Here is a 144,179-nt window from a genome sequence, read left to right on the forward strand (position 1 = left end):
TCAAAAAATACTCCCCCCGCTTTCCAAAGGAAGCTACTAGAAGATATATTCCCCTAAAACAGGACATAAACTAAGGGGGACAAAAAAGAGAAGATATGAGATTTAGGAACCAGGGTATCCAACATGGAGGAAGATGCAGGGAACACCCAGGATGATAATTAAGGGAGATTCCATGATGACAGTTATCCTCACCAAACTGAGGGCAACTAGTCCTAAATGGAACAGGTCAGAGAGATCTAGAAGATGATTCTTTAAGAAGATGAAACTGATAGAACATTCAATACATGGAATGTTCTATCTAAATGCATGGAGAGATGCTATTATTAACAGATGGGCTGTGGTTAAACCATTGACCAGTATTTAAAAAACTAAGTAAACAAACAATCAAAAAGATAATGATCAATTCCAGCCAAAAGAAAATTGTGTAAAAAGGGTAAAATAATAACAACATTCTAAATACCTCATTGTGAATGTTTACATAGTTATAATAATGTAACCACCAAATATTTATCCAAACTTTGGTATAACTCTATGGAGAAGAGGGAGGATTAGGAAGAGTGTGTGAGTGTGTATATGTTGGGAGTCAGGGGTGGGTGGTGAAAGGAAGCTAAATTTTCATCTTCTGCAGGGAGAAGTCAGTAGACAGTGCCTAAAACTGAAAAACCAAGAAGCACCATTATGAGTTGGTATTTAGACATCTGGAGTTGAATCCTAAATGATAAGACAAGAGAGTTAAAAGCACTTGGCTTTGGGGAGAAGAAAAAGTGATAGGGAAAAGGGAGGTGGGTACTTAGAGCTTTGGGAATAAACCCTGTGAAATAGTCAACTTTCAGCCACGTGTGTGTATCATTTGGATAATAACAAAGAAGAAAAAGGAGGAAAGGAAGGAGGAAAGAAAAGAGAGAGGGAAGGACAGAGAGAGGAGCGGGAAAAGGGAGGAAAGAAAAAATTTAAAGACACAATACAGATAAAAATGAACGAGAGCCTAACAAATCAAATGTGGTTTTCATTGAAAATGAAAACCAAAGTCCAGACATTTCTGGAAAAGTATAAGCTTTCAATAAGTACAGACTAGATCTTTGTGTCTCCTAGCTCTCAGTTTTATATCTCATTGCCAAATGGCAGCATATAAAAAAGTATTCATTCTCCTTCCCCCCAAATCCCTTTCTTCCATCATTTGTAAGTGATGACACTTCCATACCACTACTTTGTTTGAACCCCCCCCCCAACCTCCTATTCTCTCCACTTTATTATCTACAGCACCATCACCTTTCCAAACTGGTCTGTCTGCTTCCTAACCATCCTCTAACATGCAGGCAGAGAAGGCTTTCTAAAACTCAAAGCCAATCACACCGCTCTCTTGCTTAAAACACTTCTGTGGTTCCCACTGCCTTGAGGATATGGTTTAAACTCCTTAACCTGGCCTATGGGATTTCATGCTCTGACCTCTAAGTACACCGAAGCTTCATTTTTTAACATGCCCAGGAATGCCTCTCCCCTCCCACCCCATCTCTAAGTTCCAGCCTGCCACACTGAAGTCGTTTGCAGGTCCTCAAACCCAGGATGCTCTCACATCTGAGCCTCTGCATCACTGCGCCCTTTATCCTAAAGGTTCTTCTATGAAAATTATATGCAGAAGTATGTGTAAGTGTCTGTGCCTATGTATGCATACACAAATGAACACACACAAAACCTGCAGATGATTTTGACATTATTTATAAGGCCCCCCCGAGCACTAATTTTGGACCCCACTTTAAGAACCCATTCCTTAAGCTATAAGCAAGCCTACAGCCACTATAAAAAAGTTCTGAAGTACGTTATTCAGAATATTTTCATATAAAGCAGACATGAATTACACATATCGATATTAGCTATTTTTCATGTCACTGGAATGTTCTCCATCGCCCTTCCTCCCAGAGAAAGTGGGTTAAATGATTATCCTAAAGTTGGTTTCCATGAGAAGGTGTCACCCTAAGTGAAAAACATCCCTTTGCTGTTCTGAGAACAGCAAGTTCCTAGAATGTGAATACTTGTATCTCATAAGAATGCCTGGGCATGCTGTTACAAAAACAACAACAACAACAACAAAAACTTTATAAAAAAGTCGATATTAGATGAACAGCTGTGTAGAAAGGGGAATGTAAAAATAAAAAGCGCATGTTGCAGCATCAAAATAGTAACCATATACAGTATATGACTGTTTTTAATCAGATGAAGATTGAAGCTATTACATTTCAAATCAAATGTTATAAATTAGTTCAAGAATGCAGCTGAGCTCTCATTTAATTAGAAATGTCCATGTTTAAATCATGAGGTACAGTAGCTGCCAATGAAGCAAAAGGGCAAGGGAAGGGAGAAATACTGTGTCCAGACCCTCCCGTTATCAACTGTCTCCGACGCACGACGAACATCTGGGGGGGGGCTGGTCCTGATGTAATGAAGAACTTCGTATACTAGCTAATTTGAGATTTAATGTAATTGAACATAATTGTTTTGAAGACAATTAAAATCATTATTCTGGTGTGGACAATTCTGAACTCTTCATTTTTGTGTGCAACATATTTTCCCCCATGCTGAATTTTAACCCTTTCCTGGATAAAAAGTACAGCAAATTTCGGGCCAGGGTTTCCGGAAATAATCTTTAGATTGTCTGGTCGCATTAAAATGCAGCACAAGCAGGGAGGTGCTCCTCTGGAAACAAGTCTCTTTTCCTATCGCTAGTACTTACTGTAGCCCAGCTCAACCAGAGTCCCAGATCTACAGCCCAAATGTCAGACAATTCAGCATTAAATAAAAATGAGGCAACATCATACAGGGATTTCTGGGGTCATACAGAGAAGAATGCAATTATCCTAAGGCGGACTTTCCCCCAAAGGTTATGAGCCTCTGCATCTCATAATTAACCACGGTGCAGCTAGACAGTCCAGGCAAAAGGTCTTTCTTTTCTCCCAATTTGCCTAATTCAAAAACACCTCAAGTGACATAGCTCAAATTTTCCAAATTAAACTCACCCCTGGGGCTGAAATCAAGCATGTGACAGTTCAGTTCCAAAGCAAATCTTAAAGAGAGTTGTGCATAAGGAAAGAAAGAAAAAATCAGAGGAAAAAGGGGTAGGAGTTAACATTTAAGTGGTTTTTCAACCTCATCATTACCCCTGCTCAAGAAAATAGGACACAGATGGGCAAAACACACCATTGTTCTGCCCTGAAGAGTCTACAGAACTCATTAGAAACTACTGTTGCTTCTCGTGATCTATGGTGAATCTGTAAGGGACGAAATGGTTGATGTGCCCCATCCCAGTTGGGTGGAGAGTGGAAAGAGAAGTCACAGAGACACGGTGCGCATCGTAGCCCATGAGAGCCTGTTGTTGCTGAAATTCTCCAAGATCGACTCTTCTCAGGGAGTTGAGGAATGCTTATCACAAACTGTTCTGATTTGTGAAAAATGGTTTCCAATCAAGAGTGACACACTGCCCTAAACTTTCTCTTACTTCTGGCCACAGCTCCACACTTGTCCCCTGGGACACCAGAGACAGGGTCAATGGGAGAGAGGTTCACTGCTCCCAGGCAAGAGTGGCTCCCCTCTCAAATCTCCACAGTGATAGAATTAAAGGCCTCCAAGCTGGCAGCCAGAAGAGAATTGCCTTAAAATGTGAAACTGCAAATAGCAATCACTGAAATTTCACTTGCAGCTATAATTTTACTGTCCCACTAGCTGTTTTCTTTTGCAATCTGCATGGGAGATTATTTTTATCCAAATAAAGAAAAATAAAAGATCCAACCATTTCCCTTCACCTCACCTCCCTACTGTCATAAAGTTTCACATTTCTGCCAGCTCTTTATTCCCGAAAGTGGAGAATTACACAATGCTCATCAGTCTTAAACAACTTTGTTATTTTATTTTTCAGTTGGTTACTTTAAATTTTTTCAATTCTACCACATTAATCTGATAAAATTCTGTTATTTTCAGAATGCTTTATAAATAATTACATTAAAAAATACATATACATTTTTCTGAAGCATAATTATTTGATTTTGCTCTTATTCAGTAAGTAGCTTTTTACACTGAATCATTTTGTCTAGGTACATGTTATAGACACCTATGCTACTACTACTCTGAGTTTTCAGTAATGCAACATGACCATTTTAGCAACAGAGATAAAAAACAAAGAAGCAAATTTTACATCCTATGATTCACAGTCAAGATAATCTGTCCTTTGTTTGCTGGAAGTTATCAGTCAGCTCTTTGCTCTCTAAATAAATGGGCCTTTTGAAAGAAGACACTCTGCTAAGTTGAAATCAGGTTTATCTGAAAATATTTTGAACCCTTCACTAAACAAGATTAAGACATTACAGGCTTTTCTTTAAACAATTATGATCTTTCCAATCCAAGTTGTTCTGTTAAACCTGACAACATCCCTGTGAACCATGGAGTTCATTTCATTTTAACCCATGAACTAACTTGAGATTTCAGGGTCCCAACCCAAAACACAACTGCTTATAGTGTATTTCATTCCATGCCAAGTTATCAGTAAAATCAAGGTTGATTTCAACACTATTACTTCACATATTAAAACTAGAAAAGGTTTCCTTAACCACATAAGATACGGGATCATCATCTTCAGTAAGAGTCTTATTAAATCTTGGACCCCAGCGTTCATTTTAATAAAGAGGAAATGGGAAATGTTTGGGATATACATGTTCAGAAGACTAATGAAACGAAGTTTTGGGGTACACTGTCTTGAGTATTCACATTTATACAGGAAATCAATGATTAAAGAGCATTCAGGTCTACCTGAAGCTTATCCTTCATCAAAAGACATATACATAAAGAAACTGAAATCTTACCTAACTCATTAATAGACGCTGTTACTGTAATGACTGATCCGATGTAGTCTTGATCAGAAAATGAAATATACTGAACATTGATACTTCAGGATATTTCTGCCCTGCAAAGAAAACAACACATACATACAAGAATTTTTTTCTGTGAAATCTTAATTTATTTCTTCTGATAGAATTAAATTGAGCTTGATAGAAAAATCCTGGGATTTGACCTCTAAAGTGACACTGACTAATCATGAAATTCACAGGTAGTAATGTCTACTTCTTACAGGATTACCATATAACCAGATTACAGTTATAATGAGATCTGATATCTAGTTATAACAATTCAGAGGCTCAGTTCAGAGGCTAGTCTTTGGTGTCTATGACAGATCATCTCTTGGACTTGCCACTGGGCTTACCAAAATTATCTTAACTTAGTCCAAGATGGTAGCCTCCTGTTTCAATCGCCAAATCACACCACTCTAAATTCTGCTCCTTCTCAATCTCATCCTCTAGGCTTTGTCAATTTTTCCTTCCAAAGGAAAGGAAATTTCCAAATCAAAACTTCACAAATCAAACTGCCTGGATCAAAATCTGACATCTGGAAAAGCTAAGACAGGCCAATTAGTGCCTAAAGCACAGGTTCCTGGGATGCATGCACCTGTCCATTAGAAACCATTCTGTCCCCACCATCTCCTTGTCAGAGGCCACCAACGTCCTTCAGATTGTTAACGACTTCCAGCTTTTGGTGGCTTGTGACTCACTTGAGTGTCTAACCTGGAGGAGAAAGCTGCCATACACTTGTATGGCAGCCGCATTTTACCCCAACGTTATTTTTAAAGTTTACAAGCCTGGTTCAGCCTCCTTAAAAGTCCCCCTTAAGCCTACAAAAGCAAATTCAAAGTGAAGGACAAAAGTTTTCAGGCAGTAATTAAACCGTTAGCTATGCTATTATACCTTTGTTGCCCTGTCCCCTGGCAGCCTAACAATTAATCTTTTCAGAAGAGAGGAAAAATAAGTTACACACAGGAACTACAGAGCTTACAGCAGCCCTACGCTATTAATTTTAATAACATGAAAAGATAAACATATGTCACTCACTCATAGCCAAATGAGCATCTACAGAGCCCTGCCCTGGTGTACATCTAAAATTTATAACTCAGGTTCCTTTGCCCAAGACATTTTAGGCTGTTTAAATATTTTCACATTGCTTAATCAGAAAAAAATATGGATGATATAATTTTATTCCACTCATTTAAAAATAAAGGCATTTAAAATATTTGTAAAGTGACAGGTCATTTTCTTAGCTAGTACCACCTTCCCTCATTTTTTAAAACCATAAAAGATGAAGCAAGAACAAGATTATACAACCTCTTATTTTAAGTATTTTTTCAACATACTCTAGCTCCCGGAAGAAAAGAGATGATTTTATTTTTTCATCCCAAATCATCTTCTGAAAAGCTATTATTCTCAGTTTCATATGATACAATTGAATCAAATGCTAAAAGAATGAAACACTCTCTCCTGCAATTTCTTAAGCATGCATATAGGAAAAAAAATTACTGCTGGCAGGAGGAACTGTCAGTATGAATCTCGGCAGAAGTAAATTGTTTGGTATTTGTAATGGAGTATAATAGCTATAATTCCACTTGAGCTGCTGCCACTAATAAGCTGATAAAAACTCTGAGTTGAGACCCAGGTGTCCATCAGTATATGGCTTCCACAAATGTCCCTGCACATTCACTTAATCACAGAGACAGGTAACCCAGTCCCATTAGAAGTACTGTGTCTCACAATGAGGGCCCCAAGCTGGCTCTTCCCACAAAGAGAATGCAAAAGCACAGATGTATCCTGCCTCTAGAGGAGTTTTCTTATCAGCAATTATAAGGAATTTTCTTAGACGCTTCCAGCTCCTGCAAAGTTGTAAGACAGTAACTTAAATGTGCTCACCATTAGAAACGGGCCAGGGGGGGCGCCTGGGTGGCTCAGTGGATTAAAGCCTCTGCCTTCGGCTCAGGTCATGATCTCAGGGTCCTGGGATCGAGCCCCACACCGGGCTCTCTGCTCAGCGGGGAGCCTGCTTCCCCCCACTCCCACTTCTCTCTGCCTGCCTCTCTTGTCTACTTGTGATCTTTGTCAAATAAATAAATAAAATCTTTAAAAAAAAAAAAAAAAAAAGAAACGGGCCAGGGGAAAACACTTCTTTCTCATGAAAAGTAGTCCCCAAATCAAAAATGACTCAGAAATTAACACAGACTGTCTTGAATGCTTCTGGATTGTGACCCGAATGTTCACCTGTTGCCAAAAAGTTGATTTTAATTAACAAAGCATTCTATTCAAATGATTAGAAGTCTGAATACACTCTGTTTTGCACGTGTGTGAAAGCAAAAACAACTAGAACCCAGAACCGTGTGTCATCACATGAACATTTTAACAAGAGTAAAACAAAGAATAATATCTCTCATTGGAAATACTGGCCCAGGGAGTAAAGAGGCTTGAGGTCCAGTCTTCGGAACTGCTAAGAGATCTTACACCCATCATTTAAATGCAATTGCCTACTGGTTTTTATATGGAGAAAATGGAGGAGAAATAATAATGTTGTAATGAAAGCATGGGTTTTGCTGGCAAGAGAGCTTTGAAAAGTAGCTGGTATTTGGCCAGTTTATTTTTTTTTTATTTTTTATTTTTTTTATTTATTTGACAGACAGAGACCACATGTAGGCAGAGAGGCAGGCAGAGAGAGAGAGAGAGAGGAGGAAGCAGGCTCTCCACCGAGCAGAGAGCCCGACGCGGGGCTCGATCCCAGGACCCCGAGATCGTGACCCGAGCCGAAGGCAGAGGCTTTAACCCACTGAGCCACCCAGGTGCCCCGGCCAGTTTATTTTTTATACAACCTGTTGAATAAAAAGCATAATGTACAATTATGCTCATTCTATTAGTGATCAAATAAGTGGCCCATGAGGGAAACATTAAACCTTTATGTAAATATATCCTCCTCAGGAGCCTGAACTCCTGAACAATGCTCATCTCAGACACTCACTCTCCAGTGTGAATAAGTGCACTGCTGAGCTTACGTGGGCTTTTGGGAAGAGCACATGTGCCCGTGAGTAACTGATCTATCTCAGTATCCCGGAGTCCTGCGGAAGCTCTAACAGCCCCAGAACAAGGAGAAAAGTCTAAGAAGAAAGAATGTTCTATAGCACTGTCTGCAGAATACAAAAACTACTGTACTTATACATATTCACATCAATTGTCTGTTTTCCTACCATTTCTTTCAAGAAGAGCTGCTTTTGCTATGTTCTCAACAATGTATTTTCTTCTGGCTTCTGAAATACTTAGTAAACAAGCAGCCAAATGGAACCCGAGTCTGGAAGAAGCCATGGTGATTTTTCTAGAATAGGAGAAAAACTATTGTTCATTTATGGTCTCTATGGCTCATTCGCATTTTCATATTCATTAACCATAAAAAAAATTATACTTTTTTGGAAACCAGGCAGTCATAATATGAACACTTCACTATTTTATTCCTGGAGAACACCTGAAGGGAGAAACCTTCAGAGTGAGTCAACCAGAAAACCATACGTGGTCATGCACAGATAAGCCTACGTAGTACTGACACTAGGAAATATAGGGCAAGTCACTCAGCCTGAATTGGCATGTAAATGAAAATATTTGTTAAAGTATTCTATTCTCTCTTAAACACCATCTTCCTTAGATTATCCCCGTTTTCAAGGTCTATGATACTTAACAAATAAGCTTGATCCTCTTGTTAAATGAGACTTACTAGGGAAATGTAGAAAACAGAAGTGAAGAAGATTCTTGGAAAAACTACCTTTCTGGCAAAAAGAAAAGTTATCTCTATGGTCCATGCTACAGCCAATATATGAACAATAAAAGGGACTCATTTGGGTGCTGTATGTGACAACTATTTGACTATATTCCTCTCATACTTTAATCCCCAAAGTTCCTTTATCAGTTTAAAATCTTTTCAAAGGACTCTGTTCCTGGAACTGAAATCTGACAATAATGCCCAAAATGTGACTGATGCCCTTTTGTTGAAAGTGGATTAATTACAAAACAATTCCCCTTTTCAAGATCGGGCCATATTTTGGTCTCTTTTAAATATTAAAAAACTAATTATGGCCCTCATGAATTCATTCAACAAGTTATTCCATAAGAGTTACTTTGTTTTAGGCAATGAGGGGAATGCCGCAGTGAATGGTGTCCAAGCCCGAGACAGACGTTAAGTTTCTGAGTTTAAGCTGAACTGTGCTCTCATGCGAGCAACAGTACTGTCGATGCATAAACCCTCTGGCTTCTGCTCACCAAGATTGTCCATTGGCCCGATCGTCCTAACCTAGAGGGAATCCAGGGCTACATGACTAGTCTAGGTTTGCAAGCAACTTTTCATACTGTGGCTATCATCTCCTGCCTGAAAAGTCATAAAAATATGGCCATTGGGTTTTTGTAGGCATTAATAATATCGTTGTAATAAGGCAACTCAGACCTCTCTCATTTCTGTGTAAACAAAAAATTGCTTTACACAAGGGGTGTGGGCGTCTTCTGGCTTTCATTTGTTTTCAGTGTGTTTATGTAGCTTAATTGTCTCATCAGGCACTTTCCCAACATAATTATGCTTTTTAACAAATGGTGTTTATGGCAACCCCTAACAGTGCAAAAGAAAGGATTAGTTTCATCCTCTCATTCCACATTTTGATTCCCTGTGGACAGTTAAATCACACAAAGATGGTGTTAGAAAAATCTACCTTCACAGCAAAAACTGGAATTAGCGGCCACCAGGCTTTTGGAGAGCAGTCAGGCCCGTGAGCAAAAGGGGTAAGTGTCTCCCTGCCTCTAGCACTCACAAAGTAACCCAGAGCAACCCCGCCAGCGTTCAGTGGTTCGGAAGAACGCGGCTCCGTCCGCCCGTCCCTCCAATCACAGTTCGATGACTTCCGGCCACGAACCAAAAAGCTGCCGCCCCTGGGGAGGAACGCCCGGGGCCGGCGCGGAGGGGAGCCGCCCGCGCCAGTTCCGCCAGATCACCTGCCGCCCGCGCACGCACCACCTTTCGCGCTTTCGGGGCGGCAGAAAGGCTCGCCGAGGGGGCGGGGGGCGCGTGCTGCGGTTGCACCCGCCGCTGGGACTCCCTGCACGGTCCCGCAGCGGGGCAGGTGCGCAGTGACCACGTGGGCCGAAGGCTAACCCGGGGGGTGGGGGGCCGGCGCGGGCCTCGGGGCAGTCCCCCGCCGCCCCGCGACGCTCGCCGGGAGCAGCGTCTCCGGGGCCCGGGAGCGAGGCACGGCCGGCGGCGGGGCTGCCCGGGACCGGCTCTACCGCCAGCGCCGGCGCTCGCGCCCGCAGCTCCGCACGGGGGAGAGAACCGACCTGCGCGCGCGGAGGGGCGGCGGGGTGGGACGGCGCGAAGCAGGGGTCGCCGCGCGAGCGGCGCGCAGCTTCCGCCTCCGGCCCCGCCCCCCGGACGCCCCGCTTCGCGCGCCAGCCCGCCGCCGCGTAGCGCGGAGCACGCTCCCCGGGTCGCCGCCTGACCTCCGGCCCGCGCCTCCTGCGCCTGCCCCCGCCCCCGCCGGCTTCCCGCCGCGCCCCCGCGCCCGGGTGCAGCCCTCGGCAGGCCTGCGGCCGGGAGCTTAACGTTCCGTCGCCCCTCTCCTTTAGCTGGGGATTCTCCACCCTCGTCTCTTGTTAATGAATGACTTTGTAAAAGGGCATTAGACTCTAATGATGAGGTCATTATCCGTTAGTCACACACCCAGCAGGGGGCTCTTCGGCGCGCGCGCGGAGGGCACCGTTCCGGTGCAGTCTCCCCTGAGACACCGCCAGCGCTTGTGAGCAGGGGCGGGACCCGTCCCCGGACAACAGCAGTCGTGGCACCTGCCCGTTGACTCAAAGTTACAAGCAATTTGAACCAGGCATTAAGCATTTCCCTTTTTTTCTAGGCCAGTGAACCTTGAGAACACATTTCTCCTGCAAAAACCTGGTTTGTTTTTTTTTTAAATATATATAGCAAGGATTAAATGTCACCGTTTTGATCCAATTTCGTTCCTGAAGTGAAATAATCACTAAATAACTACTTTGACAGAATAAATTAATTTTTAAATCTATTTTTTATTTTCTAATTATACTTTTTAAACACAGATTTGAGGAAATTAACATTTATGTGGACATTTGGTTTCTAGCCTAATGTGGCATAAAAATAAGTAACATAATGAGTGTTAAAAAAAATCAGGTTCATGATGCTTCTCACATCATCATCATTGTACTGAGATGTCACAACAGTATTATGTGCGATTGTGTCAGATCCTGCCTTCTCCAGCTCGGAGTGTTGGCAGGTAGGAGGGTTGTTGGCAAGAGGAGGGGTGTTAACCTCAGGATCCTGGATTCGTTCCAAGGCTGGTAATTACATTCTGCCAGCCAAAATTCATCCCATAATTTTAATTGGATAAATCCTTTCTGGCCTAAGCTACTGCTATGCCTGTCAAACTGTTGCCACATTTCACCCCAGAGGTGTCTGTGTTTTAGTTGCAAGAATCAGTCCCTTTGAGGTTGGCTTATCAATTTAAATCCCCAAAGTGCTTTGGGATCCTGTGGAATTAAATATATATTTAGGTATTTTTTTTTCTCTACTGAATCTGTAATAGAAATGCGTAAAATAGACGTATACCCATGTTAATGCCTAAAAACCAATATCCAGCAGATCTATTTAATGTCAGCAATAATTTCAAAATAATTTTTTTTAATATTTTATTTATTTGACAGATAGAGATCACAGGTAGGCAGAGAGGCAGGCAGAGAGAGAGAGAGGGAGAGGAGGAAGCAGGCTCCCTGCTGCGGGGCTCAATCCCAGGACCCTGGGATCATGACCTGAGCCGAAGGCAGAGGCTTTAACCCACTGAGCCACCCAGGCGCCCCAATAATTTCAAAATAATTTAACTAGACTGCTGCCCCTAACTTTCTCTTCTTTTCTTTTGAGAGCTTTTACTGACTTTTTGAGAGAACTTTTAGTTTCCAGTTTACAAAAAGTACTGCAGTGTCCAACATTTCCTTCCAAGGAGGACAATGGAACTGAATGAAGGCCCCGTATCTCCCCTTTCCAAACAATCCTATGATGGGACAGACTACTGGCTACAAATGGAAGACACAGTAACATTACATCTAGTCTTATCTGTCCCTCCAGAGAAAACAGTGTGACACCTAGGGGCCCATGGTTCTAGCTGTAAAAACTGCTAGAACTAAAACTTCTTTCCCACATCTCCTAATCCTCTCTGTGAGAATTTCCTTCCCTTTACAGTGATGCTGGGGTGTTAAGTAAGATAACACTTCGGAAAGCAACAACTCCCAGCAGTTACTCAGGAAACCTTAATCCCTTTCTCCACTCTCCTGAGGTCAGACAGAAATGGAGAGACGGCAGGGTCCCAGTGTTCTTTGTGGAGAAGGGCAGCATCTGCCCCTGCCTCAGGACTGTACGCACGTCTTTTTGGAAAAGACAAGGAGACAGATACCAGCAAGTCTGATGAAAGTTCAGCAGTAAGACCGAAAGTCTTATTTTGCTCTTTTCAGGAATCAAAACATGGGATGCCTGGATGGCTGCATTGGTTAAGCCTCTACCTTCAGCCTAGGGCATGATCCCAGGGTCCTGGAATCGAGTTCCACATCGGGGTCCCCTTGCTTGTCCTCTGTATCTCTCTTTTTCTGACAAATAAATAAAATCTTAAAAAAATAAAATGAAAATTACCTTTAGCTTTTAGCTTTACTTTAGCTCAGCCACATAAAATCCTGCCTTTTTTGTTATTTAAAAGAGCTCTACATCACTTTTACAATGTATGAGCATTAGCCTCTCATTATTTAACTTAGCGTGCTTTGGAGGAGTTTTTCATACATTGTGGGTGAATGAGTTATCCCGACTACTCCTTTCTCCTGCTAAGTCCATGTTTGGGGCATCACTTCCTTCGATCATTACGGTTCCTGTCCAAACACAAATAAGCACCAGAAGAAAGCGTAGCTACTAGTCCTAGTGTCAGTTCTATCTGTGATACCTGTTTCCTAACACTCCCATTAGTCCCTTGTGAGACAAAGATAGTTTTCTCTATCCTTCATTTTCATTTTTTCCAGCAAGGAGAGCAGAGGTCTTATAGGAGCTTCCCCTGGCCCATCAGAGCTGAGGTGGGTCAAAGGGAGAGGCTGTGCTCTAGTCTGGCTCCACAGAGCTTCTGGAACATAGCACTCAGGCACTGCCCAAGCAGGGCTGGGATCAGGGTGAGGGAGTGAGGCTTTCACGTCACATGCAAAATTTAAGCGGGTGCCAAAAAACTTGGTAATGCAGTGTCCTAAGAAGTTAAAATTAATGCAAAATAAGAAATCCGTGGTAAGCAAAATAACAACATTTTAAGTAAATACAGAACCCTACCCTGTACTTGTCCACCTCGGTCACCCCCAGCTCACCCTGATCCCTGCCCTGTGGTTGCGTTCCCCTTTGTACCAGTCTGTTCCTGATTGAAGGGTTAAGAGGAAACTGTACCACTCTGCCCTGCCTGCATCCTCTCCTGGACTCCCCAAATGGGCAGCAAAACCAGAAATGTCAAGGGTAGAAATTTCCAAGCTAGTGGTTACATATAATTTATAGTCTGTTGAAGAGTTTTCTAGACCTCCATATATAGGAGACTTGGCCGAGTTACCTCAAGAGAAGGCAAATCCTTATTAGAACAAGCAAAAGAATCAACTCTATTAACTAATATGTTTCTTTACCTATTTATCTGACACCTTTCAAAATATGGTAATTAGAAAGTTTCCTTTTGCACTTGGGAATTTTGAAATAATGTTTTAAAGACCATTTTAAATTAATGCTATGAGACTGTTTTCTAACTTCATATCCCAGCACTTATCTCTGTTCAGGGAAATGTGAGAATTTCTCTTAGAAAGACAGAAATCTAATTCCCTTTTTAAAAAAAAATTTATTTGGGGCACGTGGGTGGCTCAGTGGGTAAAGCTTCTGCCTTCAGCTCGGGTGATCCCGGGGTCCTGGGATCGAGCCCCACATTGGGCTCTCTGTGAGCAGAGAGCCTGTTTCCCTTCCTCTCTCTCTGCCTGCCTCTCTGCTTAATTGTGATCTTTGTCTGTCAAATAAATAAATAAAATCTAAAAAAAAAAAAAAGATTTATTTATTTATTTGAGAGCGAGAAAGAGCACGAGCAGGGGAAGGGGTGAGAGAGAGGGAGAGAATCCTCAAGCAGATTCCCTGCAGAGCATAGAGCCTGACTCACGGCTCAATCCCAGGACCCTGAGATCACGACCTGGGCCGAAATCAAGAGTTGGATGCTGAACCAACTGAGCCACTCAGTGGTCCCCGAAATCTCATTCCTAATGCAAATTTTTTTCTTTGAAGATTTTACTTTCACCCTCTTTTGCCCTAAATCAGATTTCATTCTGCCTTCTTTCTTCATAAAACATGGAAAGATTTTACTTCTTCTTCCATGTAAATGTGGTCTGATAAATGAATAATTTTTAAAAAGTGACTTTAGTTATCTTTCCAGGACAAGTTAAATACAGAAGTGGTTTTAATTACTTGTTTTAAACTGAATCATGGGATATTATGAAATATCTGTTCTATTAGTCATTTTCTAAAACAGCAAATGGGTTTCACTGCTGCCATTTTTAGTTTGTAGTGGGGGAAGTTATGCTAGTAATTTATTTTAAATGACTAAAGGAGCCTCATGTCCAGAAAGAAGTTATAACAACTAACAGAAATACTTCCACTGCCCATACACCGCTGCCTTAATCATGGGAAATGATCTCCAGCCATTTTTGTCTTAATGAAGGAAGAAAAAAACGCACAAGATATCCTTCTTCACCTACATTTTTGGGAAATGCCTTTCCCCCTTACACAATATGGATTCACTTGACTGAATTTATCATTAAAGAGTAGTAGGCTAGGGGGCGCCTGGGTGGCGAAGTGGGTTAAGCCTCTGCCTTCAGCTCAGGTCATGATCTCAGGGTCCTGGGATCCAGTCCCACATCAGGATCTCTGCTCAGCAGGGAGCCTGCTTCCCTCTCTCTCTCTGCCTGCCTCTCTGCCTACCTGTGATCTCTGTTAAATAAATAAATAAAATCTAAAAAAAAAAAAAAATAGTAGGCTAGAATGTAAGCATAGTTACTAGCTTAAACTTGAATCACTTGTTATGCATTCTTTTCATTCATACTAGGCATATCTAATGTAACTAGCCAAAAACTAAAAGTCTATGACCTATCCACCCCTTAATTCATTCTTTGTCTTTTTATACCACGTACACCATGTTTTATATAACATATACCTTTTTATTCTGCATGGTCACTCAGTTGTGTGTTCCTTTATTATACAACCTAGGCATTGAATGGAATGAAATTTCTCCTAGATCCTCTCCCTGTTTTCTTATAGCTATTAATTATGTTGCAGATGAAAAACAATTCCTAAAATAGACTTTTCATTTTTGCTAAAATTTGTTTTTAACTTATGGGACTACATTGGAATTATTCCTAAAACAATAATTCACAAAATGTATCTTTTTATACCCAGAAAATTTCTGGGAATGTTTAGAAACATTTCCCCCTAAGTAAAATGAATTTTGGTTGTATCGTGAGGTTTTACTTTAAAATGCCCACCACGGGGTGATGATTACCAGTTTTCATTAGGAAGGATAATATATCTTGTGACAGTCCCAATAGTGACCATCAGGCTCTGCACAATTGTAGGCACTTCTGTATTGTTGTCTTTAATGTCTCATGTATGTGCAAGAGAATGTCAACTCTTATGGATACCAGGAGAGTAACCTTGTATATGCACAGGAATCCGAGACCTTGGACAGAAGCATTCCCATGACGTGTGCCTGTCCTAATTCACATGTGTGTTCAGAGCCATTCCTTGTTTTGAAAATGAGCCCCTCGGGAGAGAACCAGTTCTGCTGTTGGTCAGATCTCTAAGCTCTATCTCTGCAGGACATTCAAACTGAAGGTTCCAATGAAGTTTTTCTTGCTCATTTGTTTCTCTTGTATTGTACCTCTTTGTGTTTGAAGCGATTCACTTTTTTTTTTTAAGATTTTATTTATTTGACACAGAGAGAGAGATCCCAAGTAGGCAGAGAGGCAGGCAGAGAGAGAGAGGCAGAAGCAGGCTCCCTGCTGAGCAGAGAGCCCGATGCGGGGCTCGATCCCAGGACCCTGAGATCATGACCTGGGCTGAAGGCAGAGGCCTAACCCACTGAGCCACCCAGGTGCCCTGAAGCGATTCACTTTTTAAACGTATTTTTCATTACTTTTAAATAGAAAGTGTCTAATTTCTTAAGAACAGGTGAGCAAGATTGATTTGTTGGTGCTGTTGTTCTTAATGTTTTCTTTATCCTACCTTGTGCCTCACAGTTATTACACAACTCCTTAAACTTGAAGTTTTCTGTTTTTTTGGAGAGGATTTGAAAATATAAATTTACAGAAGTTCAGATCAGAAAAGACCTTAGAGGGCGCCTGGGTGGCTCAGTGGGTTAGGCCTCTGCCTTCAGCCCAGGTCATGATCTCAGGGTCCTGGGATCGAGTCCCGCATCGGGCTCTCTGCTCAGCAGAGAGCCTGCTTCCCTCTCTCTCTCTCTGCCTGCTTCTCTGTCTACTTGTGATCTCTCTCTGTCAAATAAATAAATAAAAATCTTTAAAAAAAAAAAAAAAAGAAAGAAAGAAAAGACCTTAGAGTTCATCTGGGACGTCATCATAACCTTTGTTCCAGCGATGTCTGATCTGGAACAAAAAGACAATAGGGGTGGAAACTGAGTTTGTGATGAAGCAGGGGGAGGGGTGGGCACTGCAGGTCACCCCCATTCTTTGCTCCTGCCACTGCTTCTTCCATGGGCCCTCCCTGAACCCTAAAGTGCCTGTGAAAATCACCAACTTGTTCAACCTAGGGCTTGAAAGCCTTTTTTCTGGGGCTTGAAAGCCTTTTTTACCATCGCATATAAAGTTCTCTTCTTTTGAAGATTAACTATCGTGAAACAAGTCTGTGACGCCGTCTCAAAACACAAGCACTGTGAACAATCCACACTAGTTTAAATTATTGGATTTTATAGATAATTTCTGTGGAGGAAAATAAATATGAACAGATATTCAAATCTGAAATGATTCATCAAATGTTTTCATTAATACTCAAGGAAGTATGATACAGAAACCTGGAAGGATCATGATTGGGGTGGGGCCGGGGGGCGGGGAGGGAGGGAGGAGAAAAAAGGACTCAAAAAGATGCAATCAGACCGTTATAGTGCAACTAGAAGCAAGGAGGAGAGGGGCTTAGGTCCTGCGTCCCTAACTGATTCAGACCTGATGGCTGTAACACAGCCCTGCCTTTCCCCAGGCCTCTGTCACCTTTACCATCAGTATTTTCACATCTCTATTTGGGGTACGATGATGGCAGTGTTTCCCACAGGAGATTGCTGTATTTTATTTAGATATGGGCCCATTTTTCTTTTCTCCCTTCCCTATCCAGTTTTTTTTTTTCCTTTATCTCAAAGTATATCATTTGATCTGTGGGCTAAATTCAGAATGACCACAGAACTGGACTAGAGCAGGGGTTTCAGCTACCTATGTTTTAAAGCTGAAAACCTATGTTTTAAATTAAAATATGAAAATATTAAATTGAAATATAGCATGAAAATACATTTTATAAATCATAATCAAACTGTATCAAACATTTGGTTGACAACTACTAATTTTACTCAAGTAAAATTCAAACAGTTGTTATCTCTGGGTTTTCGTCATTAATTAATATACAACATAAAAGACCCCAGTGTTTGATTTCCCTAAAACACTCTCGTATTTTTTTATTTTATTTTATTTTTTTAAGATTTTATTTATTTGACAGAGAAAGAGAGAGAGAGCACAAGCAGAGGGAGGGGCAGACAGAGGGAGAGGGAGACAGAAGGAGAGGTAGAAGCAGGTTCCCTGCTGAGCAAGGATCCTAATGCTGGGCTCCATCCCAGGACCCTGGGATCACAACCTGAGCTGAAAGCAGACACTTAACAGACTGAACCACCCAGGTGCCCCAAAACACTCGAATTTTTTAAGTAATTACTCAAATAATAAAACATATGTTAAATTACTAATATATAATTTGACTGTCTAAAACTTATTGATAAAAGCAGAGAAGGTTAAGGAAAAAATATTTTAATAATCTATCCCAGGTGCAACCAAAAGTGGCAATTGACATAGGAATTAACCAATTAGAAGACTATATTCTGCAGAATAATTTGATCTTCCTAAGTATGTCCACCCTTAAACACCAAATAATATATTAATAGGAATATATCATACTTTGTTCATTATAGTGAAAGCACATATCTGCAACAATACAACTCTTGTGTATAAAGATATTTTTTACAGATATTGTGATTTTCATAAATAGTCCTATCAATCTAAAAATATACAGCATTTAGTATATCTAATGGATTGATTTTATAATTAACAAAAGGTAATTTTATAACTGAGGACACCCTGAAACATTTTCCAGCAAATGCTTTAAAGGTGGGAGACCCAGACCCAAAGAGGTGAAGTGATTACCACACGTTTCATATTACTCTTTTATTTTAAGTTTTGATGTCTGGAGGGTGAAGTCCAAGGCCCTCTTGGACCCCATTCTACTGTTTTAAGAGTTTCGGCTTTCCTTTTCCAACCCCTAATCGCACTCACAGAGTCATACCACTCACCAAGCACACTCTGGGCTACTGTATATCTCTGGCTTAGCCTGTGTTTTACTCAGAATTTCATTTTAACCACCGTGCATCCACGCAGTGAACAACCCCCATCCCCGGGGAAGGCTTCCTGAGCTCCGCCCTCGTCGCCAGCATTTATCCTTCTCTTCTGTGTTCTCAGAACATTCTACATTTAATGCTGAAACACTGATCACGTATTGTGAGAGTATTTCATAAGTGTCTCTCTCCCCTGTAAGACTGAACAGGTATAGGATAACTTTTGTCTTTTTAATCCCTACATCTTAGTCTGGTCTTGAATCGTAGTACACGTAGTAGATATTTTGTAAAAATTTGTTGAAGGGATGGATATGTACATGCGGAAGTCAATGAGCGTGTGAATGATTTAATTAATGAACAGACAAACCAACGAAGGAGTGAACGAATAGGTCAAGTTCCTCAACCCGGGCACTATTAATCTTGGGCAGGATAATTCTTTGTTGTAGATAAGTCTTTCCTGCGTATTGTAGGATACTCGGTGGTATCGCTGACCTCTACCCGCAGGTGCCAGTGGCAGCCCCCTCACCCAAGTTGTTATGAATAAAAGATTAATGTCTCCAAGGCATCATTAAATATTCCCCAGGGTAAGATCGCCCCTAGTGGAGAACCGCTGAAATACATGCAAGGCTGGCCACATGCAAGGACTCCTGTGGAGGGTGGAGATTAGAACTCTGGTCTCCACTTCAGTCCAGAACTTTTTCCATTACGACTTAGCCCTGCTAAGACCCAAGTTCAGTTCTTAGACTTCTCATAAGACATTTTTATTCTTTTATTTTTTAAAAAAGATTGTATCTATTTATTCAACAGAGAGACAAAGCAAGAGAAGGAACACAAGCAGGGGGTGTGGGAGAGAGAGAAGCAGACTTCCCGCTGAGCAGGGAGCCCTATGTGGGGCTCGATCCCAGGACCCTGGGATCATGACCTGAGCCGAAGGCAGCTGCTTAATGACTGAGCCACCCAGGTGCCCCTCATAAGACATTTTTTTTTAAAGATTTTATTTATTTATTTATTTGACAGACAGAGATCCCAAGTAGGCAGAGAGGCAGAAAGAGAGCGAGAGGAGGAAGCAGGCTTCCTGCCGAGGAGAGAACCCAGTGCGGGACTCGATCCCAGGACCCTGAGATCATGACCTGAGCCGAAGGCAGAGGTTTAACCACTGAGCCACCCAGGTACCCCTCATAAGACATTTTTAAAACCTGACACCAGTAATAGAATTTCAGAAGTATAATTTTTGGGACAAAGTATTAAAAAAGCAACATTAGGAATAAAGATATGGCTTCCTTATATCAACTAATCTGGTTGATGTTACTTTTTTTTTAAACAGCATTTACCTGTAGTCGATATTAGTAAATGGTACTTACTTGGTTCTGCCTAAAAGTTGCCCCTACAAGGCATAAGGTTTTCAAAAGTTTTCTAAATGCCACGTCATAGCACCATCTTGTGGATTTTAGAGGAATTCACGGATTTCAATTTAAAATGTCTAGTTACTTCTCCAGAAAAGGAGAGAAAAAGAATAGAAAAACTAAAAACAATTAGGACATTCTTCTTTGCTTATTGAAATGTTCTACCAAACTCTGAGTTAGAGACTTCCAAAAGTTTGGTTTTGACTTTGGTATTCGGCCAAGATTTCTATTTGGCTTCAGCTACAGCCTCCCTTTAGCCTTTGGAAAATCAAATAGCCACATACCTATGTCATCATCACGTCTCCATCATGTACAGTCAGTAAAGCAAGGGAATAATGACAACAAGGAAGGCCATTCTAATGTATTGGTTAACATCTGAATATTCACTTTGAATGTACAGATATAACTTGGAATTAAAATTTCCTTATATGTCAGAAGTACTGGAAGAGAAAAGTGATGTAGAATTAGGAAGACTATGAAAGTTAATAATGTTATGTAGAAAACAAAAGAGGGGTGCCTGAGTGGCTCAGTGGGTTAAGCCTCTGCCTTCAGCTCAGGTCATGATCTCAGGGTCGTGGGATGGAGCCCCACATCCGGCTCCCTGCTTAACGGGGGAGTCTGCTTCCCCCTCTCTTCCTGCCTGCTTCTCTGCCTACTTGTGATCTCTCGCTCTCTCTCTCAAATAAGTAAGTAAGTAAATAAATAAATAAATACATCTTTTTTATTTTATTTTATTTATTTATTTGACAGAGATCACAAGTAGGCAGAGAGGCAGGCAGAGAGAGAGGGGGAAGCAGGCTCCCCACGGAGCAGAGAGCCCGATGTGGGGCTCGATCCCAGGACCCTGGGATCATGACCTGAGCTGAAGGCAGAGGCTTTAACCCACTGAGCCACCCAGGCGCCCCTAAATACATCTTTTTTAAAAAAGAAAACAAATAAGAATTTTTAAGTCATTAAATTGAGAAATAAGGAAATAGATTGACAGAAATATGAAATTTGTGCCTGTACCATATCAAATTTCAAAATTCCATTACTGGCACTTGTTTTAAATTGTAAAAGTGTAATTGTGATTACATTTCACATTTCTTCTTGTATCCAAGTTCATTCTATGATGATATCTATCTAGCTTCAGCCTCTGACAAGTGTTAATACTAAGCTGTTTGGTATTCAGCCTAAATATGTATTTATATAAATCTATTCTAAATCTAAAAGGAGAGTAGAATGAAAAGAAGGTCATGTAAAACATAATAGTTTTGAAGATTTTTCTCTTTTTCAAATATGTAAGTTCTCCTTTCTGACTTGAAAGAAAATATTTAGCAAAAACTACCAGGAGCACCCAATGCAAAGAACAGTGTGGGAAAGCCTACGTGGGATTACTGAGATGGAAAAAGAATTTCCACTAATTACATCTGCAATTATATTCTAATGTTATGGACAAAATGTTCAATTGATTATAATTGTTTTTTCCATCCCAATACACAATTGCCTTCTCTCTTCTCCCTGAGGAAAAAGTGAGCATAGCTATATACTCTGAAAGGTTTTGTTACCTGATCTTCTGCTTTGCTCCTCTCTTCAAACAGAAACACCAAGAATTGCTAGCCAGGTTCAGCTGGGGGCAATTCCATATCCAAAGTCCATTCTTCTCTAAGTTACCTTTATCTTAAAAAATGGGAGAAGGCAAGAGTATTAAAAAGAGAACTTTCCCTGCAGAACTTTCATGTTAATTGTTTTGAACCCAAAGTAACTATTTTATGTTACAGGAGACTACTTTGCTTGCTTGTGTGCCTTAAAATGGAGCCCCAGCAGATGGATAATGGCCACAAAATCTAACCACCACGATGACAATAATTGTTATGGCATTTAGGTCTTTAGGTCCCACATTACCTCCGTAAGAAGATAATCAATGTTATGAATAACACATTTTGGCTTTGAACTGATATAGAGATGTCCCTGATTAGTAACACTTCATAATGGAAAGAACTCTGGACAGGAGATCAAGAAGCTGGTCATCGAGTGTGTAACATCGGACAAATGACTCAGGCTCTCTGCTCCTCAGTTTCTCTATCTGTACAATGAGGGAGTTGGACGAGGGATTCTATCCTGTCCTTTCAAGCCTAATACGTTAAGTTTCTATGATGTGCCCTACTGGGTAGAAAGATAGCCCCATCCGCCTGTTCCTTCTGAGCCTGGGTAACAAGGGATGAGTTGAATAGTATTGTCCTGCACAGTTTAGGAATCTAACAAGACTATCTCTAACTTCTCCTTCTCGTGATGAGAAGTAACTTTTTTTAACTTTTCCCCATACCATTTATTTTCCATATATACATCTCTGCAGACAAATTTCATTTTACTTATAAATATTTCCTTCACATTTCAGAGGTGAACTCCTGATTCTACCGCTCAAAAAAATCTAGTTGCCAGTTCTGTGAACTTTCTGTATTTTACAGAGCGCGATCACATAATGTGTAGATAGTCTATTCCGGAAGAGGGACTACAGAGCCCTTACTCCCTGAGGTGTCAGTTTGCCACAATAAAAACAAGATTGGGTCTCACCACAGGGATACTGTTGTCTTGGATATGTACAATAGCCATTATAATTTTAATGATTAGGAAATCCATTTTTTTCTTTATTTTCTTATTCTTGTCTTGGTGTAGTTTACTCTGGTTTTGTTAATCTGGTAGGATTTGGGGGGGGCGGTGAGGGGGTGAGGGTGGAGGACAGCTATCACTTTAGGAAATGGCTTGACCTTTCTAACCCTATCATCTTATCCTGACCTGACACAAAAACCATTCCTGTGAAGATGCGATGCTTCTCTGGAAGTTTCCCAGCTCTTTTGCTGTTATTGTATTTAATGATGTCGTCCTAGAAACAAGAAAGAACCTCTGAACTTTCTCTTTAAAATGGTAACTTCACAGTAAATTTCAATATAACAGATGAATGAACCACCTTAATCCAACATTTATGTATTCCCAGTGATTCAGGGAACTCCTGTTTTCATTGCTGCAATTATCATTTCAGTATTTTATACATTTAATTCAAAGGTAAAATAAACACATTCAAGAGGAATTCGGTGGGTTCCTCTGTGCTACCTTGGTCAAACATGGTTTTGGTAGTGAAAATCCGTGAGCAGTATTCACTGGAATCAAAAGTACTTGAGTCTGAGAATTAAATACACACACACACACACACACACACACACACACACACAAAAGTTACCCATTTGAGACCTGAGATTAGTCTAATAACCTGGAATCTGCTGCAATAGGAAATAAGAAGGGATAACATTTTTTTAATTAAAAAATTATTTTAAGATTTATTCATTTATTTGAGAGAGAGAGAGAGAACATGAGCAGGAGGAGCAGAGGGAGAGAGAATGTCAAGCAGGTTCTGTGCTGAGCGCAGAGCCCAGTGTGGGGCTCGATCTCATGACTGTAAGATCACGACCTGAGATCACAACCTGAGCTGAAACCAACAGTCAGATGCTTAACTGATTGCACCACCCAGGGGCCCCAAAAGGATAACATTTTTTCCTAATGCTGACTTCTTACCCTGCACTAATCTCTCTCCTACTGAAATAATACACTAACTTCGTAGAACCAGTATCCTGAGGTGTCTGATCTTGAACATTAGGCAATGGTTGCGGCAAAGGTAATGACCCAGTTAATCTCAAAGTTAGGCATGGTTTTAAATTTGAGCTATAGACACACCATACTGAACAGTGTTGCGGCAACCAACATAACTCTTATTATTATCTTTTTTTTATGTTGAACATGGAATTATATTCTCAAGTATTCTGGCAAAAATAATCAGTCAAAATATTTTTGGTAAATGAACTTCTGACCATTTCTATCTCTTTATTAATACCATAACATGGACCCAGCTATTTTAGTATTTTATAGCATTTACTAATGACAAATTTATTTCTATTTAATATTTAAAGAGAAGATTTTCACAACTTTTTTCTCTTCAAGTTATCTTATACACATGTTATTTTTATCTTATTTACAAATTAAGCACATTTAAATTACTAATCTACTTTTAAATTTTAAATGAGAAATGCTTTTTAAAAAAGCAACAGGAATTAGACATGAATGCCCAAAATATTGAAAACATAATCCCTTTAAAAATATCCACCATCTCTCTCCTCCCTCTCCTTCTAATTCAAACTAGTTAGTTTCCTTTGAAGATGTCTTTTGCCAATGTTTCTGCAAACTATTTTTGTTTGAAAATTTCAGGGTGGAATAGTTTTTTAGATGAAGGAAACTGTATTTGCAATTACAGCTTATAAAGTAAAGAAAACCATAAAGTTCCTTTGGCATCAGGTTGACTCAAGGTCAAAATTAGATTTCCTCTTCCTATAATATTTGAATTATAAACCTCTCTTCTTGTAAGTAGATTTGAGCGGTCAGCTGGAAACTGCACTATGCTGTGTGAATACTAGAGTTACGGTACAATTTGAAGTGAACAACTCACTTAACTTTGACCTTCCTCTGTTACAGGGGTGATTTTTCAGTCTTAGTACCAAACATATAGTGGGTGGACTTCTATTGTACAATGATGCCATTGTATATTTTCTTAATTCAGTAACAAGATAGGGTTAAAATTTTCAGATTAACACTATTAAAGATTGGAATCATATATTTTCCCATCAGGCTATGTGGTGATAATGACGGTTAATAGTGCCAAGGAAGGTACTGGGGTCTACTCTGCAACAGAATTATTTATTAAGTGTTATGAGAAAATAAAAAAGTTACTGTGGAGAGAGAATTCTTGCCCTCAAGGACAGTGTGATACAGAGCGGGTTTTTTTAAAGCTTTCAAGCCAAACATTTGCAAATCAATCTCAGTGAAAAAGCTCTTTGCCTAGGAAAGCATGGGGATTGGGCTAGAAAAACTACCTCATTTCTTCTCATCAACTCCTATCTGAGTACGTCACATTACTTATGATGGTGCCTAAAGATACACTGAGAATTCAAACTCATTTTACCTTAATTACTTAATATACATTAGACTATTTATGAAGTCACAAATCACGGGAGCGGAAAAAGACCTGAAAAAATCCTCTGAAGAGGCAGGGGAAAAAAAAACAAAAAGTGTGTCCCTTTTTAAAGAATTAGACTTTAAGAGAAACATAAAATCATTAAAAGGTTTGCTGTCGTCTGACTATTTGTATCCCCCCAAAACTCACGTGTTGAAAACCTAATGCCCGGGCGCCTGGGTGGCTCAGTGGGTTAAGCCTCTGCCTTCGGCTCAGGTCATGATCTCAGGGTCCTGGGATCGAGCCCCGAATTGGGCTCTCTGCTCAGCGGGGGGCCTGCTTCCCCCTCTCTTTCTGCCTGCTTCTCTGACCACTTGTAATCTCTCTCTCTCTCTCTGTCAAATAAGTAAATAAATAAAAATCTTTAAAAAAAAAAAAAGAAGAAGAAGAAGAAGAAGAAGAAAGAAGAAAGAAAGAAAATCTAATGCCCAAGGTGATGGTATTAGGAAGTGGAGCCTTTAGGGTGATTAGGTCAAGAGGGTGGAACCCTCCTGAAAGGGATTAGTGCCCTACTAAAAAGGGACAGAGAAGTCTGCAGTCCATCACCTGGAAGGGAGCTTCCCAGAACCCAACCATGCTGCACTCTTGATTTCAGACTTCCAGCCTCCAAAACTGTGAAACAAATTTCTGTTGTTTATAAGCTCCCAGTCAATGGTATTTTTTTAAGATATATTTATTTATTTATTTATTTTAGAAGGTGGGAGCAGAGGGAGGGAGACTTTCTTTAAGCAGGCTGTGCCGAGCACAGAGCTGGATCCAGGGCTTGATCTCATGACCCCAGAGACCACAAACTGAGCTGAGACCAAGAGTTGGCCACTTAACGGACAGCGCCACCCAGGAGCGCCTGACATTCTTTCACGGCAGTCTGAGTGGACTAAGAGGAACTTATAAGGCCAGAATCTAAGATTAAGTTTATTTGATAAATAAATCTGGCTCACGCTCAAGCAATGAGAATAACATACAAGCACTATAAAGTAATGAGTTCCAGCACCTGAAGAGAGGGCCACACTTAGGTCTTCTGCAAATGGGCAGCAACAGGTGGGTTTGCAAGGCTATCTTGGTACTTGGTTACCTTCCCACTAATCTCCTTGACTTCCTCAGCCCTCATCCAACTGAGTGTGAAGATGTCCTGAGGACAACGTAGGCTTTGGGTAAACATAAGTCTATGCTCCCTCGCTTCCCCCTCAAGATAATTAAAAACCTGGTATCAGAGATATGGTAATGATTTCAATCATAATTTATGGCATCTAGAACTAAAAGTAATTTTTTTGTCCTGAAGACAAATCTTTTTAAAAATTTTCTTAATCTGGGGCACCTGGGTGGCTCAGTGGGTTAAGCCTCTGCCTTCGGCTCAGATCATGATCTCAGGGTCCTGGGATGGAGCCCCACATCAGGCTCTGTGCTCAGCGGGGAGCCTGCTTCCCCCTCTCTCTTTGCCTGCCTCTCTGCCTACTTGTGATCTCTCGGTCAAACAAATAAATAAAATCTTTAAAAAAAATTTTTTTTCTTAATCTACATAGTATAAGCAGGCCTTTCTATGATTAGACTACATATTGGGCAATATAAATGTTTATTATATCATGTTTAAGTGGAGGGTTGTGTGTTTGTTGACTTTTAACATTTCCAGCACAAAAGCAGAAAAGAGTTATTATAAGGGAGCCCATATACCTAGTTTCAACCACTATCATCAATGTAGTAAATTTGATTTTATCTATACCTCATCTGTTTTTCTTTCCCATCCCCGCCTTAGCCCTAAAAGTGTGATTTTATTTGATTTTAATTCTTTAAAGTGATTTCATGTATTTGAGAGAGAGAGAGAGAGCACCAAGCAGGGGGAGGGGCAGAGGGATAAGCAGCCTCCCTACTGAGTGTGGAGTCTGATGCGGGGCTCAATCCCAGGACCCTGAAACCATGACCTGATCCAAAGTCAGACTTTTAACGGACTGAGCCAACCAGATGCCTCATCAAAGTATGATTTTAAAGGAAAGCCCAGCTATCATATTTCATCCATAAAGTTAAGAAGGGATTTTGATGTCAATAGGTCTCTCCATGACTTACAACTGCTTTGGAAAAGTACAGTTTGCCCAAGTGACCATTTGCTCTCAAGGATCCTTGATCCTAGCCACAGTTCTGTTTTCTCAAACATCTTCAGTGTACTTCCTATACCACGCACCGTCAGTGGTATTACCTTCTGTTTACCCATGATTCTTAATGTTAATATGGCAACTTGACTTCAGAGGTATCTAAACAGATCCCTACTCATCCATTTAACTAGTCACTCGTCTATTCATTATTTGTTGTTCTAGACACCAGAGGCACAGTGTTGAGCAAATTAGACAAAGAACTTGTTCTCCAAACTTATTTTCTAGAGTTTTGATAAAAAGGCAACCATTACGTGGAAGGGTACCTCTTTACATGAGCATTGATGTTCCTGATTCCACTTTCTTTTCCCTCTGGGATGCTCTTTACAGTCTTGCAACAAGCCCACACTTTTTATATAAGGGTTCACGAATTTTACATATGTCTATTGCCACTACCTGCCCTACAGATTGCTCCAGGAAGGTCTGCAAAAAATGTGAATGACCACATCTTCATCTCAAAATAAAGTATTAATAGGGAAAAAAAGTAACCTGTGTCTAAAATGCATGGCTTTGAGAATGAAATTTCTAAATAATTACATGACAGCATTCAGAAAACATGTATGTCCCTAGATAAAACTGTATAATTTAGGAACTATGATGTGTTATTTTAAAATGAATGACTATGCAAAGTCCGTTCCCTTATATATCAATCTCTAATTTAAAAAACTGATGTTTAAAGTTACGAAAGTTATCACTGTTTTTTGCAACATTGAATACTATCTCATTCAAATTCCTTGAGAAAACCATCTGGAGTACTTTGAGTTTTTGTTGTTCCAAAATTGAATTTCTCTCTGGACAGGTACTTGATAGAGAAAAACTCAATTGTTTAAACACACAATATATACCTGTCATTTTAAAAAAAAAAAAAAGAAAAAGAAGCAAAATAATAAGGAATCATAAAGGTTTTCTCCCTTTTTAAATTTAAATTAATCTGATTTTAGGTGTTTCTTTTATTGCCTCAGTCAACAAAAATTAAATTGTAATATGCTATAGGGCATATTCTCCCATTGCTTCCTTGCAGATTGAGAATAGAAATGGTTTCTAATTTTAAGGATCGAAAAGATTTAATAACTGGATGAATTATGTTTTTAAATTCCCATTAACTTATTTTCAAATGAGGAAAACCCACAACTCTGAGAACTGATTATTATGAGGGAAGAAAAAGGCCTTAATTTGTAATTGTACCCAAATATGAAAGCCTACATTTTGTAAGCATAAAGATTACATTCTCTTCAAAAGATTTGCAAATTCTCATAGGCACATAACTTAGAGAATGAAAAGATTGTAATTTGAAAAATTACAGATTTCATTGTTTTTTTGATGTGTGAAACCTATAAAGGAATATCAAGAGATTGTATTGCAAGACTGAAAATCCCTTGTTTAGTTTTGTTGGGGACATTGCCCTCTGTGGGTTATAACCCTGACTTAAAAGAAAAATGCAGAGTAATGCAAAAGACACTCTAATCACTGCATCTAATTACAAAGAAGAATAACACAGTAAAAAAATGTAAGTATCCTTGGGCAGGCGTGTGGTCTAGTGGTCAGAGCATGAGATTTCAAGTCGGTAGTCAAAATTTCTATTTTAAACACCACTTCTAAATTTCTCCATGACTTTGGGCATGACATGAACTTTATTTTTAAATACGAATTTGAGATTCATGCTTGATAATTATAGAGTAGTCTTTTAATCCTCTATTAGAGGTATAAATCTAACATTATAAAAAATTAATAGAGGGACAGGTGCTTTCTTGACTTCTTGGTGACAAAAAAAACTTTCTTGAGAGAAAGTTCAGATAAGTATTAATGAATTCAGAAATGCTTTCTTTGCCATTTGCCAGTAGCGTGGCTATATCCATGTGTTATTTCAAAGTTGGTTCAGGGCATTATTTAACAATGAACTCACTGATATGGTGACTAATTCTGATAGCTTTCCTCTAAATTGTTCCTTTGCTTTTGAGGAAAGAGTAGTCCTCAACAGAGCCAAGGAGCCAACGCTGCTCTTTTTATACTAATTGTTATTGTCACTCTAAGGAACTTGTACTCCACCGCGATGTGCCTGCTTTGTATTTTGTTTATGTGTAGTGTTTTTTAAGTGTTCCTCCAAGTGTAATAAGTATAAACAAATTACCATGTAAGTTTTCTTTAAACTACTGCTAGATTTCTAGGGATGAATGTAGGTAAGTGATTCGAATTCTAACATACCTCTATAAATCAATTAGCACAGTAACTTTCATGGGGAATAATTAACATTTGAATTCAAGGAATGTGACCTGACTTATAACACTGTTCCCTCCTTCCCTTCCTCCCTTCCTCTCTTTCTTTTTTCTTTCCTTTTTTCTTTCTTTCTTGCACTGAGTTTCAGTACTCTATGAATTTTTCTGAGTACGATAATATTCTTGTCTGCTTTTTAGTCCTTGGTTTAGCTAAAAAGTATGCTTTATCATCAGGAGAATCTACCCAGTGTAATTTGCCAAAATAGCCAGTGTACAAATTGGAAACAATGAGCAAAATCAGGAATATCACAGGGTATTAGTACAGCATGCAGTAAGGTTATACAACATGTGGCCAAAATCTCAACCCCAACAAGAGCCTTCAGTGTCTGATCTATTGCACATTTTCCAGGCAAAAAGTGGTTTTTAAAAGACAGCAATTTATCAAGATAATGCCTTGTGAAAGGAAATGGAGACCATTATAAGGCAAAGTAAAACAGCTTAAGGACAAATCTTGTTTTATGTTTCCCTGATTAGAAATGCAGTGTCAGAATGCCTTGCTCGTACTTAAAGCACGATTATGTGGTCCAAACCTCAGGTGAGAAATCACTGGGTTAAAGGATCAAATCCTGACAGGGTCAGTTTGGTCTTCTGGCACTATATAGGAGGAAAATTGGAACTGAGCTTTCATTAAATGTTTTCCTGGGTGGGGGGTCTTCAAATGGAATCCTTGTGTGAGGACTTGTGGTAGCTCTAATAGCTTCAGAGAATGTCTCTGGATTTTAACATTTATTTATGGTACGTAAAAAAAGGAAGAAATCCAACTTATAAAGATCATGAAATTAAAGTTATCTATTTTTAAAAACCTGAACATTTAGTAAAATGTTAGTAATTTCTATTTTAAATGCGGAAATTTAGTCCTGCTTTAAGTCTGCGAAAGTCCCAATTTCCTGCTTGGGCCTGTTCAATGCATCTTGCAATCAAAAACAATAACAGGAAAGAGAGTAATTTCTTAAAAGTGGCTGCTTTAGTTATAAAACACTACATTTCCCCTTTTTAAATCAAACTATTTGATTCTTCACCTTCCCTGTGGGTTTCCAAATCCAACCCTACTTGATTTACCCACCCCCTACATATACAATGGATATAGATTAAAAACAACAACACTTCCTACATGTGTAATGCTGTCCTCCTGAGAAGGGCAAGGTGGGAAAAAAAATCTGTAAACCGCAGGAATAAATTCTGCTATAACAGAATTAGGGACAACAGGTCAACTTCTAGAATAGGGAATGCAGGGTTTTCACTTCATTCTCCAGAAGATGTTGTTCTAAGTATCAATTATAATGATAAACTGTAATGCTTTGACTAGCTTAGCTGATACTTGAACTTTCTCCAAGAGTTCCTATTTCCTCTCATTAGTCCCAGTTTTATCCAGCATTACAACATAATTCTTGCATTCCAATCCTAAGTCTGGTAGAGTACTTTATAGGGATACAGGACATTTGGCTTGGTGCAATAGAGCCAGAAACCTGGTTGGAAACTTCGGGAAAACAGAGAGTTCCTCTGTTGTCTCAATGTATGACTCATCCTATAAAATTCAAAGTTTGTTTTTGACATAGCAACGTTATCTCTAAGAGGTTACCATGGAATCAGAAATAATTATTTTAATGGTGGATTTATGTCATTTTCAGTGTGAGTTTATTTTAAACTTCAAGTGTGTTACAAACAATTCCTGTTTGATTGCTAACCACAAAAAGAATTTTAATAGTTGTAACTGAGAACCTATAAAAATGGCAACATATGCATTATTAAAATATTACATCTCAGTGTTGATTTATGCTTTTGAAATAATACCAAGTATAGTTTTGTTAATCTTTCCAATCATTAATATTTTCATGATAGAATTTTATAAAATCTAGAAAGCAGCTCAGGGGGTTATGGATAGACATCCAGAGTCAGGCTTTTCCAACCATCCTCAATATTCACTTTCCAGTTGGTGATTTAAGGTGGTGGCCCTGGCTCTGGCTGTTGCATTCATAGTTCAGATAGCAGGAAGAAAAAAGGGGTTATTTCCCCCCAGAACAACTCATTGCAACTTGTATGACTAACATGTGACCATGATTCTTTGACATAGTATATTTGAAATGTTTGACTCTTTCATCATCGCAGTTGATTATACATTTTCTACGTTAAAAGATAATTTTCAGGAAAATGTAAAATCATGACTCTCACACCAAAGCAATCTTGAGAAAGAACAAAGCTGAAGGCCTCACACTTCCTGATTTCAAACTAAATTATAAAGCTGTGGCAATCAAAATAATATGGCATTTGCATAAAAATAGACACATAGATGAATGGAACATAATAGAGGGCCCAAAACTAAACCCATGCATACACAGTCAACTAATTTATGACAAAAGAATCAAGAATATATAAAGGAGAAATAAATGATCTCTTCAATAAATATTATGAGGAAAAGTGGACAGCCACGTGCAGAAGAATGAAGCTGAACCACTCTCTTACACCATGTGCAAAAAACAACTCAAAATGGATTAAAGACTTGAACGTAAGACCTAAACCGCAAAACTCCTAGAAGACAACACAGGCAGTAAGCTCCTTGACAATCAATCTTAATGATGATTTTTTTTGTATTTGACACCAAAAGCAAAGGCAACATAAGCAAAAATAAACATGTTGGACTACATCAAACTGAAAATCTTCTGCACAGAAAAGGAACCCACCAACAAAATAAAGACAGGGGTACATGGATGAGTGCAGTTGTTAAGTCTCTGCCTTTGGCTCAGGTCATGATCCGAGGGTCCTGGGATCAAGCCTGAAACAGGGAGCCTTTTTCTCCTTCGCCTTCTCATTTGTGTTCTTTCTTGCTATCTCTGTCACTATCTTTCTCTCTCTCTCTCAAATAAATAAAAATAATTAATAATTTATTAATTTTAAAAATGAAAAGATAACCTATCAAATGGGAGAAAATATTTGCAAATTATGTATCTGATAAGGGTTCAAATTAAAAATATATAAAGAACTCCTACAATTCAATAGAAAAAAACCCTGAACAATCTAATTAAAAACATGGGCAGAGGATCTGAATAGACATTTCCCAAAGATAGACACAGAGATGGCCAACTGATACACAAAAAGATACAACATCACAATGAGGTGTCACCTCCTGCCTGTTAGAATGGCTATTATCAAAAAGATAGGACAGGGTGCCTGGCTGGCTCAGTGCTACTCTTCATTCTGAGGTTGTGAGTTCAAGCCCTACACTGGGTGCAGAGATTACTTAAAAATAAATTCTATATATAAAAGAAGAAAGTAAATAACAAGTTTGGGAAAGGATGTGGAGGTAAGAAAACCTTTTTGCACTGTTGGTAGGAATATAAATTAATGGAGCCACCATGGTTCTTCAGAAAACTAAAATTAGAACTACCACATAATCCAGCAATTCCACTTCTGGGTAATTACCTAAAGGAAACAAAAACACTAACTTGACAAGATATCTGTACCCTTATGGTCACTGCAACATGTTTTCAGTAGTTGAGATATGGAAGCAACCTAAGTGTCCATTGATTGGATGAATAGATAAAGAAAATGTGATACATTTATACAATGGAATATTATTCGGCCATAAAAAAGAAAGAAATCCCCAGGACGCCTGGGTGGCTCAGTGGGTTAAGCATCTACCTTTGGCTCAGGTCATGATCTCAGGGTTCTGGGATCAAGTCTTGCATCAGGCTCCTTGCTCAGCGGGGAACCTGCTTCTCCCTCTGCCTGAGTTCCCCCTGCTTGTGCTCTTTCTTTCTCTCTCTAAAAACAATCTTTAAAAAAAAAAAAAAGAAGGAAATCTTTCCATTTGCAACAACATGGATGGACCTTGAAAGCATTATGCTAAGTGAAACAAATCAGACAGAAAACAACAACTATCTCAGTTATATGCAGACTCTAAAAAAGAGAAGAAAATTGAAGTCATAGATGCAGATTGGTGGTTGCCAAAGATGGGGGCATAGGAGTAGGGTGAAATGAAGAAAGGTGGTTAAAAGGTACTTCCAGTTATAAGATAAATAAGTCCTGGGATATAATGTCCAGCATTGTGACTATAGTTAATAATAGTGCCCTGTATATTCGAAAGTTGCTAAGAGTATAGATTTCTCATTATAAGAAAAAATTTGTAACTATGAGTGGTGATGGATGTTAAATAAATTTATTGTGGTGATCATTTCATAATTTATACAAATATCTCATCATTATGTTGTATACCGGAAACTAATATAATGTTCATGTCAACCACATCAATAAAAAAGTAGACACATTTGAGTGAGTTTAATCAATTTATCTGTTTTATAGTTTGCAGTATACTATGAGATTAATATAATCCCATCTATATGGTAACACTATTATACCTGATAGCTATGCTACATTTTTTAAAAGATTTTATTTATTCATTTGAGAGAAAGTGAGCATGAACTGGGGGAGAGGGGCAAAGGGGAGGTATAAGCCGACTCCCTGATGAACAGGGAGCCTGTGGGGCTGATCCCAGGACCCTGGGATCATGAGTGCTGGGATCATGACCTGAGCCAAAAGTTGACACTTAATGGACTGAATCAGCCAGGCACCCTGATTTATGCTACAGTGAAAACATGTACTATGCCATGGTTCTTAAAATCCAGGGTGATGGAGCCAGACATGGACTCTAAGTTACCAGCTGAATGACCTTGGCGTGAATCTCAGTTTCTCTACTATAAAATAGATATAAGAAACCTATCTCAATGGACTTTTATGGAATAATCAACTAATAACATGTCCACATAAAAATGGACAATAATACTGGATGTACAGTACATGCACAAAAAGGATTAGTTCCTTCACTACCTTAGGAAGCCAAGCTAGAGAAGATCAGTGGCATTTTCCCCTCTCTCAATTTTTCCTTCTTTCCTGCTGTCATTCCTTCCTTCCTTCTTTTCTTTCTTTCTTTCTTTCTCCCTTCCTTTCTTCCTTCCTCCTTCCCTCCCCCTTCCTTTCTTTCTTCCTTTTCCTTCCTCCCTCCTTCTTTCTTCCCTCTTTCCTTCCTTCCTTCCTTTGTCCTTAAGAATGACTTTGGGGTTATTAAAAATGGAGATTTCTGGACCTTATCCCTTGAAGCTGAATCCTTGGGTTTAGAGCAGAAAAGGAAGGCGGAGACTTTTTTGATGTAGGCTGTCCCTAGGTCCATCTTGAGGGAAGAAGTGGTTGAGGTGATAGTGCATCGGGTGGTGGCAGGTGTGAGTGCAGGTGCTCTCTGATCGAGTTTGCCTTTCTTACAGACTTAACATATGGCTTAAGGCAAGATATTTCCCTTTCTACCCCTCCTTTGGCCATCTATAAATTAGAATAGAATTTAGAGATCAAGTCTATCATTTTGGTCCCAGGAGAACCTTCTGTAAGTTTCAAATAATAGAATAACTTCTAAGTTAATAACCTGTAAAGTTTATATTTGTGAAGTAGTAACTTTTGTTAGGTTTTCAAATACCTAACCTGGCCAAAGAAATGGCCAGGAGTTAAATTTTAAAAAGAGAGGGGCGCCTGGGTGGCTCAGTGGGTTAAAGCCTTTGCCTTTGGCTCAGGTCATGATCTCAGAGTCCGGGGATGGAGCCCCACATCGGGCTCTCTGCTCAGCAGGGAGCCTGCTTCCTCCTCTCTCTCTGCCTGCCTCTCTGCTTACTTGTAATCTCTGTCTGTCGAGCAAATAAATAAAATCTTAAAAAAAAATTAAAAAAAATTTTTAAAAAGAGAAAATATATAAATAAACCAAGAGAAAATATGTTTGACAAAAGGCATAAAATTATGTTTGGAACAAGGCAAAACAAAAATTGAAAAGGAACTGGAGACAGGCAAAATAAAGATGCAGCAAAAATAGGGGGCAGGGGGTGCCTGGGTGTCTCAGTGGGTTAAGCCTCTGCCTTCAGCCCAGGTCATGATCCCAGGGTCCTGGGATCAAGCCCTGCATCCAGCTCTCTGCTCAGTGGGGAGGCTGCTTTCCCGACCTCTCTGCCTGCTGCTCTGCCTACTTGTGATTTCTCTCTCTGTCAAATAAATAAATAAAATATTTAACAAAAATATAGGGGGCAGATTAGCAACCAAATACTAAGTCTCATGGGGAGTTGGGGAATTAATAGCTACACACTCAGAAAAGGAAGGAGTTCAGAGGAAAAGCAGCAAAAGGTACAGGCAGAAAAAGAATGAATACACAAGAGAGGAAAACTGAAGATCAAATCCAAGAAAAGGAAGGCAAGGGGGTTCCGAAATTTGTCTCTTGCCTAATGATTACCTTAAAATCCACAAAAGAAAAGGCTGCTGAGGGAAAAGAACTAAGCAGAATTTCTGAGGGGAAATGAAGGGAAAAGCACAGAACTTAGAAGAACCTAAAGGGCAATGTGTAGTTGGGAGATTTTTTAAGTCAGCAAATACCCACACAAGGATTTCTTTTTTTTTTTTTAAAGATTTTATTTATTTATTTGACAGAGAGAGATCACAAGTAGGCAGAGAGGCAGGCAGAGAGAGAGGAAGGGAAGCAGGCTCCCTGCTGAGCAGAGAGCCCGATGCGGGACTCGATCCCAGGACCCTGAGATCATGACCAAAGCCAAAGCGGCTTAACCCACTGAGCCACCCAGGCGCCCCACACAAGGATTTCATTGAGGGAATTTGATTATAAAGTCCCAAGAGATGATTTAAGGCCCTTTCATGGACTCAGATGCCAAGATGAAAGACTGACTTTCAGAAATAGACCAATTTTTTAAAAAATTTAAAAAAAGATTTGTGAAGGAAGAGAAGCTTCTGGTTGTTAATACTATTAAAATTGCATGTGGTGTTTCTAAATGAACATAATACCTATATAACAAACTGGTAGGAAGGGATCACATAAATGGTAAAAATCCTGAAAACATTGAATGTGGAAAAAGAAATTCTCAAAGTGTAATAAAACATTTACAACCAGGTAACTTAATGTATTAGTCTGCGCTTGTCTTTTCTTCATTTCCTTATATTTTTCTCTCTTTCCATTTCAAGCAGACAGCCGTGTTTTGGATTCCCTTTGTCAGGGAAGCTTTGAAGCTATAGTTCCCTTTGTCAAGTGTAATTTCAAAGCAAAAGTTGCATATATTCACACTCCTTCCATCTTTTGTAAAAGCTAAAATTCATCAAAAATATTATGGGTAAGGACCCCACTGGGGAGGGGAGAAAGGGCAACCAGGAAGAAAGGTATGAACTGTGCTAGCTGAGTTTTGAAATGTTCTACAGGGTTTCTATGGGTGAAAAGAACAGTAGTACTTAATGACTGTTGTCTGTAATTTGCTTTTTTGCTAATATAACATTTCTTTTTTTTTTTAAAGATTTTATTTATTTATTTGACAGACAGAAATCACAAGTAGGCAGAGAGGCAGATAGAGAAAGAGGCTACCTACTGAGCAGAGAGCATGATGCGGGCCTCAATCCCAGGACCCTGAGATCATGACATGAGCCGAAGGCAGAGGCTTTAACCCACTGAGCCACCCAGGCGCCCGCTAATATAACATTTCTGATAATCACCTAAGTTACTGCAACACGTTATAGTTCACTCATTTTTCACTGTCATATACTATTCCATAATTTGAATGAACAATAATTTATATGCCCATCCTTCTGTCAATGGACACTTTGGTTGTTTTCAGTTTTTGTTTTATATTATTATTACTATTATTAAGAGAGAGTACATATGCAAGCAGGGGGAGAGGCAAAGGGAGAAGGAGAGAGAGAATCTCAAGCAGGCTCCACAGCAAGCCAGGAGCCAACCGGGGGGGTGGGGTGCTCGATCCCACGATCCTGAAATCATGACCTGAGCTGAAATCAAGAGTGCGACACTTAACTGACTGGGCCATCCAGGCACCCTGCAATGAACATTGTTAAATACATCTCTTAGTGTATGTATATAAGAATCTTTCTTGGATAAATAACTAGGAGTAGAATCACTAGATTGTAAGGTACACCAAATTGTGTTCCAAAGGATTGCATCACATTACAATCCGTTAAACAAAGTGGTTTTCGTCCTCCCCAGACTTTTGGTAGAGTCAGACTTTTTAATCATTACCAGTGTACTGGGAAGTAAAAATCCTTTATAAATCACTTTCATTTATTCTTTGATGATTGTTCAATTAATTCATAAATTCAACAGATTAAAATTCCTTAAAAAATTAGCCCCCATTTACACATACAAAAATAAACCTTTTGAAACTATATTGACAAATTTAAGATATCTGATTATCTGAGCCACTCTACATGACTGAAAAGGCAAACTAACAGTTCAACAAGTGAGCTCTAAGACTCGTATCTATTGTAAGTCTAGTGAATCAAACTCATGCATGTGTCAAACCAGGGCTCTCTTAAAACATTTAAGCACTATTTATAAATTCACCAGTTCTTTTACACATTTCAAATTAAAACCTTAAGTCTAACATCAAATTATCTTAACTTTTCTAATGGAATTTCAAGGTAATATATCAAATTCTCTTTATCTTTTCAAATACAATAACAAATACAACAGCAATAACTACAAAGTTCATTCCTTATTCGTTATTACTAAGAGTTTGAATTATTTCATTATTACAGTGGACTTACCTAACTGTGGGGCATAATTTACAATCATAGGCAGGCGAGATCAGAGATTCCAAACTGCTGTATGAATCACTGGTTAGAGATTTGTGACCACGATCAAGATCAGATGTGACTTCAGGATCATTCTACCAAAGTTACGTTAATTCATGAAGTCCTCATTGGAACTTCTGTTTGCTCTGTTGATGTTCAAGTTATCTACTGCTGCTTAAAAATTCCCCCAAAACTGAGCGGCTTAAAACCACAATAATTCTATTGTATTGGATGATTTTCATAATCATAAGTTCAAGCAGGGACTGGCCAGGAGACTTGTCTGCTCCATATTGCTTTGACTAGACAGCCATTTGGGTATAGTCAGCTGATTGTTGAGTGGAGTTGGAGTGTCAAAGGGTAACTCACTTGTTTTGTCTTAATGTGGACATCTAGAAGGCTGGGCTTAGGTGAACCCATTCCCAGGGAGTTTCTCCTGCAGAGTAACCAAACTTCTCACATGGCTGCTCAGGAGGCCCAGACAGAAAGAAGTCTGTGAGCTTTTAACGACTTAGCCTCAGAAGTTCCAGAATGTCACTTCCACCATTTCCCATTGATTAGGGAAGTCACTAAGTGCACTGATTCCAGAAGTGAGCAATTCAACTCTACCTCTCAATGAGAGGAATGTCAAAGAATTTACAGCCAGCTTCAACCCACCATGGGTGTGTTCTGCTTCCTATGTGAACCGATGACCTTGTCTAATTCACACTATCCTCTAGAATTTAGATTCCCCGAAAATCATATGTGGCTAGGTATCTTTTTGAATTTTCAAACTTTTGCTGTAAACATTTTTAAAACTTCATCATCAGATCTGGGAAAATAGGAATCTGAACTTTTACCCAGGTTGCAGTTAATCTCTTAGTCAATGATGACTTAATTTAATTTCATACTCCATCCCTACCCCCAGTCTGGCTTGTACTGATTTATTTAAACTTTGATTTTTGTTTGCCTCTCTAGTCAAAATTTAAAAATCATTGTATTACATCCTTTATTGGGAAAGGTCAGAGTTGACAGATCCCAGAGTGTCAGTGTCAAGTATATGCTAAGACATCAGCAGACATACAGGGAGATGGGACTGGAAACACAGGAGCTACATTCCAGCAAAAGAGCCCTATTCCCCACACAGGCCGTAGAGTTGCTGGATCTCAAGCATGGGTCATGGGCTGGGTAATGATTATTTCAGTAGTAAACATAATGAGCCCATAACTTAAATTGAGTTTTCTGGAGGAATCTCTGTGGTAGTGGCTTCTGTACAATTCTGGGGAGAGAAGGTTTGGGAGCCCAATAATGACTGGGAATGAATTACTCTCCAACTTTATTGATTTGAGGCTCAGGGTTAAATTGAAATTGGCTTAAAACAACAGTGTGGTATTTTCTGCAGACCTGAGATAGTGTATAAAGATTCGCGCTGGGTTCAGCTGGAGCGCTAATACTAATTCCCAATCCTTTTACTATTCCTTGGTGAAAATTCCCTTCTCATTCCACCTACCATCTCAAGTAGCTATCACAAACTTCCGCCATTCTCCTCGGGGTCCCAACTCTGACATTCTCAACCGATGGCCTTGTTTCCTTCTTCACAGATTTCCTGTTCATCTGTCTCTCAAACTGACCTATGCCATATGCATTCTTCCCTCCAGCGTCAGAGAAAGAAGTGTTCCTGTGTTAGCAGGAGTAAGCTACTCTTCTTTAAGGATGATTACCCTCCTGCCTTCTTTATCACCTACACTATCTGTGCTGTCAATTTCTCTGATATTTTAGCTTCACCTATAAACTGGTGAAACATTTTCCAGTCTTAACAAAATTGTTCAGTTCTAAGTTCCCCTCTAGCTAGTCTACTTCACCTCTCTCATTTTCATTGTCAAGTCTCCAAAAATACTTATTCTAAACTATTCCACATCTTTAATGTATTCTCCAACCTAGTGTAACCTGGCTTTTGGCTCCCCTACTTATGCTAAAATATCTCTCACAAACGTATCAAATCCCAACTTTGGATTCCTTTCAATAGTTTCCAGCACTGCTTTCTATGTTGTAAATTAAACCTTCCTTAAAGATCTCCCCTTCCTCACCTGTCTTAAGGAATTCCAATCACTCTGATTATTCATTGTCAGGTTCCATCTTTGAATGCTCTCCCTAGAAATAATTCTTATATGTCCTTCAAGGATCTGATCTTAGCCAACGCTGTTTCCACTTATCCAACACTGACTATTTCCTTGAGCCACCTTATATGTCTGATATGTTTAAATCCTAATTAGCATATGCCTTCTCCTTTTAGGCCCAGATCAATATATTCAAGTTAAACTCTGCAAGAGGCAGAGATAAGCATGATGGGAGGAGCACAACCTACCTCAAATCGTCAAGTCAGGGAACACTTTTTTAGTGAAGTGTAAGTTGAAACCTGAAAAAATTAAGAGCTAGTCAAAGCAAGAGTGGGGGTGGGGGAAAGGGGTGGAATGAATTAGGCAGAGAAAGGCCAAAAGCAGGAAGGTACAAAGAGTTGGATTGTTCTAGGAAGTATGGCTGAAACACCAAGGGCGAAAGAGAAAACAGAAATGGGTTCCCTAATACTGAACCCACTTACCCAAACAGTGCAGAGTTAGCCCGCTCACCCAGCACAGTGCAGCAGTGGGCCAGACCAGGACTCTTCCCATCTTTGCACAGGGCAGAGCCTGCCTGTAGGGTGCCCAAGGGGACATGGGCTCTTTGTAGGTAGGTTTATCACACAGGAGGCGAGGGAAGAGTTGAGCTGAGCACACCAGTATGTTCTTCACAAATTTTCCAATCAGACAAGTTTTTCTACCTCTCCAGGCAAAATGAATAAAGAAGCAAAGATAGGTATTATCAAAGGAGGCCTCCTAATAACCATCCATAGAATTTAAGCCAGACAAAAAAGTAGAGGGGAAAAGGGGATTGAGTGATAATGAAAATGGGTGGGGTCAAGGTACTGGAGTCTCCACTAAATTGACAAATTGTGACTGTGGGAGTTCTACAGAAAAAGGGCTGAAAAGGATAAAAGGATAATGGCCCAAAGCCAGATATCTGCAGCCCAGATTTCAGTAGTACCAAACTTTGGTTCTGGTAGATTCGAGAAAAGGTGGGGGTGGTGCCCCTGTTATGGAATGGAGGAAGAGGTTTTGGAGGTGAGAAGACCCAGGAATGGGAAAAGCAGGTGGAGAATGAATTAGCCACATAAATGACACAGTTCTAAGGATGACATAGAAAAAGGTGAAGAGAAAGACTGAACCAAAAGCTAAAGTCTTCAGTGGTTGAGATGGAAGGAGCGCATTAAATATTGGTGATGCGGGGAACAAGTGCAGATGAGTTCTGAAGAAATTCTGAGAAGAAGGGCATGAAGTGTTTTGAAAGAAGGTAGGGAGGCAAAGCCATCGACTCCACCTCTTAACCCCAAGGTGCTTTGGGTACGAGAGAAAAAAACAAAACCAAAAAAACCAGCTTCCACATGGGCAGGCTGCAAAAACTGCGAGGACCTCAGAGCGGAAGCAGCTTTGGGTTAAAGGAAGGAACCATTCGAACCCGGAAGCTGAGGCTGCAGGGCAGTTTGCTGATCGCCCAGTAAGATACGCTGGAGGGCGTTTGGAAGACCACAGGGCAATTTGGGAGTTAAGGAAGGGGTGAGCTTGGTGTCATTCATCTTGCTCCCTATGTTCTATTCGCACAAAATACAACGTAAACAGTAGACCCAGAGTATGGCATCTTGAGGGCCCTGGGGACAGTAACTGGAGCAATATGAGGGGGGAGGGGCATTTGGGGGAAGCTTGGCCCAAACAGAGATAAACAGAGGTGAACAGAGATGGGAAACGTAATAGAACTATTTTTTTAGTCTATTTTTTTTTTTTTTCGAGGATTCTAGTTATTTGGGAGAGAAAGAGCATGAGCTGGAGGCAGGGGGAAGCAGAGGAAGAGGGAAAAACAGACTTCTCTCTGAGCCGGGAGCCTGACTCAGACTCGATCCCAAGACCCTGAGATCATGACCTGAACTGAAGGCAGACCCTTAACCAACTGAGCCACCTAGGCACTCCTCTTTCTTGTGGTCTCTTAAAGTGGGGGTGGGATTTTGATTCTAACTTGAAGTTATCCATATCTTTCTGGTAATGCAGCTTTGGCAAGGGTTCATAATGGCTTTCCCAAGAGGAACTAAATCCTAATACTCTCACCTTCCATTTTTCAAGTTAATCCCCTTGTCACTGCATTAGCTGAGGAACCTTTCCTTTTCCCCGGGCTTCTGCAGAAACCAACATCATTGCTGACCCTGGGCCAGCTTTTGAGTTCTTTGTTTTGCCAGCATGTCAAGGTACATGGCATCTTCTACCCAGGCCGTGCTTCCTCACCTGTGCATGCCTTTGTGTTTGCTCTCTTCCCTGGCATTGTCCTTACTCTTCTCCTTTGCCAGATAACAACAAATCATATTCCTGTTTCGAGACTGAATTTGAGCACCAGTCTTTGATGTCTTTCCTGACCACCCCCACTATGATCTCACAAACACTACTGTTCCTCACTTGTGACTCTGATACCTTGAAGAACTAATTTATATTTGTCTCCCCAGTTATGCTGTAAATTCCTTGGGCCAAGAGTTATTTCCTACACATATTTTTATCCATAGTGCTTCATACACAGTAAGTTCTCACAAAGATTGTTGAATGGACAGTGTAATTCATTAAATAACCCATCTGTCTAGTGTGCTTTATACTACAGAGTATCTCTCAGTATTTTTCCTTTTCCTTTTCCTTTTTCATTAACATCAAAGGAAGTTGGTCCCCTGATTTCCTGTCCTGTTCAGTCACAAATCTCTTACCCCCAGCTCCTCTGAAAGACACCATTAACTCTTCCATTTCCTCCTTTACGTCCTCATGCTCTTTTCAACTGGCTTTTTCCCCTCTGTCCTCAAGTATATTCAGGTTTTAATTTTTCACCCATGATATCAACACCTCAACTCTGCTGCTCCTTGTAGATACTTCCTTGTTGCTGTCAGATTTTCCCACTAATGTGAGTGGCAAAAGCATCTCTTTATTTTTCTGCTTGTGCAGAAGCCGCTTTCAAGACTGCACATACAAAGTCAAGCACAAAAACAAACAAAAATTACAAATCTTAAGGAAGAAAGGAAGTAATTTCCTAATATCCCATAATTTGGCAAAGCTAATGTGTGAAAGAAAAGCCAAATTTTAGAAAGAAGTGCTTGATTTGGCCCATTTAACATTTTATTTTATTTTTTTAAGATTTTTATTTATTTATTTGACAGAGAGGGATCGCAACTAGGCAGAGAGGCAGGCAGAGGGAGAGAGAGAGAGGAGAGCAGGCTCCCTGCTGCACAGAAAGCCTGATGCGGGACTCGATCCTAGGACCCTGAGATCATGACCTGAGCCGAAGGCAGAGGCTTAACCCACTGAGCCACCCAGGCACCCCTGGAGTAATTAATATTAATCAGTCATTATGTTGCACAGATTAATACTTGCAAAATCCTAATAATTGTGATTTTTCTAAGCTCCCTTTGGATCATCTGTTATTTAGGTTGTACTTTTCTTCTCTAGATGAAAGCAGATACAATGCTACAGCTGCTTCTTCAGCTATTCTGTTTTTTGTTGTTTTTTTTTGTTTTGTTTTGTTTTGTTTTTGTGAAGGAACACCTGCTTAGAATGTACCTAAGGAGTTATTTCTTTGTTTTTTTTTTGATAATTAAAACACTGCTATGGAGATAGCTGACATCTGGGTTCACTTTTAAAGACTTTGCTGTGTTTTCCTGGCTCCTGGGAGATTCATGAACTATAATGCATTCAATGGAAATGTGGTGATGTGCTTCAGTTTGCAACAGCAATTTTGCTCTTGCTTTGTTATTTCCCCACTGGAATGAGTGAGAGCTGCCACTCTGTTACTGCTGCTAAGAGATTAAGGGAACTGAGCTGAGCTCCAGAAATTTACTACGCCATATAATGCCTGATTTACTTTGATTCTGGCTTTGACTTGAATTGATAAACTCACTTGGGACTGCTCTACAGAATCAACACCTAGGGATTACATTTTTTAAAAATAAACTCGTTCTGAAATAGTTTCTTCTGGGGGGAGCATGAAAATCTAGCTCTCTTACCTATTTCCAACAGTTACAGGGGAACAAAAACTTGGCAGAAGTATTCTAATATTACGATTTCCCCCAAAGTTATATTCCTCAACCTCCACTCAATTATAGCTCATTAATTTTTTCTAAGATTTCCTTCCCAGAACTATGTTCTTTTGTTTAAGGTGGTTATAAATTACACCATTACTTTTTCTACCTTGACGTTCTTCTTGGCCTGTCACTCACAGGTAGTCACACCCACGGAGACACGTGGATCAGTCAGGGCTCCCAGCTGCAAAGGACATAAACCAATTCTGTCTGAGTAAGCAGAAAAGTTTAAAAGGAGATGGAAAAACTCAAGAGAATCGCTGGGAGGTTGGAGGGACAGGTATGGAACTCAGTTTCCGGGAGCGATGCTCACAAGCAACCCGTGGGAGGGGCCCCGTGAGGAGGTCACGCCCACTACTAACTATTGCTCCCACAAACACTAAAAGCAATTCCACTGCCCACCAAGGCCGCTTCCACGCCACGAATTTAACCTTGCAGGCACGTCCACCAGAAAATGTCAGATGCCCTTGCCAGCAAATTGGTTTCCAAGCAGAATTTTTCCTTCCTCAAGCTACTCACGTCCACTCAAAGTCTTATGCAGGTATGCTGAATGTTGAAGGCTGGGTCCTGTGTCGGCAACATAGCTGTTAAGAGCCTCTTTTTCAGAGCTTACCTTGGGGAAGCAGCACTTATATTAAGATTGGGGAATCCCTAAATGTAGCAAGTATTTTCAAAACAACCTGGACAGCCAGAAATTATGAAAATGTTTTCTACAAGAGAGAATTAATATTTTGAGAATATATGCTAGGAGCCAGGTGCTTTAAATAGATTACTTAATCTTCAACAAAACAGATATTTTAACCCTATTTTATTTTTTAATTTTTTAGAAAGATCTTTTTTATTTATTATTGCAGAGAGAGAGAGAAAGACAGAGAGAGCACAAGTGGGGGAACAGCAGGCAGAGGGAGAAGCAGGCTCCCTGCTGACCAAGCTGCCTGATGCAGGACTCAATCCCAGGACTCTGGATCATGACCTGAGCCAAAGACAGACACTTAACTGACTGAGTCACCCAGGTCCCTATTTTATTATCATCATGTGACAGCAAGTCCAAAAAACATCAGCAATAAAATATTCCTTCTTGCTGAAGTGAACTGTTTCCTACTCCTTGGTACACCAGTATACATAAGAAACCCCCAACTTCATTTCCAAGGTTTAAAAAAAAGAAGTTTGTTTAGAAATTCTCATTGAAGAGCCTTAAACAGTTTCATTTCCCTAGAATAGACCATAAAGAAAAAAAATAGGCAATTTAACACATGATGTACATGAGTACCTATCTTTCAGTATTATTTCTAAGGAAACAGTGAGTTCTACTTTTCATTTTAGAAGTACATCTCTCCTTTCTTACTGCCCCTCCCCCCAAAAGAAGTAATCTCTCTTGAGCTTCGCAGTGTGAGCAGAGGCTCTTTTACCCTCTAGTAGCACCAGAAGCTCTAATAATAAGGCAGAGCCTCCTTGGAGAGTCCCTTTCGTAGCTGTCTTGGCAAAGTGGTTCTTGGTGATAAGAAATGAAGGAGATGCATCCTAGTAATTTATATAGTAGTGTGGGAGGAAGTACCTCTTTACATTGGCATGAGGAAGACACTGTTTAAATGAATCCCCGGCTACAGAGAATTTGAGATCTTAAAGAATTGCTTTACCCCATCATCAAGTCTTACAAATTCTGTCTCCTAAATATCGCTCCCATAAGTTCTCTCTCCATCTTGGCCTGTTCAGACGCTAATGCTATTTGATGGAGACTACTGCAGCATTCTGCTAGATGCTCTCCCTTCCCGTCCTCCGTCTCAGCAAATTCCAATCTATTATTCACATGACTGTCAGAGTGACCCATCTAAGCATGAGTGATAGCACAAGATTTCCTTGCTTAAAACCTTTCCATGACTTTCATGTCCTTCAGGAGATGCCATGCAAACTCCTTTGCAAGACTCAGAAATGTCTTTAAGATACAGCCCTTCCTGGCAATGTTTGGCTTCATCCTTTGTCGTTCTTTAACTCAAACACTGCCTGCACTCTAAATGTGAGGCTGTCTTAGGCCTCCTGCTCTGCCATATGTTGCTCATTCAGCAGCCTACGTCCTCCTACACACTGACCTCCAGTAAGTCTTCTCTTTTACAGATTCAAACTACATTAAGTTCTCCATACTCTGTGCTCCATCCCGCAGTGCTAGAGGCTTGCTTTCATATTAGAATGTAAATTACAGAAAAATAATTGCATTCTTCTCTGGCTTCTCTTACTAGACTCTACTTTTTTTTTTTTTTTTTTTTTAAAGCAGTGGCTATGTCTTTTATCTTTGCCACCCCTGCGTTTAGTGAAGTTTTTGGTATAGATATCATATACTCAATAAAATTTAAAAAAAAAATGCATGCCAGACTCGACACAGTATGCAAGCCGTCAAGGTGGTAGCAGTCTACTAGTTAGGACAGGTCAGATTCATGTAACTAAAACACAAGGCGGGAGATGTGCCACAACCAGAGTTCAAAGGAAATGCTTCGGTGACGTTAAGGAGAGAGCTCCCAGTTCTGGTTTTGGGGTGTGTGTGTGTACAAAACTAAGGAGAACCAGGGGAGAAGATGACATTTGAAATGGACTCTGATAGGGGGAATTTTAATACTTGGAGCTGCATCAAGTATAAGGACTATGTTAGGTCACATACTGATACAGTAAAGCAGGGGGTGTAACACCAGATCACAGAGTACTCCCACCAAGCATGTAAGAGAATACAGGAAAAAAGCTGGAGAGGTAGTTTAGACTTTACATGCTTGCTAAGGAGTCAGTAATTTAGAAGGCAACCGTAGTGTAATTAAAGGCAGTAATTAGCAGAAGAAAACTATTACAGCAACTGTAATATTCTGAGTGAGGAGTTACAAGGTCATCTTTGGCAGGTAGTATAGTATAGACAAGCAGACAGATCTGGGACACTTATTGGTCACATGATCTTGAATATGTTATTTAAATTAACAAACCCCAAATTTCCTAATTTATTTTAAAAAGAATGCTGTAATTAAATTTATGTAAAGAGATTAGCACAGAGCTTGGCATGTACCAAGTGCTTGAATTAATCAGTGATAGTTCAGCTGCCACTGATAAAAATTCCAGTCAAATCAGCATAAGCAAGTAAGGGAAATTATTAAGAGGCTAGTGACAAAATCAGTGGAACAGAATAGAGAGCTCGGAAATAGAACCACATGTAGATAATCAAATGATCTTTGACAAAGCAGCAAAGGCAATACAATGGAGCTAAAAGACAGTCTTTTCAACAAATGGTGTTAGAAGAAGTGTACATCCATATGTGAAAGAAAGAGAAAGTGAAAGAGAGAGGGAGAGAAAGAGAGAGAGAGAGAAAAGAAAGAAAGAAATCTAGACATAAATTTTACACCCTACACAAAAATTAACTCAAAATGTAGCATAGACCTAAATGTAAAATGCAAAACTAAAAAAGGCCTAGAAGATAACATATGAGAAAATCTAGGTGGCCTTGGGCTTGGTGATGACTTTGTAGATACCATACCCAAAGCTCAGTCCATGAAAGAAAAAATTGATAAGTGGGATGTCATAAATATTAAAAATTCCTATGAATTTTTGTGAAAAACACAAAAAATTTCTGTGAATTTTTGTGAAAAACACTGTTAAGAGAATGAAAAGACAATCCACAGGCTGGGAGAAAATCTTTGCAAAACACTTATCTGGTAAAGGACTGGTGTCTGAAATCTATATAGAACTCCTGAAACTCAGCAATATGAAAGCAAATAGTCTAATTGAAAAAGGGCAAAATATTTGAGCAGACACCTCACCAGAAAAGACATAGAGATGGCAAATAAACGTATGAAAAGATACTCAACATCACATGTCATCAGAAAATTACAGAATAAAACAATGAGATACCATTGCACATCTCCTAGAATGGCTGAAAGCCAAAATGCTGACAACACCAAGTGCTGGCAAGGATGTGAGGCAGCAGGAACTCTCATTCGTTGCACGTGGGAACGCAAAATGGAGGAGCCACTTTGGAAGACAGTTTGGCAGTTTCTTATCAAACTGAATATTCTCTTACCATATGATCTGTCAATTACACATCTTGCTACTTACCTAAATGACCTGAAAACTTGTGTTCACACACAAAAACCAGAGCACGAGTGTTTATGGTAGCTTTATTTATGATCGCCAAAACTTGGAAGCAACCAAGATGCCCTTCAAATAGGTGAATGGATAAGCAAACTGTGGTACATGGGTACAATGGAACATGATCAAACCATGAAGAGAAAAGAGCTATTATACCATGAAAAGACATGAAGGAAACTCAAGGGCATACTGCTAAGAGAAAGAGGTGAATCTGAAAAGCCAATATACTACATGATTTCAAATATATGATGTTCTGAAAAGGGCACAACTAGAGACAGTAAAAAGATCAGAGATTGCTAGGGGTTGGGGGGGTTCGGGGGAAGGATAAATAAACGGAGCACAGGAGATATTTAGGGCAGGGCAACCATTCAGCATGACACTGTAATGGTTAGTATATGGCATTATACTGCTGACAAAGTCCATAAAATAAAACATAAAAATTGAGTCCCAATGTAAATAAGCTATAAACTTTAGTTAAAAATAATGTAAGAATATTGGCTCATCAATGGCAACAAAAGTACCACACTAATGGAAGATGTTAATAGCAAGGAAACTACAATGGGGAGATAGAGGGAATATGGGAATTCTTTGTACTTTCCATTCAATTATTTCTGTAAACCTGAAACTGCTCTAAAAATAAAGTTATAAATTTAAAAATTCACTAAGCAGTATATATAAAATTCATGCAGTTTAACAAAAAATGGAAAAGTTGAGGCACCTGGGTGGCTCAGTGGGTTGAAGCCTCTGTCTTCGGCTTGGGTCGTGATCCCAGGGTCCTGGGATAGAGCCCCACATCGGGCTCTCTGCTCAGCAGGGAGCCTGCTTCCTCCTCTCTCTCTGCCTGCCTCTCTGCCTACTTGTGATCTCTGTCTGTCAAATGAATAAGTAAAATCTTTAAAAAAAAAAAAAAAGGAAAAGTTGTGTTTAAAAAAAAAAAAAAAAAAAGCTACTCAGGTAATTCCCAGAAACAAAGACAACCCAAAGCTTTAGGGACTAAACCTGGGAATTTGATTTCTCTTTTCTTCTGTTTTCACTCTCTGATAAGTAAACAGGTTTTCTTTACATGTCAGGAATAACGACGTTCCCCACTCCCTCCACCCAAAAAGACCTAGACTGGTATCTGAGGCTGGTGACAGTGTGGGGAATCTGGGATACTTAGTCAACAGAGAAATTTTACTGAACCCCTGAACAATAGTGACCCGTGTTACATGATAGCAAACAATGGGCATTACAGTTGCCTACAGTAAGGAGATAAAAAGGAAGCCTAATGAAATGTTAAAAAACTGAACTTAGAGAAGTCTGGGTGGCTCAGTCAGTTAAGTGTCTGCCTTCCATTCAGGTCATGATCACAGGGTCCTGGGGTTGAGTCCCATATTGGGCTCCCTCCTCAGCAGGGAGCCTGCTTCTCCCTTTCCCACTCCCTTTGCTTGTGCTCTCTCTCTCTGTCTGTCAAATAAATAAATAAATCTTTTTCAAAAACCCCTGAACTTATTTTCAAATTGTAGATTCATGTGCCATTATTCCTGAGATATTTTCACTGGGTATAGGATTCTGGGTTGACAGTTCTTTTCTTTCAGCACTTGAAAAACATTGTTATTTCTTTCTGCCCTCCATGTTTCTGATGAGAAATTTGCTATCATTTCCATTGTTTTTCTCCCATGGGTGAGGTATACTGATGTAAAATTAACAGACCTTTTAGAATCTCTAGCAGTAAGAAAGTTTTATTCCAGCCCAAGTTAGGACGGCTGTGAGGGATACACAAACTTCACAAAGACGACAGTGCTCCTGCAAAGGGACATTTGGTGGAAAGTTATATACATCTTTTCACATTAAAATGTTACAAATTATCAGACAAAGGACACTTCAGAAAGTTGCAGACCTTATCTTAAGTTTCTAGTATATGCAGGGCTGTATGACTTTATGGGAATAAGGGAAGTTTCTTTCTTTTCCTTATCGTTTGTGTTCAGAATGTTCTTTTTTGGTTATTTTAACAGAGCAGATGTACAACGTGTGCTTGGGGCAGAAACAGACCCAGGATTTGAAGTTTTGTCAAGTCACTTTCACCTTGGTTAATGTTAAAGAATAGCTTCCCTGGGAGCCCAGGAGCAGAACCCACAAACATTGAAAGTTGAAAATTTCCTTTATCAGGTGTCAGTTCTTTCTAGATGGTGTCAAGATTTTTCCTTCGTCTTCAGTTTCTACAAGTTTAACTATGATGTATATTGGCATAGATTCCTTTTGTTATATCCTGTTTGGGGTTCATTCAGATTCTTGAGTCTATAGGTTATGTTGTTAAATTTGGGAATTTTTAAGCCATTATTTCTTAAGTACTTTTTCCACGCTACTCTCTTTCTCCTCTCCTCCCAAACTCTAATAACATGAATGTTAGATATTTTGTGAAAGTCTACAATCCCCTATGACTCTGTTTATTTTTAATTTTTTCTTCAGTCTATTTTCTTTTTGTTGTTCAGATTGGGTAATTTCTATTACTCTATCTTCAGGTTCACTGACTCTTTCCTCTATTTCCTACACTGATTTTGAGCCCATCCAGTATGGTTTTTATGTAGGTCCTCCTTTTCCTCCTCCTTCTCCCCCCGCCCCCACCGCCTTCTTCTTTTTTTAATCTTCGATTGCATTGTTGAGACTTCATTTTTCTTGAGGCACTCTAATTTTAAATATTTTTTCAAGTGTGTAATTGCTTGGTGCAGCATTTTTATTAGTGCTGCTTTAAAATCTTCAGAAAATTCTAACAACTCTGACATTTCACTGCTGGCATCTATTATTTGTCTTTTTTCATTCAGTTTGAGATCTACCTCATTCTTGGTATGACAAGTGGTTTTCAAACAAAACCTGGAATTTTTCATATTATATGATTCTGTATCTTATTTAAACCTTTGGTTTTAAACGTTGTCTGATACCACTCCAGCAGGGGAGAAGGGTTGTTACCCTGTTACTGCCACGTAGTGGTAGAAATCCAGATTCCCTGCTTGGCCTGATCTGACAGTGGATGGGAAGGAAGAGCTCCTCATTACTACTGGGTATAGACAGATGTTCCAGCTCTCCACATGGTCTATAAATGACACTGTGGTAGGTTTGGCCTCATTATTCCTGGGTAGTGGTGAAGGTCCTGACTCCCTGTATGGTAACCACTGACAATATGAGGGAAGGAGAGGCCTTGTTACTGGTGATAAAGATAATAGTCCAGGCTCTTTACATGGGCTTCTCTGATACCACCCAAGCAGGGGTATCAAGGCATCTCATTTAACTTGAGGGTAGAAGTCTAGGTCCCTGCTCAGCCTTCGCTTCTTGGGTAGCCCACAGTTTTTTTTGAGATATTTTGCTGGAGTAGAGCAGTCATTTTCTCAAAGTTTTCAATCTTCCCAGGCTTTCCCTTCCTTCCTGTTTTGCCTGGTGACAGCAGCCTTTTCTTGAAACTTTTGTTGTTTGTGCCTATCAAGAGTTTCTGAGTTGTTGGATTCTTTAACTTTAATTCTGTAATATATGAGGCAAAAGAAAAATCCAGTGTATCTACCATCTTGTTATTTCTCGAGTCCCAAGGTCCCAGGTCTGTCTGTCTTTTTTTCTTTTTTTAACCTCTTAGAGTCATCTTGTGTTTTATAGATAATGACTTAGCCAAGTCTACTTCATCTTTTATTTTATTTCCTTTATGCTTAAGTTCAAAGATCTCTGAATCCTAATACACTTAGAGTAGAATCTGGGTATGGTTGTTTTAAAATATGTACACAAGACTTCATGATGTATTACAAAACTCTCATCATCAACACAGTATGGTACTGGCACAAAAACAGACATGCAGATCAGTGGAACAGAATAGAGGACCCCAAAATGGACACTCAACTCTGGTTAACTATTCTTCGACAGAGCAGGAAAGACTATCCAATGGAAAAAAGATAGTGTCTTTGACAAATGGTGCTGGGAAACTTGGGACAGCCACATGCAGAAAAATGAAACTGGATCACTTTCTTACACCATACACAAAAATAAACTCAAAATGGATGACAGACCTCAATGTGAGATAGGGATCCATCAGAATCCTAGAGGAGAACACAGGCAGCAAACTCTATGACCTTGGCTTCAGGTCTCTCTTGTGTTCCCTCTCTTACTGTCTCTCTGTCAAATAAATAAATAAAATCTTTAAAAACAAAACAAAACTACTCACTAAATCTAGCCCACAAAAAAGAGAAAAAGAATTAGTTTCTACTTCTTGAAGGGAGGAGTGTCAGAATTCTTGTGGACATATTTGTTTATTTATTTATTTTAATTCAATTTAGTTAATTTATACAATAGTATTAGTTTCAGGGATACAATCCAGTGATTCATATAACACCCACTGCTCATTACATCACATGCCCTTCTTAATGCCCATCACCAAGTTACCCTGTCTCCCTGCCAACCTCCCCTTTCTTCTTGTTAGACATGTCTTCAAAGGCAAGGGAATCAGAACAAAAGTGAACTATTGGGACTTGATCAAGTTAAAAAGCTTTTGCAGAGCAAAGGAAATAGTCAACAAAACTAAAAGGCAACCTAGAGAATGGGAGAAGCTAGTTGCAAATGTCTTATCAAATAAAGGGCTAATATCCAAAATTCATAAAGAACTTATCAAACTCAATACCTGATGTGCCTGGGTGGCTCAGTTGGTTAGGTGTCTGCCTTCAGCTCGGTCATGATCCCAGGGTCCTGGGATTGAGCCCCAGGGCTGGCTCCCTGCTCAGCAGGGAGTCTGCTTCTCCCTCTCCCCCTCCCTGCTGCTCATGCTTTCTCAAATAGAAAATTATAAATAAATAAATAAATAAATAAATAAATAAATAAACCTCCAAGACCAAAAACAAAAAACAACAACAAAAACAAACAAAAAAACGCTCAACATCTGTAACTGTCCCTCAGAACAATGTACTGACCAAACATGCTTGAACATGTACCAGCAACAGGCCTCTGGGGGAGAGGATGATATACATCCTTGAAGCCAAGCAGCAGGGAACACCCTGCCCACTCAGCTCAGGGTGGAAAATGGCCTGCTTCTTTTTTCTTTTATCTCCCCTTCTCCAAGAGATCACACGTAGTTAATTAGATGATTCCTTTAAATGTGTTTCCTCAACCACAAATCCTATACTGCTTGATCAGACACATCTTGTTTATCTATAATCTCCTTCGACTTCTTTGTTGATTGTTGTCTTGTATCTAATAAATAAGGGACTGAGGAGTTGTTTGAGGTGGCAGGCAGTCTTCTCAATGGCCAACCCCTGCTCCCATTCTCTTGAAGCTGACTTGTTTGTGCCTCATTCTTCTCCTGTGCCCTGTTGGAAATCAGCAAGTGGCCATTGGAAAGAGGCAAACACCCAAAAAGCAAAAAATCCAGTCAAGAAATTGGCAGAAGTCATGAACGGACATTTCTCCAAAGAACACAAATGGCCAACACTTGAAGAAATGCTCAACATCACTCAGCATCAGGGAAATACAAGTCAAAACCACAATAGGATACAATCTCACACCAGTCAGAATGGCTAATATTAATAAGTCAAGAAACAACAGATGTTGGCAAGGATGTGGAGAAAGGGGAACCCTCCTGCACTGTTGGTGGGAATGCAAGCTGGTGCAGCCACTCTGGAAAACAGTATGGAGGTTCCTCAAAAAGGTAAAAATAGAGCTACCCTATGACCCATCAGTTGCGCTACTAAGTATTTATCCAAAGGACACAAACAGTGATTTGAAGGGGCACCTGCACTCCAATGTTTATAGCAGCAATGTCCCCACTAGTCAAACTATGGAAAGAGCAGAGACATCTATGGACAGATGAATGGGTAAAGATGTGGTGTATGTACAATGGAAACTACACGGCCACCATAAAGAATGAAATCTTTCTGTTTGCAATGACATGGATGGGACTAGAGGGTATTATGCTAAGTGAAATAAGTCAGAGAAAGACAAATACCATATGCTTTCACTCAGATATGGGATTGAAGAAACAAAATAGAAGAATGTAGGGGAAGGGAAGGGAAAATAAAATGAAAACAGAAAGGGAGGCAAACCATAAGAGACCCTTAAATTCAAGAAACAAGCTGAGGGTTGCTGTGGCGGGGAGGTTTGTGAGGGGATGGGGTAACTTGTTGATGGGCATTAAGAAGGGCATGTTATGTAATGAGCAGTGGGTGTTACATGCAACTGATGAATCACTGGATTGTACCCCTGAAACTAATAACACTGTATAAATTAACTAAATTGAATTTAAATAATAAATAAATAAATCCACAGGAATTTTGATGCTCCTCCTTTTAAGAAGTAGAGACATGGGGCGCCTGGGTGGCTCAATGGGTTAAGCATCTGCCTTTGGCTCAGGTCATGATCTCAGGGTTCTGGGATTGAGCCCGACATCGACATCGGGCTCTCTGCTCAGCAGGGAGCCTGCTTCCCCCTCTCTTTCTCTGCCTGCCTCTTGGCCTACTTGTGCTCTCTCTCTGTCAAATAAATAAATAAAATCTTAAAAAAAAAAAAAAAGAAGTAGAGACTAATGCTCTTTCCCCTAATTGTGGGCTAGATTTAGTGAATAGTTGTTTTTTTTTTAAGATTTTATTTATTTTTTATTTATTTAAGATTTTATTTATTTGTTTGACAGAGACAGAAACAGCGAGAGAGGGAACACAAGCAGGGGGAGTGGGAGAGAGAGTAGCAGGCTTCCTGCAGAGCAGGGACCTGAGCTGTAAGGCAGACAAGGCCTGAGTCACCCAGATGCCCCTGGTGAATAGGTTTTAACTAGTCTCCCTCCTCCCCAACTCTATACAACCACTAATCTACTTCTTTTTTTTTTTAATCATTTTTTAAAAATTTATTTACAGCATAACAGTATTCATTGTTTTTGTACCACACCCAGTGCTCCATGTAATCCGTGCCCTCTCTAATACCCACCACCTGGTTCCCCCAACCTCCCACCCCCACACCTCTTCAAACCCTTCAGATTGTTTTTCAGAGTCCATAGTCTCTCATTGTTCACCTCCCCTTCCAATTTCCCCCAACTCCCTTCTCCTAACTCCCCATGTCCTCCATGCTATTTGTTATGCTCCACAAATAAGTGAAACCATATGATAATTGACTCTCTCTGCTTGACTTATTTCACTCAGCATAATCTCTTCCAGTCCTGTCCATGTTGCTACAAAAGTTGGGTATTCATCCTTTCTGATGGAGGCATAATACTCCATAGTGTATAAGGACCACATCTTCCTTATCCATTCGTCCGTTGAAGGGCATCTTGGTTCTTTCCACAGTTTGGCGACTGTGGCCATTGCTGTTATAAACATTGGGGTACAGATGGCCCTTCTTTTCACTACATCTGTATCTTTGGGGTAAATACCCAGTAGTGCGATGGCAGGGTCATAGGGAAGTTCTATTTTTAATTTCTTGAGGAATCTCCACACTGTTCTCCAAAGAGGCTGCACCAACTTGCATTCCCACCAACAGTGTAAGAGGGTTCCCCTTTCTCCACATCCCCTCCAACACATGTTGTTTCCTGTCTTGCTAATTTTGGCCATTCTAACTGGTGTAAGGTGATATCTCAATGTGGTTTTAATTTGAATCTCCCTGATGGCTAGTGATGATGAACATTTTTTCATGTGTCTGATAGCCATTTGTATGTCTTCATTGGAGAAGTGTCTGTTCATATCTTCTGCCCATTTTTTGATATGATTGTCTGTTTTGTGTGTGTTGAGTTTGAGGAGTTCTTTATAGATCCTGGATATCAATCTTTTGTCTGTACTGTCATTTGCAAATATCTTCTCCCATTCCGTGGGTTGCCTCTTTGTTTTCTTGACTGTTTCCTTTGCTGTGCAGAAGCTTTTGATTTTGATGAAGTCCCAAAAGTTTATTTTGGCTTTTGTTTCCTTTGTCTTTGGAGACATATCTTGAAAGAAGTTGCTGTGGCTGATATCAAAGAGATTACTGCCTATGTTCTCCTCTAGGATTCTGATGGATTCTTGTCTCACGTTGAGGTCTTTTATCCATTTTGAGTTTATCTTTGTGTGCGGTGTAAGAGAATGGTTGAGTTTCATTCTTCTACATATAGCTGCCCAGTTTTCCCAGCACCATTTATTGAAGAGACTATCTTTTTTCCACTGTATAATTTTTCCTGTTTTGCCGAAGATTAACTGACCATAGAGTTGAGGGTCCATATCTGGGCTCTTTACTCTGTTCCACTGGTCTATGTGTCTGTTTTTATGCCAGTACCATGCTGTCTTGGTGATCACAGCTTTGTAGTAAAGCTTGAAATCAGGTAACGTGATGCCCCTAGTTTTATTTTTGTTTTTCAACATTTCCTTAGCGATTCGGAGTCTCTTCTGGTTCCATACAAATTTTTAGATTATTTGCTCCAGCTCTTTGAAGAATACCGGTGGAATTTTGATTGGAATGGCATTCACTAATCTACTTGTGTGCTATAGATGTGCTATTTCCAGACACCTCATATAAATGGACTTATATAGTATTTGGTCTTTTGTAACTAGTATTTGCCACTGAGCATAATGTTTTGAAGGTTCATTGATGTTGTAGCATGTATCAGCACTTCATTCCTTTTTATTACTGAATAATATTTCATTGTATGGCTATACCACATTGTATGGATATACGGATATAAAACGTTAATGGACATTTTGGTGTTTCCACTTTTTGGCTGTTTTGCTGCTACATAGTTCCGTTATGTAGTTATGCTACTACAAACATGTGTAAACAAGTTGCTATGTGGATATATTTTCATTTCTCTTGAGTATGTACATAGGAGTGAAATTTCTGGGCCACACGGCAAATCTATGATTAAGATTTTGAAAACCTGTCAAACTTGACAATATTCCTTGATCCACAAACATGAGATGTCTTTCCATTTATTTAGGTCTTCTTTAATTTCTTTCAACAACGTTTTGTAGCTCTCAGTATATAAGTTCTTCATCTTTTTCATTAAATTGATTCCTAAGTATTTATTCTTTTTGATATTATTATAAATGGAATTTTCTTACTGTCACTTTTAGATCGGTCATTGCTAGTGTAGAAGTACAACTGATTGTTGTATATTGAGTAGGATACAAGTATCCTACAACCTTGTTGAACTTGTTTATAATTTCTAATAGTTTTTAGTGGATTCCTTAGGATTTTCTATATACAAGATCATGTCATCTGCATGGTTTTACTCCTTCCTTCCCAATCTGGAATTTTTTTTTCTTGTCTAACTGCCCTGGCTAGAACCACTACTGCAGTGTTGATTAGAAGTGGTAAGAACAGATATCTTTATCTTGTTCCTGTTCTTAGGGAGCAAACATTCGTCTTTTACCACTACTAATGTTAGCTGTGGGCTCTTCATAGATGTCCTTTATTAGGTTGATTTGGATTATGGATTTTGCTGAAACATGTATTTAAATCATATGCTACCAGAGCAGTGTAGAGTGTCACTTGGCTAATGAGACTAGCCAAAAAATAAGCTTTCAAATCCACATGATTTTATCTTCTAATCTTGTTTTATTAGGCATTTTGGGGGCAAAATTATATGATAATTGCATACCTCATCTGAATGAAGCCTGGTCCTTTCAGTTTCCGATTTTGGTACAGAGGTTTATGAAAGCATACAAAATACCTGTCCAAAGCCAAGAAAAATTGAAAAGAATTCCAACATTATTGGAATCTCTCAAAGAATATCAAATGGGATCCAATTCAAATTCCAAGAAAAAAGAGTTTAAAAATCTTTCTTTCTTCATTCCTATCCCATTCAGTGTCCCACAGGAACCCACAATTAAGGTCTTCTTTTCCCCCCATTCTCTGCCTTTCTGTTTCCATTCATTATATCACAAATTGCCCATTTGTAAAACATAGGCCAGTCTATGCCTGCATTTAATTTGATAAAACATCTTAAACACAAATTTAATTAGTTGTTAAGATTTATAAATTAGGAAATGACACATAAAAATCTACATATCTGGGGCGCCTGGGTGGCTCAGAGGGTTAAGCCTCTGCCTTTGGCTTGGGTCATGATCCCAGGGTCCTGGGATCAAGCCCCACATCGGGGGTCTCTGTTCAGCAGAGAGCCTGCTTCCTCCTCTCTCTCTGTCTGCCTGCCTCTCTGCCTACTTGTGATCTCTGTCAAATAAATAAATAAAATCTTTTAAAAAAAATTGGAAAATTTACGTATCTGATTTCCCTTTAAAATTTTGAGTTTGGGGAAAAAAATTGAGTTTGGCAAAATGTGGCCTGCACTTTACCACTAAATGGCAGTGAATAGTGGGTACCTCCTTCAAATATGACAAGTCCTAGAATTTGCTGCAGTCTTTACCACTCCCTACTATATTACACACGGCCAATTTTACTTATGATACAGGCTTAGCTTCTGTAGATACTGGGATTCATGACCTTTTAATGCCATCCTTTCCAATGTATATTAATCACACTCTCTCAGATTCCTTCCAGTTTTGCAACTTTTTCTACTTACTATACTGAGCAGTAAAACAAAATTTCTGAAAGGATCCTTTGACAATTGTCTAGAGTCCAGAGATAAGCTGTGGCCTTTTGGGCCCTATAAGCATATTAAAATTCCTGTGGAGATCTCTATCTGATGAAAAGGAGGGGGAAACTCAAACCAGGGGTTACACTAACTTTGTATATGGAAGACCTCTTTCAGGGAAGAAAAGTCCATCTCAGAGAGAATAAAAGGGAAAAGCCCTGGGCAGTCTGTGCCTATTGTTGTTATAAAAGTAGTGATTTACAATATTGGTCTTTCTGGAAAAAGGAAGAGGGAATGGAGAAAGGAAACAGGTGTTACAGTAACATCAATGGGACCTATGAAAAGCAATTACAATGTCAATGACTTAACATAAATGATATACATACCTCAACTGATGAATTAAGAGCTGTTATTTTCTCTGGAAGTGGCTACTTGACTATAGGGAAAAAAAACAAAAACTTGCACTTACTTCAGTCTGTTTCTTTACTCTGACCTTTAAATCTTTATTTGTATTTCTTAAAGACCTCAATTATCTTAGAATGACTGGGACAACTTTGCAGTCTTTAACATTTACTACAATTAATCTTCTTTCTAAAGCAGGAGAACTCCCATCCTCTTCAATAGTGACAGATTCCATTAACAGGTCAACCTAAAAATAAGACTACAAAAATCAAAAGCTGCATTTGAAATACATGTATATATGGTTGGGTTTTTGGATTACATTTCAGTAATCCTCTACCTAACAAGAGAATGTAACAATATGTATATGATTCACAAAACAGAGTGAAGGCTAATTTCCTAAATATGATTATATAATTGGCTTCAGTTTCTTTTTAGCCAATAATTGTTAAAAAGCAGATCTGCTTAATAATAATAATTAATTTCTGATTGGTTACACTGTTATGGTGTCAGATGGAACCCAACAATTTGGACCACAGAAGGTTAGTATATTAGACCTCTATGAATTCATTAAAAATAAATAAGAAAATTATATTTTATCATTTGTTCATTTGTGTTCTTATTTCCAGACTATTTGTTTTTTTCTTTAAGATGATCTATTTTTTAGAGAGAGAGAGAGAGAGAGAAGCACAAGTGGCACTGGAAGAGGGAAAAGGACAAGCAGACTCCTGGATGAACATAAGAGTCGACATGGGGCTAGATTCTAGGACCCCAGATCATGACCTGAGCCAAAGTCAGATGCTCAACCAACTGAGCCACCTAGTGCCCAAGCTTATTTGTGAATATTTGATATGTGGGGTGAAGTAAACAATGTGTGTACTTAAACACATACATATGTAGACTCACAACAGTTAATAAGATGAAGTGCTCAGTTTGTCAACACAAAATGAGTAATCTTTCAGAATTTCTCAAAGAAAGAAAGAGTTTTATTCCTTCTCAATTTAGGACAGCTGCCCAGATGCACAATCTTCATAAAGAAGACAGTGCTCCAGGGAAGGAACATTTAGTGAAGGATTATATACATTGTTTGCATAAAAAATTACAAATTATTAGATAAAAGATATTCCAGAAAGAAACAGACTTTATCTTAAGTTTAGTAGATGGAGGGCTACATGACCTTAATCTTACAGGAACCTGGAAAGGTGTTTTTGTTTTTGTTTGTTTGTTTGTTTGTTTGTTTTTTAACTCTTTTCTTTGTGTCTGAAAAGCTCCTTTTTAGGTTATTTATAAACAAAGCAGATGGACAATATGTGCTCAGGGCAGAAGTAGACCCCATGCTTCGAGATTTTTGCAGACTCTGGTAGATGTTAATGTATGCTTTCCCTGAGAACCCATGAGCGGGCCCAGAAATACTAAAAGTTGAAAATGTCCCTTTATTTATAATTCTCACTAACATTGTCTCCTATAAAGCACCTTATAATGCCTTGCCTCACCAACAGTTTGAGATTTAGAATACTGAACCATTTCCCACCCACCCCCCCCAGCCCTGTTTTGAGCATACATTTGGCTAAAACTTACTGCTACACAACTGGCCACCACACCGGTTTTTGAAAACTCTAAAACAGCCTATCTCATTGGTTGCAAACACCAGGGACAACAAATGTGTAACAGGTAGTGACTTGCCCCATTTTTCCTGTTCCAGGCCACGTGCCCTGTTCTCCACTAGCAATCAAACGTGCATTGGATTTTGTTTCTAACAACAAATCCCCATGAACCTAGAAATCCTCTACATCTACAAAGAAAACTCGAGCTTGTGAGAAAAGGGAGAATCCTTCATTTAGGGCTCAAAGAACTATAAAAAGTCTCACCGGAAAGGTGAGCCTACAGAAACGGGAGCATAGTGCACTCAAAACTCGACCCAATCATTGGACAACGGCCTTCGGGCCGTTCCTGCTGCTGTGCTTACGCTACCACTGCCGCCCTTCGTCCGGAGTCCTTAGTTCATTCCCTCTATCTCTGCTCTGCTCCAGCTCTGCGCCCGACTTCCGGTCGAACTTCCCGCGCAGAGAACCCGCCAATCACAAACGTTTTTCCTCGGGCCACGCCCCCCGCCTCCGGCTCCTGGAGCCGAGTCCAATTTCTCGTACATCCCTCCCTCCCTTACGCACGCTGCGCGCGGACGCCGGCCTCTGACGCCGTCGTCGCCCCGGCGCCGCGTCCCGCCCTGGCCGCTCCCGCGGACCGTTGGGCGGCCTGCCCAAGTCCCTCCTTCGGGACCTCCCCCCGCCCCTGAACCGCTCTCGCGGCAGCGACCCATGTGGGAGTTCAGGCTCCTGCGGTCGCCGGCGCCGCTGCTGCTCCTCCTGCCGCAGCTCAGCCTCGGAATCGCCGCGTCCCGTTCGCAGGCCGAAACCATGAACCTGGGCGGCGGTGGCGGCGCGCGGTGCTCCTCCTCGGCGGAGGGGCGCCGGCCTCAGTGCCTGCAGCTGTCCACGGTGCCGGGAGCTGACCCGCAGCGCAGCAACGAGTTGCTCCTGCTGGCGGCGGAGACGGCGGGGGAGGGACCGGAACGGCGCGCCCTGTCTGGGGAGCGGGCGAAGGAGGAGCCGCAGCCAGCGCCCCAGCATCACGTACTCTATTTCCCCGGGGATGTGCAGGTAACCTGGGGCCTGCCTGGACACCTGTTCCCTCCCCGTGTGCATATGCGAATTCCCTCAGTTTCTCCCTTGCACTAGTGCCGGGTTCCTCGCCTCCCCTGAACACACCCACACATGCGCTCACAGCGTGGCTCTTGAGTTACTCCACGAAATCCAAAACCGCCCCTGCCACGCCCCTGACCCTCTGCTTTTGCAGCCCGGGAGGGAAGGTGTCCTTGGAGGGTTACGACCGACCTCGGAAGAGCCAGCTGTTCGTCCGGGCTTGGGCGGGGGTGGGGGTGATTTTGAGACCGAACGAATGAGGCAGGCACATCATGTGTGTTCATTCTTCAACTTGGTTTCTCCGAGGTGCGCGCGCGTACATGTGTGTTAGGAGACGGGATGGCTCTCAGATTAGCACGCAGTGTTCCGAAAACGCTGGCAGTAACTAAAAAGCAAACAAGTAAAAAAAAAAAAAAAAAAAAAAAAAAAAAAATTATAAGGATGACACTTTTTAGTAACCCTAGAAAAGGCAAAGGGGTGGGTGGAAGAAAAGGGTCATTAATTGCTAAGCATGTCAGTGTTTTGTGCTCACCTAAATTCTGTACTTTTGTATGTGATTTTATCTTTATTATTAATTTTATATCTTCAAATATTCGTGGATGTATTGTCCTGCAAAGCTGGGTCTTAATTTAGATCTTAATCCAGAACTCTGTTGCCTTATATGTTAGCCATTAGTTATATGTGGCTATTTAAATGAAATTTAAAAATCCAGTTCGTCAGTTGTACTAGCAGCATTTCAAGTGCTTAGGAGCATCTGAGGTCTGTGTGTGCCCTAATGGACGGCGCAGATACAGAGCATTTTCACAGAACATTTGGATCATCACGGAAAGTTTTGTTGAGTAGTGCTGGTGTGGACAGGGAAAGCTCAAATGTGGCTAGATGTGTTTCTTATACCGTGAAACAGTATTAGTTTATTGTTTTTGAAATTGTTGCTTAAAAATGATACAGTTACAAACTTTGTGCCCTGTGTCCAATGTTGATTAAGAGATATGTAGTTTTTTTCTCTTGTTCTTAAAATAATTAACTGGGCTGATGGCTGATAACAACTATGAAAAAACTAGTATTTGGATTTGAGAGAAGGTACTTACTCAGTTAATGCTCTGTTGCTCAGTGTGGGAAAACAGGATGACATTACTCATGGCCACTTGCAGAGATCTGAGGAATAGCTCGGGTGTGCATCTGTAATGATGATGATGATGGTGATGATAGTAATGGTAACTAACCTTTATTGAGCACCTACTAAATGTTTATAAAGTGTGACAACCAGAATACAATGCAGGTCTAAAAAGTCTAAATATACTTAGAGTCATATCTCCTTTTGTTTTGACATCATCCATTTCCTTATGTAGCCTGAGATTCCATTAGCTTTTTGGACAGTGATAGAGTGTTTTGTGCAGAGTATGAAGTGCTTTAAAAACCCAGGTCCTTTAAAGATAATGCATCAGAAGGCTTTGGCCAGATTGCCTAGGGTTGAACCCTGATTCTGCACTTTTTAGCTATGAATTCTCCGGCCAATTGCGGCTACCTCAACTATAAAATAGGAATAATAATTTATAGAATATCAGTGAGGACTAAATATGTGAACACCTGATGAGTGACAGTTCCTTCTCATCTTTCTGATCACCTTTTTTATTGGGCTACCCTAGTGCTCAGTTTGTGGACTTTTCTCTTCTGCCTTTACTCCCTTAGTGATCTCTTTGAGTCTTGTAATTTTACATTCTACCTGTACTCCGATGACCTTCAGCATTTGTGTATCTAGCCTATGTAGGTTCCTGGAACCTTAGGCTTAACCTATTGCATGCACAATATTTCCTTTTGGATAGTTAATAGATATCTCAAACTAAAATCTCTGGATCTTTGCTTTTAAATCTGTTCTTCCTTCAGTCTTCCTCATCTCAGTTAATGGAAATTCTTTTTTAGTTGCTGAAGTTAGAAATCTTGAAGTTATCTGTTAGTAACCTCTCTTTCACACCTCATACCTCCATCAAAAAATAAAGTTGCTTCCCCTTCTAAATCTTTCTGGAAGTGATCAGATGAGTCAGTTTAAAAGTTAAGTCCAGTTATGCCACACCACTGCTCAAAACTCTGCAGTAGCTTCCCAAATCACTCAGAGTAAAAACCAGAGAATCTTGATGTTTTGAAGGGCTCTTCACTGTCTTCACCTTTTCCCACTCTGTTGCTTTTCTGTCTCCTTTTTCTGTTTTACTCTGCCCTAGCAGCGGTATTCATATTTTTCATGGTAGATACACTTTACCTCAGAAGCTTTGCACATACTGCCCCGAAAATCTTCCTGCAGATATCTATAGGATTCATTACCTCACCTGTTTTGAGTCTGTTCAAAAGTTGCATTCACAGTGAGGCCTTTTCTGACCACCCTATTTAGTAATCAGATGTATCCACAGGATCCCTGTCAGCTTTTCTCTTTTATTTTTACCCATTTCATTTACTGTATTAGTCATTTTAGTTTTTGTCTGTCTTCCAGCACTACAGTATAAGCTTCATGTCTGTTTTTTTCACTAATACATCTGTGTGAATAGATACATGCCAGTGAATGGCATGTAGTAGGTGTTCAATATGTAACTTGTTGAATGAATGAATGAATATATGTAAGTTGCTTTGAGCAGTGCTCAAAGTGCTTGATAAATTTTGGCTATTGTATGAAATGCTTTGGGCTCACATTTCCTCATTTATATCTTTGTACTTGATATTTATGATCTTCGTGTTCATCCTTGTGAAATTTACTGTTAAATACAGCTCGTCTTATTAGTGTATCAAATCTTTTATAGAACCATTATTCTGGTTATATCATATGTAGAGTAAATAAGTATACTTTGTGTATCTTTATTCTTAATTTGGAGAAATACTGAACAGAAGTGGGCCAACAGAACTTTGTAGGGTACCATTAGAAGATTTACCTCACGTTAACACCAGTTTATTATTTGGTATCAGTTAGATCTAGTTGTCTGTCATTTTAAATTTTAATTACCATTGCTTTCTCTTTTTTTTTTTTTAAGATTTTATTTATTTATTTGGCAGACAGAGATGACAAGTAGGCAGAGAGGCAGGCGGCGGGGTGGGGGGGGGAGACTGGCTCCCCACTGAGCAGAGAGACCAAGGCAGGGCTCGATCCCAGGACCCTGGGATCATGACCTGAGCCGGAGGCAGAGGCTTTAACCCACTGAGCCACCCAGGCACCCCTTACCATTGCTTTCTTGATGTTCCTTTTGCAATCATTTTTTTCTTGTTGTGTGTCCTTTTTTATTCTGTACTTATTATTTTTTCATTTGAGTTAACAGATGAGCTGAGAACATAGTAATTCATATTTCTTAAAGTACTTTGATTTTTTTAATCCATCAGTAATGATTTTGGAGGAGGGGAGTCAGGATTTTTTTAAATAGGTGCTTTCCAATTTTCTCGAGTTATCTTGCTTTTAAATAAAAGCCTCAGGATATAAAGTTATACTTATCTCTCTTTTTAATTTTTTTTATTTTTATTTTTTTTTTAAAGATTTTATTTATTTATTTGAGAGAGAGACAGTGAGAGAGAGCATGAGCTAGGAGAAGGTCAGAGGGAGAAGCAGACTCCCCATGGAGCTGGGAGCCCGATGTGGGACTCGATCCTGGGATTCCGGGATCATGACCTGAGCCGAAGGCAGTCGTCCAACCAACTGAGCCACCCAGGCGTCCCTTATCTCTCTTTTTTAAAGTATAAACTTACACTTTGATGAATTTTGACAGATGTTTTAATTATGTAACCAATGCCACAGTGATCTTATACAACATCTCCATCACCCTAAACAGGACCCTTGTGCCCCACTTTTGTCTTTTTTCTCAGCCCCAGGCAACCAGTGACCTTTTTTTCACTATAGTTTTACCTTTTCTAGATTTTCATGAATTTGGAATCCTAGTATGTGGTCTTGTGTCTGGCTTCTTTCACTAGTATATAATGCTTTGAAATTCATTCTTACTGTTGCCTGTATCAATAATATGTTCCTTTTTATTGCTAAGTAGTTTTCTATGTATGGATATACAGTTTGTTTACTCATTTAGCACTTGGTGAATATTTGGGTCATTTCCAGTTTTACTTTTAAAAAATTTTTGTTTTCCTAAAGGCTAGGGTATATAGATGATTGTGCCCTAAGTGTATGTCCTGGTGAGTAAAGACTCACTTCTCCTGTGTCATGCCTTTACTACTCACACTACTGCCACACTCATAACACTCCTGAAACCTAATATGTGGGTTTTTCCCCATACCAGGTAATGCTCCGCGACACCAGCTGGGTATCCCAGTACTTAATTCTGACAGTATCTACCTGTGGTTTTTGTCACATTTCACAAGTTAAGAGCTCAGTCCCACAAGACTGCCCCCCACTTCAGATGCCATTCGCAAGTCCCAGGTTGTCATCTGTGCTGCTGCTGACTGGCTATAAATTGGGATTGCCATGATGCCCTCCTTGGGTTCAGTTAATCTGCAAGAGTGACTCATAGAACTTAGGGAAACAGTGTGTTTACTATTTACCCACTCTCTATGAAAGGATGTGATAAAGAATACAGATGAATATCTAGATGGAAGAGGAGATGCATACGGTATGTGGGAAGGGGTATGGACCTTCCAAAGCTCGCTCTCCGCACACCACTCTCCTAGCACCTCCGTGTGTTCACCAACCTAGAAGTTAGTAGAACCCATACTTTGCGGATTTTTTATGGAGGCTTCATTGCATAGTCACAGTCAATCATTAACTTCCATTTCCAGTCCCTCTTTGGAGAATGGAGAGTGGGACAGAAAGTTTCAAACTTCTAATCATGTCTTGGTCTTTCTGGTTGACCAGTTCCTATCCAGGAGCCCACCAAGAGTTACCTCATTAGAACAAAGATGTTCCTGTCACCCAGGAAATTCCAAGGGTTTTAGGAGCTCTGTGCCAGGAACAGGAGCAGATGAAAATATATGTATTCTATTATTTCACACTTGATCTTGTGCCCCGGGGCTTCCTGTGCTCTTGTCAGACAGCCTTCTTAGGCTGCATCCTGTTATAGTCCTTCTAGCTTGCTTACTTGGGATGTCTACTGTATGCTCAGCAGAGGTGCCCCCTCCCTCCTTTTTTCGGTGGAAGTACAGCTCATATCCAATATAGTTATCCTTGCTCTGCTATAAGACTATTCCACCTAGCTTGAAACTTAATCACGAATGTTTCCAAACTGTTGGAGACACATGCACGTCCAGTTTTCCTAAGAATCTTTTGTAGCCTTACTTTAGAAGCAGTATGGGGTGGGCCTGTAACTTTTTGCAGGTCAGCAAGCATCTTCCTGTGAATAAGCACCCCTTAATCTCTCCAAGAGATTCTTTGGCCACTTGCCTCACTGGTGTTGAGAAGCATCATACCACCCCCCCCGCCCCAAGCATTCCGCACTACAAGGCAAATAAGTACATTACATTCCCAATTGGGATGAAAATTCTCAAATGGAAATACTCTCTTTCTATCGTCTTACCCTCTTCTGTAGAGTGGCCCTGGGTAATAGCCAGAGTTCCAGAAACAGTTTTGGCCAGCTGTTAGTGAGTCCTAGGGGATGTCCTGTGTTTCTTTTTAGAATATGGGAGTATTTATCCACTGTTTTGAGATCTGGGTTTTGATACAACAGTGACAGTACTATTTTTATATTTTAGTGCACACAGTTCCTTAGTATAAATATTTTTCCCCTCTGATCATGTAACCTGGGGCTAATCAAAGAAAATATCAAGTTTTTAGATTACCTCCTATGTGGTAGAGGCTAAACTGAGAATTGTAGACTCTTGAGTTCATTTTGGCTCATTAACTAAATAACTATAATAGAAGTAACTATTCAGTTTCTAGCACCTCAGTCTCCTTAGCTATAAGAAGGATTTAGATGAGCCCTTTGAGATCTAAGCTCCTGTTTTGATTTTATATCACAAATATGAATGTGCAAAGGGCAGTAGCAGAATCCATAAAAAGTTAAATGATAGCCTTCTGGGAGTAAGTATTTTTTTAACATATATGACAAACTGTTAATATTAATGAGATTATGAACTATTAAGAAGGACTTGAGGGGCGCCTGGGTGGCTCAGTGGGTTAAGCCGCTGCCTTCGGCTCAGGTCATGATCCCAGGTCCTGGGTTCAAGCCCCACATCGGGCTTTCTGCTCAGCGGGGAGCCTGGGCTTCCTCCTCTCTCTCTGCCTGCCTCTCTGCCTACTTGTGATTTCTCTCTGTCAAATAAATAAATAAAATCTAAAAAAAAAAAAAAAAAAAAAAAGAAGGACTTGAACATCTAACTGGGAAAATTTTAAAGGATATGAACAGAGGATGAATAAAAGAAAAAAAAAGAAAATTGCCAATAAACAACCAGCTTAGGAATCAAAACATGCAAATTAAATCAGAAGTAAAGTATTTTATCATAGTAGTGAAGATTTTTAAAAAATTAATGCTAATAGCCAGTGTGGGTAATGTGGGTAAATTCTTGTATACTTCCAGTGAGATTGGAAATTGATATTAATCTTTTTGATGGGAAGTCTAAAAATTATACATATCTATATTGATTGATTTGGAACCAAGCCTGTAATATATTATTAAGTGAAAACTATGTATAAGCTTGTTGAGGGAGAAGTAAGAATGCTGTCTTAAATACATATTTACAAATGTGTGTGTATACTGAAGAAAACTGGAATGCTAGACTCAAATTTTAATAATGATTATTTCTAATTGATGGTTTTATGGATGGCTTTTCTGTCTTCCTTATACCTTTGTATATAAACTAGTTTTGTAGTTAGTATTACTTTCATTAGTTTTAAGATTTTTAATAGAAAAATATGTGTATTATTAAAAATTAAGTTTATTTAAGGTTATACATTGAAAAGTATAACCTTTTCATTCCAGTCTCTCCTGTCTCCCATTTCTCTTTCCCAAGGCTACCACTGTTGCTGATTTATGTGTTCTTCCACAGACATTCTGTGCTGATGCAAACTTTTTTTTTTAAGATTTATTTCTTTATTTCTTTATTTGAGAGAGTGAGAGTGCACACGCAAGCGTGCCCACTCAGGGGATGTGGTACAGAAAAGGTGGAGCCTGACTTGGAGCTGATCTCAGGACCTGAAATCATGACCTTAGTGGAATCAAGACACGGACCCTCAACCGACTGATCCACCACGGTGCCCTACAAACTTTTTTTTTTTCTTTCTTTTTTTTTTTTTAAACACATAGCTTACAGGGTTTTTTTAGCCCTTATTTTACAATGCATATGAGTACTTGTAGACCTGCTTCATTCTTCTGAAACAGAAATAACCTTATACATGCTTATTTATTTATGCATATGTGCAAGTATATCACTGAGATAAATTCCTAGAAGTGGAATCACTAGGTCAAAAGAGAAGTACATGTAAAATTGTTCAACATAGATAGTATATGGCTGTTAGAAATAAAGGAAAATCACAACTCTGTTTCTCTTTCTCTCATACCCTATATCCAGTCAATCAGCAAATGCTGCTGACTCTACTTTCAAAATATAGTCAGAGTCTGACCACTTCTTACCACTTTAATTTCTACTACCACTCTTGTTCAAGCTGACTTTTCTCGTCAGGATTATACTTCAGGAACCTTCTACTGGTCTTCCTGTTTCGGCTCCTGACCCTTCAACATAGGAGCAAGAGTAATCTTTCAAAACAAATTAAATCAGCCCTGTGCTCTGAGCAAAGGCCAAAGTCCTCACACCTCCCCCTCTCCCCAACAAACTCTCTGGCCTTGGTGATTACTTTTTTTTTTTTTTTTTTTTTTTTGATTTTCTTTATTTGACACACACAGAGAGAAAGAGTGCACAGGCACAAGCAGTGGAGGCAGGCAGAGGGAGAGGGAAAAACAAGCTCCCCGCTGAGCAGAGAGCCTGATGGCCAGGCTCCATGACCTGAGCTGCAGGGATGCCTAACAGACTGAGCCACCCGGGTGCCCCCACTTTATTTTTGTTCATACCTCAGGAGCTACTCCAGTCTCACTGCTGTATCTTGGCTGTCCCAGACATGCTTCTGCTTCAGGGCCTTGTGGTTCCTTATGCCTGAAATAGCATGACTGACTTGCTTGGTTCCTTCAGGTACTTCTCAGCTATGGTATTATTGGAGACCACCCTGGGTTTCATATAATCTTCTATCCTCTCCAAAATCTTGTATCTCTTTTGCCCTGCTTTAAAAAAAATTATACTCCATTGCATTTATTTATTTACTTTTATTTTATTTTTTTTCGGTGTTCCAAGATTCATTGTTCATGCACCACATCTGTTGCTCCATGCAATACGGACCCTCCTTAATGTCCACCACCAGGCTTACCCTTCCCCCACCACAAAACCCTCAGTTTGTTTCTCAGAGTCCACAGTCTCTCATGGTTTGTCTCCCCCTCCAATTTCCCCCAACTCACTTCTCTCCATCTCCCTTATGTCCTTCAGGTTATTCCTTATGCTCCACAAGTAAGTGAAACCATATGATAATTGACTTTCTAATTGACTTATTTCACTCAGCATAATCTCCTCCAGTCCCATCCATGTTGATACAAAAGTTGGGTATTCATCCTTTCTGATGGAGGCATAATACTCCATTGTATATATGGACCATATCTTCTTTATCCATTCGTCTATTGAAGGGCATCTTGGCTCTTTCCACAGTTTGGTGACTGTGGCCATTGCTGCTATGAAAATTGGGGTATGGATGGCCCTTCTTTTCACTACATCTGTATCCTTGGGGTAAATACCCAGTAGTGCAATTGCAGGGTCATAGGGTAGCTCTATTTTTAATTTCTTGAGGAATCTCCACACTGTTTTCTAAAGTGGCTATACCAACTTGCATTCCCACCAACAGTGTAAGAAGGTTCCCCTTTCTCTACATCCTCTCCAACATTTACTATTTACTGTCTTGTTGATTTTGGCCATTCTAACTGGTGTAAGGTGGTATCTCAATGTGTTTTTGTTTTTTTTTTAAGATTTAATTTATTTATTTGACAGAGAGAGAGATCACAAGTAAGCAGAGAGGCAGGTTGAGGGGTGGGGGGTTAAGCAGGTTCCCAGCTGAGCAGAGAGCCCGATGTGGGCCTCGATCCCAGGACCCTGAGACCATGACCTGAGCTGAAGGCAGAGGCTTAGCCCACTGAGCCACCCAGGTGCCCTCAATGTGGTTTTGATTTGAATCTCCCTGATTGCTAATGATGATGAACATTTTTTCATGTGTCTGTTAGCCATTTGTATGTCTTTTTTGGAGAAGTGTCTGTTCATGTCTTCTGCCCATTTTTTGACATGATTATATCTTGTGTGTGTTGAGTTTGAGGAGTTCTTTATAGATCTTGGATATCAGCCCTTTGTCTGTAGTGTCATTTGCCAATATCTGCTCCCATTCCATGGGTTGCTTCTTTGTTGACTGTTTCCTTTGCTGTGCAGAAGCTTTTGGTCTTGAAGTCCCAAAAGTTCATTTTCTCTTTTGTTTCCTTTGCCTTTGGAGACATGTCTTGAAAGAAGTTGCCGTGGCCAATGTGGAGGAGGTTATTGCCTATGTTCTCCTCTAAGACTTTGATAGATTCCTGCCTCACGTTGAGGTCTTTTATCCATTTCAAGTTTATCTTTGTTATGGTGTAAGAGAATGGGTTGAGTTTCATTCTCCTAGTTGTCCAGTTTTCCCAGCACCATTATTGAAGAGACTCTCTTTTTCCCACTGTATATTTTTTCCTGCTTTGTTGAAGATTAGTTGACCATAGAGTTGAGGGTCCATATCTGGGCTCTCTACTCTGTTCTACAGGTCTGTGTGTCTGTTTTTGAGCAGGTACCATGCTGTCTTGGTGATCACAGCTTTGTATTAAAGCTTGAAATCAGGCAATGTGATGCCCCCAGTTTTGTTTTTCTTTTTCAACATTTCCTTAGCAGTTCGGGGTCTCTTCTGGTTCTATACAAATTTTAGGATTGTTTGTTCCAGCTCTTAGAAAAATGCTGGTGGAATTTTGACTGGGGTGGCATTGAAAGTATAGATTGCTCTAGGCAATATAGACATTTTAACAAACTCTCTCTTAGCAGATGACATGATACTTTATATGGAAAACCCAAAAGACTCCACCCCCAAACTACTGGAACTCATATAGCAATTCAGTAATGTGGTAGAATATAAAATCAGTGTACAGAAATCACTTGCTTTCTTATACACTAACTGTAAAAATATAGAAAGGGAAATTAGAGAATCGATTCCATTTACTATAGCACCAAGAACCATAGATACCTGGGAATAAACCTAACCAAAGAGGTAAAAGATCTGTACTCAAGGAACTACAGAACATTCATGAAAGAAATTGAAGAAGACACAAAAAGATGGAAAAGCATTCCATGCTCATGGATTGGAAGAATAAGCATTGTTAAAATGTCTCCATTGCATTAATTGCCATCTTAATATTTCGTGCTGTCTGTTAGCCACTTGTGGCTAACGATCACTTGAAATGCTAGTCTAATCAAGGATTTCAATTTTTAATTATATTTAACTTTAAATTTAAGTCTAAAAACTGATAGTTCAGTTCCTAAAAAACTTTTAAGTATATTTGAACAACTTGGATATGTGAATCTACTTTTTCAACTGTAAATTTTATGAAATCTAAATTCAGATCCAGTAGTTCCAGTGAAAATTTACCATTCAAATTGAGATGTGCTTTAAGTATAAACACACACAGGATTTCAAAGACTTAGAAAAAGGAATATGATAATCTCTCATTGGTTTTTTTTACATTGGTTACAAGTTTAAATTATAATACTTTGATATATTGGGCTCAATAACATATTATTCAGAGTAGTTTCACCTGTTAACTTCTTACTTTGTAAAATGTAGCTACTTGAAAATTTTATGTGGAGCATGCTATATTTCTGTTGGACAGAGTTGCTCTGTTTACTTTGTATCTCTGTACTAGAATGTAAGCTAGAATGTTTACTTTGTATCTCTGTACTAGAACGTAAGCTCTGTGGGGGTAGGGGTGTAGTCTGTTCTGATCCATACCCAATCAGTAGGTATCCAGTAAATCTCATAGAATAAATTTGAATGATTTTCCCCCTTTTAAAAATAGCTGCTGTGAATATAAATAGAAAGGAAAAAAATTTATATGCATATCCTAGAACCTATATAAAAAGTTATTAATATATATAGAATGCTCCTAAATAAATAAGATCCGAATAAAAAAGGTCCAAAGTTATGAACAGACACAAATAGAAATCCAGGCGGCTAATAAATATATAAACAAATTATAACGTCATTCAAATCTTCGGTAAGTCCAAATTAGAATAAGCTATCCTTTGCATAAGAAATTGAATGAAGATATAAGAATTATACATACCTCTCTGGAAGATAGCGTTGTAGTCTATGTAACTAATCTTAAATTACGAGTATTCTTTGACCCAGTTTTTCCATTTCCAGGAATTTATTTTTATTTATTTATTTTAAGAAGATGTTATTTATTTACAGAGAGAGAGCTGGGGAAGGGCCAGAGGGAGAGAATCTCAGGCAGGCTGCCCATCCACCACAGAGCCCATGCAGGGCTTGATCTCATGACTCTGAGATGATACCGGCACCAAAATCAAGAGTCCAACACTTAACTGATTGAGCCACCCAGGCGCCCCATATCCAGAAATTTATTTTTATTGATGTAATCATAGATACATAAAAAGATTTTTCTAGAATGTTCATTGCAGTTTTGCACACTTTTGACCCTTGAACAATTTAGGGTCTAGGGGCACTGACTCCCACACAGATAAAAATCTACATGTAACTTTTGATTCCCCCAAATCTTAACTACCTGATAGCCCGTTGTCTGCTGGAAGCCGTTCTCATAATGTAAACAGTCAATTAACATATATTTTGTATGTTCTATGTATCATATACTTTATTCTTAAAGTAACATTTTTCTTAAAATATTATTATGCAGGCACCTGGCTGGCTTAGTTTGGTGGAGCATGGGACTCTTGATCTCAGGGCTGTGGGTTCAAGCCCCACACTGGGTGCAAAGATTGTTTAAAAATAAAATCTTTAAAAAATGTTATTAAGAAAATCATAAGAGAAAATACATTTACAGTATTATGATTACTTATAGGAAAAAACTCACTTGTAAGTGATTTGCATAGTTCAAAGCCATGTTCTTCAAGGGTCAACTGTAAATATCAAAATTAAGATCAAACTTAGTATTTAGGTTGTTAGAGTAATCCAAAAGGGAGGGTTCAAGATAGCAGCTTTAATGGGAAAGTATTTTAAAGTTCTGGATTGGTCGAAAGTCTGTTTAATAAACCAGGGTCCTGGGATCAAGCTCCATGTCAGGCTTCCTGCTCATTGGGGAGCCTGCTTCTCTCTCCCTATGCTCTTACATTCTCTCTCTCTCTCCTTCTCAAATTTAAAAAAAAAAAAAAAACCTTAAAAAAATAATAAACCAATTTTTATTTTCAGTTAATGTGTTAAGAATAGGAGATTGTATGTATACTAAATAAAATTTATTTTCAAATATAATCCTTTTAAAGTAAGTTTTATTTTTAAATTTCTACTGTTTAGCTATATCTTATAACCTGTCTTTTGACAGGTTATAAGGATTTTAGGTTTAAGCTGAAGAAATTATTTGTTTAGAGTCTTATTATCAGAAAGTAATGATGGATTTATAGTTTCCATTTCTAGTACATTAACCATTGGCCATATAACATCCCAATTTCCTCCACAATAAAAATAGGAAACTGTTGTGTGGAAATAATTTTATATAAATGTGTATTTAATGCTTGTTTCATCTTTCTTACCTTTCAGAATTACCATGAAATTATGACTCGCCATCCTGAGAATTATCAGTGGGAAAACTGGAGTCTAGAAAATGTTGCCACCATTTTAGCCCACCGGTTCCCCAATAGTTATATTTGGGTGATAAAGTGTTCCCGAATGCATTTGCACAAATTCAGCTGCTATGACAATTTTGTGAAAAGTAATATGTTTGGTGCTCCAGAACACAATACTGACTTTGGAGCTTTTAAGCACCTTTATATGTTATTAGTTAATGCTTTTAACTTAAGTCAGAACAGTTTGTTATCAAAGAAGAATGTGAAAGATTTGAATAAGGACTCCAGAGCATCTAATTGCAGATCCAGTTCTTCTCACACTACTAATGGTTGCCAGGGAGAAAAAGAGAGGACCTGTGAAAAATCTGATGAGTCCACCGTAAGTTTTTACCCACCATCACTAAATGGTGCTTCTTTTACTTTGATTGGATTCAGTAAAGGTTGTGTTGTTTTGAATCAATTGCTTTTTGAATTAAAAGAAGCCAAGAAAGACAAGAACATAGATGCTTTTATCAAAAGCATAAGAACAATGTACTGGCTGGATGGCGGTCATTCTGGAGGAAGCAATACTTGGGTTACTTATCCAGAAGTCTTGAAAGAATTTGCACAAACAGGGATTATTGTTCATACCCATGTAACACCTTACCAAGTATGTGATCCAATGAGATCTTGGATTGGAAAGGAGCACAAAAAATTTGTTCAGATTCTTGGAGATTTTGGTATGCAGGTGACTAGCCAAATTCATTTTGCAAAGGAAGCTCCTTCCATAGAGAATCACTTCAGGGTTCATGAAGTATTTTGAGACTACAAGAATATTAATGTATGTGTTCAGTGGAAGAGCAAAAGCACTTTGGGTGTTATAAATTCAGATAATGAGATATAATTCATAGATGCACTGTCAGTTTTTTTGGGGAGGGGGCGGGGGGAGGAAGCACACATTCCTAAAATGAGTGTAATGTGCAATAGTATTCCTTGCTTGTGAATGTGAACAGTTTTTACTTCAGAATGGGTTAGAAGTAATTCATTTGCAAAGTAAAAGATGTTTGTGATGATCCTAAAAGGAGGATCATCCTTAAGAATGAAAGTTACGATATAGTCCTTAGAAAAGGTAATGAAAGTTGTTATTGTTGGAAGTAGTTTATTTTCTGAGTACTGTTTGGAACTAATTTTGGTGACACTAACAGTAATTAGTTATTTGGCACTCAAAACTCCCCATTTCTCATCAAATAGAGCAAAGGCACACTGATGTTTTCCATAATTTTAGAATTAACTATACCCTGCCTCTTATATTTTATCAACTCCTAGTCATTCTTTAATGTGCCATCAAGAGTTTTTTTCTTAGGAGTCAAAATATATTTGTTTCCAAATTTCCAAGAACATGCAGTAGTGTATAGTAGGTTTTTAAAATCATTACACTTAAGGACTATGGCTTAATTTTTGACAACTTTTAGATATTTTGGATTTCTTGACTCTTGGCCAAAAACCAGTTCTTTTGAAAAAGTGTTTTAAATTGAATGTAATTAGGTATATTGGGTAAAAATAACGCTACAGATTTTTATCAAATTGGTCTTTTGAAAGAGATCAGCTTAGGTGAAATAAATGTGTAACACTTTATTTGTTACTGCTCTATTGAAAAGGAGACAGATTCTATAGATCTAAGTCAGTGTTTCTCCAGAAGCATGATTTTATCTGCCAAAAGAAAGCAGCTCTCTTTGGCCAAAATGCAAAATTATATTGCTATAAGAAAAGTTACAGGCAAAGTTTGAAGACACAAATGATTTAATTTTGGCTCAAAAACTGAATTTGCTTAACACTGCTACATAATTTGGGTGAGGTTTCCTTCTGCTTGTTTTTCTTGACCTAGATAAATACATTTTGAGAAACCAAGATCTAATGAATATCAACCAACATTAATAGCTGTGTGATTACAATAAAAGGTAAACACTTTATTAATAATAATTAGCTTTTGCAGGTCATGAAATAATTAAGCAGGGAAGTAACATTGCTGCTTTCAGACTGAAAAAAAAAAAAAAGACACTGAAGCTTAATATCTTAATAACCCAGAGGACCTAAATTTATAAAATATAGAATTAAAATGTTAATCTCTTGGTTTCTTCCCAGAATTATATTTTAATGACTCTATAATACATTCCAAATATTCAGACTTATAAGAATTCTTACTCACCAAATGCTTAAAAATAACAACCCTTAATTCTATAAAGTACAGAATAGTATCTCTCAATTTTTTTAAGGACAAGTTAGTTTATATTGCTTCAGTTTCTTTAAATACCTGTTTCTTTTGAGACCAAAAATTCCCAACAAGGAGACAAATCCTGATGCTAGCTAGCATTTTATTACCTAAACCTAAAGTACCATGCCTGGATGGCTTCTTTCACTGTTTAATAATCCTTGGTTAAATTCATGTGAATCTAATGTTAAATAGCTAAGGTAGTGAATGCACTAATGGGGGGAAGGCAGGAAAGGCACTTATTTTTATAGGATTAACTAAAATGGAAGAAGTAGGACTTTTTGCAGAAGAGTTCACTGAAAAAATCTGAGGTATTTAAAAATCTGCGTTCTTTAGCTATCTTGTCATGTGACTGCTTACTTACATTTGTCTGTCCAATGGATATGAAGAATAACTCACTGGACACCTGGAACCGCCACTGCGGCAAAGTGAGAGTGTTGAAAGTAGAAGTCTTTTCTTGAATGAAAATATATTCCAGCTGATCCATCTTCAAATAGTTTAAGACTTCAAATTTGTCTTCTCTACATTTGTTTAAAACTATTGTAAATGTTAGTGTATCCTTCTGGACTGTGCCTTTGTGTTTGTGTCAAGAGAGTCAACTAAGTCCTACAGATAATGTGAAAGTTGTTACCGCCACAGCATGAATGTACAATTGTATTAAATTTAATCCGGAGAAGTCTGTTTGGATGTGCTTTATGTTACCAGATTTGTTAAAACTTCAGATTGTTACTTGGAAGGAAGCTATTTCTTTCCACTTTGCCAGTTTAGGTTTATGTATGTTTTCATTAACCCTCCATGTTTTTTCATATGAGCAACTTTGAACCTTCCCTTGTAAAAATACATTTCTTCTCACCTTTAAATTGTCCCACAAAAATTCACTTTATTTCCATTTCTTCTTTTAAATTTCTTGGGAGAAAAAAAAATTGCTCAAAAATAAGTTTTTTCCTTTTATGTGCTAATCCTTTCAGGTATCTGTATTCCTTTTGCTGTCATTAAGAGACTTAGTTAGAATATGGTGTGGTCTGTTTTTCATTTCATTCATCTAATATCTAAGCACCTACCAAAGGTAAGAAAGATCTAGACACAGACAAAACAGTCCCAAGCATTTGAGTATAGAAATGTGTAATAGACTAAGGCTTAAAAGAACTATTCTGTTAGACTTCATTAAAGGCTTTTAAGAGAAACATGTTTTAAAGGATAAGATATATAAATAGACCTTATCTGTAAATTCAGGTTGGTCTTTACAAAGGCAGAGACCCAGCAGCTCTTAGTGGTAGAGATGTGCGGTCACTTAAGGATGGTCATTTTAGTATCCCATTTAATGGAATTAAAAAAAAAAAAGAATACAACTTAGGTGTATTTAAAACACCCAAATAGTCATGGACTACATGCTTGAAATAAGACTTTAAGGTGGTATGAGGGATATGTGGGTGACTGCCAATCTACGTTAGTTCCTCCTCACTGCATTTTAGCACTGGAGGAAGGAGTCACAGCAGCACAGTTCCAACTCCATCCAGACCTGCATTCCAGCTTTCTGTGGGTTCCTTTTTTTTTTTTTTTTTGGTCAACTTCTTAGATGTCTGTTGGCAACTTTAGATAGGTGAGAGAAAAGACTCCCTACTAGACTCCCTACTAAGGTTCTTTCCAAATGTTCACATAGCTGCTGTTCAAAAGGATGGAAAGATACAAAATAAGCCTTGTTGACTTTATTTCCCTTTTTAAAAATACTTTATGAGTGACAAATTTTAAACTAATTACAGAATAAATAGAATTTCAGTGTAATTATATGCCAAGACACTTAATGTTCATGAAAAACTTTTATAGTCTACACATGTATTTTAAAGTTATCTTGAAAGAATGATACATAGAGGGACCCCCAAAAAAGGTCAAATAATACACAGCTGCAGATTCTAGTCTGCCTACCTAACTTGTCTAACTTCTCAGAGGCGATCATTATCATTGGTTTCTCATAAACGTATAGGTAAACGTATACGTATACAAATGTTTACTTACAGAATACCTTTGTTTTACACAAATGGCAGGATGCTATACCCAGTTTCCAACCTTTTTCTCATTTAATTACCTTGGAAAAATTTCTTGCCAATACTACAATACCTGTCTCATTCTTTGCATAGTATTCCATTTTTATATTACCCTTTGCTTTCTACTAGCTCATTAATCTTATTTTGTATCCCTTTGTCTTACGTTGTATCTTTTGTCTATGAGGAGCAGTGAGTTGCTTTGCTGGCAGAGGAAAAGAATTCCTTTGTGAATCAGGTCAAGCCCCCAAACCGTAGCCAAAAAACAACAGAGAGGTGAACTGCACCTAAGGGAGAAAGCGTGGAGAATGACTGATCTGGTCACAACTGTTAATTCCAGTTCTGTCACCCAGCTGTGTAAACCTGCACAATCACTTAAGCCATCTAGATTGATAAAATGATTTCTAAGATCCCTTTCAGCAATGAAGTTCTAAGATTTGGAATTCCTAAGAAGTTGTAGCTAACATATCCTGTTTAATATTTCATACATTAAAAACATCTCATTTTGTCTCAATCAGGTCAGCAAAAAAGATAAAATTATTTTGCATTTAAACACTCTACAGATTATAATCAAGGAAATAATTTTAAGGCTTCCCAAAGTGTTCGCTATTAGTGTTCTAGATATAATTTAATACTGCAACAAGAGCCATCTCGTCTGAAAGCTAGCATCAGCCATCAACTGTCCTTGCCCTGAATTACCTCTTTGTATTTCTGCAGCAAGCCCAAAAAGTACAAGTTTAAAGATGAGGAAAATAAGCTTCATAAAGATTAAGTTATTTAACTCACCTAAGGTCTTCCAGTTTGCTTCCCAAATAAACGGAATTAAAATGAATATTCATGGAAGATTATCTCAGTTTTACTTCCAAGTTTCTACATGACTCTGGATATATACTTTGTACTGATTCTCTTACTGGTTTTTAAAAAAAGAAAACCAAAAAGGAGGGTTTATTTAAAAGCTGACTGTAAGTACTGTTAAAGCTAACAGAGGTTTTATCTTTTTTTTTCTTCCCAAAGGAAAAAGAATCATTAAAGAATTTCTTTACTTAATCTAAGAAGTAACCAAAAATGAAAAAAAAAAACAATAATTAAATTGAATGTAACAATTCCTTTTCTAACAGACCATCTTTTCACTTTCTGACCTGAGTAACTTTAATCTCTCTTCCTAAAGACAACTAGGAAGTTCAAAATAACTTTTTATGTATTTTTCCTTTCTTATTTATTATATTGTTTTTAATACCTGAAATTGATCCAACTCCAAACATAGGATATGAATGGATGAATTATTTTAACAGAGAAAATTATTTTCTTCATAATTAAAATGCACCAACTTGATGTACTCAGATTACTTTAGATGAGCACATTTGCATTCAGTAAATATTTCTAGTCTTTCTTCAATGACATTGTAATAGATTACTAGGTGCATAACAAAGAATGGCACAGAAACACATACAATGGCTCATTGTCTTCAAGGATGACAACATTACTGGGATCTCTCCTGTATTTCTTCTTAAAAAAATAATTTCTCTAAAAAAGGGATAGGTGGAAAAGCATCTAGTGGGGAAAACTAACTGAAGTTTAGCTATAGGTATAAATTAAAATTAAGACAGATTTGAATATTTTCTGACATTGAAAAACTGAAAAAAGAGTCAGGACTGACATTGAGTGCCGAGAAAAACCAGGATCAGATTAAACATGTTTTGGATGAATCACAAAACTAATAATCCAAATCACTATCATCTGATCCAATCGTTCTAATCCTGATTATACATCAAAACCTATGAGGTTTACCAAATACAGATACTATACCAAACCCCAAATATACTAAAATCAAAATCTACAAAGTTGGGGCCTAGACATCTGTGTTTTTAAAAAGCTCAAAAGGGGGTGCCTGGGTGGCTCAGTCAGTCATACAGATGTCTGCTTCAGTTCAGGTCACGACCCCAGGGTCCTGGGATGGAGACAAATGCCAGGCTCTCTGCTCAGCAGGGAGCCTGCTTCTCCCTCTCCCTGCTGTTCCCCCGCTTGTACCTTCTCTCTCTCCATCAAATAAAATCTTTAAAAAAATAAAAAATTTCAAAGACAAATGTAGTAGATAATGGTTGTTCACCTTTTCCCCTAATCTGAATCCTGATTTAAAAAATGATCCATGCTGTCCCCATATATACCCCATGGGCCTCAGAGGAAGAGCATTCTAAACTCCTAGAGAACCAGCTGGACTAAGGGTTATTCCATACCCTTTCCCAGTGACTGACTCAGGGATGGAGAGGTCTAAGCTCCTTTAAATCAATGAGACCCAAGGATTTGGTGGCAAATCCTGGGAAAGCTTTTGCATATTAAGAGAAGGCCCTTGGAATCCAGCCCGACTCCCCCACTGCATATAAATGAAGATGCACGTGGCTCAAACTGCTACTGGCAATCATCCCATGACCACAAGGGTAGCCAGCCTTAGGATGATGCCAGTGCTGCGGTTGAAAATGGGAGGAAAAAAACTAGGGCTCTTGGTGATACCACTGAATCACTGGATCAGAACTACTAAAGCCCCATTCTATTAGCAGACTTCTGTATAATGATTCAATACATTTTATTAAGTCATTTTCAGTTGGATTTTCAGTTATTTGCATCTGAAAGCTCAAGTGGTCCCACCAAGGATAGCAGTCTTTGAACCATAACAATCTGTATTAAATAGAAACCACATAAACACCAATTCATATTTATTTAATCTACAAATGTCAGGCTTTTCCTTCCTATTTTAACAAGGAATGAATCTTCTAAAAAATAATTTCTATGTGGTGATATTTTTCCAGTATTTGAGCTGAACTGTATTTAAAAGTTTGTATTCATGGCATCCACTTCATTATTTACTCAAAGTTTCGACTATAGGCTTTATCTTGAATGTGTAAGACCATTCGCCGTGCATAGAAGTCCCTGTATTCCTCTGGTAATTCAGCCAGTGTTTTTAAAGCTCTGTCCAAAATTTGTGCAGCTCTTGATGCTGCTGTAGGATCTTTGTTTCCATAGGTATCTGTTTTGTCATAGCATTCAGATGGAAGGTGCTTCCAAAAGATATTCACTCCCACTCCAAACTCTTCAGAAATCACGTTATGGAACCATAAAGCTGGAGAAAGTTTAAAGAAAAAAAAAAGTTAAAAATAAAACCTAGAGTAAAAAAAAACAAACCCAAAATGTCAGCGAAATATCACAAATTGCATATAGCCAATGCAAAATTCTTGTAACTAGATCCCTTCGTTAGCACACTCCCAGCTTTTAACAGAATCATTTTAACTTTTATGAATTGCCAACCAATTTAAAGTGTCAATAACACAACCCTACTTTTAAAACCTTTGGAAACAGCAATTTTTCCTTTTAACTTGAAAGACATAATAAAGTTATATTTGTTTTGTAGTTCTGTAATTTGGGGCTATGTTTTTTGTTACTTGTTTACACTTCCTGAGTCATACAACCACATTAAAAATGTTTACTTTTTGTACACAGAACATTTCAATTATTTGAGGAGTATCTTTGACCTTTTCTGCCTCAGCACAATACTTTTGTTCTCAGATGTCCCATTCAAGCTGCATTTGTTTTTTTTTTTTGTTTTTTTTTTTTAAAGATTTTATTGATTTATTCAACAGAGGAAGAGAGAGATCACAAGTAGGCAGAGAGGCAGGCAGAGAGAGAGGGGAAAGCAGGCTCCCTGCTGTGCAGAGAGCCTGATGTGGGGCTCGATCCCAGGACCCTGAGATCATGACCTGAGCTGAAGGTAGAGGCTTAACCCACTGAGCTACCCAGGCGCCCTTGCATTTGGTTTTCTAACTTGCTTAATTTTGCACTCATTGTAGCCTCCTTAGTTTTATACTTCTATTTGGAATGCAGTTATAAATATCATATTTCTTTCGGCTCCTATACAGTAAGTATATAAAACTAAAGCAAATATTTTGGTGGTGGAGAAGATGAATAAACTATCATATGATATAGCTAATTCTTCACTTCCTCTAGAACGTTTATTTCTTTGTTTTCAGTTGAGTCTAAGTGTTTTCAGACTATAGGTGCTATAGGAATATGAAAGCACCATCACAATATGACCAAGACGAAATACTAGGAATGTAAATGGGGCACCTAGGTGGCTCAGTCCGTTAAGCATCTGGTCTGCCTTCTGCTACTGTCATAATCTCAGGGTCCTGGGATGGAGCCCTGAGTGGGACTCCCTGCTCAGTGGGGAGTCTGCTTCTCCCTCTCCCTCTGCCCTCAAGCCTCAGTACTCTCTCTCAAATAAATAAATAAAATCTTAAAAAAAAATACTAGTCACGTCAAAAAATGTTTAATTTTATGAATGGGAAAAAGTAAGATTTACAAGATGCTAAATTTTAGAAACAAACTCTAAGAGTGCTCTAGGAAAAACAAAAGCTTAAAATATTTTGATTTGCAAAACTAGTTTCAAACATGGATTTAATCTTAACTATTCTTTCAGAATCTTTTCCCTCATTCAATATAACATGAAAAAAGCTAACCATTCTGTTAAATTTAAATGCCAAAGATGGGGGTTTTGCTTTTATTTCAAAATATATGCAAATGTTAAGTATTTCTGGCTTTTTTTTTTTAAGTTTTATACAGAATAAGAGAAACTGCATAGCTCTTAACCATTCTCTGAAGATATGAAACCAAAAAATTTAAGCGATACTAATGGATTTAAAGACTAGTGTGTTGACTATTTATAAAAAAATCAGAATAAGAAATTAATGTATCAAATTTTTATAGACAATCAATTATGTTAAAGACATTATATCAGGCCCCTTGGAGAATACAAAGATTGCTAAAATACAGTTCCTTATCCTCAAGCAATTTATAATATAGCCCCAAATGGGATCATCATATTTTTATTAAAACTTTTTTTCTTAATTCTGTCACTGAAAAAGAGGCATTTTTTTCCCCTAAATTTTATTTATTCATTTGAAAGAGCACAAACAAGGGGGAGAGGCAGAGGGAGGAGAGGCAGACTCCCTGCTGAACTAGAAGCCAGGTATGGGGCTCTATTCCAGGACTCTAAGATCATGACCTGAGCCGAAGGCAGATGCTTATTCCATCTGAGCCACCCAGGTGAGGTATTAATGATTAAAAATGTATTAACTTAAATATGAGAAATGTGACTATACAAACAATTTGTTAACACATTCCTTTAATCTTAATTATGGTTTTTATAATCTTAAGGTATTCACTTTTGAATAATTATAGATGTTCATTACATCACTACTAGAAATGAATACCTAGTTATTGTACAAAGAAATTAAGTGATACTAATTCAAACCCTAGAAAATAATGCACACATAAGACATCATAGGTGTTGGGATTATAACAATTTGATATTTAATAAAATCTCTAATCTGTTTTGGCTTTGAAATACACTTACCATTTCTTGGCAAATACTTAAGTGACTTAGTTCTAAAATATGCAATTTTTTTTTTTTTTAAGATTTACTTATTTATTTTAGAGAGACAGAGAGAGGGAGGGGAAAGTCTTAAGCAGACTCTGTGCTGAGTGCAGAGCCCAATGTGAGGCTTAATCTCACAACCCTGAGATCAGGACCTGAGCCAAATGAGAGTCGGACGCTTAGCCCACTGTGCCACCCAGGCATCCCAATATCCAAATATTTTAGAAATGATTAAAAAGAACAACAAAGTATAATCTTTTCCCAGTTATAAAATACCTTGTTTGATGTCATTTAACAACATAACTTAAGAGTATAATGTTATATTATAGATTGCTTTTGAAAAGCAAGATTGTTAATTTTATAAGAATTTGCTTAAGCAGGGCACCTGGGTGGCTCAGTGGGTTAAGCCTCTGCCTTCGGCTCAGGTCATGATCTCAGGTCCTGGGATCGAGCCCAGCATCGGGCTCTCTGCTTGGTGGGGAGCCTACTTTCCCCAGCCCCCGCCTGCCTCTCTCTGCCTGTTTGTGATCTCTGTCAAATAAATAAATAAAATCTTAAAAAAAAAAAGAATTTGCTCAAGCATACTTTAAACACACATACACAGCTGTATATAAAAATCAACTTGTATAGGACAGAAAACATGTAACATACACTTCTGTACTCAAAAAATCATGTAATGGATGAGTGACAGAGCATAGATTTTATAAAAAATAAATGAATGAGGTCTAGAAATCTTACCAGGAATGAATAATACATCTCCAGCTTTCAGGGAACATTCATACCTTCTAGCCTTGGAAAATAGTGGATATTTAGTTAAGTCTGGGTCATCTATATCCAGCACTTCTGATTTAGTACCTTAAAAGTTCCAAAAAAGAATAATATAGAGTAAGCAAAGTTAGCATTTCTTAAAAGGTAACCACAAATATAGACTTGAAAATGTATTCTTCTCTGTACCATTATTTATTGTATCCACAATGTAAGTACTGTTACTATTCTCCTGAAACCTAGGATGATTTTCAATGATCCATCCTTTATGACTGCTGACATTCATGTACTATAATTAAGAAAACCTGAAAATTTCATTGTTCATATAGTCTATCATTACATATGTACACATGGAGAACACAAATACTTCATTTAGAAAGAAGCCTTTAGATATTTTTCTATGAAAATAAAGAGGTTTCCCAAAAAGTGTAACTGAACAGACTAGACTTCAGAAATACAAACCTAAAAGATAAGTACCTGATAAATATAAATACTGGGCATCTCGAGGACTGAAGAGCACAACACGCTTTTTTCCTGTCACTTGTATTAAGAAGTTATCCATGACCTGAAGGACAATAAGAACTTACGGAGAAGCAATATCTAAAATTTAAATAAACAGAACCAATGGTATATTCCAAACAGTTAAATGTTAATCCTAGAGACTTGACTCACATTATCTAAAACACTTATACTAATATTCTAACAATGCAAACATTTGTACTGTAAATACAGCTGTACCTTTATTAAGGATGTTCCTGCAGCACCGCCTTAAAATGGAAAAGCCTGGCAAGCCATCAGGAAATCTGAGCACTATTTGCCCCTGCCCCACCACTCTGACACGGAGGGCTCTCCTTGGTTAGTTCATACTTATCTATCAAGGAATGCTGTATAGCCAATATCAGGCAACAGACTGAAAGCACTTGGGAAATAACTACCTTTTCCCAAGGTAGTTAGACCTTGGGAAAACAACACAAGGTAACTGCTGTAATCAACCCTTAAGTTAAAACTCTTTAAATATATATGGGCAACCATAATTTATTTGCAGGCATCTTCATTTCTAAATTATTTCTATAGGATTATAACCTGGCAAATTTTCTTGATGTACTTATTAATGGAGTAATCTTTAACTATTTCTGCACTTTGTGGAAAATGTTAAAAGGCAGAGATATGTAATTCTCAGCCAAGGAATTAAAATACATACTAAGCAAGATATATTCATAATTATTTACATATCACTTCTACCTAAGCAATTTTCAATACTAACCCTTTTCTTATGTAAACCTTAACTACATAACAAGCATTCCTTTGACTTATTTTTAATGTAAGAAAAGCTGTATAGAATTCTATTATAAATCTAGATAAAAGTGATACTAGTTAAAATTTAAGTCACACAATACAATTAAAAATTTAAGTTACCACATCAGTTTTTCACTATATCATTTATGTAAAACCTTTAAAAAAATAAGAATTTATGTTTATCTCATTTAATTAGTTATGATGTTAAAATCCTCCCAAGGGGTCCTCTGCTGAATTATAACATAAAACTTAATATAGCTTGATTTAGAGTTTTTTAAAAAATTATCTTTAGAAACCTATTAGGTATTGCTTTAGCTTCCTATATTTCTCTACCCAATACCAAACCATACACAATATTATACTTTTAACGTGTTTATAATATTTATATGCATATATTTAAGCAAGTAAAATTATAATACCATAGAGTAAATGATCAGGGGCAATATTCTATACATCTTCCTGCTCAACAAATACAGTGTACATTTCACATTCTCAAGGGATGTATAATCTAAGGCCATCAGAAATCCCCGAATTCTTATACCTGGAAATGGCTCTCCACAAACTTCTGCTTTCTCTTGAGTAACAGTTCCATCTAGTTATGTCTATCATTTCCACATCCTCATTGTCACAACCTTACTGCTTTTTCCACTTGTACAACTTTCCCCCTCATCTGATGGCCATTTTTCACATACTCAAAATCCGCTTCATAAAACTTAACACACACACACACACGCACAAAATATAATAAATCAAGAACACTATCACAGAGCAATGCAAATGTGAGACACTAACTAGGCTATGGCATTAAATAATTTATTCCCATATCACCAACTTGCAGAGCCCCTGTTTTCAAATCTCATGTTTCAGCAAGTTATGTCTGCAAGATCTTTAGGGTAATCTACAGAAAGTTGAAACTGTAAATGCTATGTCTCTAAAGACTAAATATCTACTGTAGCTTCAGATTTCTCATTAATGTAGCATACATCATAGTGGGTCCAAAGTTGTAATCCTGGTGAGCTAATTCGAAAAACACTGGAGAAGAACTGCTCCTCCTTGAAAAATTTTGGAAACTTAATATCTCCTTCCAGCAAAGGAAACTGCTTTCTGATATCTGCAACATCCTGCATTGAGAGAAACATGGTAAGAATTTTAACAATAATTGCAATTTTAATGTTAATAATAAATGCAATATTTATGTAATGCTTGTTTTATCTCAGACTGCCATCAGATCCCATGGTATTAAGGAGGAATGGGGTAAAATTCTGTTCACTGCTGTAAAATACTAGTAAGGGACCACAGTCAACACATGAGCTTTCAAATGAAGGAATAACAGACCAAGTAGCAGGCTGCAGACTCAACACCATCAGGACCGTTAAGCTTAACATGCTTCATTAATAGGTTCTTCCTATTTAGACAACAATCATACACTTGCCATCTACTCCAATAACAAGGATTTAAAATTTAGCAGTCAACAATCTGAACGTTATCAACTATGTTAAACCTGTGGATTTTACCGAGGGAAGAGGCTAAAAGAAGTTAAAGAACTAAATGGAGACAGAGAAAGGAAAAAACAGAATCTCACTTAATCATTTTAGGGACCATTCCCTAACACCGCACCATATTAATATGACTCTGAATACATGTCAAAGCTTGTATTAGTAAATTATCCAGTATTTTAATAATTAATTTAGATTATATTTTATTAGCTGAATGGCTATCTGTAAAATATAGTAGAAAGGATTTTTTGTGTTGAGACTAGAGGAGATGACTTTAAACACTAAGATACTATGGTCCTACTTAAAAACTAATCAACTTTTAATAATTTTACTTCTTTTCTTCTTTTAAAGATTCACTTATTTATTTTAGAGAGCGCGTGAGCATACACGCATGCAAGCAGGGGAGGGGCAGAGGAAGGGCAGAGAGAGAGGGAAAATCTTCAAGCAGACTCACTGCAGAGTGCAGAGCCTGACTCAGGGCTTGATCCCAGGACCCTGAGATCATAACCTGAGTCAAAATCAAGAATTGGCCACTCAGCTGACTGAACTACTCAGGCACCTGCTAATAACTTTACTTCTTATTCAGGGGCAGAAATCATTGAGAAAAGAATGGGAAAAAGAAGAAACGGATCATATGTCAGGCAATAAGTATAAAAACCACAGTGCCAGTTTAAATATACACATCCATTAGGTTATAAGCCTTTGTTTTACATTCAGAATTCTTACCTTTCTAGGGTCTTCCCCAAGCGACCGTAGGTAGTACTTCTCATCCTTAAACACCCGAAAGAAAAGTAACATAAATATTCATGTAAAAATAATAGAAAGTAAAGATAGAGGAAATGAGTTTTTGAAACAGTTCCGTCTTCTTACCCTTTCTACTAATGCTCTCTGGTGGCCATATGAAGAAATGTCTTTATAGGCTGTGTGGAATAATGACTGGATCCATAAAATATTACATAAATATGAAAGGCAACACACACCTACTATATCTAAAACGCAATGCTTAATTTGCACTTTAAATTATTTAGACTCTTAACAGCAAGTCTTAAAAGAATTCTCATTTGTAAAACATACATGATCTCAAGGTATTGTTGAGGTCAATAACAAACTTGTTAATATAATGCAAATGTAGAATAGATGATAAATAAGATAATTATACTTTCAGTAATACATTTTTTTAAAAATCTGGAACACTGCATTTTACCAAATTAAGCCTACCATGGACATATAAATTCTCAAGCCAAATCCTTTACAGTCTGCTCATGTATGAATTAGAAATATGTCATTTCAAAAAAAAAAAAGTCATTTCAGAGTAGTACATTTATGTTGATACTTGAATTGAAAAAACTGCCCATTGACCTTCACTGAGTAGTTATAAGAGGGAACTGTTTGAATTCTAAAGCACTACTGTTGTTTGCATTTCCTCTAAGAAACAGGAGAACTGAGATGCTGGGTCAAGCACAAGGGCAATCCAACTCAAGAATTCTGCCTCTTTTATACCTACACTGACCACTATAACACAACATTCAAAAATCCATGTTATTTACTTTAACAACATATTATAAATCTATGACCAAAAATTTAACTCTATTCTCAGATCCAGTGTTTTTCTATTTTTAAGCAGTACCAGATAATTTCTATAAATTCATTATTGGCTAAATAGGTTTCAAAGTATGTTCTTCAAAATTCTAAAAGTTTTCTACCAGTTCTAACGTTTCAGGATTGGAAAAAAAAAAAAAAAAGACTCATGAGGTGCACTGCTCAGAACCCCTTCAAGAAAGAATTCATCGCTAGCTGCGAAGAGTGTGATTATCTTCTGGCTGCCAGCTCTTAATTCTTCCAGGTCCACCTCAGCCTTTCAAGAGCCTTTCAAGGCTCTTCTTGGGGCAGCCCCAACCGCTGACTGAGCAAGACGTGAAAGGCTTAGACACTGCCACCCACACGAGACTCCTCTAACAGGCAGCCTTTGCTTAGGAGTTCCAGCATGAGCTGGCAGAGTCCATCAATCTCGGTCACCGTCTGACGGCTTCCCCCTACCCAATCCCCCCCTTTCCTTTCAGAGGTATTATTCTCCAACAAACCTATCGGCACTAATTCCATCTTAACACCTGCTTCCTGGAAGACTGAACTGACAGTCTATGTTGATCTTACTGACATACTTCCATCATTTTAAGATGTAAATATACATGTACAGTCAGCTGCCCCTTGGAACTTTCCTGTCCAAGGGTAATGTAATGAGCAGCACAGATTTAAAGAGCCATGAGATGTCAAGTGAAGTAAAAGAAACAAGAGACACAAGATAAAGGATTTATGTCTAAAGATTATGGAAAGTATATAAAAGAATATACACTGTTAGTTCAGGTATCCGCTTAACTGATTCCATTAACTCTGTGAGTTAATGGAATCAGTTTCAGGAGACAATCTAATCATACCACAGAATCACATCTTCGTGGTCATCTAGTGTAACCACTACCTGTTGAGACAACTATGAGCAGGCAGCACCTGTCACTACCAAACTGGCCACCAGCCCAGCTGGCTCAAACGCAGACAACAGCTTTATTCAAAGCTTGAAAAGCAGTTCATTTTTAAAATGTGCTTTTGAGATAACAATGAATCTTTAAAATATATATATATATATATATATATATATATATATAAGCCTCAATGGTTTTTTTTGTTTTTGTTTTTTAAAGATTTTATTTATTTATTTGACAGGCAGAGATCACAAGTAGGCAGAAAGGCAGGCAGAGAGAGAGAGGGGGAAGCAGGCTCTCCGCTGAGCAGAGAGCCCAACGCGGGGCTCGATCCCAGGACCCCAGGATCGTGACCTGAGCTGAAGGCAGAGGCTTTAACCCACTGAGCCACCCAGGCGCCCCAAGCCTCAATGTTTTATCTCAAGCTATTTAAATTGAATTATTTAAAACTGGATTATAATGTAAATAAATAGAATTCTTCTGCATTTAATCCTGAACAAATATTATAACAAATACAACAGAAGTCACATTGATAATAACAATAATAAAATATAAAAGTAGTCTGATGGTCAATAAGATATGAAAATCAAGTTCTTTGGCATTTGAACTTTGCACATCAGACCAAAGCATTTTCTTTCCTTTTTTTTTTTTTTTTTTTTTTTTTTTTTAACGGCGAGAGTGCACAAGCAGGGGAGCAACAGGCAGAGGTAGAGAAGAAGCAGGCTCCTTGCTGAGTAGGGAGCTCAATGCAAGTCTCAATCCCAGGACCCCAGGATCGTGACCTGAGCCGAAGGCCGCCACTTAACTGACTGAGCCACCCGCGCGCCCCAGAACAAAGCATATTCAAAGAAAGTATGATTAATCGCTAACATTTAGGGAGTAGTTTCTACATGTCAGGCATTGTGCTAAGTACTCTACAGATTTTATTTAACTGTCACAGAAACCTTATTAAATAGGTACTTTAACTGTTCCCATTTTATAGGTGAGTATACTGAGGTACAGAAAAATAATTTGGCCAAGGTTTGAGATCTAATAAATAGCAAGACTAGATCTACTGGCATACAAAACCAAACCTTAAAAATAGCTCTCAGAGAAGGCTACAGCTCTTTTATATCTAATACTCTTGTATAAGAAAATCCACCTAATATGTACATATTAATGTTTTCTAAAGAAAATAGGTTCAAATCAGTTACCTCTGAAATAAAGAATTCTTCATGCTTTTCTTCAGCTGCCCTCTGAACCAACTTATCAAAAGGTAAAGTTCTGAAATAAAGACAAAGAAGCCTTGGACTCAATAAATCAACTAGTAAATACCCTTATCACTATACATATAGGCTTGTCGCAGTTGTATATGTTTTGCTGTTTTATAATGGCTGTCATTTTATCATAACCTATTATGTGGGATTCTAAATTTTCAAAATTCTTTTAGGTCCTTTCTATTTGTCCTAGATTGTCTAAAATTACAATTTTATCATAGCCTATTATGTGGAATTCTAAATTTTAAAAATTCATTTAGGTCCTTTCTATTTGACCTAGATTGTCTAAAATTACAATTTCAAAAATTAAGGACTTTTAAATCTATGCGACAGATGAATCCTTCTTATGTCAATACTCTCCTATTCCAAGTTACTGTTAGAAAAATATTTCTGTGGTATCCGGTTACCTCTGGATATACACAAACTTTCAAATGTGCTACTTCAAGTGTCATGGCAAAACAAGTCTTGTGACTGTGGAATGGGACAAACTACCAAGCGCCCCTTTGGAAGAGACCCCAGGCAAATGGTCCAGAGAGATCAAGTCCTCACTCTCTCACTCATCTTCCTGCCTTTTGGCACTACCAGTGGAAACAGAAGCTCACAGCACTGCTCTCACTCTCCTTCACCACTCTGTCATTTGAAGTCTTAGGAATACCTCAAAGAGAATTCAGGGAAGTGACCAAGTTTTATTCTTCTTCATTATTTCTGTTCAAATGGCTATCTCCCTCCCTTGTGGTAAACAGGGCTGAACATCACATAAGCAGTCATTTCCTTTTATGTCACTCTTGAGCCTGGAGGGCTACCATTTTTCTGGTTCCCATCCTGTCCCTTCACCATCCTAGAAGCAAAAGTACGGACCCTGACATGAAGTTGGTAATAGTAACATCAAAACAATGACCTCCTAAAAAGCATCTGGGTCAAAAGCCTCTCCCCCTAAGCCTCACTGCACTCCAGCCTCCAAACCTCTGATTAAGAGTAGAAGTCTTTTCTCTTTTTTTTCTTTTTCTTTTCACTCTTACCACCAAGTATCTTTCCACTTGAACTCTGTACTGAGGAAGTGGGGAGAAAAGGTTAGCAAAAACCCTTTCTCCTCTGTAAGAAGATGACCTTGGGCTTACCTTTTCCTAGCAATGCTTTTGTAGAAACCTGCTGGGTTAAGATAAATGTAGAGTGTCACCTGTGATATCAGTTAACATTGTTTGTTGTAAAAAATGACCCCTGATAGATGAACTATGTCTAAACTGAAAGGCTGATGCGTGGATTATAACTATTTGTTAAGAAGGGAAAGATACGGCTTCCCTGTGTGGTGTAACTCTTGTCATTGAGTTTCTCCCTTGGAGGAACCTAGAAACTAAATTTCATGGGCCATTTCATGTCATTGGTTTCTATGGACTAGGTGGCTTAATTTAGCCAAGGTGTTTCTATACCCATCTTTATAGTCATGTTCCCTTGCAAGTAAGCTGTCACTTGGTGAACCAAAAAAATGGCTCCTGGATTGGTATAAGGACTCCCACTGATACTATACTGCTAGAATGTGGATTCCTGTGTAAAGCTAATTGAATCTGTTGCCAGATTATGGACTAGTGGGTCCTGTGGGCATGAATGTCAATCTGAACTTGAGGACACTGCTGATGATTATGTGTAAGAGTGAGCACTACAAGAGAGAAGAAAGGAGTCTGCCACCTGAAGACCAATTTGCTCCTACAGTTTCTAGTTAATTATATCAACAAATTTACTTGGCATCCTCCTATGCAATGTTTTCCATCTCTTACCTCATCACAAACCCTTCATTCCTACTAAAGCAACTCTGAAGAGTTTGGGGAAAATATGGAAGCCTCTCCGGTCCAGAGATATCCCTTATTTGGTGCAGTTGCCTCGGCTTATCTTTGTACTAGATACTATTTGAAAACTCTAAAGTGTTTCAAGACCTTTCTAAGAACAGGGCAGATAAGAGTAACTCAACCCAGAGAAGCAGAACTTGAGTGCTCTCAGCAGTTTTTTCCCTTGGGTAATGGCGCCTGTCAGAGCTGTAGAAGCAAAGCTAAGAGAAGAGGAAATGAGGTAGGAATTAGGAATTCCTTAGACTCAAGGATTTAATCTATCCCATGCATGTTTCAAAAAGAAGGACATTTGCCATGTAAGTTCCATCCATCTGGACTGGTAAACAGACCAGTAAGAGAGGTAGTATCAAAGAAGGGGTTAGGATCATGGGTTCTATGGAGTCAGGCTAATTTGGGTACAAATTTGGTTCCATTATTTCAAGCCGTATGGTCTTGGGTAAGTTACTTAATGTTTTTAAGCCTCCATTTTCTCGATTGTATAATTATTGAAAACAAAACAAAACAAACAAAAAACTACCTCACAGACTTTCTAAATTAAATGACTAATATATGATCTAGGATGCACGGCACAGTACTTGGTAAATAGTAAGCGCTCAGTAAAGGACAAGTGGTGGGGTTAATAACAATGGTAATATACCCTTCAGCAGGACAAAAGTAGTTACCAACATTAAGGAAAAGAAAAAAAAATCTCACACTGTCCTGTTTCTCATTTGCAAAGGCTGCTTTGCAAAATCAAGATCAGGATTAATAAAAGTATAAATAATAAGAGCAGGATGATGAAAGGGATTAGATGATGTGATAGACAGAAGCAATTAAAGCTGTAAGAGTCAAACTGATTTATTTCTTTAGATCTATGACCTAAATACTAATACCAACAGTATTCTTACTGCACAATACTCTCACGCATAGTACCCCGGTTCTGAGAGCCACCAAGAAGAAAGAAGTAAAAGCTAAGACCTGGAAATGTATTGCTCTTCAAATATTTAAGTAAGCAGAAATGCAACCTGGAACTAAAGTGATAACAATGATTTATGTGTGTAGGAGGATTTCTTCCTTCTAGACCCTTTCTGACCTAGATGCCTCCCTTCTTTCCTACTCCCTGGTAACTGCCAACAATGACTAAATCTATTTTTTTTCTTGCACTAAGAAAATAATCTTGCAACTCTTCAGTAGCTCCAGTGAAAGGCTTGAAGAAAGCTGGGATAGGAACTATTACATAATATATGTGATTCAAAAACAAGTTTTGAAAAGTTTATGGAACATGACAAAACAGCAAAGCAATTCAAGATGAAGTTTCAATACCCATTTGTTATGGCTTTGGACTCTCTGGAAAATAAACATCATTAACTGCTGGCTTAAAAATGTTCACCATTCCAGCACTTTCTTCCACCTTTTTGATTTAATAAAAAATGAAAAGTTCTTACACTTAGAAAAACTTAACGGCAATTAAATTCAATTCACGGCCTATTAAAAACCAAAACTATAATGGTGAATATTCAAAGGATCAAAAACTAAGAAATACTTTGGCAAGCTGCTATATGAGCCTGGAAAACTCTAATGAGAAAGGAATGGCTCTGGACATTAGAAGCTCTGTTTAACTCATCTCTAAACTCTGGAACGAACAGTGAGAACCACCTTTCTTTAAAAATCACTCTTTTGTGAACTACATGGTTTTTCAATAGACTGAATTTGCTGGAAACTGCACATGCCCAGAATATAATTTGTTTTTTAGCATTTTTAATGAAACATGGGAATAAATAACGTATTTATAAGATTACAACATTTAAAACTTTCAAGTTTGGACATTCAGCAGTGTTTAACTATCTTTTTTACTTTTAAGACATCCCAACGCATAAAATGACAACCACAAGGGAAATTAAAAGTATTAAAGGTTATTTTGTCAAAAGAGAAAATTTAGTGTGATTTTTTTTTTCAAAGCTTTGAAGTTGATGAAAAACTGTATCAAACATAACAACTACCTGTCCTTTATTTCTGAAGAGGGCAGAAAAAGAAAACATGGCTTATGTATCTGTCACAATTATGAATTAGAAAATGTTCTAAAAATAAGAGCATTAAAAATCAGAATATGTTATGAGGGAAAACTTTAAAGTTCATTACTCTATAACAATTACTAATGAGGTCAGATCTATTAATTAATGAAGCAGGAGTGAGGATAGCACACCCAATGTTAGAGGCACGCTAACTCCAGTTACAGAAATCCAGTTCCTTCCATAGCTCCAGAAGCTATAAGCCAAATACCCTATTTGAAAAAAATGGTCTTTGAAAATGTCTTTCTATAACTGTGTGAGCTCAGAATTCGTGTCTTTTTTTTTTTTTTTTTTTAAATTTGACAGAGAGATCACAAGCAGGCAGAGAGGCAGGCAGAGAGAGAGGAGGAAGCAGGCTCCCCGAGAGAGCAGAGAGCCCGATGTGGGGCTCGATCCCAGGACTCCAAGATCATGACCTGAGCCGAAGGCAGCGGCTTAACCCACTGAGCCACCCAGGCGCCCCAGAATTCGTGTCTTTTAAAAGCTATTCTTTAAAATTACAAAGCTATTCTGTGACGATATCAAGGTAGCCAAAAGGGGAAATGCCATACAGTCTTTGTAAAATAACACAAAAATATCTGCAAGGTTCAAAATAAGTTACTTGTCGTCCCAGAGTAAACCTCAGAAGAAAATACCTATACACAAAGTTCTTACTAATGAAGTCCATCTGGGCAACCGCGGCGACATGAATCTTTACTTCTTTTCTCCCTCCAACCTGGCTCAGGTAATCCACTGTCCATTTGCTTGTACATGCCCCCAAGTCAATTCCTTCCAACACCAGGGGTTTTCTCTGTAAGTGGGGAACAGCATACAACAAAAAATTAGGGAAAATGAACAATATATCCGGAATTGTATTTATATTATATTATATATTAATTATATTATTTGGCCATAGAAGGACAAAAACAATTAAGAAATTATTCTTGGTCCTAAAACACTCAAACTCACACCTTTCGACAATGCATGCTATAGAGCAGGAGAAGAGCAATGTAATAAACTTGGAATGAAACTTTAACATTAGGAAAACTAAATGAAACAGCAGTACCATCAGTAGCTGAGAACCAGAAATCTGAACATGATTTAAAGCATTTCAGGGTAGCTGGGTGCCTCAGTCGGCTGAGCATCTGACTAGTGGTTTCAGCTCAGGTCATAATCTCATGGGTCATGGGACTGAGGCCCACGTCTGGGCTCAAGTGCTCAAGGGGGAGTCTGCTCAAGATTCTCTTTCTCCCTCTGCTCTCCCCACCCTCACACTTACTCTGTCTCTCTCAATTCAGTCAACCTTAAAAAAAAAAAAGGCATTTTCACAAGTGTTATTTATGACAAAATATAAATAATGATTAAAATTTGTATTTTATAGTCAAATACTGTTCGTAATTTTTTATTTTGATACTATTTCAAAGTTGTGGAAAGTTGCAAGAATCCCCATATACCCTTTACTCTGGTTCACCAACTGTTAATTTAACATTTGCCCCATTTACTTTATAATTTGCTCTCACCCTCACTATGTGTGCATAGAGAGGAACATAGTACTAAAAATAATTAAATTTTTTCTTAACTACTTCTAAGTTGCAGACATACTCCTTTATCTCCAAAAACTGAAGTATATTTCCTGGAAAAAAAAGACCTTTTCTTACATAGCCACAGAGTAATTATCAAAATTACATTTAGCACTGATGTAATACTACAACTTCACAGTCCATATCCAAATTTTCCTAACTATCCTAATATTATTCCTTATAGTGTTTTTCCCCCTATTTCTGAGATACCACATTGCATTTAGTTGCCATGTCTCAATCTGAACAGTTCCTCAGCCGCCTTCTTCCATGATCTTGATGTTTTTGAAAAATATAGACCAGTTATTTTGTAGGATGTCCTTCAATTTCGGTTTATCTGATGTTTTTTCATGATTGGATTCAGGTTATGCATTTTCATTTTTATTTATTTTCCCCAAAGATTTTATTTATTTATTCGACAGAGAGAGAGACAGCGAGAGAGGGAATACAAGCAGGGGGAGTGGGAAAGGGAGAAGCAGGCTTCCTGCCAAGCAGGGAGCCTGATGCGGGGCTCAATCCCAGGACCCTGGGATCATGACCTGAGCTGAAGGCACACGCTTAACCACTGAGCCACCCAGATGCCCCTGGGTAATGCATTTTTAGAAGGAATGTACCACAAGAAGCAATGTTGTATCCATCTCAGTGTAACACATCAGGTAGCACACGATATTTTGCCCTATTATTTATGGTATTAATTTTGATCAACTGGTAATTCATTCCTGAATTAAGTATTGTTATGATGAAGGCAAAAATTATGATTTTTAAAAACTCCATCATCATCTACATTAATTGGCTAACATCAAAACGAACTAATTTATCTCCACCTATTAATTTTATTCACTTGGTTATAATCTACTGATATAATTTTGATGCTCGAATTATCTTATATTTGGCCAGGAGGATCCAAATCAAGCTGGCTCTTGTGACTTTTTACCTTAACACTTCCTTATTTTATAGCAAAAAAACCCCACAATCCAGAATCCTTTTATATTCTTTCATTCCCAGCCCCACAGTCATTTCTTCAAGCAGCTCTGGTTTCTTTTAAAGGGAATGCTACTTAGAAACCATGATCTGGGTGTTAGAGGTGTTCATTGCTACTGAGGTTATCATTACTACCAGGCCTTCTCAGTGGACAGAGCTAGGAAATATGTGCAAGTCTGTATACTCATTCCCCCTTTTCCCAAATATGCGTGCGTGTGCATGAGCACGGCCCCTCACCCCACCTATGTATTTATATGTATCATATAGCTACCATATCTATTTATCTCTCTCTCCAAGCACACATATATACTACACACACACACACACACACACACACACACACACACAATGGATATACGTATGAATGAACCATAATACCTCTAATACTGATACCTCAATTCCGATCTTATATCACAAGACTCATCTTAATTTTTGCTTATATATTTGTAACCCTTTTCTCTTAACAATGAGAAACCTCACTCCTATCAATGATTCATCTTTAATTAATTAAATTGCATAAATTCACAGTAAGTACTTTTAGAATTGCTAAGTCACGCCACTATAAAAAGCAAGTCTATTAATTAGAGCTCAGTGTTTGTTTAATATGTTTGTTTAATATGTAAAAGTGACTTGGGTTTCTTATCTTCCTCCGAGTTTTGGGTTTTTCAATCATCCTTACCCTTGCTAATTTTATTATTACTATTACTTTAGAAGGTAAAACATTAATGGGATCCCAAAAGTTGAAACTATACAAAAGGGTCACCACAGCCACATTCTTCTATCCCATATTCACTCACCCACTGTAGTTAACCAGTCTCATTTCCAGCTTATCATTCCTGTTTTTTTGTTTTTTGTTTTTTTTTCAAAGAGACAAAAAACATATATACTTCTTTGTTTCCCCTTGTTTCACAAAAAGGTGACATGTTACATATTTTCTTTTGCAATTTCATTTTTTAATTTAAAAACATACACTGGAAATCACTGCTATCAGTTCAGCTAATCTCCCTCATTCTTTTTTACAGCTTTGTATACCATGTGTAATGAGTAATCAATCACTCTCCTACGCATAGTTTTTTTTTAGGTTATTTGCAATAATCATCAAAGTAAACTCCTAAAAGGATGGCTGGATCATAAACATATACAGTTTCATTAGATATACCAAATTCCCCTCCACAAGGGTTGTGCCACTTGGCATAAAGTGTGAGAGTGCCAGTTCCTTCACAGCCTCACCAAGAGTAGTATTACTAAAAATCAGCCTTTTGATTTTTTGCCAATGATGGATAAGAAATGGCACATCAGTGTGGCCTGAAATTCTCTTATTAGGAAAGTTGAACATCTTTTCATGTTTATAGGCCATTTGATTTTTTTTTTTTTTTTTTGTCGACTGCTCACATTTTATCAGATTTTTGGCCTTTCACACCCCACCCTGTATTTTTAAAAAGTTCTTAAATACACGGGCTTTTATGGCCCTTTTATGAAACATGTTGTCAATATTTTTTCCCAGCTTGTATTTTACGTATTCAAATGTTAGTCTTTTACTACATCTGAATTTTCATAGTTAGAAAGCCCTTTCACAGGCCCACAATATAGAAGAATTTACCCGTGTTTTCTTCTAGTACTGTGTAGTTTTTTTTATATTTGTATCTGTGATCCATTTAGAGATTACTCTTGCATATGGTGTCAGATATAAATCTAATTTTATCATTTTTTCAATGACAATCCAGTTGCCCCAGCATCATTCATTTAAAAATTCCTCTGCTCCAGTGATTGTGAACATCTCACGTTCATCACATACTTAAATCTTTATTTCTGGATATATGTAGATCTCCAGACTTTTGGTTTTATTTCTCTGGTCTATCTACTCATGCACGTATTATCACACTGTTAATTATTAAAACATGTTAAAAATATGAAGACTATGTCCCCTCGTAGATTTTCTTTAGTGTTTCGGAGTAGACAGATCTTGTTTTCCCATTTCATTAATTTCTAATTTTGCTACATTGTGACAAGAGTGTTGTCTGCAATTTTCCAGTTTATGAAACTCTGTGATGCAACAACAGACCATCCAGCATTAGATCCACAAATAAATGAAGGCTTAGATCCTCTCTGTAGGTTGCCAACTCCTGAAAGAAAAAACTTCATTCCTGCTTCTTTAATACTGAGAACTGTACTCTTACTTGTAAATATCAAGTAAAATTGCGGGGAGAGAGGAGAGATCAACCGTAAGCATACCAACTATATCCTTGTGGATTATTTTTTCTTTAAATACCTGCTGGGCTATTTAGTCTCAGTTTCTCTCAAGTATGGGTTCCCTTACAAAGCAGTGCAAGGAGAAAGATTTCCCTTTAATATTTTCCTCTTGAGTTTTCTCGAAAAGAACAAAGGTTCGAATTGCACATATAAGAGCTTCCAGTGCCTGAACTAGAACCCAGGTTAGTTAGAATCCAAGACAGGTGGAAGTTTCCTGAGGGATTCCCACTGCTCCCCCTTTAGCTCAGGGCAGTGAAAAATTGCTCTTCTGAATCCAACAACTGGAAGAGCCCAACAGGCACCTTTTGCGCCACCAGCGGGGCGGTGAAACCTCCTCTAAACTTCAGGAAACCCGAAACAAGATGGGTGGGGGTGGGGAAGCTCCCTTCGTTGCCATGGTAACGGAAAGAGCGTCATAGAGTCCCAGAGAGGCCACTCTTCGCAGTGAGCAAGCCGCTTCTCGCACTCAGGTCTCCGCTGTCATCCTGCTCCCCACAAACGTGGAGCTGTTCTCTCTGGAAAACTCAGCAGATGAGCCATTCGTCACCCCCCATGCGCCCTCTCCCCTAGCCACAGAGCCAACCAACCTTCCTCAGCCGCCCGCTGCCTCCTCCCCATACTCTGGGTCTCAAGAAACCAACCTGGAGCCGCCCAGGTGGTAGAGAGGGGCTCACCTGTGGGTAGAGGTGCTGCACGAACTGTTCCTGCGAAACGCCCTCAAGCCGAGGCACCGGGATACTCTGCCAGGCCATGGTGGCTCACGCCAGTCCTCTTCCACGTCCTGGAAACCCTGGCCTGACGCGTCCTCAGAATACCGTCCGCCCGGAAACACGAGCCGGAGAGAAAAGGCCCGTGGCAGCGGCGGACGCGCGAGCGTGGCCGGTCGGAGAGCGAGACTGGGGGCTAAAAGGCCTCTACGTGAGCGGCGTGCTGGGGGGCGGAATGGGGCCGACTCACCAGAGGTGGCAGCAGCAGGGCAGCTTTACTCACCGGTCTCTCTCCCCGGATGCTGCGCTGCTGGTTTCCCGCCGGCTTTAATTCGACACAGCACAGACGGGGACTGGGGTGAGAAGTCATAAAAATGGCGCTGGCCGTGCGTCTTTTGCCCCGCTTTCTGCTCTCTCCGCCTCTGCCCGGCGGGGCCGCTCGACCCCTGACTCCCGGTGTAGCCGAGGTGGGGCCGCGGTTGGCTGGACTCTGCTGCTTCTGCCGCCGCCGCCTCGGCTCCGGAGCGGCCCCATTTCCTCGCGTCACTTGGGCCTCGGCGCTGCTTGCTCGCGGCCCTCCGCGGCCCCTGCTCAGCCCTCCGGGACCCCCCGCCGCCCTCTCCGTCTTCCCTGCCTACCCTCGGCGCCGCTACAGCGCGGAGGAGCAGCCCCAGCCGCGCCAGAAAACTAAGATGATCATTCTGGGCTTCTCCAACCCCATCAACTGGGTTCGGACTCGAATTTACGCCTTCCTAATCTGGGCCTATTTCGACCAAGAGTTCAGCATCGCAGAATTCTCTGAGGGAGCGAAGCAGGTTTGTTTCTTGACTTGGGGTTGACCCGTTAGCCTCTCAGGCATTCGGCTGTTACCACACAGCGAAGAGTTTTCCTCCCTGGGTCCCGGGTCATCCAACGTGGGTAGTGACCCAGGCACCGAGCCCCCTGGCTGCTTCTGGACTTGAATTAAGCTTCAGCTTGTTTCAGCATGGTCGCCGACGGGGAGGGGTTCGGAGGAGACACCAGGGTCAAGTCCCTCAGTTTCTTTTTCCGCTCTGCAGGTTTTGAATTCGATAGAAATGGATTCGACTCAAAGCCCATTTTCTGCCACTTTAAAACTTCATGGCTTTGTCTTTTCTGAATGTGATTTTCTGCAGAATTAAGACAGTGCCTGGCACACAGTAGACACTATACAAATTATTGAATGAATGAATGAGTAGATAAGATTGTTTCGAAGAGTAAACCAGATAGTATTTTCCTAGTGCAATAATGTAATTTTGGTAGAAAAACGAAACTTCCGGCTAGCTGTTTGGTGGAGCTTCCTTGCCCCACTCCCTACCCTGCAACCCCTCCCTATCATCCTCTTTAAACAATAACCTAGAGCGAAGCAGTTTTACCTTTTCCAAGAATTTGCTGAGACAACCTGGTCGCTGATAAGCGCACAGCGCCCTGCGCACCGAGAAGTTTAAGCCCTGTCTGTTCTGTTTCTTTCCGAGTGGCTGGTAATACCCTGTCTGACCCTTGTCACACAGTGGTCACTTTGGGCCCTAAGATTGCTCATGGATTTTGTGTGCACATGCATTTTTCTAGGATGAAAGTGCATCTATACATTTCTTTTGAATCCCTTTGAGGGTTTGTCATTCCCAAGCGTTTCAGAACAGGTGATAAATAGAAGTCATGGTTTGTTTCCCAGTTCGTACTGCCATATACCTTACACTTAACGCTATTAGTGGGATCATTTCGCAATACCGATACATTTGTTCCTAATTTATTCAGATTATTTCTGTAAACTACAGCCATTTATATTTATTTGTGTGACCCATCAATCATAAATCATTTCCAACTTTATATAATCCGTGTCGATATTAACTCCTGATTCCTGCTTCCCTGAGTCAACTCTTGACTGCTTTATGTGTTTATAAAAAAATTAAAAAGCAAACGCTAAGCTTGACTTACAGCATTATAAGAGGTAAACCTCTGCTCATGTCAGTTCTCAAAATCTTTTGTTGATGCAGAGGTCAAGTGGCATGATTTTACTCTCCTCTGCAGTGCTCACTGATGATATGTGAGTTTGTCTGCCTCATAACATTGTATAACTGCACCAGCTCATTGATACCAGTAAGGAATGAAATCCTCTCCCCAGACTCTGGGGGGGGGGGGGAATGCATGGAACACTTTTTAGCCACTCTCTCATCCTGTTTCCCCTGTTAGCTATTTTAGCCCTCCTCCTTGCTATGAAGTATCTCCACCCCCTAATCAGCCAGTCTGTAAACAATTTTTGCCTCATCGAAGTCAGTTTTTGTGCTTTCAACCACTGTTATTTTCAAAAGCAATATTGGGTCATCCATGGCAAATCAATTCCCTTAAACCACTGGTTACTTAACATTCCTTTTATATCAAGCAAATTAGTTCTTCAACACCTAAGATTTAAAAGGACATGGCAAAAAAAACCTTCTCCCTCCTAGATCTCTTAGTGCAACTGTATCTTTTTTTTTTTTTTACATGGGTTACATACATACATACATAATTCTAGGGCTTGGGAATTATCTGGTGCAAAAACATTAGCTAGTTCATCTCCTCTCATGGGCTCCACTTGCCCTTTCTCCTTAAGCTAACCTCCCAGCAATAAAATCTTATCTTGGGTTATGAATATCAAGTGATCATTAGATAATTTTCATTCGGGTTTTTTTTTTTTAAATCAGAGAACATGAAAACAAAAAGGCATCTTAAGGTTCATGATTCTAGTCTAACTCTCCTTTGCCAATGACAAAACAGTGGCTCAAGGATGCATTGTAAGCCCTGTGCTGTGACCCAGTCTACAAGCAGTCTTGGTCCTTCAATCACTAGAAATTGAGATGGTTAAGTACAATCTAGTCAAGTTTTGATTCATTACATCAGCCAAGGGAATAGGTGATCCAATGCTAAGCTTTATTAGCACCATAGACCCTGCTTTTCATTAATATGTACACATAACAGGGGGCCCCTGGGTGGCTCAGTGGGTTAAAGCCTCTGCCTTCGGCTCAGGTCACGATCCCAGGGTCCTGGGATCGAGCCCCACCTCGGGCGCTCTGCTCAGGAGAGAGCCTGCTTCCTCCTTTCTCTCTCTGCCTGTCTCTCTGCCTACTTGTGGTCTCTGTCTGTCAAATAAATAAAATCTTAAAAAAAAAATGTACATATAACATGATATCTTCCCTATTACTGCCAATAAACCACGTTAGTCATATACTGTATGTTTTCTTATATATCTTGTTTGTAAGTTTTTAGCCTTTTCTATGAAAAAGAGGGCTATTTCCTAGAAGACTCTCTAGGTTAGACACTCCTGTGTCATCAAGGCCTACCTCATCAAGGCATTCTACAGCAGATCTGACGCTAACTCCCTGGAATTAATGCCCACAGGTTAGGGCTCAGTCCCAGATGACTGCCTCCATTTCAGACGCTAGCTAATCACAAGTCAGGGTTCCATTTGACTGGCCAGTGTACCTTACTTGGTATTTTCAGTTTTTTCAAAAGGATACAATTCAGGAACAGCCAAATAGAAAAGATGTATAGGGCGAGGGATATGGGAAGGGTGTGGAGCTTCCCTGACAGCAGTCACCTCATTAGCCTAAACTCAGCTAGGGTTGAAAGGGGCTTGTTTTAGGAGCTCTGTGCCAGAAATCAGAACAAAGAACAAACTTATATTTTCTTCTGTCACAATATAACACTACTGATGTGTGCATATGATCTTCTTCCCTGTTACTGCCATCAAACCACATTAATCATACAGTGTTTATTTTCCTGTATGGTGCTCGCATGTTTTAGAGGACTATTTCCTAGAAGCCTCTTTGGGTTAGACAATCCTGTATTATCAAAGCCTTGTCAGAGCAGCTTCCTAATGGTTCAGTATTATCAGATAATTTGCTCAGGTGGGATCTTTGGCCCCACAAATATCACACGTTGGCCACAAACGAAAATATAATGGTTGGGTTTCCCCATGATCACTGTGGTCTTCGTTTCTTCTTACCTAAATACCACCATCTTCCTCACATGAAGGCTTATTAATATATGTATAGTGTCTCTGAACCCTCAGGGCCCCTAAAATGTTTGCAAGGGGTCCTTGAATCTGTTCGGATATATGCATTTTCTCAAAATTCAACTCTCTCATTGGCCGGTTTGCCAGGGCTGGTATAACAAAATACCACAGTCTGGCTTACTTAAACCACAGACCGTGGTTTACCTCACCGTTTTGGAGGATAGAAGTCCAAGACCCAAGTATTGGCAGGTTTGGTTTCTTCTGAGGCCTCTGCCTGCCTTGCAAATGGCTGTCTTCTGTGTCCTTATGTGTTTTTTTTTTTTTTTCCTCCTCTGTGTGGGTGTCAGAATTTCTTATAAAGTCAGGTTGGATTAAGGCCCACCCTCATCTTAATCACCTTTTTAAAGACCCTCTCTCCAAATATAGTCCCCTTCTAAGATGGGAGTTAGGACTGCTGCATATGAATTTGGGGGAAAACTGTTAATCTGGTAACATCCCATCCCAAACACCTGCTTGTCCTGCTAGTTCTTCAGATCTCATCTGGGATGCTCCTTCCTTTCAGAGGCCCCTCCCTGGTCCTCCCAGATTGGCTTAAGTGGCTTTTCTGCTCAGGTCATCCTGTTCCTGCCCCTGTCACAGTTCTTGAACTGTCAGTTTACTTGCCTCCCTTCTCAAACAACCTGAAAGCTCCTTGAAGACAGGTGGAGTCTTATAACCGTTTACAGTCTCACTGCTGAGAATATGGAGAAGTGCGGTTGGTTCCCCCCCTACTTTACAGTGGCATCTCATACTTCAAAGTTGGCATCCACTTAGACTGTAAACTCATTCGTTATCTTTTCTCCCACTTTCCCAGACCTGCCTTACCAATCTTTTTTTTTTTTAAAGATTTTATTTATTTAGTTGACATAGATCACAACTAGGCCGAGAGGCAGGCAGAGAGAGAGAGGGGGAAGCAGGCTCCCCGCCGAGCAGAGAGCCCTAGTCGGGCCTTGATCCCAGGACTCTGAGATCATGACCTGAGCCGAAAGCAGAGGCTTAACCCACTGAGCCACCCAGGCGCCCTGCCCTGCCTTACCAATCTTAACGAGGGTCAGATTGCAACCCAGATCTCCAGACTCCCAGTACAATCTAGATTGCCCTGTTTCTCAAATTCTTTGTGTTCATGGTTAAGCGGGGGAGGGTGTCACATAATAGTCATTACAGTAATAACAGTGATTACTTCATTATTATTGCAAAAGGAAAGCTATAGGAGGATTTGTGTTGAGAGCTAATGTGTACACACACACTGTCTTTCCCCTGGTCCTGAGAACGGAGACGTAATTGGCAGTGAGCTCATTACTGTATATGTGGGAAGGTCATATGAGAAGAGAAAAGCCAACCAACTTTGAAGGACTCATGCCTGACAATGATATCAGATTGGACATTGTTTATCACCTTTATCATAAAACAGTCTTTGTGATACTAAGCTATTTATGTATGAGCATTGTACATTGTATGGTATTTTACACGGTATTTTGAAATAACGATTATCAACCTCTCCCCACTTTTTTTTTTTTTAAGGCTTTTGCTCATGTGTCCAAGTTACTGTCACAGTGTAAATTTGATCTCTTGGAAGAACTTGTGGCCAAAGAGGTGAAGTATACTTTTAATTTTCCTTTAAAAATAAATGTATTATTCTCCTGCAATAGAATAATACATGTTACCTTTATTTATGCTTAAAAGTAGTATGTGTGCCATCAGCCGAAGTAGAGTCCCTGTATCTTTATTTTTGGGTACTTTGGGTCATATAAACGCATAGAATGATTTGCTACTTAAGGGATAAGTAAGCAAATGCGATATTTTTCAGTTGTGTTTATACTGAATGTGCTATTAGGAATTACCTATTGAACAGTTTGATGCCTTTCAGCCTTGCTTTTGAATATGAGTAAATATGGTAGTACATTTAAAAATAGGCATAGAAAAATTCATTCCGTAAGGAACTCATCTGCTTTTTGAAAGGCTTTTGAAGATTCAGCGGGTGAACTATGATTTGTTTTTTCCATACTTAGGTGCTCCATGTATTGAAGGAAAAGGTCAATTCACTACCTGACAACCATAAAAATGCCCTTGCTGCTGACATAGATGAAATTGTATACACATCAACAGGAGACATCTCCATTTACTACGACGAGAAAGGTAATGCTAGAGCGTAGTCAGTTTAAATGATAAATAATGGCCCAGGTAAGCTAATCTAGTGGGTAATCATGAAATAGTGGGGATTTTGTTGGTTCAAGCAGACTTCAGGAAAAATAATACATTCATTCTTTCAAGACCTAACTCTGGGAGAGTTAAGATATGGTAATAACTTAAGCCCTTCTATCTAGGACCTTCCTCTACTACTATTCATTCACGAGAGACGGTATCATCACCTAAGTTGATGAAAATTGTTTAAGGCTGCTATCATGTCTCAAAGAGAAAATACTTGGGGTTTCAGATTTCCTAACTTGAAGGAAACAATTCAGCATTACCTTTTAAATATATGTTAAATGTATTTTAAATATATATTAAATAGAAGGAATAAAAGAAAAAGTAGATAATATCAGTTAATGACTTTTTTGAAAGTAAGACTGGCTGTGGAACTCCCACATTGGATTTGTTTGGAGACAATGAAAAGGTTAAAAGGAACTTTAGTAGTTATTTCGTTTTTTCTCCTTGGCCGATGCATACATTTTCCCTATAGCATTCCTAAAAAATGTATTGACTTCATTTATTTCTTCTAAAATATTTGCAAATGTATTATGTGCCAGGCACATAGGAAATCTAGCTTTTGCTTACATACTTTGCAATGCAGTTCTGATATAGGACTCTTTAATGGTTAAGCATTTTTCATACACATGTTAACTTAAAACATTTCTATAGATATGTTTAGTGATAAATATTTTCTTCTCCCCTAATATTTCAAATTGCATCTCAGCATCATGGTCACAACCTGATTTTAACATACTACATTGTTGTAATCATTAGGCACATAGTAAAGTGAATTAGGGTACATAGTACATGCTCAAGAAATCCTGTTATTTCTGAGATGCAGAGAAGAAGGCAAATACATCATCAACGTTAAGAGAATGTTTTAAAAATAGAAAGTCACCGATGTTAGTATCGTACTAGACTAGACTGAGTATGAAATATGATCTGTAACAACTGTGTAGCTATTGCCAACTTCTATTTCATTTTGGATATATGGATGATAGATTTTTGTGATTTGTATTTGTATGTGTGTATGTGTGTGTTTTTTCTCTAAGGAAGGAAGTTTGTTAACATCCTGATGTGCTTTTGGTATCTAACCAGTGCCAACATCCCCAGTGAAACTTTAAGTGGAGCCAGTGTGTTCCAGGTTAAGTTGGGGGATCAGAACGTGGAAACTAAACAGCTTCTTAGCGCAAGCTATGAGTAAGTCTAATCTCATTTCATTGTTTCCTCTCTCTAGAAAATGGAAGGTAGTATGAAGGAAGTATGAAGGTATGAAAGCTAAAGGGAGCTTTAGGAAGAAAAGGATTGACATTTGACAAGTTATTTAAGAAGAGAGAAAGTCATAAAGACATACTGGACATGAAACAGAAGTGTTGAGAAGTTAGAAAGAGGTAATATTGCTGAATTTAATTAAAGGATGTTGAAGCTGTCTATTGCTGTGTTATAAACCACTCCCAAACTCAGTCACTTCAAGCAGCTGTATATTTTGTCTGCTGTTTTACTGCTCAGGAGTTTTGGGAAGGCTCAGCTCTGGGGTTTTCTTTGTGGCGGGGGCTGGAGGATTCCTTTCCATAGCGGCTTTGTCACTCACACGGATTCCCTTGGTGCTCCTTGACTTTTCCACATAACGTCTCATTCTCCAAGGCCTCTCTTCGTGGCTTGGGTTTGTGGCAATCTCAGGCTATTCACATGTTTTATGTGGTCATTGGCTACACCAGGTAAAGGACTGTGCCCAGGATGGGAACATTTTCACCTTAGTCTGCTTGTCAAAGCAGTCCTAGGACCCGCACAGTTGAAAGGGCAGGAGAGACTCCACCTCTTTATGGGGCAAAGCAGGGTCACATTGCAGAAGAACATGTGTGATGGGGCATATGGTTATAACCATCCTTGGAAAATACAATCCTCCACAGTTGGCACATGGACCATCTACTCTTTAGACATTTATTAATCATTTCCTGTTTACCAGGTACTCTGGTAGGGGTTCACATATAAAATTGAAGTGTTCCTATGTATAAAGAGGTACCTGTCTAGTAGGTTAGCAACTTATTTAAAAGAGACACTATAGTGTATTTTTGTGCTAATAAAATTTGGAACAGTGAACAGGTCAAGCAAGTCAATGGAGACATAATTTAATATTCATTTAAAAGAAGATACTATTATGTTGCCAAAACTATGTAAACTTGATTTAAATAACAAATCCCGATAAAATAACAAATGACCTAAGAAAGAAAATATATTCTGTTTCACTAAGGTAAAAGGTAGCCTTACTTTTTCACTTTTCTTGAAAGGACTGCTTTTTTTCTTTTTTCCTTTTTTTTTTTTTTTGAATTTTGTTTTATTTGTTACTATACAAAATCTGAATCATCTCCTTTTAAAGACATCATATATAATTAAAGAATGATATAACCAATACCTCTGCTTCTTCTGATTTTCCTTATTAAGACCACAGACAGTTCATAAACACTCTTATTTCCAAGACTGATCTAATGTATATAAACCAAATTCTACTAAAGTACCCTTTCCATTACGATGGTCCAATTTATTTTTCTTCATATTAGACATTTGTGATAGCTATTATTTAACGGCAGAATAATAATAATAATTGCCATTATTGTTATTATTACTGTATAATAATTATATAAGGATAATTACATCCTTCTCCTAAGGTTGGCAGTTCTTGGACTGTCTATTAGTTGATTAAGATACTCATTTTAGGGGCACCTGGGTGGCTCAGTCAATTGTGGTCGATTCTTCATCTCAGAGTCGTGAGTTTAAACCCTACATTGGGCTCCATACTGGGTGTGGAGCCTACCTCAAAAAAAAAAGAAAAAACTCATTTTAGTGGAGAATATTATTGTAATTTTGTGAGGATTTTTTTGTGATTGAATTGGTAGATTAAACTTGTTTTGTTTTGATGTTTATTTATGATTAACCATTAGCTGTTGCTAAAAACTGTCTCTAATGTACACTTACAAATTATATAGTTACCCAAGAAATATTTGGACTAATGTTAAGATTCATATTATTTGTAATTTTTTGCCCTAGATTTCAGAGGGAGTTTACACAAGGAGTAAAGCCTGACTGGACCATTGCACGGATTGAACACTCAAAGTTACTAGAATGATCTTTCTTGGAAAAACCAGCTTATTGGACTTCTGGCAATTACTATGAAAAATTAAGGAAAGAAATTTTGGATGAGTTGATCTTCACTTAGTCAAGACTGTGGCTCACTTTTGTATTATTTTGAAATATTTCTTGTAGTATATCGGCAGGATACAATAGAGCATTTTCCACAGATGCCACGTTCTATAAAAGAGATCAAAGTAAAAAATGTCCAACAACCCATTGTTGGTGTCATATTCCATGTCATTTCTAATGTTACTTGTACACAAACTAATTTTATAGGCATAAAGAAAGTATTGAAAAAACACATTTCTAAATAAATAGTCCTTAAATATTTGTCATTAATACATTTAAACCAGTAGTTCAAGTACGTCTAAGATTTATTTTTAAAAATCATTGCTGCTATTTGATTACTTCTGGTCAATAGCTAGATGAGAAGGACTGGATGGAATTGTACCAGATTGGTCACAGCAGAACCAAAAAGATCAGTGAACTTGAAGCTTACTATAGCACCAAAAGAAAAAAAATAACAGTAGTGCCTTAGCCACCTATGGGATAATAACAAGTCCTCTAACATACTTGTATTTGGATTCCTAGAAGTTTGGGTAAGGGAGGCAAAGACAATATAAGAAATAATGTCTGAAATTTTTCCTAATTGATGAAAACTATAAACTCACAGATCCAAGAAATTCAGTAAGTAGGGTAACATAAAGAAAAACTCATTAAGGTATACCATAATCAAATTGTTAAAAACCAGAGAAAATTGTAAAGCAGCTAGAGGAGAAAAAAAACCCATTCTGTACAGAGAAGGACGATACTTCTTTCCTCCAACTGCAAGATAGAGACCTTGTTACAACATCTTTAAAGTGTTAAAAGAAAAAGCATATTAACCTAGAATTCTATATTCAGCAAAAATACCCTTCAGAAAAGGTGGAAAAAGGCTTTTTTCAGACAGGGAAAAGATGAGTGAATTTGTTGCCAGAAGACCTGTTTTATAGGAAATGTTAAATGCTGGGACCCCTGGGTGGCTCAGTTGGTTAAAGGTCTGCCTTCAGCTGAGGTCATGATCCCACAGCCCTGGGATCGAGTCCCTCATCAGGCTCCCTGTTCAGTCTTTAAAAAAAAAATTGTTAAGGGCCAATGGACAGAATAGAGTCCAGAAATAGATCTATGCCTATTGGATAATTGGTTTTTGACAAAGGCGCCAAAGTAATTGAGTGATGGAAAAGTAGTCTTTTTAACAAATGAAATAACTATACATTCAAATGGGAAGTCACCTCAACTTTTGCCTCACACCATACATGATTTTAGTGTAAACTTTGGATTCCAAAATGGGTCATAGACTTAAAAGCTAAAATTCTAGAATTGTAGAAAGAAACTTTGCTATCTTGGAATAGACAAAGATTTCTTAGGACACACAAAGCATCAATTGTGAAAGAAAATAAGTAAATTAAAATATATTGAAATTAAAACTTAAACTCTTTGAAAGCGGAAAGTGAAAGCTGGGTCACAGATTGGAAAAAACACTTGGAAATACTTGGAATATATGACAGAGGACCTCTATTTGGAAAATATAAATAATGCTTATGAAGCTCAATAATGAAAAGTTAACCCACTAAGTATTGGGCAAAAGATTTGCATATATTCTCCATGAAAGATACTCAAGTTGCCAATAAACACATAGAAGGGTGCTCTATATCCTTAGTCAATGGAAAAATGGAACTACATGCAGACAAAACCCACTACAGACCCACCAAAATGGCTTCGATAACAAAAACTGCCAGTACCAAATATTGGCGAAGATCTGAAGCAACTGGAATTCTCAAATATTGTTAGTAATAATGGAAAATGATACCAACAACTTGGAAGATATTTTGGCAGTTCCTTAGAAAGTTAAGCACATGCTTTTAGGATCCAGCAATTCTGTTTCTAGGTATTTATCCAAGAGAAGTGAAAACCGACATCTATACAAGGTGTTATATGTGACTGATCATAACTTTGTTCTTAATGACCCCAAACTAAAAAGACCTCCAAACGGTTCAGTAGATGAATGGATAGACAAATGAGTGAAGGAAGCCAGATACAAAAGAGTACTTAACTGTACATTTCTGTGAAAGTCTAGAAAAGTTTAAACATGTTCGTTGTAGCATTATTTACAATGGCCGAGACACCAAGTTGGAGGCAAGTTATTTTACCTAAAGGGACATAAATTTGGTTTGACTTCTAGCTAGTTTACTTTTTAAAGCTCTTTGAAAATGTTCAGTTACATGTTGGAACTCTCCAAATTGGCAATTTTCCATTTCTTTGTACTTTCTCTGATTAAGTCCCCTATTTCGGGTGTGAGCCCGTTGACAGAGAACAAAGGCCCTTTCAGGTGTTTGGTGTATGGTGTCTCCTCTGTTTAAAAGTTTCCTGAAGTTTATTCTTAAAGTCTGTTGCTAATATATCCTCACTTCCTTTACAATTTTGAATCTGCCTTCAATTACACGTAAAGGAAAGACTACATGTCCCCAAGTCATGCATTTCATATATGTATGTTCCCCTTTCAAAGCCATTTTCTTATGTACAATTGGACTATTTAAATCTCCTCCTGCTGTTCCCCATCCTGCTACTTTTAATCATTTTTTTTGCTTTTTGAGAGGCTAGCAATTAAGCAAGCTAACTATAGATAGCCCAGGAATGAGCGCATATATATATATGTATAAATATACACATACACATATGGGATTTAATATATAAAATATATCCTATTATGTATGTGCTAATATATGTGATCTATATTATATATAATAAATATATATCTTCTTATATATGTGCTAGAGAGGGAGAGATAAGGGAGAGAGCTTTTTGAGAGGCTAGCAATTAAGCAAGCTAACTATAGATAGCCCAGGAATGAGCATATATATATATATACACACACACACATATGGGATTTAATATATAAAATATATCCTATTATGTATGTGCTAATATATATGTGATCTATATTATATATAATAAATATATATCTTCTTATATATGTGCTAGAGAGGGAGAGATATTAGGGAATTGGTTCATGTGAAGTGGAGGCAAGCAAGTTAAAAATCTGCAGGATAGGTGGGCAGGCAGGAGACTCAGAGAAGAGTCAGCGCTGCAGTTTAAGTCAGAAGGTGGTCTCCTGACAACATTCATTCTTACAGGGGAGAGGTGTGGTCTTTTAAGGCCTTCAACTGACTAAATGAGGCCCACCCCATAGTATGGAGGATAATCTGCTTTACTCAACTCTGCTGATTTAGATGTTAATCTCATCTAAAAGTACCTTCATAGAAACAGCTAGAATAATGTTTGGTCAAATATTTGAGTATCATGACCTAGTCTAATTGACTCATAAAATTAATTGTCGAAACTACAATATAGACGACATACTCTCCCCTTAGAATCAAAATCATGAACGTTTTGCTATATTGTTTCATCTCTCCACCTCCCTTTTTTTTTTTTTTAAAGATTTTTATTTTTTTGACAGACACAGTGAGAAGGAACACAAGCAGGGGGGAGTGGGAGAGGGAGAAGCAGGCTTCCCGCCAAGCAGGGAGCCCAGTGTGGGGCTCAATCCCAGGACCCTGGGATCACGACCTGAGTGGAAGGCAGAGGCGTAACGACTGAGCCACCCAGGTGCCCTCTACCCACCTCCCCTTCTACACACACAGTTTTTATTTAAAATATTTGAAAGTAAGTTCCAGACATTGTATATTTCACTCCTAAATATTTCAACATGCATTTCCAAAAATAAGGACATTATCCTATGTAAATATGAATATTAGCAACAATTCCATAATATTATCTAACATTTAGCCCAAGTTTAAAATTCCACCAATTATCTTTTTTTTCCCACCAATTATCTTTTAACCAAGATCCAATCAAGGTTCACACATTGCATTTAGTTATTATGTTTCTTAAGTTCTTTTAAAAATTTTTAGAATATCCTTTTATTTTTATGACCTTGTAATTTTGAGGAGTCTAGGATGGTATAACATATAGCCTAGTAAATATATAGTATGTCCCATATGTTGAATGTGTTTGATTATTTTATTATGGTGTCATTTCTCTAAGCTGGCTGAAAGTTAGGTCTAGAGGCTCGATTAGATTCAAGTTAAACATTTTTGGCAAGAATATCTTACAAGTGATTTGTGTACTTGATATTATAGAACAAATATGTACATATATATGTATGTATGTGTGTACATACATATATATGTGTGTATATACACACACACACACACATTACACATACGTATACATACACCATACCTAGCAGTACGCTTATAATAGTCTCCAGAAATGTTTATATCCTAATGCCTGGAACCTAGAATATGTTACCTTACGTGGCAAAATAGGAATTTGCAGATATGATTAAGGATCTTGTGATGGGGAGAATATCCTGGATTATCTGGGTGAGCTTGATGTTATTGCAAGGGTCCTTATAAAAGGGAATCAGATAGGTCAGGGTCAGAAGGAGATGCAGTAATGGAAGTGGAGGTGGGAGTGATGTGAGGCCATGAAAGCCAAGGAATGCAGACAGCATCTAGAAAGTAGAAAAGACAAGACACAGATTTTTCCTTAGAGCCTGCAGGAGGAAAGCAGCCAGACTTCTGACCTCCAGAACTGTAAAATAGTAAATCTGTGTTGTAAGCCACTAAGATTGTAGTAATTTGTTACATTGGCAACAGGAATTAATATACCAGATGATCCTTGCATGAATTTTACCATAGTCTGCAAAATAATGATTCTCTAATTCTTTAACACACCTTCTATTGGCATTCTATAAAACAGTGCCCCTTCCCTTTAAAAAAAGAAATCACCACTCATAAACTTTAGTCATCCAATGTAATATCAATGACAGTTACTATTCTCCTGATGCTTAAATAGCCCCCAGTTTGGCCAGTGGGAGCCCCTGTAATTTGTTCACTGTGACAGGTGAAGACTCTTCTGACCATAGTAGTCAATCCTTACATGGTTCTGTATTTTTTGGCATAACAATATGTCCCAGGATCTTCATGTTCATTTCCTGCCTCAGACCTGAAAAATCAGTGTTCTGTTCAAAGAATCATGATTTCTTTTCAGGGTGATTGCTATAGACGGAATGCATCCTTCCCAAATTCATATGTTGTCATCCTAACCCCCAGTATCATGTCATTAGGAGATGAGGACTTCAGGAAGGATTTAGTCATGATGGTGGAATCCTCACGAGTGGGATTAATGTCCTCGAAAAAGAGGTCCCAGAAGTTCCTTTGGCCATGCGAGGACACATCTACAATCCAGGAACAGGGTTCGTACCAGACACTGAATCTGCTGTCCCCTCGATCTCGAACCTCTCGCTCTCCAGAACAGAAAATGTTGTTCCAGTCTATGGTATTTTTGTTACAGCAGCCTGATTGGACTAAGACAGGGCATGGGCAAACCAAGCTTTGGGCATTTTGAAGCATCTTAGCATTTAATATATGCAAGAGAATGCTCATATTTATATATAGATTTGAGATTTGGGTCATTTTTCTAAAGTAACTTTGGGTGAGTTAAATGTAGACTGTTTGCCTTTATTTCTGTCGACCTTATTTAAAACAATTCCTCCCCCATCACTCTCTATGCCCTAAACCAGATTTATCTGCCATTGTAGTATATATTACTTTGTCGATTTATTCCATTGTCTATCTTTCCAACTAAGGGAAGGGCTTTCTTTATCTTGTTCACTGCTGTATTTCCAGGGCCCAGAACAATATCTGGCCTATGGCAGAACTTAGTAAATATTGCTTGAATGAATAAATAAATGAGCAAGTCTCGCCTCTATTGAGTTTCCTAGCTCACATGGCAGGAATATTTTCCCTCTTGCTTTTTTTGGTGTCCCAGCAACCTGGATGTGGTTTCTTTTATCATGTACAAACCCCTTCTCAATGGGTAAATGATATCACTTGGTAAGTGACCTTGCTTTTATAGTCCCATAATGTATGTCATTTATCATAAGTACCACACGGTGGCGCTAATAGTGTATGGAATCTGAAGGCCAGGATGGGCAGTAACATTTGACAGGGTCTGAAGTCACAGAGAAATGGGAGAATTGTTTTGCTTACTGACAGATTTTTGTAGGTAGATGTGTCGTCGGAAACCGCTTAACAAAAAAGCCTCATGAACAGAATCTATTGATGTTAAAAGGGTTAAGTGCGTGAGTCAAGTCAGGGGGAACTTACCCACATCTCTCCTCACTGTTGGAACCCTAGATTGTATCATTCAGTTCTGCTGTGATCACTCCCATCTTCAGAAGGGTTTTTTCTGGATGGTGTAGTATATCAGTCAGGATAATGCCGATTATGCTGCAGTAACAAACGATCTCCAAATAGCGGTGGATTGAAGCCATATATATATATATATATATATATATATATATATATATATATATATAAATAATGTGCTTTTTGTTCACACGACTTATCCAATAAGAGATGCCTGGGGGCTCTGCTCAGCAGTGATACTGTGTCACCTGCCCTCCTGGACACAGATGACGGGCCGCCACTACCTGCTATGATGCGAAATGAAAACTATAACTCTGCAAGGGCTCACATGAGCAATTAAATACTAAACTTGGAGTGATACAGCTCATTGGCCAGGACATGACCCTGCTCAACTACAGAGCTCCATCAAATGCAATTAATCATGTAGCTGAAAGGCAGGGATCGAGAAGCATTTGGTGAGCAGTAACAATTGGTACCACATGCAGCAAGGAACTACCCGCCTTATTTTAATGCTAAGATTGGCTATTGTGGAGCCAGGATACTATTGCATCAAAAAGATCGGGAAGCTCGGTAAAAAAAGAAAAATAAAAGGGACTTCCCAGATCTTCTGGTGACTTATTTTTAGCTGAGGATTATTGACTCCGCTATAGGAGCCTGAAGATGAGGGGCTCTATTAATGTATACCAGTGATTGCAGATGCCTTAGACCATAGAACACCTGAATTCCATTCTCTTCTGTGATGAGACCTGCCACGTGTTTTAAAACACCCCTTGGATTAATGGGGGCACCATGTGGATTCAAACTAAGACCTTACATAGTGTCAATCTTATTATAAGTTGTTCATTGTTCCAAAATAATAATTCTAAGAAACTTAGATAAAATAAGACTTTATGAGAGTACTTAATCTTGGCCCTTCAATCTCAATTTAGGTAGATCATGCAAATATTGGTGTATCATTTAGGATTAGTTCTGACTGCATGAAACAAAAACTTTTAAGACCATGACCTAAATAATACAGAAGTAGTTGATTTCTCTCACACATAAAAGAAATTCAGAGATAGGGGACTTTGGGCTGGTATGTAACTGCACAGAGTCCTTCCAGTCAGGCTCCTTCTAGGCTCCTTCCAGTCAGCACTGCCTTCCTTAGAGTATGACCCTTGCCCTCATAGTACAAAATGGCTGGTTGTGCTCCAGCCATTATATCTATATTCTAGTGTCAGAATGGGGGGAAGGAAAGAATAAGCAAAGGGTATACATCAGCTGTTGTTTAAGATGCTTTCTCAGAGATCACACAAAACACTTCCATTTAATTTCATTGGCTGGGAATTAGACATAGGGTCATACAATGTTTTGCTAGGACTGGGAAATACACTCTTCTCGCTGGGTACATTTTATTGCCCAAATAAAACTAGGGGTCCTAAGACTAAAGGAAGAGGAGAAGGCAACTAATAATTTGTCCTAATTGGGTTACTTGAGTCATGTGTCGGTGCGGACTCTGGTTAGATGGCCAACAGGTTTGCTTTTCCGACTTCACTGACCGAGACCACCACATACTTTCCAGCTGGGGTCTTGTAATAGTCCTAAACATTACCAGCTAATTTTTAAAACCTGGATGTAATGCAGCACCTAGAGAAAAGTCAGAGCCCACAGCTGCTTAAGAATGCTCCAAATAGTATGGAGGGCTCACTTCCTGTTGTTTATGCCACACACACATTCCTGCCTGGAGGACTCTGGATATAGTTTATCCCATCTTCAAAAATAGAAACCTCTTGACTGTCCTCCCCTTCCCCCATTCTATAAACCAATCAGGCTATGGGACATTCTATCAACATTGACTTCATTTACTTGCTTAACGAATTACAACTCTGGTTCAATTTTGTATGAGAGCGAGTTAAAGTATCCTGTGATACTCTTTGCCTTTATGTGAAGAAATCCATCAGGAACCGTGGAAAATGTAGATAATCAGATCCTGTGATGAGCCTTCCTTAGCCTCTGACTGAGCATGGGGAACTATGGGCAAAGCTGTACAGGTTCAGCAGAGCACCTCCCTGTCCTCCTCCCCGCCCCTTATCCTGACTTTATTGATTCTCAGAATGTGTGCTGTAATATGACATTAAAAGTGCCAATAGAGCAAAGTATGGTTTATCTCAAAAAGGGATAGCCAAGGGGCGCCTGGGTGGCTCAGTAGGTTAAGCCTCTGCGTTTGGCTCAGGTCATGATCCCAGGGTCCTGGGATCGGGCCCCGAATCAGGCTCTCTGCTGGGCACGAGCCTGCTTCCCTTCCTCTCTCTCTGCCTGCCTCTCTGCCTGCTTGTGATCTCTGTCTGTCAAGTAAATAAATAAAATCTTAAAAAAAAAAAAAGGAATAGCCAATTCCAATAATTAACCTTGTTAACTAATTTATTGCTAGGGAAGAGACTCCCCATTATTGCTCCCTAAAGAGGAAATAAACAAAAACTTTAAAACCAACTTAAAATTTTTACCACACAACAAATCACATATTTTAGTTACCATCAAGTACTTTTAGGCACTATTTTTTTCTGAGGAGTAACACCAAGAAGTAGCATTGTCCGAAAGAAGCCATTCCATGTGGCCTTATAGGAATTTTACTTGCCTCCCTACCTGCCCCTTCCCACTAGTCACTGGCCTCCCATTCTTTCTCTTCCTCACGCACATCCAGGTTGTCCCTACCTTGGCATCTTTGGAAGAATGATCCCTTTGCCAGTTAGATGCTCTCTGTTCAGATCTTCACTGGCTGGTCACTTCTTGTCATCCAGGTTCCAGTTTAAATGCCTCCTCCTCCATGAAGACTTCCTACTTGTCTGACCTAAAGCAGTCCGACCTGATCATGTTCTGCTGTTTTTTTTTTTTATTTAAGATTTTATTTATTTGACAGAGAGAGAGATCACAAGTAGGTGGAGAGGCAGGCAGAGAGAGAGAGAGAGAGAGAGGAGGAAGCAGGCTCCCCACTGAGCAGAGAGCCTGATATGGGGCTTGATCCCAGGACCCTGGGATCATGACCTGAGCTGAAGGCAGAGGCTTTAACCCACTGAGCCACCCAGGTGCCCCATGTTCTGCTGTTTTATACTCACAGCATTTACTGTCACCAATAGTTTCTTTTTTTTCTTTATTTGTTTATTGTCTGGCCTCCTTCTGCTAGGATGGGGGCTTCCCATTTCAAGGTAGTGCCTCATCATATCTGGGAAAATATCCTTTATGTCACTGGTGTTCAGTTTAGGGCAGAGTTTCTCAGCCTTGGTACTATGGACACTTGGAGCTACATGTTTATTGTGGGAGCAGCTGTCTTGTTCCCTATAGGGTATTTAGTGATTTCTCTGGCCCCCTAGTTGTGACAACCAAACACGTCTTGACATTGCCAAGTGTCCCCTGGGGAACAAAATTGCCTGCAATTGAGAGACATGGGTTTAAGCTATTGGCAGCTGCGTTGTGTTAGGGTTCAGGAGGTGGTATTGTCAGTGTCGTCTGAGAGGGATAGTACCTATTGTTTATTGATTGCCTCCAGATATTGGGCAATGTTCTATGGGTTCTACATATAATCATTGCAACATCCCTTATCATAGGTACTATTATTATCCTCGTTTTACAGTTCGGGGAACTGAGGTTAAATTTTCTAAATTCACACCGTTCGTATGTGGTGATGCCCGGGATTCAAACCAGACAACAGCCTCCAGAACTTGGTGCCGAGAGGAACGGGCACTGTTGTAGGCATCTCACTGCCCTACATTGGGTGGAAGGGACTGGGCATCAGATGGGCTCCCATCCCTCCAAGCCACACGGCTGTTCATCCAGCGACCATGGGCAAGTGACAACTTTCCTCTCCAGGCCTCATTTACATCTGCATATAAGAACAAACAAACAAATTAATTAAAAAACCCCATGCAGAGTTGCTTTAGGTGATTACAATAGCCTATCTGTAATCACCCTGGTTTGTGACACACAGTAAGTCCCAAATTCATTTCTGCTCTCCTTCCCTTCCCCTTGGCTCCATGCTCCAAGTACTGAAGGCAGGTCCTAAAAATCTTGGTTAGACAAATCCATGGGGATATCTAACCTTTAAACAATCTACAATTTTTGTTGTTGCTGACCAGGAGCAGGTGAAAGCAGCCCTCTTCAAGACAGCCTGCCCAGCTGACATCCTCGTCTGCTAAAGACCACTAGCCACAAACCATCAGAGCTTCCCAGGAAGCCACACAGAGATTTTAAAACTGTACTGATTGGCTGACGAGTAGCTTCCCAGCTTCATTTCTTGATGTGAGTGAATGAATTGCCTGACCTATTGTTTTCTAACACCACCAATTACTGGAGTTTGCAGATGACTGGCTTGAGCTCTTTGGCCAGCAGGGGCCCTCCTTTGCCAACATAACCGAGTTGGTGCTCAGGCTGGTGGGCAGAGCCCCACCCGAAACTGAGTACCTTTGAAAAGTTTGCTTAGAGGAGGAGGAGCAAGATGGCGGAGCAATAGGAAGCCTAGATTTCATCTGGTCCCAGGAATTCAGCTAGATAGTTACCCAACCATTCTGAACACCTACAAACTCAACAGGAGATGGAAGAGAAGAGTAGCAGCAATTCTATGAACTGAAAAGCAACCACTTTCTGGAAGGTAGGGCATGCAGGGAAGTGAATCTGAGATGATAAACAGGAAGATAGACCGTGGGGGTAGGGAGCCTCTGTCAGACAGCTCCTGGCAAGCAGTAGAGCAGCGGAGCACAAAATCAGAACTTTTAGAAGTCTGCTCCACTGAGGGACGTCGCTCCAGAGGCTAAGCGAAGAGTGAAGCCCTCGCAGGGACAGTGTAATCTCAGAACTCAGGGTCCAGAAAGGCCAGGGGTTCCTGAGTGGCAAAGCTGCCAGGTATTGAAGCAAGGAAGCCGCAGCAGAGATGGAGCCAAAGAGTGGGCTCTCAGCTCGGGGTTACCTTAAACCATGATCCAAGGCACAGTTGGGCCACTGCTCTTCGAGCAGTTACCCCACAAGTGGCAGGTGCAAAGAGACCCCCTTCTTCCTTCCCTGGGGGGAGTGGCATGGGAGCACATGGCAGGAATCTGCTGGGTTTGGAACCTCTAAATGGGGCTGTGCGCCAGAGATAGGAATGCTCGGTCACAGGCCAGGTGAGCATGGATTGCGGCTGGAGACCAGGGAGACGGAAGTGATTCAGCACTTTTCTCTGAGGGTGCACTGAAGAGTGGGAGCCCAAGCTCTTGGCTCCTCTGGGCCAGAGACTGGGAAGCCATTTTCATTCCTGTCCTCCAGAGCTCTACAGAAAGCATTCAAGGAACAAAAGCTCCTGAGAGTGAACCCGAGCAAATTACTTAGCCCAGCCCCTGGCAAGGCTGGTGCAATTCCATCTCGAGCAAAGACATTTGAGAATCACTGCAACAGGCCCCTCCCCCCAGAAGATCAGCAAGAACATACAGCCAAGACCAAGCTCAACGATCAATGAGAACTACAAAACTCCAGTGCTAGAGAAATACAGCACATAGTATTCATGGCATTTTACCCATGATTCTTTAGTCTTTCAAAGCTCATTTTTAAAATTTTCTTTATTTTATTTCTTTATTTCTTTTTCTATTTTTAAAATTTTTTCTTCTTTCCTTTTTCAAAAAACATCAATACCCTTTTAAAAATCTTTTTGAATTTTCATTTTTACAGTCATATTCTATCCCTTCATTGTATTTAACCTTATTATATATATATATTTTTTTTTCTTTCTTTAAAAATTTGGGATACAGTTTCTCCTAACAGACCAAAATATACCCTAAATCTAGTGTATGGCTTTGTTCTAGTCTCCAGCCTGATCACACACTCTCTCTCTCTCTCCTTTTTTTTTTTTTTTTAGTTTTTTTCTTTCTTTTTTCAACCAGCTTCTTATCTTATTAATTCCTTTTTAAAAATCTTTTTAAATTTTCATCTTTACAGTCATATTCTGTCCCTTCATTGTATTTACCCTTATGTGTGTGTGTGTGTGTGTGTGTGTGTGTGTGTGTGTGTGTTTTCCTTCTTTAAAATTTTGGGACACAAGTTTCTTCTAACGGACCAAAATACACCCCAAATCCAGTGTGTGGTTCTGTTCTCTTCAGCAGCCTGATCATATACTTTTTTAAAAAATTCCTTTCTACTCCCCGTCACCCCATTTTGAGTCTCCTCTTATTTCTTTAGTGTACATTTTTCTGGGGTCATTGTTACCCTTTTAGCATTTTGTTCTCTCATTCATCTGTTCTTCCCTAGACAAAATGACAAAACAGAAAAACTTACCTCAAAAAGAAGAACAAGGGGCAGGACTGACTGCCAGGAACCTAATCAATAGGGACATTAGAAAGGTGTTGGAACTAGAGTTCAGAATAATGATTATAAAGATACTAGCTGGGCTTGAAAAAAGCATAGATTATAGAGAATCCCTTTCTGGAGAAATAAAAGAACTGATATCTAACCAAGTTGAAATAAAAAATGTTATTAATGAGGTGCAATAAAAAATGGAGTCTCTAACTGCTAGGATAAATTAGGCAGAAGAGAGAATTAGTGATATAGAAGACCATGATGGAGAATAAAGAAGCTGAGAAAGAGAGAGAAAAACAACTACTGGATCAGAAGGGAGAATTTGGGAGATAAGTGATACCATAAGATGAAACAATATTAGAATGATTGGGATCCCAGAAGAAGAAGAAAGAGAGAGAAAGGCAGAAGTATATTGCAGCAAATTGTAAGAGAGACTTCCCTAATCTGGGGAAGGAAACAGTCATCAAAATCCAGGAGGCACAGAGAACCCCCTTAAAATCAATAAAAATACGTCAACACTGCAACATCTAACAGTAAAAGTAAAAGTAAAAGTCTCAGAAACAAAGAGAAAATCCTGAAAGCAGCTCAGGACAAGAAGTCTATAAGATACAAGGATAGAAATATTAGATGGGCAGCAGACCGATCCACAGAGACCTGGCAGACAAGAAAGGACTGGCATGATATATTCAGGGTGCTAAATGAGAAAAATACACAGTCAATAATACTATATCCAGCTACGCTGTCAATGAAAATAGTAGAGGAGAGAAAAAGCTTCCAGGACAAACAAAAACTAAAATAATTTGAGAATATCATGTGAGCCCTATAGGAAGTATTGAAAGGGGTCCTCTGAGCAAAGAGAGAGCCTTAGAGTAACATAGACCAGAAAGGAACAGGGACAATATACAATAACAGTCACCTTACAGGCAACATATGGCACTAAATTCATATCTTTCAATAGTTACCCTGAATTAATTGGGCTAAATGCCCCCAATCAAATGGGCATCACAGGGTATCAGACTGGATTGAAAAAACAAGACCTATCAATATGCTGTCTATAAGAGACTCATTTTAGACCCAAAGACACCTTCAGATTAAAGTGAGGGGGTGAAAAACCATTGACCATCCTAATGGACAACAAAAGAAATTTATATCAGATAAATTAGATTTTAAGCCAAAGACTATAATAAGAGAGGAGGAAGGACACTATCATACTTAAAGGTTCTGTCCAACAAGAAGATCTACCAATTTTAAGTATCTATGCCCCTAACATGGGAGCAGCCAATTATATAAGCCAATTAACAACAAAATCAAAGAAACACATTAATACAATAATAGTAGAGGGGACTTTTAACATTCCCCTCACTGAAATGGACAGATCATCTAAGCAAAAGATCAACAAGGAAATAAAGGCTTTAAATGACACACTGGGCCTGATGGACATCACAGATATATTCAGAGCATTGCATCTCAAAGCAACAGAATACACATTCTTCTCTAGTACACGTGGAACATTCTCCAGAATAGATCACATCCTGGGTCACAAATCAGGTCTCAACTGGTACCAAAATATTGGGATCATTCCCTCCATATTTTTGGACCACAATGCTTTGAAACTAGAACTCAATCACAAGAGGAAAGTTGGAAAGAACTCAAATACATGGGGGCTAAAATGCATCGTATTAAAGAATGAATGGGTCAATCAGGAAATTAAAGAAGAATTTTAAAAATTCATGGAAACAAATGTAAATGAAAACACAACTGTTCAAAATCTTTGGGACACACCAAAAGTGGTCCTAAGAGGAAAGTATATAGCAATACAAGCCTTTCTCAAGAAACAAGAAAGGTCTCAAATACACAGTCTAACCCTACACCTAAAGGAGCTGGAGAAAGAACAGCAAAGAAAGCCTAAACCCAGCTGGAGAAGAGGAAATTTTGCTTAGAACAGAGGTTCTAAATTTGGGGGCCACCCATCTCTGTGGATAGAATTCTGTGAACTTTGGTGAGGAAAAAAACTGTGTGTTTATTTTCAATATCCTCTTATTAAAATTTAGGATTTTCTTCAATTATGAATGTAGGCAACAAATCATAGGTTATTTATAGATCCCACCATAGGGGCTGCAGAGATCTTGAACTATTGCTTGTATCCCTCATGTCTTCAAAATTATGGTAGCAAGAGGACCTGCTGCTGGAGCTTGTGATTTAATACAGTAATAAAAAAGCACATGTGGACCATATCATACATTTGTTGCTTTTGTTGTTGGTATTTTAACATTGACATCATTAGTTTGCTATTTTATTTTACATTTTTTTTAACATATTCTGAAAAGAGGTCCATGAGCTTTACCAAACTGTCAGAAGTATTCATGGTGCAGGGGTGCCTGGGTAACTCACTCAGTTACACATTTGACTCTTGATTTCAGTTTAGTTCATGCTCTCAGAGTCATGAGATCAAGCCCCATATTGGGCTCTATGCTGAGCGTGGAGTCTGCTTGAGAGTCTCTCTTCCTATCCCTCTGCTCCTCCCTCTGCTCATGCTATCTCTCTCTCAAAAGAAAGAGAAGAAGAAAGAAACAAAGAAAACCATGGTATAGAGAGAAGTTTAGGAACACTTGGCTGAGAGGTCACTAGGCTAGTTTCTGGAAGAAAGAAGTTAGTCTTCAAAGGATCTTGATACTTAATAATTTTTAGTTGTGCCTCACTTCTTGCCCTTCTGTCTCCTCTGATGACATAAAGATGTGTCAAATATGTCAAAACTACTAGTTACAATGCTTGGCAGTGTACAATTTTTTAAAGATTTTTATTTATTTATTTGACAGAGAGAAATCACAAGTAGGCAGAGAGGCAGGCAGAGAGAGAGGAGGAAGCAGGCTCCCTGCTGAGCAGAAAGCCCGATGCGGGGCTCGAACCCAGGACCTGGGATCATGACCTGAGCCGAAGGCAGTGGCTTAACCCACTGAGCCACCCAGGCGCCCCGGCAGTGTACAATTTATATCAGAATGAAATTTTAGTGTATTCAGAATTGTGTTGACTAAATTTTAGACCATTCAGGATTCTAGTCATTCTGGCCTTGGGGAGGAAGGGGCCTGGCTTTTCTAGCTATCTCTGACTTCACATTTTTTGCTATACTTGGTTGATTTCCAGGGCTCAGGAATCACCTGAAATCATGAGTTTCTCTTCATGCTCAGCTCTGAGAGATAGAGTCACTTTTCAATGAGAAAGCCTCAGCTCATGGGAGTGTTGCTTCCAGATTCTATTTCTCTTCCACTCCTGTAAGAAATATTCTGAAATACATATATCGAAGTGGGGATGTGGAGAGTTCCTTTCCCCAGATTCTTCTGTTTCTTTTCCCTCAGCGAAGTAAAGCCAGTCTGGGCCAGGCTGAGGTGTCTAATTTTCCCAACCAAGGCTGATAGCTTATCCTGGATCTTGGCCCTCAGAGGCACAGAAACCAAGCAAGCTCACACAGTAATTGTCCCTTTAGCACTTTATCCTTTCCCTTTCTGAATCTCCTACTTTCTCTCTCCTGGGTCTTTATGCTCTCCCTTCGCCTACTACTCCTCAGGCTTGCCCTTTCATTCCCAGAACAAAAAAAAAATTTTTTTTAATTCCCTAGGAAAACAATGGTTCCTGCAGCAGCAATAGTAACAAAACCAATAATAATTCCTTTATTCGTTAAACATCTGTAACATGCAAGCGTTGTATGAAGTACTTCTCATTTAATGCCCCAAACAGCCATCACAGGTTGATGGTGACTATGCCCCCAACCCATTCATGTCTATTTGCAACCTCAGAATTTAACAGTATTTGGAAATTAGGCCTTTGCAGATGTAATTAGTCAAAAATCAAGATGATATCATGAATTAGGGTTGACCTAAATCTAACGACTGATGCCTTTATAAGACAAGGGACACAGAGAAAAGAAGGCCATGTAAAGATGAGGCAAAGATTGGAGTTATGCTGCCATAAACCAAGGTATGCCTGGGGCCACCAGAAGCTGGGAGAGGCCAGAAATGATTCTTCCCTAGAGCCTTCAGAAGAAACTTATTCTTGCTAATGCCTTGATTTTGGACTTAGCCTCAAAAAACTATGAAAGTAAATGTTTCTGTTATTTGAAGCCACACACTCTGTGGTACTTTGTTACAACAGCCATTGGAAACTAATAAACCAGCCAATGAGAGGGGTTTTATTGCTCCTCTTTGTCAAATGAGGACACCCAGGCTCAAGAGGCTATATACCTGCATAGATCTGTAGAGCTGGTAGACCTGGGGCTTGGGCCCTGATCAAAGCCCTGAGCACTGGGCCGTGCCTTCAGTAGAAATATTAGATTCAATTAGTTGTTGACTTTGATGGTTGGTTAAAGTAATTTCATTTCCACGTTTGAGGGAGACATTGGGTACATTGTAAAGAGGGTAGAGAATTCCCGAAGGACCCTCCCCCAACTCAGTCTATCTGTAGGAGGAAGAAAAGAAACAGGAACAGCTCTCCACCTCCTTGCTCAGCTGTTGCTGGAGTACTGACATGGAACTATGCACTCCAGGACCATTCCTTGGGAAGGCTTTCTCTCCCCTCGCTTTCTTACCCAAACTCTTTCTGGGGCTCCCTATAGTGACAGTACCAGGGCTGTCACTATAGGTAAAACTCATCACAAGTTCAAATCCCAGCTCAGTTCTTACCAGGTGGGTGTCCTCAGGCAAGTTCTTAAGCATCCCTGGTTTCTGGACCTTTCTGTTCTGAAAATGCCAACCCATCTCAAAGGCCTGTGGTAGACTGAACATTTAAAAGTCAAACGGGATATAAAAATGGGAAAAAGCAAAGTAATAAAAAAGTGTGTTATCCCCTCCACAATAATATTAAGGGTTATAGTCAGATGTGGAATGACCACAGAGCTACACCCCCAAAAGCAAGAAACAGATTATCCTAAATGACTTTTTTTTTTCCTAAAAAGCTGTTGATCCCCTTCCTTTTGTTTCTCATCTAATTCCTAGCAGGGGAATGGATGGTGGGGAATGATAACCTCTATCAAGCTGGCAGGTTTTGTACTTAGGTACAAGATGGTGCTATTATTAGTCTTGTGAGATCAGGGGTCTATAAATATGTGAGAGAGACTTTCTTTGTTGTTATGTTTTAGTCAGGGCCCTTGAGTTCTTTTGTGTTAGGATCCTAGGGTCTTGCAGAAACAGCCTTCAGCACCAGCTGGTCCAAATTCCTCAATTTGACAGAGAAACAGAGGCCAGAGAGTCATAGCCTCTTCAGGCTTCATTTGCCTCATTTGTAGAATGAGGATGACAGTCCTAACCCCAGAGGGTTTTCTGTACTGTAGGGCCTAGAAAGGTGTCTGGCATGTGGTAAGCCTCACATGAACAAGTGAGAGGTAGCAAACCTTGTAGAGAAGAGAAAATCTCTGTATCAGACAGCTGAGTTCATACTCTGGTCTTCATCCCCCTCCTTCTTTTGTGGCCTTGGGTGAATTAACTCAAGTCCCCTGTCCTCACAGAACTGTTGGAAGGATTAAATTAGTTACTACACATTAAAAAAACAAAACCAAAAACACTTAGTGCCTGACACCTGATAAGCACTAGACAGGGATTAATTCTTACTATTGTTATTTTAAAAGAGATTACATCACTTATATAAGATTGCGCATATAGTGGCAGAGCCAGGGAAGGTATAAAATCTGTTAGCTCCGAAGTGCAAGTGCGTGCACTCCCCACCAAACCAACACTCCTCTCCAACGAAACTAGTTAGACACTAGCACAGCTCCTCTTTGAGGCCATTTCCGACTCCTAGGATTAGGATAGACCTGAATTGTTTATTTCACCCACGAAGATCCTAGAGTTTGCAATACAACTTAGTAGGGAAGCTGTGAGTAAAGTGCATCAACACGTTGTGCGCAGTTCCCAGGGACTGAGGGAGAGGCTCTGCCCTTTATCTCCATTAGGGGGCGCCAAAGGGGAGAGAGGTGGAAGGAAGAGGAAGAACTAGCCGCTTCCGGTCCTTCCTGTTCCTGTGGGGGTGGCCCTTCTGCCTGAGTCTTCCCGGAGGCATGGATTTCAGCTTTGTCATTTTTCGAGCCTTCCCTGACACCTCTAGTGGGAGATCTGAACTCGTCCCCCAAGTTCCTGAGGGGCCAGCACGGGCCAAGCTCTCTTGCACACTTTTGAAATGTAATGATGCCGACCTCCCTTTATTCCCCGACCGAGGTGGTGGGTGCTTAGTGCAGTTAGTGCCTCTTTTACGCTTTTAATTCTTTAACGCCTAGTTAAAAATTCCTTATGTTAAATTCTCACTACAAAGGAATTGGGGTGGTTTATGTCTTCTGAGACTCTGGCAGATACGCACGTGAGCATGCATTTACAAAAATAAAAAATAATCCACGAATGGGGCAAATCAGAAGTCCTCAATCATCTCCTCTCCGTTCTCACACTCCATGCTGGATGTGGTCATGCAGATGAAGTCTTTTCTGAGTGTCTATCAGTTACTCCATTCCCTGGAGGAAATCCGTTATTAGCAGGTGTCTGTCCTTCCAGAATTAAAAATAAACAAATAAAAATTTACATACATATCTGCACACAGTCATATATTGTAGAGTAGGATTATCTAATGAAAATATGATGATATAATGTAGCACAAACACAACCATATATTAGCATTTAAGGTCCCTTTTCTCTTTCCTAAGAAAATTGATTTCTTCCATTTTTTTCAAATCTTAATTAGAGTTAGACCCCAGCTCTCTCATTTTAATTATTCCTGTTTTATTTCCCCACTCAAAATGCCATAGTCTTTCATTTTTTTCCTTTGTTCTTGATGTGACTTATGCTAGGTATAAGGTAAACGCAGAATAAATGGTGTCACGAAGAGAAGAGAATGCCAGAAGAGCTCAGGATAGGAAGAAATCACTTGCAGCTGAAGAAGCCAGCAAAGACTTCTTAGAGGAGAGAGAATTTGGGTGAATCTTGAGGCTGTGTTGGACTGGAAGTAAGAAAAAAAGCCAGAGAGAACATTCAACAAGCCTGAAGCATGGGATCTAGATTCTCTGTCACAGTGAGATGATTTGCTTTCTGCATCCTGTAACAGGATTATACAAAATTTGCAGTGAGGTTGGTCCAAAAAAAAACCAACAACAGCAACAACATGTCCATACAATAAAACTATGAGATGGACCCAAGGAGAAAAATACCTATTTCTAATCTAGAGTGGGATGACTCTCTACTGCCCATGTCAACATGCTGTAAGATTCATTTTCTTCTTTGTTTATGCTTCCCACCCGTTCGTTTGGACAGTAGCTCCATTGTTCCCCCCTTCCCCATTCAACACCCCTCAAGGCCCCTCCCCACTTCAAAACCCTCCACCAACAAACAAACAAACAAACGGGAATTTTATTCTTTTCTCTTCTTCTTCTTCTTCTTCTTTTTTTTTTTTTTATACATTTTTCACCTGAATTTGCAGACCCAGGTCTTACATTCAAAAATCAAGCAGCCCTGTTGCATTATCATTTGTAATCCCTTTAGATTTTGCCTTAACATCTCAATGAAATTCTCTCATAAATCCCCTTCTTTGCTGACCAAGTGCTGTGCAGTTGCTGATTTTGCAAGATACGTGCTAATGTAAAGTATGTCTCCTTTGAGTCTCTTTATCACTTGGCTGCTCTCTGCTCCACCTTCTCCATATTTATGTCCTTATCAGAGCCGCACACAGTATTTCAAATGAGCCTCAGTGTTCCTCCCACCGGGCCAGAATATCGACGGTAACCTGATAGCCCATCTCAAAATTGGTTTGGGCGGGGGAGCGCTTCTTTTTCTCATTGTGGTTAAAAGAGCTTGCCTTGTAAATGCCAGAATATATTTGTGCAGATTAGGGTTTTTACGAAGAACGGTGTCACATGCTTTCTGGAAAGGTGTTTAAATGATTTGGAGAGTCCGCTTCAGCCATGAACATGTTCTTTGCGGCTTCACCTCGCAGGTTTGCAAGACAGTTTCCCCACTGAAAATGGGTGCTGATTTCTTTGTAATTAAACCTAACTTTCTTAGCAATTCCTACATTCAAGCTGTGGCTTAGCGCTTCAAAACACTTTTCCCCTGCTGTTGAAATCAGGAAGCCCATGGTCTCCCAGATACTCTCTAAAAGCCTCTCTTAACAGAGAAGAAGCCTTCACAGCTTCTGTCTTATTCAGCTGTTGCCACCGATAATTTCAAAGACATATTCACAGACTCTGCTCGGCCTCAGGCAGCTGTTCTGCGGTTACTTGAGTGTTTGTGGGAGAGTTGGCGGCTTCGTGCCTCCTTTCAAGTTTCCATTGCATGGAGGATTGTCTGTTTGAGGAAGGTTTTGTACTTTCCCCCCAATCCCCCCCCACGCAGTGTGTTTCCTGTTTTCCTTGGGAGGGCTCTGCACTACGTGTAATCATTTTTCCATTCCAAGTGCCTTCCAGGCTGATTTACTTAACTGTTTTGACGCCTTCTCTGTGTCTCAATTTGCATTTCTGCAATCCACTTTTGGTGTTTGTTTCCTACAGGCAGAGCGCATTCCACTTGTGTCTCACCCCTATCGTCTCCCTCTACTCACTTCTTCTGTGCCCAAGCCGCCTCCTTCCAGACCCGAGACCCGAAACCTCAGTTTCGCTTTTCTACTGCTTGGACTGATGTCAAGATGATTTATAAAGCGCTCTGGTCGCCGTGCCATGGGCCAGCGATAGCATCGGTCTACCAGCTTCTGGACGGCTTACCTGGACCCGCCTATTGATTGAGACCACTCCCAGAGGCAGCTCCGGCCCCGCGGTCCATCCAGCAAGTCCCGGTTGATAAACCAGTCATTGACGATGGGCGTCGTTTCAGTCATCATGGCCCCATGCGCCCGTGGCCCTGTTTTGATTCACATTCACAGACTGCAGCCACCCGTAATTAAATCCTGTTGCTGTGGCGTGAATTTTTTTATCTAGTCCTATTTAATTCACCTCTCTCTTCTTTTGGAAATCTCAAGTGAGCTTCAGGCTTCGTCCTGTAGATCTTTTGTCTATTTCTGAAGCTAAAGCTAGATTGATTACACATTCTGGCCTTTGAATCCTTTGTGCTAGTCCTCATGCCAGGAATAAAAAGCAACCTATTACCAATCTCGTTTTCCTCTTTCTTTCTTTGGCATGATCCACGGTTTTTCAGATCACTGCAATCCACCCGAAAATGGTTAAGTGTTCCCCGAGACCAGTGCCTCTCAACTGGGATGATTTTGTTCCCTGGGGTCCTTCGGTGGTTTCTGGAGACATTCTTGGCTGTTTACAACCGCTGGGGAGGGTGATACTGGCTTCTCGTGCACAGAGGCCAGAGATGCTGCTGAACATCCTGCAATGCACATGATAGCTTCTCACGACAGAGGATTTTTCAGCCCGGAATTTCAATAGTATGGGGGCTGAGAAGCCCACCCTTAGACCTACGGTTCTAGATGCCCTTAAATGTGGTAATGATATATCTCCACACGTTCCTTCCCACATCCCTGATACCTGTTCTCTGGGTTCAGATGCCATCAGACTATTCCCTAATAATAGATCTCTATTTCCAGCCCCAGCTTTAGGTTTAGGCGTGGGAATGGTTGCAACTGTGTGTGCAGAGCCCAGATTTGCTGTTCATCCTGGCTACTACCCTCTTCATTTAGTTACACGTGATTCTTTTGACCAGAAAAGAAATAATACAGCCAGCCTGTGGACATTCACTCATTCATTCATGGGAGTTTTTTGAGGGCCTATTATGTTGAGCACTGTGCTAAGTGCTGGGAGACAAAATCAAAATGCTCTTTTGCATTCTTGGAATTTACAGTCCAGTCAGGAAGCCTGGCAAAATTCAGGAAAGCATTATGAAAAAAGCCCAGTGCGGTGATACAGAGTAATGGGAGGGAAGGAGAAGGGGGCATGGGAAGTGCTTCTTGGCGGGGGGGGGGGGGGGGGGGTGGTGGTGGTGTCAGAGAAGCACTCTCTGAGGGGGTGACATTGTGGCCACGGAGGATCCAGTCATGCAGAAGCAGAGATGGAGGGCAGAGCATGTGCTAAGGACCCCAGGCCAGAACGAGCTCAGCTTGTGGGAGAGACGAGCATGTCCATCCCACAGTGAGCAAAGGGACAGTGGACCTATTTCAGGACAGAGAGAAAGAGGAGGGCTACCCCATGCAGGTGTTTTCAAGCCATAAGATATAATAGATTTTATTCAAAGTGGTGTGAGGTTTCCTCCATCCCCCATAACCACGTCAGTCCTTCCTCCGCTCATTCTTTAACAGCTGTTTCCACAGTATTAGGTAAGTGATACGAAACAGTCCTTCCAACCTGCACAGACGTTCTGAAGCTGCCAGTGCATTGGAGGTTTTAGTAGGATAGAGGTTATCATCTGATTTGCATTTTAAAAGATGATTCTGGCTGATGTGTGGAAAATGGGAAAAAGAGAGAAGATAAGGAAGTGTCTGGAATTGCTGTCACCAGTCTAGGTTTGGGCTGGGTTGGTGGCAGTGGGGATGGGAGAAGGAGGTGTGTTTGAGACTATCTAGATAGATGTCTTGCCTATGTACTGAAGTTGGAGCAAGGGGAGGGAAGGGAGGAACCATATTCGTGCCTGCAGTACTATAGAACTCCTCAGTGAAGGAAGTAAAAGGACTTTGGGTCACTATTGACTACAAACATCAGTCCAGAAGCCCCCTAAGTCCTTCTGGATCTCCCAAGTGAGTTATGCTTGATGGCAGAGGAGAAGAGACTGAGGAGGAATTCATTGAATCATGAACTCTGACCAAGTGACTTCTGCTCACCTAATCTAGCAAGGTAGCACTCAAGAAGAAAGGGGCAAAGAAGCAATAGAAGTGTGATAGTGTGAAAAGAAGTGTGAAAGAAGAATAGAAGTGATAGAAGTGTTGGTGGTAAAAGCCTTGCAGAGAACATGAGTACAGCTCTCCTTGTCAGAGGGACTGCACTGGGCCTCCAGTAGACAGGCCCCAACTTCCTTCAAAGACTTGGCTTACAAAGGAAGAATGTTGGGAAAGGCAGTGAGCTGGGGCAAGGATTGGCTCTATTTGCCATTTGGGGGTAAGAGGAGAGCCACAGGAACAGCAATAACCCCTCTTTTCTCCACCTTACCATGGATGGTGGGATGGTCCTATCTCTATTCTTTCTAGAATACCTGGCATGTATCTCACTCAGTAACCCACAGAAATACTGATGCTGACCATTCCATTTATAGCACCATTCCCCATTAATTTAAGCAAGCGAGCAATGGCTCAACCTCTCTATAAAGTATAAACTCTTCTGTATTTGGAGAGCAGGTTTTCTTGGCTTGAATGGTCTAGAATACATCAACTTGTGCTTACAGCAAAAGAGAACCCACATCAACTGCAGAGTGCACTTTGCTTTGCGCTCTGGGGAGTCAGCTGTTATGTTCCTTGGGTAATCTAAACACGACCTTTCCAAATGTTTTCATCTAGAGCAAATGATTTCAATCTCTTTCACCAGAGGAACATAGTTCCTTTTATTATTTTCCTTATTCTTTCTGAAATGTGTGAGGTTTCCTGTGTGCTTGGAGCTGTTCTTTGGAAATCAAGTCTGACCATTCCCTTTGGTGTTCCATACTTTTACATCCAAATGGGGATTCTTATTCTTCCTTGGCTCTAATGTTAGCTTGGATTTGTGTGAATGTCTTTAAATCCTTTCTACAGCTCACACTCTACCAAATTTGGTTACTTGGGCTACCTGAGCCAATGTATAACAGGTACAGCGTGAAGGGGTGGGGGTTGGGTGGCTGCAGACCCAGTCAAGAGGAATCTTTACTCCAAAGTTATGACTCACTGAGAATCAAATCTGTGGGCCTCTGGCCTTTCCACAGGAGTGTTTTGGAAAATGACCAAAATAATTCCCCAATCATCTCTATTTCTATCTCTGTTTCTGTCTCTGTCTCTATCTCACTGTCACTCTAACATCTCTGTCTCTCTCTATGTCACTAATAATGTATGCACTTGTAGCAATCAATATACTTCTCTTAATTGGGGCACAGAATAAGTAGGTAAAATAGAGTAAAAAATACACATTTTTTTTTGAATCAAAACAACCTGAAGCTATTCCATTTCTAAGGGAAATTTCTAAGGCCTGTTTCTTTATGTGTATATTTGAAAGGCAAGTGTCACCTTTCCCCCTCCCCCTATGCTCCCTCCCACCGCCCTTTGGTTTAAAAGAGCAGGAAGAGAGCATTAAGCTGCTCTCCAAAACCAATGACGGGGAGAAGCATGGGAAAGGAGAAGAGGGGCCATGAAATGTCACCCGTGAAAAATCACCAATGGCAGGGCGGCAGCGGCGTCTCCAGAACTTGTAAGGACAGGAAAGTTCGATGTTGACATTTAAAGCTGTTGTTTCCCTAATGCTGTAGTGTAAACAATGTTGCTTCCCTCGCCAACTAAGGTTCCAGCACCTCTGCTTTATCCTCAAACCCTGGTCAGGTGGTGTTTGAGGCCAGTGAGAAAGAGAAAGCCGTTTCTCATTTGCGGCATGTTAGAGCAGAAATCTAAGAACAGCTTTATGAGAAGAGATGTGAATGAGGCTGAGAATTTACAGGAGCAGCAAATTAAAACCAGAAGTGCTCCTGAGAACATAAGACACCAGGAATTCGTAAACATCCTGGGGAGGACATTGAACTTTTGCAGGAAAGAGAGTTCCTCTCAACTGTATGTAAATCTGAAGGAATGGGGACCTCAGGCTGATATCTGACTTACTTCACATCCAAATAATTGTGAAGTAGGACCAGATACCTTAAGAATGCACATGTAACTTGACAGGTGAAGCGCATCTGAGTCATTCCTTCATTCTTCAATAAATACAATATAGAGCAAATGCTGGTACCCATACCAGACCCAGGAGCATATGGTGGTGAACAGGACAGACACAGCCTCTAGTTTTATGGAATTAACAAGTGTGTGGGAAGAATAGAGAAAGAGATGGGAGAGACAATAAACATTTGAACAAATGGTCAAAATAATGATAGATTCTACTCAATGTTAATTGCAGTACTGTAACAGAAAATACCAAGGTGGGCTATTTTATGTAGGGTAGTCAATAAGGTCTCTTGAGAAAGTGATATTTAAGCTGAGACCTAAAGGCTGAGAAAGAATCCTCCATTCAAAGAGAAAAGAGAAGAACACTCCTCGGCAAAAGGAACAGTAATTGAAAAGGCCTGAGGTGGAAGGAAATTGGAAATTTCTAGGACTTCATGGAAGACCAATGACTGAAAGTTAATGAGAAAATTTGAAATGGTTATGAAATGAGGTAAAAAACTTAGAAATAGCCTTTCAAGGCTTTGTAGGCCGAAGAATGGAGTTCATATTTCCTTGAAGCCCAGTGGGAAGCCTCTGAGGGATTTTAAGCAAAGGAGTAATATCTCCTGATGTTGTAAAGAGAACAGGTTGGCAAGGAGCAAAAGGGGAGGTACCAAGACAAAAAGAAAGGCTACTTCAGACATCCAGGTGAGAGATCATCTGAATAGTGGCCATGAGATGAAGAGTCATGAGCAGGTGGGAGTATGGTTTGGATTGGACATGTAATTAATCAGATTTGCTGATGAATTGGATGTAGAGCATGAGAAAAATTAAGGGAATCATTTATTCAACAAATAAATATTGAGTGCTTACTCTGTGCCAGTCACTGTTCTAGTTGTTTGGGATACATCAACAATGAAAACAGACAAAGATACCTTCCAGTGTGTGGAACTTAAATTCAACAAGGATCACTGTCCTGAACAACTAACTGGGTAGAAGTGTTACGCCTTTTTCTTGCTTGAGGAAGGCTAAAGAAGAAAGAGGGGCTTAAGGGAATCAAAAGTTCCATTTTAGCCATTCGCAAATGTCCATGAGAAACTCAATGGAGAATTCTAGTAGTGAGCTGAGTCTACATTTTGGGGTGAAGTTGGAGGAATATTTGTGAACTGAGGAGTAATCAGCACATAAATGGTATTAAAGAGATCTAAACCCATGAGAATGGAGGAGACATATCTGACCCTCAATAGAGTATAAAGAAAAAAATGAGGCTCTGGACTGAGCAAGGAGAACTCCAATATTTAGGGATGGATAGAAGAGTGTAGACTAGCAAAGGAGCCAGAGAGAGGGTGATTAGTGAATAGAGATGAAAACCAGGAGACAGCTGATATTACAGATGCCAAGGAGGGAAGGTTAAAAGGATAGTGGTCAATGTCACTGAAAGCTGATGTGAAGCCAAACAAGATGAAGATAGAAAATATACCCCAAGATCTGTCAATGCGAAGATCTTTGGAAGTCTTGATAACAAGCGTGGCAACAGAGAGAAAGAAACAGAAGCCACAATGGATTGTGTCATGGAGAGAATGGGGATGAAAAAGAAGAGACAGACATTAGGTTGTGATAAATAGGATAGTGGTTGGAGGGTGATGCAGAGTAAGGAGAAGATGTCCATTTTGTTTTGGTTGTTTATTAACTGGGAGATGACAAAGTATGTTTGTGTGGTATTCGGAATGATCCAGTCTGAGGGAAGCGTTCATGGTGAAGAGGAGAGAGGAGGTAATGGAAGGAAACCACTTCAAGGACTGGGATCTGAGCCCAAGCAGAGGGCTGGCTGTAGGGGTCCTTGCCCTATGGCTGGAGGAAGAAGAGGAGAAGACAGAGTCCCCAAGTGTGCCTTGTTGAGGAAGCAAGTCAGGATCAGAAGCAAGCTCTTCTGTGTCTGCCACTCCAGGCCTCCATTGTTAACTGGACTGGGTGTGGCCAGGTTCCTCTGGCCACAGCTAATGTCACTGGCCAGAAGCAGCTGATAGAGGAATAAGGAAGGCTGAGCTGCAAACACATGCAACAATCCAGAAGGAAGTTTCTGAGGTTCCAAGTGCTCCAGGTAGCCCTGCATCCTGCTCTAATCCAAGAGAAGATTTTTGTCACCGTGGGGGTGTTTTAGAGGGCCTTCAGGATCAGGGGACATTCAGTTACTAAGACCACATGTTTTCACAGCTGTGGATTTACCGTCCCCTGGACCAGCCAAGCCCAGGTCATCTGGACTGAGGTATCACTTAGCCAACAAGCAGTTTTTTGTGGTAGGAGAAATTAAAGACTTCCTCTGTATGTCTCCCTGGGGCAGGGAGAATTTGATGCAGGCCAGGCAGCTGCTGAGAAAGGACATTCTGGGGCTGGTGAGAAAGAATTGGATAAGTAAGGGTGGGGCTTAGCCAGAGTCACAAATAGCAGCAGAGAGGGAATTCGTTGTTGGGAACGGTGGGGGTGGGCAAGGGTTATCAGATACTGCAGGTCTTCCTGGGTGAGTCCTAAACATGACTCAGTGTTTCCAGTCAGGGAGAAGGGACAATGGAAGGAAATAACAGCTTGGATACCTGACTGGGCCGGAACTGCTCTAGTGTTTTACACATACTGTCTTGACTTGAGCCTAACAGCAACCCTGTGAGGTATTTCCCCCTCCCCCTTATTTCACATGCAGGCAAATTAAGTCTCAGAACGTTACTGACTTTGCTCAGTGTTTCGGACTCCATAACTAGTAAATAACAGATCTGGAATTTTAACCTGGTTCTACTTGGCTCCAAACCCTGTGCATTTGCCATAATGGCGCTCCGTCATCGTGGGCCTATAGTGAGTGGTAACTGGTGGAAAGGACAGATCCATGAGATCATCGTTCTGGTGAAGGACTTACCAGGTGGGGCAAGTTGGTGCTGGGATTCAGCCTGAGTGGCCATGTTGCTGGTGTCCCAAGGGATTTGAACTAACATCTTTTCTTCCCTAAGCTGTTGCATGATGACATTCGGAACACTTTCATCAACAAGCTCCCAGAATGTCTTTGACTTTGAGGGGCTAATCAGAAGGAAAAGGACAGAATCTCACAAGGAAGACTCTGCTCCCTATTTTTCCCCCTTTTCCTCATTTCAACTCCCTCTCCTTCCCAAATTTGCCGTATTGGGTCTGTAGGATTTAGAACCGCCCCTCCACCCAAGAACTGGATTAAAGCCCTCCCAGGACCCATTTAGCCGAAGCAAACCTCGTATGGGTTAGCCATGCAGAGCACATCCTCAGTGTTTACATGTTGAATAGTTTATGATTTGCTCTACATCTGATCAGGCAGAGTCAACTACCAAAACTGCTGATCCGTGGAAACTTCACAGCCTTTCCGGGCATAATAATGGCTACAGCTCATTCAAAGAGAGAAATAGCCTTTGATGAGCAGAGCAAGGACAAATTAAGACGTGACTCTCACCCAGTATCTAGATAGTAGCCTACTGTTGCGGGCTTCACTAGAAAAGAAATGGGATTGGGGAGTGGGGGAGGTTTCCGTCACCCCCTCCTAAACAGCAGCAGAACCAGGGTGGAAAGGTGTCCAGACCACCGAGGACTTCTCAGTGTATCAGAAGCAACGAGAGGCTGTTGCTAAGGCAACTCTCTCTGTTACGTCTTCTCTTCCAACCTGTGGCAGAGTCCCTAATTGTCTAATTGTCCTTACGTTTCCGTTCTCTTCTTTAGCAATCAAATCCCTCACATTTAGGAGAGTGAGGAGGAAACCCTTGTTGATTGGAATATATGCTATATTTCCCAGCCTCTTGCAGTCAGATATGGCCATGTATCTAAGCTCTGGGCAATGAGATGACAATAGAACTGTCCCATAGGACTTCTGGGAAATGTTTTTTTTTTTTTTTTTTAAGATTTTATTTATTTATTTGACAGACAGAGAACACAAGTAGGCAGAGAGAGAGGAGGAAGCAGTCTCCCTGCTGAGCAGAGAGCCTGATGCAGGGCTCGATCCCAGGACCCTGAGATCATGACCTGAGCTGAAGGCAGAGGCTTTAACCCACTGAGCCACCCAGGCGCCCCAACTTCTGGGAAATGTTCTTAGAGGGAAAAGTATATACTTTCTTCTTCTTCTTTCCAGCTTGCTAGGATGTGGTTGTGATGACTGGAGCCTGAGCAACTACTTTGAATCATGAAGTGGAAACAGTTATTCAGAATTATAGAAGCAGCCTGGGCTCTTAGGGATTGTGGCACCAATTTTGCAGCCTCGACTGCCACTCTCAAAGCCACTGATATTTTTTGGCCCTTGTAGTCAAATCTAATCTATCTAAGTGTACTTCCCATAAGCACCTGATGGCCCCTGGAAAGCCATGTATCCTACGAAAACGCCGTATCAGGATAGGTAGAGGCAACCACCTTTGCACCATGAAGAGCAGTGATTCCAGGGGTACTGCAAAGCTCCACTGTCTTTAACAACATTTTACCATCTGTCAGCTGGTGTAGAAAATTCCACTTAATCTTGTTTCTTTAGGGGCGCCTGGGTGGCTCAGTGGGTTAAAGCCTCTGCCTTCGGCTCAGGTCATGATCCCAGGGTCCTGGGATCGAGCCCCGCATTGGGCTCTCTGCTCCGCGGGGAGCCTGCTTCCTCCTCCTCTCTCTCTCTCTCTGCCTGCCTCTCTGCCTGCTTGTGATCTCTGTCTGTCAAATAAATAAATAAAATCTTAAAAAAAAAAAATCTTGTTTCTTTAGCTCAGTGTTGTTCGCGTTTCTGCTGTTTGTAGTTTTTCGATCAAACTTTACATCCATATTTCTAGAGGTTTGCAGAACATCTCCGTATGGGGTTCTGCCCAGCTCTTCAAATTGGACACCTCTAAAACCAGACGTCTTGGTTCTCTCCCTCCTAACAGCCCCTCGGCATGGAAGAGAAATTCGGTTCTGAATTTTCAATCTGGACTTCAAGTAGACTAGGAGGGTATATATGTCCAGGTAAGGTAATAGAATGTGCCTTATTTAGCATTAGTTGGCTTAGTGTATAACTTGAAAACATTTAGGTGTACTAGAAAAGGACCTCCATTCTTACTTCTACTTGCGTCCCAGGTACTCCAAGTGACACCGCCTGGGACGCAGGGGCCTGTTGCCCCAGGGAGGGCATTGGGAATCCCACCTCTCCAAGGTGGGACATGACTAGTCAGGTGCTCTAACTGGGGGAGCAAGAGAGTGTAATGGAGCTCAGGTCAAAATGAAGTCAGGACACAGGTTCTGCTAGAAGCGGCAGCAGAAAGAGCGCACCAGGAAAGACGACCAGGGCTGGAAAGAAGGTGGAGTAGGAGGTGCTGAATTCAGAAATTACAGGACTGGAAGGATGGGATGGGAAGGAGCTCCTAGTCACAAAGGTGGAAACCAATGGCTATCAAGGCTGGAAACAGGGAGGGCAGAAGCCAGATGTAGAGGACGCTGCTTGAATCACAGTCTTGCTTCTGCTTCTCTGTTTTTGCATCTGGTCTATCCATATAGCTAGTCTGATGGCTGTCCGGTACCCAGGAAGTGAAGGGGAAGAAGAACTCCAGACAAGCTCGGTGGGGCACATGCCAGTGGCTGGGGACGAGCGTGGGGATTTGGGCAGCAGGTTTTGGCCCAGTGCAACAGGTGGTGACACTACGACTCATCTGGGCATTTTATTGATGGAGGCGTCAGTCCTGGAAGAGGAGCTGGGAAGGACTTGGAAGGGTGTCAGCGCTGCAGTCAAGGACACTGGGGGTCAGGGAAGTCTTCCAGCTCCAGCGAGCCGACAGGGGCAGAGTGTCAGTTGTGTGGACTTGGCCAGTGTAGCGGGGAGAGGGACAAGCTATGAACAAACAGAGAGAGCGAGAGCAATGCCAGCTCCAGGCAGAACTAAGGCCATAGCAACTGCTCATAGCCTGTGTCTATTTTTGCCAGTATAACGGTTGGTTGATTGGATGGTACTCGTGTCATGTTTGTTTTATAAGAGCTTTAATATCACCACCAATCTCTTCTCGAGTCACAGCTTGCTTTTGAAGTTGGAGAAAGGGAAGTGGTAAACCTGACAGCGGAAGGGATCCCAGGAAGTGAGTCGAAGGAGTCTACAGGACCAAGGGAAAGTAGCCATGAAAAGGTCCCAAGATTCCCCTGCTGGACCGTACTCCAGGTATCTAGATTCTAGAAGTCTCTGCCCAAAAGGCCCTTACCCTACTTGCAGGGCCCGTGCAAACCTCTGTCTGGGTCGGCCTTACTGAGTGGGGACCATACACCCCTGACACACACTTCAGCCTTGCCGGTGGCCAAAAACACTAACTTTGTGGGGAGTGTGGGTAGAGCTTAGGCATGAGAACAGAGATGTCCGCCTCAAAGTGCAGAGGATGGAAGAGAAAGGGTGAGCCCGAAGCCAGCATGTCCTAGGAAGGAACTCTGAGGTCTGAAGAATTCTAAATTTGGAACCAGCCTTCAAGGTCAACGTGAAGGTGTATTTGTCAAGATAGGAGAATGTACTGTATTTTACTTAACCACCATATTCAGTTCTGTGATACTTCAAAAATATTTAGACATAAGGCAGCTGAATTTCCATTCATCCTCTTGCCCCAGACCCCGCAAATGTCAGGGGTGTGTGTAAGAGGAGTGGACAAATTTTTTTGGTAGAAGTATCCCCTGTAGGCCCAGAAATGGGCCTAATGTCTAATGATCTAATGTCACAAATAAATGAAACCCATGTGACCCCTGCTCGAAAGACCTCCCCCAGCACAGCAACAGGGAAATTCAGGGCAGAAGGCGGTGGCACAGAACCTGTCTTCCCAGCTGCTAGGACACCGAGGCTTGGAGGGCTTGGCGTGGGCTCCTTGTCTCTGGGAAGCACGGCAGCCACGGTTTCACTAACCTATTACTGAGTGTAGGTGAAATTTTATCACCAGAGACAGCTTTTTCTAAACAAAGCTTCAGTGGCCCAGTCAACACTTGATAATGTTGACACGCATCGCTTTGAAGTTTTCATCTTGAGTTTTCAAAATCCCTTCAAAAGCGTTACCTCGTTTATTCCTCACACCCAGCTTGTGAGTGGCAAAGCAGGTTTCATCATTGAGGGGAGGTTCAGTAACTCCAGGATCTCAGAGAAAACAGAGGGAACGGCCTAGCTGGGAAACCAGGCCTGGTTACTCCTGCCTGAGTGCCCCTGTCCCCTCAAGGAGCCCCAGCCGAACTCAGAAATAGCAGGGCCAGAAGAAAACTCCAGAATTGCTTTTCTGAAATAGCTCGTGGACTGTATTTGCTCAAAGGTTGGCATGTGTACTTACAGGACTTCTTTATTCCCTTTGGTTAATGATATTTAATCACAAGTACCTTGCAGTACACCGGCATAATGGGGAGAAATGCATAAGGGTCAAATAACAACATGTAATTTGATCAAACCCTGAAGATTTTAGGGAGCAAAACTGATGCATTATATAAGGTTTCATAAGCCAAAGGTAAAATTAAAGTCAGAGAAACTGCCTAAAAATGTCAGGTAGGTGTACTGGACCGTGAAGTTTCTTTTTCTCGGGTGGTTTCAGGATCTGATAACTTAGCAAGATTGAAACCTTTATGTGTGAAAGTTGGGTGTATAAAACAAGCCAGCAATTGGAGCGGCTGGCGTTCCTCTGGAGAAGCTGGGAACTTTGATATCTCCAGTGAGCCGGATAACGAAGATTTCCACCTGCTATCCGGGGGGATCGCGCACCGGCTATTCCAAGGTGAGGTTCCTGTCGCTGAGAGCTAGAGTCACTACATCAGTTCACCTGTGTCATGTAACAAACCGTCCCCGAACTTAAAGGATTAGACCAGCAATCACTGAGTAGCTCCTGATTCTCCACGTTGGCCATTTGGGCTGGACTCACTGAAGCAGTCCTGCCGGCTTCCCCGGGCTCCCTCCCTCCTGCGGTTACAATCAGCTCCCGGGGGGATGGGGCGGCTGTGGCCTATTCAAGTTCAAGCTTGCTTCCGTGGTTTCCGAACAGCGATTCTGAACCCTCGTGTGCAAGCCCATTTCCAGCTGCTTCATGTCTGTTGTGTCCCACTGACAAAGGCAGCCCCCAGGACCCAGTGTTAGTGGCATTCAAAGAGAACGGGACCCTTTTTTTGCAAATCTACTACAGTCTTCACAGGTCACTTGAAAGTCTCCTGTCATTTTGGTACCAGACTTGAAGTCTAGGATTATCATCGAAGTCAAGTCCTTCGGCGGACAGGCAGGTGCTTCTGACAGACTCCTGCAAGGAAAGCGCCTCTTCCTCCCAAGACCCGTGAGCTAGAACTACAAGGATCTCTACCCCCACCCCCTACTCACACTCACCCTGCATCCGTGGTGAGATGGGAAGGACACACCAAACACTCTCATGCGTCAGGATGAGGGG

At 39.7% G+C, this 144,179-nt stretch overlaps 3 protein-coding genes and 3 long non-coding RNA genes across 7 annotated transcripts in view; 3 read left to right on the forward strand and 3 right to left on the reverse strand.

Annotated features, from left to right (window-relative positions):
• Positions 1-16,108: 16,108 nt before the first annotated feature.
• On the reverse strand, positions 16,109-42,443 carry LOC125094986 (uncharacterized). The gene is made up of 4 exons (XR_007125758.1): positions 42,224-42,443; positions 21,546-21,657; positions 16,547-16,598; positions 16,109-16,322 (listed from the first exon to the last, which is right to left on the reverse strand). It is a non-coding gene; the product is annotated as an uncharacterized LOC125094986 (long non-coding RNA).
• Positions 42,444-53,189: 10,746 nt separating this feature from the next.
• LOC125094987 (uncharacterized) lies at positions 53,190-61,310 on the reverse strand. Its single transcript, XR_007125759.1, has 4 exons — positions 61,093-61,310; positions 59,212-59,261; positions 57,893-57,964; positions 53,190-53,654 (listed from the first exon to the last, which is right to left on the reverse strand). It is a non-coding gene; the product is annotated as an uncharacterized LOC125094987 (long non-coding RNA).
• A 92-nt stretch (positions 61,311-61,402) lies between these two features.
• On the forward strand, positions 61,403-78,859 carry C3H2orf69 (chromosome 3 C2orf69 homolog). Its single transcript, XM_047720681.1, has 2 exons — positions 61,403-61,881; positions 74,711-78,859. The coding sequence occupies exons 1-2, from the start codon at positions 61,540-61,542 to the stop codon at positions 75,536-75,538; spliced, it is 1,170 nt and encodes a 389-aa protein (XP_047576637.1). The 5' UTR covers positions 61,403-61,539; the 3' UTR covers positions 75,539-78,859.
• Positions 78,860-81,585: 2,726 nt separating this feature from the next.
• On the reverse strand, positions 81,586-101,237 carry TYW5 (tRNA-yW synthesizing protein 5). The gene is made up of 8 exons (XM_047720682.1): positions 101,086-101,237; positions 96,260-96,414; positions 91,673-91,742; positions 88,732-88,776; positions 87,493-87,630; positions 85,691-85,778; positions 85,187-85,303; positions 81,586-82,138 (listed from the first exon to the last, which is right to left on the reverse strand). The coding sequence occupies exons 1-8, from the start codon at positions 101,161-101,163 to the stop codon at positions 81,882-81,884; spliced, it is 948 nt and encodes a 315-aa protein (XP_047576638.1). The 5' UTR covers positions 101,164-101,237; the 3' UTR covers positions 81,586-81,881.
• Positions 101,238-101,339: 102 nt separating this feature from the next.
• MAIP1 (matrix AAA peptidase interacting protein 1) lies at positions 101,340-110,699 on the forward strand. 2 transcript variants are annotated; one of them, XR_007125757.1, is made up of 5 exons: positions 101,340-101,933; positions 106,688-106,759; positions 107,176-107,302; positions 108,594-108,747; positions 110,402-110,699. XR_007125757.1 is itself a non-coding variant. In XM_047720683.1 (5 exons), the coding sequence occupies exons 1-5, from the start codon at positions 101,493-101,495 to the stop codon at positions 110,478-110,480; spliced, it is 867 nt and encodes a 288-aa protein (XP_047576639.1). In that variant the 5' UTR covers positions 101,340-101,492; the 3' UTR covers positions 110,481-110,699. The 2 variants fall into 2 exon arrangements, 1 of the variants encoding a protein (XP_047576639.1); XM_047720683.1 differs by lacking the exon at positions 108,594-108,747 and adding an exon at positions 108,409-108,556.
• Positions 110,700-141,810: 31,111 nt separating this feature from the next.
• LOC125096391 (uncharacterized) overlaps positions 141,811-144,179 on the forward strand; it is a 5,704-nt gene continuing 3,335 nt past the window's right edge. The window contains exons 1-2 of the long non-coding RNA XR_007126164.1: positions 141,811-141,952; positions 143,343-143,522. This is a non-coding gene — a long non-coding RNA (uncharacterized LOC125096391). The remainder of the gene's footprint in view (positions 141,953-143,342; positions 143,523-144,179) is intronic.

The sequence above is a fragment of the Lutra lutra genome, chromosome 3, assembly GCF_902655055.1.
Source record: "Lutra lutra chromosome 3, mLutLut1.2, whole genome shotgun sequence".
Lineage (NCBI taxonomy): Eukaryota > Metazoa > Chordata > Mammalia > Carnivora > Mustelidae > Lutra > Lutra lutra.

Excerpts from the sequence above, each read along its gene's own strand:
- MAIP1 (XM_047720683.1), top strand. The coding sequence starts at position 101,493 with ATGGCGCTGGCCGTGCGTCTTTTGCCCCGCTTTCTGCTCTCTCCGCCT. Across the intron at positions 101,934-106,687 it reads TCTCTGAGGGAGCGAAGCAG|GCTTTTGCTCATGTGTCCAA; the intron begins GTTTGTTTCTTG and ends TTTTTTTTTAAG. Across the intron at positions 106,760-107,175 it reads AAGAACTTGTGGCCAAAGAG|GTGCTCCATGTATTGAAGGA; the intron begins GTGAAGTATACT and ends TTCCATACTTAG.
- TYW5 (XM_047720682.1), bottom strand. The coding sequence starts at position 101,163 with ATGGCCTGGCAGAGTATCCCGGTGCCTCGGCTTGAGGGCGTTTCGCAG. Across the intron at positions 87,631-88,731 it reads TTGGGGAAGACCCTAGAAAG|GATGTTGCAGATATCAGAAA; the intron begins GTAAGAATTCTG and ends CTCTCAATGCAG. Across the intron at positions 82,139-85,186 it reads AGATGTATTATTCATTCCTG|CTTTATGGTTCCATAACGTG; the intron begins GTAAGATTTCTA and ends AACTTTCTCCAG.
- C3H2orf69 (XM_047720681.1), top strand. The coding sequence starts at position 61,540 with ATGTGGGAGTTCAGGCTCCTGCGGTCGCCGGCGCCGCTGCTGCTCCTC. Across the intron at positions 61,882-74,710 it reads ATTTCCCCGGGGATGTGCAG|AATTACCATGAAATTATGAC; the intron begins GTAACCTGGGGC and ends CTTACCTTTCAG.